Below are 107,785 nucleotides of genomic sequence, written 5' to 3'. Positions count from 1 at the left end.
CTCCCTCCCTCCCTCTCTCTCTCTCTCTCTCTCTTTCTCTTTCTGTTCTTCCTTTCTTTCTGTTCTTCTTTCTTTCTTGCTTGTTTGCTTGCTTGCTTTACAAGCCACTTCTTGCTCCATATTGAGGGATAATGATGACCACATCACTGTGTGGACCAAGAAACTACACCTTCTGTCAGGTACAACCCATCCAACAAAGACAGATAAATAACTTAATTCCTGGGAATAGAAAGGAATATGTATTTGTTGAGGAGAAATGAATCTGGGAAGGCACTTAGGTGTAATTAATTTCAGACCAGAAACACCAGGTCAAAGAACTTACCCAAGCAGCCATATTAAGGAAAGAGTATAACTTCTTCACCTGTACCCACAGAGGTCTGAACACCTAACACTGCAATAGGATGGTCTCACATCAGCCTGTCACCTGACACCACATGTGTGCATTATCCAAGTTCTTTCAATTCCCCATTGTCAACTGCTGCCCAACCACCTGTTTGTCCATCTGGATTGGGACTTCGCCTACTGATTCTTGCTTCAGACTATGGTTGACTTTTCACCTTGTAGCTTAAGTGCAGCTTCTTTTTCAAACCTGTCTCCAGCTCCAACTCCTTCCAAATACTGGTCTAGTTGGTTATCTTTTCAACAATGACTCTTTCTCAGTCCACTTCTGAAACCACTTTAACTTTTATTTATTCTGTAACCCCCATAGATACATGAGAGAGGGGGGCAGGCTGACAGACACACACACACAGAGGGGAGTGGGAGACTTAAGTCTATTTACTGTGTGATGGGTAATAGGAGAGCTATTAGTAATTAAGATTGGAATAAAGTAATTGCTTTTGTCTCAGCCAGGTTACCATGTAAAATGGATTTTTCTGACAAATTTCTGTCACTGAAACTGCTAAGACACTAAATTAAAAAAAAATTCTGAGACTGTGGAAAGATGCAAACACATCTGTCTATACTTCTGGCATGGAGTGCTCACAAGTTCCCAAAGGATCTCTTTGGATCCGTGACTTTTATAACCCACTGACTGTGAGCTGACGGATCCCAAGACTAAAAGTTTGGCCAAAAAATCTCTTCCCTGAAATCACTTACTTATCCAACTCTTTGCTGAATATCTTTTAAAACTAATTGAGACACATTCAACTTAATTACCTGAAATTGAGTGCATTACCTTCACCTCTTGGTCAGTATGGAAAACGGGAAGCCATCCTTGTTAAGTCCTTTTCCTTCCTCTCTGTTGAGTCCTCCATCACCGTACATCTCCCTTGCAGCATCCACATCTCTGCATCTCCAGTGTCAGCAATTGGACTCACTGGTTTGGACTCCAATGTTTGCCTCAGTTTATTTAGCAGCTATCTCCTGCATAATGGCTGAAGAACTTTTATGACAAATAGATTGCTCACAACAACTAACCAGAGCACCACCACGTAATGACCTCAATATGCCTTAACTATAAGATCTATTAAGAGATCTCAGCAACTGTAATAGCATTTCAGTTATTTTAATATGTCCCCCCTCCCTCTCCTACCTTTCCCTCCGCCTCCCCCTCCGCGCCTCTCTCCCCCATCTCCTCTCCCAGCTCTCTCATTTTTCAGTGCTTGGGATTCTATATAGAACCTTGAACATTTTAGGCACGTGCTATACTACTGAGCTATAGAGCTACAAATCCAGACTCACATTTCTGGTTTTCTGTCTCTGAATGTTAATTCTGCTGCTTCCTACATTTTAAGGAAATATTATTTCCCCTACAAAGTCTGACTATTCTTCACATTTGGGTTACATGCTTTCCCACTGGACACTATCTGAACAGTAACTAGTGATGAGTTTGACCTCTCTAGTATATGCATAGACACCATCTCTGCTAGTTTTTCCTATTTCTAGGGCTTTGCGCAATGCTAATATAAAGTGAATGTTGGCAAATATTTTGTTGGATGAATGAATATATGTATGAATTGCTTTTCCACTGACTAGAGTTTCTCTACACCATGGATCATGGCTGTTTTGCCCATGGCTTACAACATCAATTGTTCCATTTTGACTTATTTCATTCCTAGAGAACTTTTTATATGTTTTATTATTCATAATCATATTAATGATTTATTTCAGAATGTATTACAGTATAAAAATGATACATGCTAAATGAAATCTGGCAGGTTTTATTTTTCACCCTAAGGAAGGAAGTGGGGGCTATAAATACATTTAAAATCCACCATGCAGTGATGGAATACAGGGCTTTGGGCCAATCTTAGAATTTTCCTTCTCATTTTATACCCACACACCAATGGAGACGATCACTCTTAACTTGTTCTTGCTTCCGAACTTCAAGGAAGAGGGTTCAGTTGGACATTTTCCGATTACCAATGAAGACATACACAATACTGGCAAAGTTGAGGCAGGCCAGGATGTTTCCTTCATTAAGGAGGCTCCTCAAAAGGCTGGGGCTGCTGGTTGGAAGGAGGCCAGTGGGGCCTCCCCACCCTGTCTAGTCAGGACAGCCTTCCTTCTTTGTCTTTATCAGCAGTGTGGCTGACTTTCTCCAAGCAGCCCGATGTTTACACAGATCTGAGGGACAACTGGGATACATTGGCTCCGTGCTGGCCCAAGGCAGAGCTGACAGCAGCAGGTAACAGGTACCCGGATGTGGCTTCCCAATGAGCCATGCCAGCTTTTCGGATCAGCATCCCTTAGCTGGCAGAGTTTGAACAGTGGGTATGTTCCAAATGTGTCAGAGCACATTTTTCAAACATCACTGCAGATTCATTTGGTATGTCTTGCCGTTTTTAGACCTTGACAATAAAGGGGCAGTTCTCATGAAAGAAGGACAGGGGAATCCAGTGCACACTGATGTTTTATGACATGCTCAGAGGCACAGTGAGATTAACCCAGTTCTTTAGAATCTTTGGGCCCTGTTATCTGGGATTCCTTGTATTGTTTTGTTTTGTTCTGTTTTGTTTCTATTCCATGACCACAACTATGTCTCCAAAGGGAGAAGAGTCAAGCTATACTTTTATGTTGTGTGCTCTGAATTACCACATACATCAAAGTGTGTGCTGTAGGGAGAACCTTACAGAAACACAGTCCCCTGAACTAACTCTGTTTAGAAAGATGTGTGTGTATGTTTGGACACATGCGTGTGTATGTATGCATGTGCACCCCAGCTGAGACTATACATGCCTCAGCACAAGCACCTAATCTTTGCTCTATGGTTGGCCACAGGACAGCAAGTACACAATATTTACCACCATTCGCTTACACAATGGACAAACCTCCAGTGAATTTTGTGAATGCTTCCTGGAGCTTGTGTCTACAGGAGAAAGCTATTTGAGGGATAGAAATGGATTCTCCTGTATTTTCTTTCTATCTCACATAGTAGCAAGTGATAGGGGTCCTAGGCCAAACCAAATAAATAAATAAATAAATAAACAAAAAATAAATAAAAATAGAAATATTCAGTGGCTTAAAATAATAGAATTTTATTTACAATGGTCTGGTGACCAACTGTCTGAAATTATTGTGAGTGAACCAAAGTCAAGGTTACAGCAGGCCACATTCCCTGCAGAGGCACTAAAGCAGAATGTTTCTTGATTCTTTGAGTCTTGGGTGACTCTGAGCATGCCTTGGCATGTGCATCTCAAAACACCTATTGCCTGTTTCCATAGTCACACTGTTTTCTTCTCTCTGCCTCTTCTTATAAGTCAGCAATTACATTTGGTATCTTGGTTTGGATTATTTATACTACTTATCCTATCTGAAAATTCCCAACCTTAATTATCTCTCCCTCTCCCTCTCCCTCTCCCTTCTTCCCCTTCCCTCCCTCCCTCGCCCCTCCCTCCCTCCTCTGTCTCTCTGTCTCTCTCTCTGTCTCTCTCTCTCTCTGACTTTCTCTCTCTGTCTTTGTCTCTCTCAGTCTGTGTCTCTGTCTCTGTCTCTCTTTCTCTCTGTATGTGTAACCATCTAAGTGAAATGTGTAGGTTCCAGTAATTTGCAGATAGTTTTGGAGGTCCTACTGATCCTATTGAACGTGAAGAGAGCACCCCCTCACTCAAGAAGAAGAAACAGAGGGCAGAATGACTTTCACAGTGTGACTATGGAACTGGGGAATAGGTGTTTGAGGCACACATGCCAAGGCATGCTAGGAGTCGCCCAAGATTGGAAGAATCAAGGAATACAACTTCATCTGGGCTTCAAGCACTCAGAGAAACAGTAATATTTAAATACCTTTTTATTCTACTGAGCCAAATGAAGTCAATTAATGTATTCAAGGGACAGAAAACATTTACTTTTAGTCTTTAAAATTGATTGTACAAAATAAGAATTGTAATACTCAATGAGTGTGTGAAAGGTTATTTTTTATCAATCATATATATCAACAAGAATAGGAAACTTGGGGACAGGAGGCTGAAGCAGAAGGTTTAAAAATTTGAGGTCAGCCTAAGGTACATAGTGAGATAATCCCTTAGTCATTCCATGCAACAAAGCATGCACATACACAATAGAGGATAACTTAACAATGCAACAACATATAGAGATTTATACGGCATGAATCACATGCCATCAGGCTACATTGATAGGAAATCATGACAAATATGAGAAAATGTGCATGCAGGATTTAACTGAATGACAATGTTTATTTTGCTCATCAATCTGTCATTCTGGCATGGCTTTGGAGGGACAGTTCTTTCCATTTCATTTGGTTTTAGCTGAAGTAGCTCTAAGGTAGTAATCATCCAAAAGCTTGCTCACCCATGGCTGCAACTGATACGCTGGACAGAACACCATCACACAGGCTTGCATTGTGACCTAGCCTTTCTCACAACATGATGTCTTGGGTCCCAGGGCTATTGTCCAAAGCATGAGAGACAACAGAAGCTATTGCGTCAACTGCTATGACACAGTGTTATGGGCCAGGCAGTTGTGCCGTATTCAATTCATCAATGAGGTCACAAGCTTTGGCCATATGTAGGATGGAGACTAAGACCTTGCTGAAGAATACCACGTATTCCTTTTGGAAAAACAGAGTCTACTACACAAGAACACAACTCCACACACAGTGTAATAGTCACAATATAAAACACTTGCATAAAGATAAAAAGAAAATATTAATACTATTTTACATCAATAGAGACAGTATTTAATTTGTCAGTGGTAGAATTATAACGACTCAAATTTTTTTACTTTTTGATAGTCTGCATGAACGAGTACGGTTGTTATGATTAAAAAAACATAGGCATGCTTAGACAAGCAAGCAGGTGAACATCACTTTGCTGATGTAGATGGCATTGTGTTCAGGATACCAGGTTCACTTTCAGATTATGAGGTTAAAACTCAAGCAGGTGCACTTCAATTTTAAGAACGTTTAAGTTCAAAACTAGAGATTCAAAGGCTTGTGTTCTACTCTATTCTAGATCTCAAGGCTTCTCCTTAAGATGCATTGGAATGGCAGTCACCATGCATCATGCTTGAGAGATAATCTCTCCTCTTTCCTTCTTGCTTCTTATTGCCTCACTCATAAAACAATGAGTCTTCTGCTCCATGCCAGCTTCTCTCGAGAGGCAGGTGTTGGGAAAATGGTGAAATCAAAACCCTGGAGATGTTTATGGAAATGTTCATATGGAAGAAAAATAAAGTTGGAGATAGGATCTAGGGAAAATTCTTGTGTAGGGGAGACCTGAGTAGGAACAGCAGGATAAATTGGCTCCTGTTGAATCATAACTCAAATGGCACTGGCAGGGATGGACAGGGCCATGGATTGTTCTTGAGCACAGCAATGCTGAGATTATCATACACGAGAAACAGGGGAGGAAGCAGAGGGTAGCCTTCCAAGGTCAGCGGGTTAGGGAGGAAGAGAAGTTTCTCTGGACAGGCTAACAAAAGAGCAAACATCCAGTTCTCAGAATGGTTTCCAACAACAATAAAGAACTTTCACAAGCTACATTCTGATCATTCAGAAATTGCCAGCAAGTATTGAAAACAATAATCTATTCAGGCCATGAGTTCAAGAGCCACAAATTGAAATGTCCTAAGAAAAGCTTGTCTTTTGGATTAAAATTTGCTTTAGGATATTGTCTTGGCTAAAGTTTCATTGCTGTGAATAAACACCATGACCAAGGCAACTCTTATAAAAGAAGACATTTAATTATTACCTCCAGTGGCACACATCTTCCAACAAGGCCACACCTCCTAATCCTTCCCAAACATTTCACCAATTGAGGAGTAAGCATGCAAACATGCAAGCCTCTAGGGACCATTCTCATTCAACCTACCACAGATGTGTTTAGATTCAAATAGAATATCCTACTCTGGAATTTGTAGAAACCTTTATAAACTAATATTTAAAAAATGAAGTATGCTAGATAAATAGTTATATGTGAATACCCCTATATTCTTAAAGTGACCTTAGATGAAAAGGATGTATTCTCATTCACTTTGATTTCTATAGTGTTAGAAATGTCAAACATAATCAATATCTTAGTAGATCTGTAGATCTTTTTAGCAACCCCAGAGAGCAGTCTTACAAGCCTCTTCCTTGGAATTAGCAAATATTGCTTTGAGTTCTCAAGACTGGGTCTTTTTTTTTTTTTTTTTTTTTTTGCTTCTAGACACTATTTTCCATAGTTGGAACAAGAAAGGCAAACATCAAATATAATCACATTTAACTTAGTGATTAAAGATCATTATTATATACTAGGAAACAAAGAACTAAAATGAATTAGTGAATGTTTATGATTATTCTTTCATGTAAGTTATATAATTTCACTTCCTATCTGTTGGAACAAAACAAAATGATACTTTGTTTGGACTAATTTGGTATTATTTTCTTTAAAACTCAGAATCCATTTCCCCATTTTCTCTCTCCCCATCCCCCCAGCTATAACTATCCCCTTGATAGTCTGAGGTAGTATATGCACCATCCTGCTAACCTCTGCAGTGAGGGTGAGGTAGAAGAGAATGTCTTCTGATTGAGGATAGATAGGTATCACAGATAGGAATTGGTTCCTTGCTATCACCTGTCTAGGGTTGTGTAACACTGCAACTTAATTTAGCCTATTCTGATTCAGCCAATGAAACTGGAACATTCAGAATGACAGTTAAGCACTGCTTGATTCCAGGGAAGCTGGGAAATTTAAATTACTGAAAGGCTGGGATTTCTATAAGATATTTTCCAAAAAGAGTGAAGAGACCAGTGTTTTCACCAAAATGTACATGCTAATGTTTATAGAATTTTACATATAATTATCCAAACTTAGAAACAGCCAACATGTCTTCAAGTAGGTCAACACACAAGCAAACTTTGTTATGATTCAGAAATGGGTTGTTATTCAGCAATAAAAGTAAGTGAACTATCAAACCACAAGATGTAGAAAAATCTACAGTGCTAATCAGTAAGTGAAAGAGACAACTCTGAAAGGCTACATTAGGTATCGCTAGGTTCTGACTCCAGGATGTTCTAGAAAAGGAATAATTCCTGTACTGTAGTATTGTTGGGATGTGTAGTTGGGGTGAAGGAGGGAGCCATGGTCATGGGGGAGTCTTAAGGTGCTGAATATATTCTACAGGATAATACAATAGTGCTACACTGCATAATTCACCAAATAATAGATGATGAATAGATGCAAAAATTGAAAACTAATGTAAACTATGGGCTTCTGCTATTAATATAGTAATATTAATTCATCAATTATAGCAAATGTACTACATTAATCAAAATGTTACTAACAGAAGGAAAACTTGGATGAGGTGTATGGTAAATCTTAGCTGCTTCTTGCTCATTTGTTAAGTAACTTTAAATAAAAAATATTTTGAGGTGGTAGATACTGAAAAGTCACTGAAACACTGCAAAGTGCATGTGTAATAGACATCTGAAACAATTGTGCTATGTTTGAGAATGGTTGGGTTTGGCTTGTAGTTTTGGCCCTATTGCTTTGTGCCTGTGACAGCACAAGCTACTGGGGAGCACATGACAGAGCAAACCATCTTCCTCGTGCCCAGGATGAGATGAAGGGATGTCGTGAAGTGTTCTTGCTAGGTAGCTTAACATCTTCTCAGACTCCACCCCTTCTCAATAGTGCCACCCTTGGGGCCAGTTACATAACATGTGAGATTTGGGGGTGGGGCATGTTTGAGATCCAAATTATGCCTATAGGGCCGTTTATCACCATAAAGTCCATGGTTTCCGTGAGCCTCAGGACAAAACCACACTAGAAATAAATCTGATTTAAATGTATGGATTCCCAACAGACTTCTTATCATCTTTGATGTAGAAAGAAGGATTATCCTTTAAATAGTTAAGATTAAAAGACATCCTGCTTTTCTCAAGCAAGAAAGCAAAATCTTATTTTTTTTTCCCCTCATCCGTCCAGGAAGTCAAATCTGGAACATAAGGAAATGACCTCACTTTAGTAAAGACAGGGATGCTGGACTGTAACTGCTGTTCTTATTCTTACTCTAGCCATCTGTCCTCATGGTCTTTCAATTAAGGACTAACTCTAAAATATCCCTTTTATGTTAAAAAGCCTTGATGCGAGACATCCCTTCTCTCTTCCTTACACCCTCCAGTCTTATAATGAGTAGAGATCAGGGATGAATTTTATCAGCTGTGCTTCACTAGAGAAAGTGAACTAGTCCATCGTCATTGAAAACTCCCACTCATCCTGAATATACTCTAGATCTACATTTTCAGAACTAGTCACAAATATTCTGAGTGCCACAAAATTTCAGGCAAGATCTTATTTCTTCTCGAGGGATAGGAAATGAAGTTGCATTCCAATCCTAGGCAAACAGAACATACTTGTTAAACATATTTATGCCAGTTCTATGGAATCAGAATAAAGGGAATTCATATCTAGCAGCTTAGCATCACATGAGATAAGCTTTAGATCAAACTATGTACATTCATTTTTCGTATATGACTCCACCAAAATCCCAGTGATTTGGTCATAATAGAGAAGGTGCCACATTGAAAACACTCCAATGGCTGATGGATGAGCTAGTTCACATTTGGCCTTTCTGTATCCACAGGAGTTCACAGTTCCTTGGGGAATCTGAAGTAGGCTAATATTAATTGTGGCTTCTATGAAGTTGAGAATCTTTATCATTAAGAACTTCTGTTTGCCTGCCTTTTACTTTTTCTTTTCTTTTTTTTTTTTTGGTTTTTCGAGACAGGGTTTCTCTGTGTATTCCTGGCTGTCCTGGAACTTACTATGTAGACCAGGCTGGCCTTGAACTCAGAAATCTGCCTGCCTCTGCCTCCCAAGTGCTGGGATTAAATGCGTGCGCCACCACTGCCCAGCTTGCCTTTTACTTTTTACCAGGAGTCTGATGTATATTATTTATTCTAATAAGTGCAATAAGAGAAGTTTACAAAAAGTGTTATGCATTTGTAGAGGGCTGAACAACACATTTATCCCATAGTGGTAAATGAGCCTTTGGCAAAGAATGGTAAAGGATGGAAGATACCTATGCACGCAGGCAGGAGTGCTCAGCGACAGTGAGTCATACTGCAGGCAGGGATAGACGTCTAAGACTTTGGATAAATGGAATAATCTAACTGAATTCACACTAGGCTTCGGTTGTCATCGATGGTTTTGTTTGAACAGCCCAGTGGGTTCTTACACTTTTGAACTAGAATGTCTTTAGAGAGTTGGGAGGAGGAAGGCCAAGCAGATGCTGAAAACTTGAGATGACATGTTAAAGCTCAGAGTGACAGCATAGGAGATAGGTGGGAAGCAGCAGATTAAGGAGATCTCAGATGAATGATAGTGACCATAAACCAAAGTCATGGAGAAACCTGTTTTTGAGTCATAGTTATCCAACATGAAGAGTTATTAGAACAACCTGGGAGACAGCATGCACAGTGGATTTGAGACTGGGATAGGCTGAAGTTTAGAAGTTAATAGTATGACAAGGTAGATGGGTAGATATAAGTTAGAGGAAACAGATAAACTTTAGGATGGCTGGATACTTAGAAGGAACTTGAAGTCTGAGCTGTTTGAAGGGCAGGATGGTTAGTATCCCTGAATGTAGGTGTAGGAAGGAGACTTAATGGAAGAGGATGTTGAACACAGATGATCTTAGCACTCTGAAGAGGACTGAAAGACACTTGGTTAAAGAAAACCAAACAGATCACGTCAACACCTCTCCCTGGCTAGGATGGGAGGTAGGGACAGAACTTGCTGTTTCTGCCTCTGATTGCTGGGTTTCTGAGTGGGTGATCATTAATTTCTGGTGACTGTTGAAGTCACATTATAGACTTCCCAGGACATTATGAAAAGCAGGCCAGGACTTCCTCACTGGAGCAGCTGTTCTGTTCTAAGCACACGTTTCCAAAGTGAACAGATAACGTCCCCTTTAGAGGGCCATGTTCTGTGGCAGAGGAGTTGATAACGATGCTCACGGCATTTCATGGCTGGCAAGCAATCATAAAGGGGCCTCAAAACCCTCACCTCATGCTCTCATGTTGGAAAGACGGTTGTACAGATGTTTATTGTCATTAAACTAGGCCGAGTGAGGTTATCAGCACATCTGATTGTGGAGGTGAGAGCATGCTTGGGCCTGCTACACCCTAGATGATCAGAGCTATGTATATGAGGCCCTATTTTAGACTCTAAGATATCTAAGTGTCTGTGTGTTGCTGAGGGTGGGGAAGAATGGAAGATACTTGCTTTTTACAATTTAACCTCCCGTCTTTAGGAAAGCAAGAATGGGTAGGAGATGGTGGATCATGCCTATGATCCCAGACCCTGGGAGAACGAAGCTAGGCTGCTGCAAATTGAAGACTAGCCTGCACTACAAGGGTACAGGACTACATCATAAAAGCCTTCAGACTGCCAAAGTGAGGGTAAGGGATGCTATCAATCCAGACCAATGATCTTGTGAGGGACAGTTTAGGTTTATTAGCAGGAAGAAAACAGAAAAAAAAAAGGGGGGGAAAGGTCTTGGGGTGGAAGTTCCCAGCTTATTTGTGGGAGATGCAGCATTCACCACAGTTTCTGGAAATGTCCCCAGTGACTAGATTGAGGTATTCACGTATGTGTTTTGGTTTTCAGCAACCAGTTTTTCAGCAAAATGAGGGGTAGCACGCCTATCCTCTGGCCTGGCCAGGATCTAAGGTTCCCCTGAGGGAACTGTAGCTGGTTGCCTCATCTCATCACTCCTGAGAAAACCAAATAAGGTACGGTGGGGATGCTCAGTGGACTCTTTATAACCACACAACCTATACAGAGTCTCCTCTAAGGCCTAACCTGAGACCAAAACCATGAAGCCAGTGCTCAGACACCTGCCTTGATAAGTTTAAATAAGTGAATGACGCTTTGCTCCGAGTAGAGTGAGAGTCAATTTGTTTTTTTGCTAGTACCTTAGAGTTACTATTCCTGGAAGGAAAGGGGTGACTTGGTTTATACTTCCATATCACAGCTCATCATCAGAGGAAGTCAGGACAGGAATTCAAACAGTGCACGAACCTGAAGGCAGTAGTTGATGCAGAGGACATGGAGGGGTGCTGCTTACTGGCTTCCTTACTATGGCTTGCCCAGCCTGCTTTCTTATGGAGCCCAGGACCACCAACCCAGAGGTGTCTCCACCCTCAATGGACTGAACCCTCTCACATTAATCACTAATTCATGCTCTATAGGCTTGCCCACAGACTGATTTTATGGAGGCATTTTCTCAATTGGGATTCCCTCCCCTCAGATGACTTCAGCCTGTGCCCAGTTAACAAAGTTAGACAGCACAGAGGGAGCCTATGAAGTTATGAAGAGGACAGAGTGAAGATGGCTCTTGCTTTCTTCCCCAGGAACAACTACATTCATAGGTCCCCATGTGACTGTGAAGGATGAATACAAATCAATGCACAAAAACAGGCTAGAGGTAAAGGCACACTTGAAGATAGCACAAGGTTGGCTAACCCAGCCAATGGAGCGTTCCATGGGGGCAATAGCTAGCTTTGGGAAAGAGTCACACAATGGCTGACAGAGGAAAGGCTTAGCTTCTGAGTAAAAGTGTAGTTTTCTGATTATATGAAAACCATCCCACCGCTGTCTTTGAATTAAACACCCTCAGGCAATAACCCTGGACCAGCTCCCTTCTCTGGTGCACTGATCACACAGGAACCATACCTGTGAAGCGTTGCCTCCTGTACAGTGGTCTCAAAGGTCAAAATTGACAAGTAAAAATGAGAACAGATTAGTAGAAAAAGACTGCACTGTTTTCTTAAAGTTGGGGTGGGGGGAACATTTCCATTATGTTTGAGAAAACCAGGGGGCAGATGGCAGCTCCTCTTTGTGACTGACATTAAAAAAGGCTGTAAAAGGCTCAAAAATTCCAATAAATTTACTTACACATGCTCACAGGAGTGTGTCAAGTGTGGAAGAAACTATAGGATTTTAAGACTATTTCCAATTATTCTGCTAATTTGGGAGTACATTAACTAACTTCTGGAGGAGAGGTCTTTAGCCTACTCCAGAAGATAGCATCTTGAAAACGTAAATAGTATTGCAGTAACTACTTACAGAATTGGAGTATTAACTCAATGTTACCTGCTGCCAACAGAATGCCAACCCTTAAGAGACACCATAGCATCATCTTGTCTACAAATTTTGTGCACTAAAAAAAAGAAGGCCACAGCACATTTACCAATTTAACATTTAAAATCTATTTGCTCTAGTGGAACAGGTCAGTTTAGTGATCCCAGTGGCAGGGAATGAAATTTCAATTTGTTGTTGTTGATATCCCTAGGCCAATTAAGCATGAAATAGAACCTTGCATAGCATGGGTAATTGTAACTCAATTTAGCTTTGAAGACTCTTCATATTAAAGACACTACATTTTAGTAATACACACACACACACACACACACACACACACACACACACAAACTGGTGGTGCTTTTAAAGATTCATCTCAGGCAATGCACTTAGGATTTCCTGTTTTTCCACCTCTCATTTGGAGTTAGCATCTATATAACCAGTAAGACAAAACCTGACATTATCCACAATAGCCTGTATAATAGCAAGGTGTGTCTATAAATTCTGGGCTGAGGTTTTGTGAGTGTTAGAGAGGGCTCTGCCACTGAGCCATACTTCAGTCTAAACATCTATAAACCTGTTGAGACTACCAGCTGGGATTGTAAGAATATTTTACTGCCAGGAAATAGAATTTGTTGTCAGGAAAATGCTTTCCTCAATTACCAATAGCTCATGAAGAAATATAAACCATTACTATATCAGATTGCAAGAAAAACAAGTGTTTATTACCCAACCCCCCCCTAATAAGCTGGTCTTAGCTGAATCTGATGGCTCAGATCTATACTTTTTAGCTCCTTAGGAGGCCAAAGAAAGAAGAATCTAAACTCAAAGCTTGCGTGGACAACAAAGTGAGCTCAAGAATACCTTAGGCAACTTAGAGAGACCTTGTTTCCAAACAGAGAGTGAAAACAAGAGTTGTGAATACAGCTCAGTAGTAGAACTCTTGTTCAGATGGAGGCCTTGGGATCAGTCTTCGCTAACGCAAATACAAAAGTCTCCATCACTGATAACGCACAGGTCACCATGTTCGATTCCTCTCCTGTACACAAACAGCTTTATTTGGAAAGTGACACAACTTTTTTCTTGGATTTAAAACAGTCCCATTAAGAAGGAAGCCTCTGATAAAAATCTTAGGACAAAGTATATGTATCTAATTAACTTTATTTTGGAACACTGTACAAACTCCAGTTTAAAAAAAAAAAAACATGTAGTGGTCATTCAGTTACATACTGAGAAATGGAAGACAGACCACAGGCCAGCTGTCATTTTGAGCTATGCTTTAATTACAGGTTTCTAAATATACTAACTTGCTGGTCAGTTGCTTAGTTTTATTCCCTTTCATTTTTCTGAGACAGACAAAATACATGATCTATTGCTTTTTTTTTTCTTTTTCTCTTTATGACTTTGGACTTTAACAGTAATGGAAAACCTAAGAACCAGAGAAAGCCCACAAAAATAAGTCATTTCAAGTTAGAGACAATGCATTTTTTCTCATTTATTCAAATTCACTGCAGGAAGTAAACACTAAAAGATTTAAAAAAAAAAAACCAAAAAATTCACACTGCAGTATGTACAATTGATGACATCACATAAAGAAATCGAATTTAATAATAAAAACGGCAAACTAATATCACTAAGCAGATTGCATCAAAACTGGCTGTAAACCCCAAGATTCTTACCACGAATGGTAATGTGCCTGTATTCCAGCATTTAGGAACACTGAACAATTCCTGGTTATGTTTCCAATGGGATTTTAAGATTTGTGAAGTTGCTATGTGAGTTCTTTAATGTTGAAACTGGTTGATTAAGAAGAAAAAAAAAATTAAGACCCTTGGATTCAAAGCACATTTTCTCACAAAGCATAAGCCACAGAGGTCATGTCCAGAAATGAAATACTGTCATGTTGGATGACCGTCTGACCTGACTTAAGACGTTTTCTGTCGAATGCACAGATGCACAGGGTTCCCCATGCACTTGTCGTCATGCAGCAGGTAATCAAACTTAAATAAAAGGTTTATTTTATACATTTGTCCAGACTTGCAACTGTATACATACATGCACATTTTTTTAAACCTGTCTGATTATATTTACACTTAATACATGGAATATACAGGAACCAAAGAAATTAAAAGGTTTTTCTGTTGCATTAGAACAGTACAAAATATGTATTTTTTTCATTAAGGAAATCATTATTTACATCACCTTTAAAAACCAATTTTAACATCTTCATGTAACAAGTCAATATATATATATATACATTTATATATATATATATAGAAAATATATACTCTCACCAGTTTATTCTTCTGTAAGATGTAGCAGAGAATAAACAGGTAATGCTACCTTACTGATGTCAATGAAAGCTGCAGTACCCATTCACAAATGACAAGAAACAGCCCAGATATTGAAAATAGTCCTTGAAAATGTGTATGTGCATATTTGAAACTACATATGCAAACAAAGTGAATTTGTGGAATTTGAATGCCCTTTCTCTTCTTTAAGACTTCTTTAAATGAAACATGGGGAGGGGGATATTCTCTAGTAAGAACAGCATCCTTTATAGTCATATTTATTTTTGAATTACATAGTCTCATTCCAACAAAAACACAACAAAGTTAAGCGATGCTGGCTCTGGACATTTCCCTGACCTAAGTGCTGTCCCATTGTAAGAAGACTACTGCCTTCAACTAAAAACGCACTCCAGCATCCTACAATATATTTCTAAGGCTCCAGCCCTTTCACCATGACCAAGAAAAATGACTTAGTGTAAAGCTTATTTATATAGTGTAGACAATGAGATTGTCACAGTATAGACACGGAGTAAAGTATCTTCACTGGCCAGTGGAATTTCTCATAGCAGAATAAGCATACGCCTTCTCCTTCCTCTGAAGTAGCATAATATACACTCTGATTACCATATAACATATCCATTAACTATTTACAAATCATCTTGAGGAAAAAATAACCATTTAGAATTTTAGATAATTAAGAATTAATGTCCATTTGTAATATAAAAAAATCTTAGAAACAACTTCAAGTACGTACAACAACTTTCAAATAATCTTCTTCCTACTTAACTGCTGAGTACACAGTAAGTTTTTGATAAGTCAGTTGTTAACCTGGCTCAAAATTGAAAAACAAAATATTGTCTGGTGGATGAACTGTGGGCTATAAAAAACTGAACTGAAAAACCAACTTGTTTCAAGATTGAAATTCCACGTGGCTCAATTATATATTAAGTTCTTTCAAGACAGTATCAATATTTATTTTTAATACCTGTTTAAAATGAATCAACCTGTAAAGTGACTGTGTAGGTCCTGTCTTGGATAGATAAGTGCCCTTTGATTTGGTTTCAGGTAATCTGATTTTGATGTCTCTCTCGGGTTGAATATGTTAACTCCATAAGCACTCCTGTGCAGAGGACAGTTTGAATAGCAGGTAAGGATGTATTCATGAGAAGTTTCCCATCCATCCTGGGATCACCTGAGTTTGCTAAGTGGCCCTGTTATTCCACCCCTAAGGCTAATTAAGTTAATCTTACTAATTAGAGCAAATAAATAATCACAGATTTTCCTGAGATGTTGACCCAGATAATAGGAAAGTTGTCCCCTCTACCCAATTTTTTTTTGTCATAAAAAGTATTCTGAACCCGATTTCCAAAGATATAACAGCAATATAGGAACTATGATATTGCAAATTTTGAGTGGATATGTGACAGTATTGGGGAAAAATATAGGCATCAAATAGTTTATTTAGAGTCCCATGTTCTGGAAAAGTCATAAGCCACGGTTTTCAACATCAGTGTGCAGAAGAAACACAGAACACATCAGGGTACAGGCGGAAGGAAGACTCCTGGGTCCACTCAGAGACCCTGTTCTGTAGACCTGAGATGCTGCCTATGAATCTGCATTTTAAAATTGCTCCAGATAGTCAGATAGTATGAATGCAGTGTCTGTGTTCAGAATTAAGAAATCCTGGTTGTAAGGGTTACAGGTCCCACAGGAGTGGTGAAGATTAATTTTCAAAAGAGACGGTGAAAACCATCCAAAGAAAATCCATTTCTGCTTTTGTTAAAAACTATTTCTAAGTAGTCAATTATTCAGGAAACAGCCTGAAGGTGAACATTACCTTCTCTAATTTTGAAAAAGGAGGAGTATTAATTTAGTAAAGTAGTCAAAATATAAAAAATGGAAATCTGACTTTTATTTTCAAGGATCTATTAAACTCCCCTCTGTTGTAATCAATTGTTACTAAATCGTACAAGGTTTAAAGAAATATATATATATATATATTGAAAAGGTCTGTGGTGGGGCAGACACATTGGGAACCGCAAAACCCCTTCCAAGAGTTAAAAAGAATTTTGTTTAGCAAAAGTGAAAAATGTAAGCATTGCTTTTTCTTACTTTTAGACTGATGAGGTGTGAATCAGCACAAGGCTTCTGGGTTTTTCCTAATTTGGTTATCTTCCAAATAGCTAACAATTTGGACGTTACAAACATGTTATGTAGGCTGGCTTCTGAGATGGGAAATAAACAACCCTAATAAAGACAGCAAGTTGCAACAATCCACTACTGGTGAAGTTGTGCATTTTAATGTATGCCTTTTATTTACGATTATAAAAACAGGTTCATTCGTAGGCTAGTCACAGTTGTTATCTGATGCATACAGAAATATTAAACAACCAACCTCTAGTTCAATAGTTTCCTCATGACATCTAATATTAAGCAAAAATTAGTATGCATATTTAAAACATCACCAGTGACCAATACTTTCAAAAGGAAGGAGTTTCAATTATACCATGCTTTTCTCAAATCATGCTCTTATTTATACAGATCTCAAGTTCATACTGACTAATTTTTAAAAGATCCAAAATGGTACAGCAGGTACACGTTTATTCTGACTCTTTTTTTATTGTGAGCACGCTTCCCAGAAGTCCATAAACTTCTCCATTTGTACTGTGTGGGCGAGAAGCATTATTTCCCATATGGCTATTGTAAGGGCTTCTTAGATTAAAGAAAGAAGCTTTAGTTTCTGCAGCAGGAAGTAACTCTTCTTTGACTGTAACCTGGGAGAGACTCTCGGCAGATGAAGGCTCCCTCCAGATGTCTTTGTCCTGTGTTTCTTGCGTGGTAACAGAATTGCCTCCTTTCTGGAGCATATAATACAGGATTGGATTAGTTTTAGTCAGTCTTGGAGAGTCTTTTTCATATTCATTCTTATCCATATCTGTGATGACCCACTTAATGGGTCCCTTCTCACTGGACATGGGCACAGAACATCCATTCAAAAGCCCAGGCTCTGGTCTGGACCCCACACAGCCCAAGTGCTCTGGGAAAGGAGGGCTCAGAGGGGTTTTTACCATTCCTGGGTATGAAAATGTCCTATGATCCACACAACTGCCAGGCTGAGGAGAGCTATACATCAGTCCATTTAAAGCAGAAATGCTGAATTCAGGTTTGCTAGTGGGCACATTGTTTTTGTGTCCTTTCTTTTTATTGTCGGTGACAGAGTTACTCCTGTGTGGAGACAGATCTCGCACACAGTTCTCTGAGAGAAGCAGTTGTTTGAGAACATTGAAGCTTTTGCTCTCTCTGGCCCAACTCCTATGTTCACCATCGCTGGCTGAACTGTGGCCAGCAGGATATTTATATTCCAGATCATTTCTGCTAAATTTCAGTTCTTCCTGATTAAGCAACGACCCATAGAGTACTTCTGGGCCACCATGATTATTGGCAGGGTCTACAGCACTGTTTTTCATCTTTTTAAATGGATTTTCTACTGGTTCCGAATACAGCTTCCTTTTCTTAGGGACCATGCAAAAGTTCTTTGATTCCAGGGGTGTCAGCTCACTGTTTCTGTGACTCTTGTCCTGATCATCCGATGGGTAACTCTCTTGATTCTGTCTCAGCAATCGACTTAGCAGACCGTTCTTTGAGAATGAAAAATCCTGAGGTGAAGCAGGTTCTGATTTAAAGTCCTCCGACACTGGTAAGGCCACTGTGCTCCTCTGGATGGTGGGAGTCACGCCTAAGAACGGGGTGCTTTTCACATCGTGGTTTAAATGCACGTTTGTGTTGTGGGTCTGGAACTCATCACAAGGCTCGGACTTAATTTTCACCATGAGTATCTGTTCATTGCCGGCTCTCTCCGAATGCTCCTGAGGAGCTTCTTCTCGTGCAGGAGTTTTCTCTTTCTTCTCATTCTTCCCTTTGTTGGAATTTCCCAGGAGCAACTGAAGGACTGTACGTCTTTCCAGTAGATTTTCTATCTCACAACCAGGAAGTCCTGGTTCAGGCCCTGCAGGCTGACTGCTGAAGGCTTTGTTCTCTTCAGCTGCATTTGTTTTATTTGAGAGCAGAGGGCTATTTAATCTATCAATCAGACCGAGAGGTTTGTCTGTGTTTCCACTTAACAGCTGTTTGCTGGGTCTCGGCTCCTCCACTGGCCCGGAAGACTGCATGCCGCACTGAGCCAAATTTTGTAACAGTTTACTGGCACTGAATGTTGCCGAATTTTGTGCACCTTCGCTCGGGGCTGGTTTCTCTGCTTGTGATTCTTTGCCTTTTGTGAGGTCCATCAGGTGGCTAGCCGCAGTAGTTGATAGTTTTGAAGTCGGAGTACTGCAGGCATATGGCGGGGAATTCCACTTGATGACCAGAGAGTGCTGAGAAAGATTGATGGGAGACTCTGCTTGGCCGGCTGTATGAAGTGGTGGAGTGCTCACTGGGGTAGTCCTGTTGGTACTGGGGCTTTCAATGACAGAAGTCCTAGTGTAATTCTGAGGACTGAACTTAGTCACATCGCTATGGACTTCTTGAGGGCTGGCATTCCTTTCAACAGTTTCTTCACTTTTATGGCCAAGCAGCAATTGAAGAAGAGTGACTTTCTGGTGTGAGTTCAGCTTGGAGTTTGTTGAGGTATCTTGATCTTCTTTGATGTCAACTCCAGGGCCTTTGGGATCCCACGTGTTTAACAAGGACTGGGTTAGGTTCTCAAGAGAAACAGGCTGCTCAGCTTCCGGTTTTTCAATCCGGTGTTTGCAAGACAGGTCTATGGGAACGCAATTGGAGTATGTGCTTTCGTCTCCACTACTGTCATCTGTGAAGCTAGGATTGTTATCAGAGTACTCATCAATCGTGGTGGGCGTGCTACTCTCAAAACTACTTCCTCTCTCATTCTGGCTGTGCCCGTTCATTGGCGCGGGTATGGTCTGGCTTTTGAGAAGATGTAAAAGCAAACTGTTATTAGCAGCTTGCTTTAGGTTGTTTCTTTCCAGTGAGTTCTTATAGCTCGTGTTTTTGGGGGAGGAAGGAACAACACCCATTGGATTATGAAAGGTGGCAGCGTTACTCTTGCTGGCCACCAGTTTGCTCGACGGCAGTGTTCTGGCCTGCCCATTGAGATGGCCAGACACCCCTTTGGAGAGCTGGAAACTGCCCATGTCCTTCGGACCATTCTCTTGCAATCTGGCCATGGCTGCAAGTCTTTCACTGGCTGCCTGATGTGCATTCTGCGTTTTTAGAGCATGTTCCCGAGAGTACTGCTGCAGGTGGGCTTCACTTGACAGGAGCAGCGCTAACTGGCTGCAGGCAACACTAGGCTTGGGGGAGGCGGCGGGACTAGCCCTTTTTTCCACCATGCTGGCAACAGCCTGTAATCTTGCCGCACATGACAAGGGCTCACTTATGACCTTTGTTCCACTTTGTCCAACATGATGAGGTGACTCAACAAAGCTATCTCTGATAAGGTTTGGAGTCACATCAGGGAGGGTGGTACCTGACTTTTGATCCTTAGTTTTACTTTTCTTCAACAGAGTTTTTAAGTGACTAGAGGCCACGCCATAGCACCTTAAATCCTTCTCCACCTTTAAAGACTCATGACTGAGGGCATAGCCCTGCTCCTTGAGGCTCTGTCTAATCTGCTGCGACAGAGCAACCGTCTGCAGCCTAGAGCTGAATGACTGAAGCAAAGAGGCCAGTAATGTGCTATCCTGTTTGCCTTTAGGCACACTGTCAACCATGCCAGCTAGCAAAGCTTCCTTCTTTACGTTTAAATTCACGATGGAATCAGACAGCCTCTTCCGCTTTGTCGCGTTCCAGTCCTCGGAAGACTGCAGCAGTCTGGCTTTTTTGAGGTGCAGCATGCCAGACCCCTGGTATGTCTGTGTACTGACAGTGGAGCCATTGCTTTGACAGGTGGGAAACGCACTGCCAGAGAGGTTAAAGTTCTGGTCTTCTCCGTGGTGGCCAGCAGACTTTTTGTCAACGGCAGTACCTGATCCCCCTGCTGCCTGATGCATTAGTAATCCTTCTAGGTAAGTTAAAACAATAGAATCCTGATGCACATCAGAGACAAGCTCTTCTCCATGAGTCATGTTCAATACAAGTGCTAACAGGGGCTCGGCTTTTGTTCACTTTAAAGATGCTTCTCCTGTCTGTAAGATCCGACGTCAGGAAGTGAGTGTCAGCTGATCACCTCCCATAGCAGGCAGGCAGAGATGCACTCTTACATTCTGACCAGGGTATCTTCTGGCAGTGACAACCAAGAGGCTGGCAAACTCCGGTGCAGACGACAGCACTAATGACCAGCTAGGCAAAGACCAGCCTCGCAACTTCCTTAACACAGTGGTAGCAGTGGCACCCAGGGCTTAGGGAATATGCTGTTGTTCTTTCTTCATCTTTTGTTGTTCACCAAATGCACATATCAGTATCTAAAAAATATAAAAATAAAAATAGTTAAGGGAGAACAGAACTGGAGTCATGCTCATTACCTATAAGAAATAGAATATAGCATTATGAATTTCATATAGGATATGCATATATATGTGTGTGCGTATACACACAAAGAGAGAGAGAGAGAGAGAGAGAGAGAGAGAGAGAGAGGCTATGTATACATACACATGACAGCCACAACCATTTCGTATGTGATTTGTAGGTAAGAATCCTTAAAAATACTTCATTGCAACTGAAGGACCTTCATTGCAACCTAAGGCCTTGTGAACACAGCATAGTCTACAAAGGTGCTCCAATGCTATACAGTAACATACACTTAGGTGTCTCACTGTTTATTTCCTACCTTCCCTGAAAAGCTAGAAGGTAGATTAATAATAATCATTTCCTAAGTCAGAAGCCACACTGGTTGTTTAACTTATCATCAGGAACACAAAATTATACACTGTGCTCCTTCTCTATGAGGCCTAAGCTACAAAATTTTGTGTATTAACTGGAAAGAAAACTAGTTATTTAAAACATGCCTGCATGCATACAACAATATCCTTGCCCTCGGAAGTTTGGATAAATGTGAACTTAAAAGACTGAAATCACAGCTTTGAAACCATGCACTGTAGCCCCATTGGCATCACACAGAGGGACAGCGGGAAATCCCGAGCATGCATGTCTTCTCATTCCCATGTCATACATGAGCACAACTCTCAGATCCCAATCTACATGGAGTCTGTTTCAGGACTGTGGAATGGTATGAAGTCGGGGAACTATGACAGGGAATACTGCACTGGGCACTGAGCCTTTACCCACATTTCTAGAACAGTCCTGGTATAAGGAAAACTCTCTTCCCCCTGGCCCTTCCATTTCTTCTTACATGCCCAATGAACATGGATACAGTTAAACAGTAAATGTGATTCCAAATACCTTAAGATTGCTTTAAATTTTTAAGTGAAAATTTAATAAAAGAAAGGCCAATTTAAATATTTTTCATTTTCTACGCAAAATACCAAAGAAAGTTGATAAAGGAAGGGTTTCTATTCGATGAATCAGAATCTGAACACAGAGACTCCTAACCCTGTGCCCATGAAGGCCGATGTGTAAGCTACACTTGACCACCATGTGTAACATCGACTTGTGTAAGCTACACTTGACTACCATGTTCAGAAAGCTTAATACACATGTGGACTTTCTCAAATTCAAGAATAAGAGGAGTAAACATGGTCACACTAAAGATAACAAGAAATATGGAGTTTTCATCCCATCAGTCACTGAACTGGAAGGACTTCATCATTCTGAGATTTTTTTGTCTGGAAGCCAGAACCCCTTCTGTCCACCAAGACTCCGAGCAGCCAAAGTTCACATAAGACTCTTCATTATGTAGGAAAATGTCGAAGGCAGGCGCATGACAAAAGAAGTCGGAAAGAAAGAGATGGTGTGAAAATGAGGCCATTTATTCAACTAGTTACCACAGTTGCAGTTAAACTAAAAATAAAAAATATTTACCAATTATTAAGACAAGGAAGGTTCCTGCCCTCTATTCAACATAATTAGCTGCTGAAAGTTTTCAGAGTAACATATTCTGGACAGAAAAGGAAATAAAGTACATTGAATTTATTGTGCTTAATACAAACTTTTAAACGTGAGTCTACAAGTAGGATCTTGCAGACATTTTATGTTCTGAGAGATGACGCAGCATAGCGGGTTACACAACTGGCCTGCAGCTGGCTTTCAAGAGTGAAGACACTTCATGATTGCCTCCTTTGGTTAGGACTTTATTACTTTCCTTTTGTCTTGAGCACAGTGAATCGAGATGATCCTTAATCTTGTCATCTTGCTGGGATTGAGAAACACCAAGCTCAGCAAAGCCCATCCCTGGGTGTACCTGTGAGAACAATTCTTTCCAGAGTGGATTAACTGAGGAGACCCACCCTGGACGCAGGCAGCACCATCCCATAGTCTCGGAGCCCAGGTGGGAGAAAAATGAAAAAGAGAGACTGCATGGCGGTCTCTGCCTCCCGTCCACTAGGATGTGGACCCATCAGATCGAAAACCATTGCAAGTGTGAACACATAAACCTAAAGCTTTCTGCTCTTATTAAAATTAAAAGGTTTCTGCTCTTATTAAAATTGCTTTGCTTTGTCATTTCAACATATTATCATCAAAAACTCTAACGCTACTCCCCCAACAACAAAATGGAAAAATGCTTAAAAGAGCACTTATTTAAAAATGCATAGAATATATTATGATATAATGGATAAATATATAATAATATATTATATATACATATATATGTAGTATATATATATGTATATAATTATACTCTAGAAACATATTCCTGGGTTGGAATACAGTTCAGTGTTAAATACTTGCTTCCAATGTACAATAGACAGCCCCAGGCCTTGGGTTTGATCTCAGCATTACATACACACAAACACGTAAATCACTGTAACTTTAAAAATGATTTCCGCGTAAAGCAATCCTTATTATCAATTAATAAATAGTCTTTTAAATAGGTCTTTAAGACCAAAACAGGGTCTAGAGAACCATGATAGTGCTCCAGGGACTAATTAATCTCACAGAAATTTAATGTGATTCTATTAATTTAATGTAATGTCCGCTATTCAACAACATTAAAATTGTAAAGCAAACCCTGCTTTTATTAACTTAAAAGTACTTATAAACATAAAATATCTTTTAGATCTTTCTTACGAAAGAAATTTTACTGGTTCTTTAATATGTAGTAGAAAAACAGTATTTCTGAGAAAATTCTAAAAAATAAAATATGAAACATTTATGGAATCTTGATCATATGTTTAAGATAGATATTTCAACATAGAATGCTTTAGTGAGACACCTATCAATGTTTGAATTATAAAAGTATATTTTCAAAAGGGGATGCAAGTAGTTCACATGTGAGCAGTTTATGAATGAGCATAATGTTAATTCTTTGAAGTAGCTAGATTATTTCCAAAGCTATTTTTAATATTCTCTATTACTTTTGGTTTAAGATACATAATAGAGACTCATACCCAGTTGCCTTTAGATTCAGTACCTATAATGACACATAGCATGCTATTTAAAATAAGCCTAAGCAATGACTTCCAATTGTTCCCATGAAAATTTACCAGTTTCTTCATAAGCAAGTCATAATTACTTGAGTATTAAATCTCAAGAAATTTCTGCACTGAGGCTTTAATGAACATTTTGATCTTTGGCTCTAGCTCATAAAAATATAGACAGGTTCACGGCATCCTTCCTATGCCCCTCAACAGTAGCTCCTTTGACAACTCTGTCTACTGTGGGCTACACTTTGGGTCCCTTGAGGGGCTTTCCTTGACAAAGAGTTTTTACAAAGCACATTAGAGTATTTCATCAAGTACTAATAGAAAACATAGTAAGAACATTCCAAAGTCCTACTCATTGACCACTTTATCCAGAGGGATGAATGCACTTCTCTGACCAAGTGTTAGAGAGAAATCACAACAGAAAATCTCAACAATTTCACAGAGCAAGACAGAGGCAAGCATCTAGGATACAGGCCCTAACCTTTTACTAAGAAGGAAGGACTACAGTGACTCAAATCAAACACAAAGATGCTGCTGGGAATAAAAACTTAAGAAAGAGTAGAATGCTCCTTCCTTTGCACCTGCTACACTGAGCAGGGATGACAACTGGAAGGTCAAGTAGAAGACTGAGATGAAGTTCTGAGTAAATTCTTCTTATCAAAACGTGCATCCTTTCATAGAAGCTGAATACCAAGATAACTTTCTTTGCAGTGCTAACATCATCTGAAGATGGATGTGTAGATGGAGGGTTACTGGGCACAGGCATGGACACACACACACACACACACACACACACACACACACACACAGAGAGAGAGAGGTGGGCGCACAAAAAAGAACTTATTTAAATCAGTTTGTTCAAATGAGATGATCACCCTCTGCAATTAAAATTTAAAAACTCCCTCCTCCCCCAAGGGAGTTCACAGTTTATATACATGCTCCACAGAGGCAGGGATCACAGAAGGCATCTACTGACACCCAAATTCCTCTCTACTGAAAATGAAGGAGAGGGGTCTTCAAGGCTCCCATTGTTCCTAACTTCCAGATCCACACCTTTGCATTGCCTGTGGGAGGTTTGGACAGGTTTAAATCTGTCACTTAATTCCCCCCATTTAAAAAAGCAAAACTGAGAGACACCTGCTTGAGGAACTCAGGTGTTCATTATGGGCCAGACTTAACTCTATGATTCCAAGCATTTTGTTAAATTGTAGTTGACAAAAATACTACACATTTTGACCAGAAGGATATGCTGGCACAGGAGTGTACCAAACACACAAGTTGTATGGGTTTCTTAGTGAATTCTAGAGGAAGGAAATAGTTTTGAAGTCCACTCAGTCCCCTACAAATTATTTCTTTTAATGAATTTCATTTTCAGAAAGTCTCAATATTCTAAACCCGTGTTTATTTAAAAGGTAAAGATGAACTTATACTGGAACTCGACTTGTTTCATAATGGTTATATACTAAATAAAATGCAAAAAAATACTCAGGATCTTTGCATACCCAGATAAACACAAGAGAGATGACAAGACCATTCTGGGGACAGAAATGAGTCTCTCCATGTTGATGTAATAAGATTCAGAACTATGTTCAGAAGATTCGAATTCAGAAAATAATCACTAACAGATTACTTTGGTAGCACATTTCTTTTCTTTCTTAAAAGTCTAAATCCATAAATAACATAGGGGATAGCTTTTAGGTTTTCTTTAGCATTTCTTCAGAGTAACTGGACACCATTCTTTTAGCTTTCAAAGTCTATTTCCCAACCTCTATCAGAATGGTGAGTACTATGCAAAACAAAGTCCTTTCTCCTGGAATTGCCTATCTGCAACATGTATGCACAGAGGCATCTTTTGAGACTGGTGCATAATTTCTGTTGAACTCAACTACAGTTTCTCCATCCTTAAAATAGATTTGACATACAGACAGAAGCCCAAGGTCAAGGTCACAGATCAGCAAGAAAGATTACCAAGAGAACTGATGTAACAGCTGGCATTTGATCAAAGCTCCCAGGGTTCCTAGCACACTCCACAGACCTTTTGCCTTTACTCACAGGATACACTGTTTTAAAAATATTCCTTTCATCTCGAACACAAGATCTTCATTTACTATTTTCATTACAAATCACGATTCTACTAAATATATAGTCTCAGCTCAAGGACAAATCTCTGCATCTCAGAGTTGTGAAGTTTTACCTGTGCATATACATACACATGCTTGTGTTTTTCTTTGTTGTAACTCATCCTCTTCATAATTTTGAAAGCAAACTGAATTAGCATATCCCCAAACAGACCTTGCTCCCTTACAAATCCATCCAAATGAGACCGAATTTAATACTGTTTGACAGCATCTCAGACCATGTCTGGATTTAACTGGATTTAACTACCGGAACGTTTTGTAATATTTCCATCACAATTTCTACCACATATCTGGGAAGAAAATTTAGTTATCAACAGTTGCTACAAAAGTGCTTTATAATAAAATTATCAAAGGTACAATTATCTAACAAAATCACGAACATGCAAGGAGCAGGGTGCACTTATAGATAGATCTGTAAATTAATTTCAAATTATCATATCAGCTTCTGATGCAAGCTTAATGTAGCTGGGCATGGTGGCATACCCTCTTAATCCTACCACTCTGAACAGAGAGGTACAACTGGATCTCTCTGTGAGTTCAAGTCCAGCCTGTTCTGTATAGCAAGTTCTAGGACAGCCAAAACTACATAAGAAAGACTGTCTCAAGAAAGTTGGTGGTGGTGGTGGGGGACTTAATATACAAATTACTATTGATTAATTGTTTTTAAAAATCGCAATCTATTTCTGCCAAGAAATGCAAGTTACATTGATGAGTTCTTCTAGAAAACAAGTAAAAATCCTTGTAAAACACACCATCCAAGCTGTCTTAGTGAGAGCACTTATCAGGCAATGAAGTGTTGGTCCTTTTCACATTGCCTAGGTAAAAGTACTGAGTTGCTGTGAATAGACCATAATTTTCCAGAAATGGTAAACATAATGTATCATTGAGCTTTCCAGTGCTGGCCCAGAACACAAGTATGTTTAGACTGAAAGTTTCAATAGGATATGTAAGACTGATACCACTACAGACATAATCTGTGGACAGACAGGCATTCATAGTGACAACATCTGTAACAAGAAGAATTTTATAAACCTAAATTCAGATGTTAACCACAGCACAAGGATACAATATGCATAAGGTTCTTGGGAAAGTTCTGCATCTTTAAATATTAGCACGTACCCTTGTCCTTCAACTAAGGATGATAAGTAAGTGGATGATACTGTCATACCATTATTAGGCTACTTTAAGTGGTTTCCTATTTATTTAAGAAACTGCCATGCATACTTTTCTCTGACCCCTTTCTGGCCCATCTGTGCATATGACCTAGTGGTTGAAGTGATCTCTAGTTGCAGTCAAGAACTGCTAATCTGAGACAGCTTTACTGCTATTCAAATTTAAGTCTCTGCCATAGGGGTGGCTTGTGCTAGCCCTGACCATGGCACCTGCCACTAGGAAGTAGATTTAGACAGGGTCAGGGATAGGAAGGGGTATTTAGAAGAGCACCCTGGTGAACTTCCAGAGGAATAGGAAGAACAGTGCTATGAGGGACCAGCTTTTGTGACTTCACATACTGGGCTGAGAATATGCCAAAATGACTTGCTACTTAACACTGATGAAGACAATAAAAAAACACCTAGCTTGTACTGTTTATCATTGAATAAAATTGAGTGTGTGCTGCTAAAGAACTAAGTCCCTTAGCCATATGGAACTCACGCATCGGCTCCCTGGCCAGCTTTGTTGGTTTCCTGTAGGGCAGTGTGTGCGCAGCAGGAAAGTGACTATGGTGGTTACTTCTTTGCTCAGTTTGTCCAACTCTGAAATCACTTAGATTCCTGAAGCAATAGCTCTTCATATTTACATTTGGCTCCAAGATTTTGTTTTCATCGTGCCTTCCACTAGAGCATTTATATGCACAGAAAATTTGTTTTATGTTTAATTTCTTATCAGCACACATAATGACATAAATAAGTGTGCAGGGGAGAAGCGATGTGGTATGGGAGATGAAACCTGTACTTGGTAATCTTCTGCCCATGTGTCCGTCTAATCCCTACTATCATCCCCATTCCACGCAACGTGTCACAGTTATGAACAAACAACTCACGCAGGCAGCCCATCCTAACTTGCAGAGCAGGGGTAGCCTTTTATCTGTGGCTCCAGAGCATGCAGAGGAATTTTCCATCATCTCACTTGTAAAACTGAGTCTATTTTTGTTTGTTTGTGTATGCCTTCCTCCTCAATACAGGGTAAACTCCTTACAGGCAAGAAGCAGATCTTTTCATCCTGTGTTCACAGAACTGGGCAGACAAAATAATCCGAGAATGTACAAAGAAGTGAACCCGTGTGGGTCTCAGTTCTACTAAACGTGGAGTGGGCTATCTCAACTGTAAGAGCTGTCAGTGTTTAAGACGATACAGTGTTATTTCTAACATCTGGCTTCAAATTCGAGACTTGTTTCTTCTGAATGTAAAGGAACAAAAATACAAAATTAAAATGTAACATGGGTGAGGTTAAGAGTTTAGCTCAGGGAGAGACTGCCTATGTCCCACGTGTAAGGCTTTGGGTTAGTCCGTAGTAACACAGAAAAACAACAAAAATCTCCAGAAATAAATAAAGAAAGGTGTTTGTTTGTTTTAATCTTCAATGAGAGACGACTATTCTGGTAGAAAACCAGGAGATATATGCATTTTGAACACACATTTTTTATTTTTGCTATTGTACAAGTCAGTATACAAAGATCATGTCAAAAGCAAATGCATGCTTTAGAATACTGGTGCCCCGCCCCCTTTCCAATTGTTACCTTTTATAGAAAGATGAGTAACACTCATTTGTAATTGAAATATTATTTGTGAATTTCTCTAGATGAAGACATATTAAGAAATAAAGTGTCACACTGAAAGTGTTGTTCTCTAAAACCAAGGAAATTACATATATTATAAAATAATTATAATGAGGCAAAATAAAAAAACCTTTTTAAAGTTTTTGCCTTTACTGTATCAAGTATAACCAAGAAAGTACTCCTCATACCCATTTTAAATATTAATCACTGAAGTAACATTTATTAATTAAAGAACAAAGTTTCCTCTTATAGTCAGATAGTTGGAGAACATCAAATAGAAGCCTTCACTTAGTTTGACTAAATAAAAAAATAGCATTTTAACCTAAAGTGATTTCATTTGAATATGTAAAAGTGCATCTAGGGAGGTGGCTTGTGGCTAAGAGTGCTTGCTGTGCAAATGTGACGACCTGAGTTCAAATCCCAGGAACCCACTTAAAAGCTAACACATCACAGAACTATCTGTAATCCTACCACTCCTACAGGAGAGATGAAAGGTAGAGAGGCATGCAACTCTTTGGAAGTTTGTGAGGCTGTCGCAATCCAGAAGGTGCATGAGGAGCTACACTGAGACTTTCTTCTCGCTCCACATACATGCTATGGCATGTATACACCAGCATTCATAAGCAGAACATGGGCACACATGTTCACACACACTGTACACATGCACAAGTACACACATACACCACATAAACACATAAGCACACATAAATATGTACCAATAACAAGTCATGCTTTAAGATCTAAATCAGAGAAACTGAAAACCAGTTCATCAAAAACAGACATCACCAAGCTGGATCTTCAGCCTCGAGCAACCTGCTATCCCTGGGGGACCTCTGTTCCCTGCTACCTCTCCTCCCACCTTCATCAGACCTGCTGAGCCAGAACCATACAAGGAAGTATCCCTTCCCCACCAAGCTAGATTTTCTTGAATATTGACCCAGATGGATACTGTTTACTGTGTCTTTAAAACACTGGCCTATGGCCATCATTAGAAATAGAGAGGAAAGCATTTCTGGGACCTGTACTAAAAACTGAAGGTTCAAGCTCACTCTTGGCAGACTCAGCAATATTATTAAATAAAATTAACTCTGTGATTTTTAAAACTCCAGGAAAAGAATTATTTTGTGAAAGGAAGTACAGACTATTTATTAGCAGTAGTAGTGTTAAACCTTACTTAAACCATAGGCTCAAGGCAGAGGCGGTTCAGTTCAATTTCTAGGTCTTTGATTTATCAACAATTTAACATTGGAGAAGCTAGCCATTCTTTAAAGTGTTATTATTTATAAATGCGCAAAACTAATATTTATTTTATACAACCATACAGAGGAATAAATATACTCAGAGGGAATACACTTGTTCTGAGAATTTCTTCTGTGTTGGTACAAATCAAACTATGAGCTTCTCCTTTGTACTGCACTATAATCTGCCTCCCATTTCATCTATTAATTTATTCCCTCTTTCACTTATTTTCCTGTGTTCATATGTGTATGAACATGCATACATGTCCACAAGGTCAGAGGTCAGCCTTGCGTATGTTTTCCTCAGGAGACATTCACATTTTCCTTTTCTGAGACGGGTTCTGGAGATCACAGTTGGGCTAGGCTGGTTGGCCAGCGAGTCCCAGAGAGCTTCCTGATCCTCCCTCTGCAGTTCTAGGATTACAAATGTGCACCAGTGCATCTGGGTGTGGGATCCAACTCAAGTCCCCATGGTCAATGCAGCACTCACTTCACTGACTAAGCCACCTCCACACCCCCTGCTCCTGTCTGATCACCGGCCCTTTGCGAGACACAGGAAAGAAGGCTGATAACTGCAAAAAGCAGTGCCATGCCACTGACTAGCTCTCTCAACCTGAAGGTGTAGGTGAGACAGAACCATCTCCTGATAGGAGTCTATCAAAGGGCACAGAAAGAGGACAAACACTCCAGGTGTCTGGGTTCTGTAAAGTCACAATTTTTTATAAATCCTTGACTGGTCAAAACAGAGGATAAAAACTCACAGGAACACTGTCACGAACTGTTGACTCCTATGAAGCCTACAATGTCTTTCAAAGTTGTGCTTTCCCAGGGGTGTGTTTCAGCCATAGCCCCTGCTCCAAGGAATCAGTAGGATATATTTTCTTTGAATTCCCTCAGGAGGTGGCTGATGTAGTATTTACCTTCACTCACATTTTACCAGGCAAGTGTTTGCAAGGACCAAGACACCAGTTGATGGCTTCAGCTGGTGGCTGGCGGGAAAGCAAATGAAGGTCCTTGGAATTCTAGCCCCTCTTGCTACATCAGATTGCTACAGACAAGGATAAAAAGAAAACATTTGGCCAATTTGGAGCACTTGGAAAATATAAGGTAACTTTTCCCATTCAAAAATCTTACCTCTGATATTCTAATCTCTTGGGGCTTTTTGTTAGTTTGTTTTTGTTTAGTTGTTGTTGATGTTTAAATTATTCTAGAAAGGCTACAAAGTGCACTGATGAGGAAGGCACTCAAGTGACCTGATTCTTGACTCTGCAACTCAGCAGGTGAGTAACTCTGATCAACTAATTTTTCAAGTTTGGGACTCAGTTTCTTTAAACTGTGAAGAAAGAATAATAGTATCTGCCTCATCAATACATATGCCTATATATGTATGTATATATATATATATACATATATATATATATATATATATATATATATATATATATATATATATATTATAAATATTTACTACAGTCACCTAGCATTTTCTACACTAGTGTTAATGATTCTGTTACTTATAGATAGATGACTCAGTACCAAACCAGGGAACTTTCTCTTACGTTGTTGTTTTTGAGGCAGTCTTAGTATGTAGCACAGGCTAACTCACAATCCCACCCCTAACCTTCTGATGGCTGAGATTACAGGCACTAACTACCATGCCTGGTTTTTTTGACTTGGTTTTTTTTCTTTTTTGACTTGCTTGTCACCCACTATCAGCTTTCTAGACAACGGGTTGACTGCACGTGTCTTTGTATTCTCATATTTTACAGGATTTGAAATTATCTGTTGAATCTTCTAGTGCATTCAATGTATACGTGGGAGGTGGGAGCACTTTGATCCATGACAGATGGTAACCTAGCAGATTCTGGAATCTTAGAATCTTTCAGCACAGGTTTAAAACAAGAAGAAATTACACATATAAAAGATGGCTAGTAAACCTTCTTTCCACAGACCGTCTTCTTAAAGCACTTGCGAACCTAACTAAAACAGACATCTATCACTTCCTCTCCTAGGATGAAGAACATGGAGGAAGAAATTAAGCATCTAGGAGCGCTCGTGCAGAGAGGAGAGTAGCGTAGTTACACTGTGAGAAGTGTAAGATAGAGAACCAGCTTGGAACTGGAGCCAGGCCTTCCTGTTGTAGAGAGCTGCAGAAAACTGCCATGTTCTGGTGCACATCTGTTATAACCCCCTGCACTTGAGCTTGGTCCAGGGAATGTCTGCCCATGTCTTCACATCTCTGCTGACATACTATAGTCATGACATGGAAGGCAAATGACATCTTTAATCTGTGATTCTGAAGAAGTCTGCCAATACGAGTGCTATTTTTCTCACTTTTCTTTAGTAACTCTCCCTCACGAGCGGTTAAAGAGCAATACACACCTCAGACTTTCAGGAAAGGAAAGCTAATGACACAAAGAAGAAAATAAGGATGTCCAAGGTCACACTTAAGTTTGTAGGGGCCGAGTTGATGATAATGGCCTTTCAGATATCTTATTCCTCGGGGGTCTGCACTAACCAAGAATCCAGCTGCTTCCCCTGATGGAATGAAAGGATGCCAATTACTCAAACTGTGTAGAAAACACTGACCAAAACAGGGGTTAATTGGACATTGGTTGTTTTAATTCCATAATCAACTCTTTGCCTGAGCTACCCTGGGAGGGAATAACATATCTCTTGCAGGAATGGGAAGGAGGCCAGCACAGGCCATCTGGCTCCACATGTCCTTTCCGCAAGTTATCCCTGCAGCTGTGTGAAAATCAGTGATGTTGAAGAACTTTTTACTTTAAATGCTTTTACTATTTCCCTCTTAGCCCATTAAATGCATTTAAAAACTTTAAAACTAACTTCATTGTAAAAACAAAACAAAAACAACAACAACGAAAAAACTCCATCACACTGAGTTAACCAGACCCAAAGTATATACATCTCATTGAATGTGTATTTTTTTTAGAATAGGCATTCTGAAGCTATGGCGCTATGGGGTGGATTTTACACTTCCAATATCGAATATTTTTCATGCACTTATCTATCACCAAAAACAGTTACAAAAATGTATGACTGAGTCAGACTAGAAGAAAAACATTTATCTTTATGTTCTCTTTTATAACTCGTCAGCACCTGCATTTATTAATTTTTACCCAATAAAACTTGAAAGTAGATCCATTTTTATTTTCATATGAGCCACGCAATTTTAGTGACTCTGAAGTTACTGCACATACAAGAAGGGAAGCACCACCTGTGTGTGAGCATGCATGTGTGTGGCATGTACTTGTCTGCGCATATGTGAACGGGGCGGTGATGTGGGACCTGGAACTTGAAACTTTTTTAATATAAAATTCTCATATTCACAAAGAAGACAGTTAAGACTATTAGCAAGTAAACACTCAGACACTGACAATTCTTTTCACACGAACACGAAACATATGGGTCCTCCAATTAACCCAAGAAAAAGGTGTGGGGATTGAACACGTGCATCCTCCTGTCCTGTCCTGTTCATTTCCCTTCTCTCTCTCTCTCTCTCTCTCTCTCTCTCTCTCTCTCTCTCTCGATCTCTCTGTCACACGTTCAAGAGAGATGGCCAATACGTATGACCAGACAGACAACCATCAAGCAGGGCTCAGTGGTGACTTTCAGTTCCACTAGCTTAAGTGTCACTCAGCATTAGGTAAGCATAGGTTCCTCTTCTCCTATATTCCTGCTGCCTGACTCCTGGTCTGACAGGGTTGATGCCTTGTTTTTCCACTTGATTAATTCTCAGGGCTTAAACTCCTGGCATTCAGAACTAGAAAGGCTTCGAACATGAAGTGAAAAGTCGTTGAATTGCAGCATTAGCACCTCCAGCCTCTTTTCCTTGACACAGCAGTAAGTTTAAATAAATAAACAAACAAACACGCAAACAGACAGATAACATTGGGAAATGTTATACTGGAGCAGGTTACTCTGATCTATTTGGTTGTGAGCCTAGTTTTTAATGGCTGAGCCATCTCTGCAGACCATGGGTTACTCTTAAGCAATGCAAGCATTCATGCTTAACTGTGGGAGAGAGTAAGGTTTCCCAAGCCTTAGATGATGAGCCTTGAGCAAGGCTCAAGAGAACCTTGGACAATGAGAGAAAAGCAAGCACAGAGGGAACGCCGGTACCTAGCATGCGATCTTGGGGTTGCATGTACGATGTTAGGAGTCCAGGCCAGGAAGAAAGGTAAGAATCAGAGAGCCGATGACGAGGCATTAAAGGAGCCAATGGGATTCAAGCTGAGTGAGTAGGCAGATGCAGAAAATTCCAAGCACAGCTTGGAAAAGATGGTCAGTGCATGGTTGACATTGGCTAGCAAAGACCACATGTTTCTTCCTCAGATGGTCAGATACATCATAATTTAGTCAACTTGTAATATCATTAGACAAATATGGTCCCATTTTGCATAAAAATATTCATTGGCTCTAACAGCAAGCAGCCCTCACTCTATGTCAAAATTCTTTGATGTGAAATAAGATGGAGGGTTACTCTGGGACAACTAAGGCTGGCTGTAGCTAAGCACTCCGGAAACTTCTCATTTCTTTTGCTACCATAAACTACTACTGGGCTTTTACATGTCTCCAAGGCTTCTTAACCTTTGGTAGTTCCTGGTTTTTTATTACAACCTTGAATGTTTAGACAGTTGCAAAACTGCAGAGTTAGATGCATTAGTTACTCCACAATGGAAGAATCTGGGCAGATTTACTCAGAAGCTCTATTGCTCTGGTTCTCCGGGTGCATCACACTGTGTTACTTCCTTCCTGCACCTTGCCTTTTGCCAACAGGTCAAGGCTGGGAGTTGAGACAGAAGCACAGAGTGGGCCACGTAGGCCAATTTTTTAACTCTGGCACTACACGAGATATTGAAGAAAAACAAAGCACGGCATCTCCCCTGTGTCCTTTGCTTTACTTGTTTAAAAGCAGAAGGCTCCACAAGTGCCTCTATAAGATCTCATTGCGTGTTTCTGGGCTCTGGTTATTTTGCCTCCTTATTACAAAGGGCTGTCACAGCTAAATCTGATCCCTCTGCCTTCGGTTGCTCTGCTCTGCTCTTTAGCATAGATGTTCCTTCCAGGCAAAAGCATGCGCTGCCCACTCCAGATGGGATAAAACACCTACTTGATCTTCCTTCTTATCTAAAAAAAAGAAGAGGAAGAAGAAGAGGAAGAGGAGAAAGAAGAAGGAGAAGAAGTGGAAGGAAGAGGAGGAAGAAGAGGAGGAGGAGGAGGAGGAAGAAAATCATCACTTCTGGATAACACTGTGGACCTTTTGTAGTAAAGTTCTAATGATAATTTTATCTGATATTATAAGGAAAGTATATATGACTCCAGGTTCCCACATTTTCTTCTAATAAAGAAACTAATATAGGGGTACAGAGAGATGATGGCTAAGTAGTCAAGAGCATGTACTGTTCTTGCAGAAGACCTGACTTTGATTCCTAAAGTCATGGTGGGCAGCTGGCAACTATCCATAACTGCAGGGGATCCTAGCTAGAGGGGATTCCATACTTCTAGCTCCTGCAGCACCAGGACTCATGTGGGCATACCTACACTCAGATACACACACATACAAGTAGTTAAAAGCAATGGAATTATTTTTTCAAGAAATTAATATACTCCTTTATGTAAAGGAAAAAAAAATCACGCTTCCACTCAATTTCCCTACAATAATCTTAGAGGCCAAAGGCTTAAAAAGTACATTACAAAGCCAGAGCCATGCCTGCTAAAGAAAGCTGCTAACAGGAATGGAACCAACCCAAGTAAAAGAAGTTTGTTGCAGTCAACAAAGATGAAAGGAGTTGAAGAGATGAAGAACGCTTTTACATCAGACATGCAGATACAGAGTTTGGAGGTTGCCCAACTTTTGGTTTTTGATCTTGCTTTGGGCCAGTATTTCCTCACTATGAAACGTTGGTCATATATCCTGTGATGCTGGAGGTATGCAATCTGCTTGATTTTGATTTTGTAAGGGATTACCAGTTAAGTGATTAGAGGAATCGAAGAAGAGACTTTCAACTTTGGACTTTTAACATTGTTGAGACTTTTATAGATGGGACATTTTGAAGTTAGACCAAATGTATCTTGCATTATGCTATGGCTAGGTATGGCCCCGATTGACTCGTGTTTGAACAAGCCTATGAGGCTGGGAAATGGAATGTGGTGGTTTGAATACACTTGGCCCATGAAAAATAATACTATTAAAAGGTACGGTCTTAAAGTAGGAGTGGCCTTGTAGGAGGAAGGGTGTCACCGTGGGGGTGGGCTTCAATATCCTCCTAGCAAGTACTGTGCTGACTGGCTTTAGGCTGTACTTGTGCATATGTTTTATCTCACTTGTTTCAAAGTGGACCCTTGGAACACATCCCACAACCTGTAGTCAGAGCTCCTATAACCCACTCTATCATATCTCATGACTCAAGCTGAAATTCGTTCCTAACCCTCTATTGAGACCAAGGCCTGACTGCCTTGAAATATCTGAATCTAAAGAATTATCCCAGGTCATCCAGTCCTGTCTTTTCAGTCAACGCTCAGCAAACTTGTAAGGAAGGCCACAAACTCTATTTTAATTTTCCTACATGAAAACTCATTTAAATGTTAAAAGGTAAAATTAGAGAATTTTTTATTTAATCCAAAATATTAATTTGTCATGTAAAAACCAATAAGAATTCTTAAGTTGTACTAGATTCTTTTAGTTGTATGCTGTGTGTACTTTATCTTCCCTGTGCTCTCTGTTTGGCGGTGGGGGAGCCACCTGTGGCTTTTTTCTGCTCTGCAGGGCCAGCAGTTCACAGAATCCCTTGTATCCTTACCAAGGATAGTGTTTTCCTACCTCAGGCCTGCTCTCTTGAAAGTCCTCAGTCTATTCAGCTTAAATGTCACTTCCTAAAATAAGTTTACTTTCCCAGAGACCATCAGTCTGCATACATTCCCTGATCAAATACCCAGCAGACTCCCTGGTGTTGGCCCTTCTTCATATGGTAACTTCTGCTCCTTTTGCTTTCTTTAATATTATTTGTTTACCATCATCTCCTACCACCACTAGACCACAATGAGTTGCTAAGGAAAGTTGTGATAACTGTACTCGATAGGACATATGAGGCACATTTGTGAGCAAATGTCTGTCTGGTCCTTACACAGGCTTGCATGCACACACACACACACACACACACACACACTTTTATAAGTGAAATTTTTATTTTCTGTAAGCACCATGCTTGTATGTCCCGCAGACTTAATAAATACTTCTTTTACAACCAGAATACTATATGATGAAAAAGAGAAACATTATTTAAACTCACAGCAAATCCTAAGGTGTGTCTAAGATTCCCAGTCTCTTGCCTGTCAGAGCCCACCCAGCTGCTATTCTACTGGGCATTTATTCTTGTACAGTCATAGCATGCCTATCTTCTCTAAAAATAAAAAGAAACTACCCAAAATTATATAACTGCTCAGAAATTTCTACAAGTAAAAGGAGAAGGAGGAGGAGGACGGAGGAGGAAGGAAAAGGAGGGAGAAGGAGAAAGAGGATGAGGAGGAGCAGCTGCTGCAGCCACCACAGGTCTGGAAACTGAGCAGTTACCTGAAGAAGGCAAATGTTACAATGTGAGAAAGTCTTTTTCCACTCAGGACACTCATTTTTCTAAAACATCACTGTATACTTTTGACTGAAAGTCATGGTTCACTGACATATGAGCATGTGCTCACTAACAATTATGTACAGATTTGATATCTTAATGAAAAACAATGTAAAGAAAAATTATGTACCAGATAGAGGCAAAATGTGAATACTGGGAGATTCATACAATTACTGAGCCACAGACCTTATTTTAGGTTAAGTCCGAGCAAAAGTTGATAGATAACATCAGTAAAACCACCAAAAGTAATAGGGGAAAATCACATTAGTCACTTTGAAGTTCGAGAGCAGCTATTAGATATATCATAGTATGTGACCTGGTCATCCTGTTAGTCATAGGAAAGTTGGAATAAGAAAACATCTGTGGAGGCATGGCCATCTTACATGGGAAACAGGACCCTGCAAAGTCACCATTTCATACACGATTCTCCATGACAATCCTATGTCTCTTCAGTGGGAGACACTGCACTTGAGGCTAATTTGCTTGTAAACTTTGCTCAATTGTTGACCTTATTAAGGTCCCAGGCCTGGAGATTTCTTTTCCATAATGGAATGGGGTGGAAAGGGTTAGAAACAGTTAATCTGCCAACCCTATGACTTGTAAGATACTAACCTTATCTGTGTTACCAGACAGGCCAAGTCCCCACCCACATGCCCAATGCCCACTGGTGTCTCAATGCCTCCATGAACAGTTGACTTGGCTCTCTAAAAGAATTCCTAATTCCTTACTCATTTCTCCCCTATAAACAAAACCTAGTCATTGATATCAAGCCAGCTGGATGAAGAACTAGCACACCCGTAGCTAAATCATGTTTTATCAACTGCTCCAACAAGGACTTCATCCGTGGACCTCCTTGCATTGCTAGGATGTATTCTGCAGGGACATACCTGCAGACTTGCAGTCCACCCCTGAAGTCTAACCTCTCCATAAGATCAGAGGAAGCATGATTCTTGAGTTGGATAGCTCAGTATGTAACTGGCCTTTTCAGACTCCATGTCTAGCAAGTGTGTCCTCTCTCAGTTCAGGTATGACTAGGCCACTAAAGAACACAGTGTCCTAAAGTGTTAGTTACCAAGAGACTACAGTGTGTTCCTGACTACAGTATTCAGAAATTTATTACATGTCTCTATAAAATCGACTTTAAAACTTTTATTTTTCTTGGTGGTACACAGTATTTTGTCACCCATCCTTGGCATAAAAATAATTCTGGCTTTATATCCTTAGGAGGCAATCCCTAAGAGTAGGTGGTAATATGCACATTCTGCATGCATACACATATGTGTGCATGCACAGTGTCATCTTATTTCTATTTATAGTCTATTTAGTCATAAACTATCTTAATTGTGGCTACAAGTGTAAAACTTGAACAGTGTTAATATTTTAGTAAAATTAATTCAACACAGTTGATATCCTATGACAGAAAGACACGAAGCTAGGTGATGTAGCGACAGACCCACACAAGGTGGTAAGCTGCCTATATGAAACAACAAATACGAAGTCTGGTGTTCTCAATGATTACATGACCTGTGACACCAGTTCCTATGTTTCTGGTTCCTAATGATAAGAAACACAAATTATAAAATTCAAACTTCTTTCATTTGTATTCCTCTGTCCTTCTTTCCCTTCGTTAATGTCCTTGGGCTGGGGCTCAAGGCACACTGGTTCATGCCCACATAAGGTTAAATGACAAATAAGAAAAAAAAAAAAAGTTGACTTATTAAGTAGGTTTAGAAACGTGTCACACCCATTATGCTGTCCTCATAAACAATTTTAACTTTATGGCTTCAGTTAATCGTCAAAACTAAATGTTTACTTCCTTCCTAATTACCCAGGGCTCTCTGACTAAAGTTGGCACACAATTTTTCTGAACTTTTAAACAAGTTGATATCAGTTAACAGACAGGTAAATTCACAAATGACACCGTTAGAGAGTTTTATAGCTTTAAAGTAAAACAGCCTTTAAAAATACGTAAGATTGCAATAGATCAGCAGATCAGCAAGGGGGGACGCAGGCAGCTGCCGTGGAAAAGGTCTCCTAAGCATACAAAGGAAAGGACCCAATGTGAGGCTCAGTCAGACATCTGAACAACTAACACAAAGAAGCACAAGAAACGGTGTTGTAGTTGGTTCTAAGAAACTGAATTCCTGTTTCTTTAATAGCTACAATACTTGTAGAAGCCAACATACACTAAAGAGTTCACAGTGAAGACAGTGCTCACTGAAGATGGAAGCAGACAGAGAGAGGAGTATGTGTGGGGAGGGGTTTCATGTCTAGTCTATCTTCAGTTGTTTAAAATCCATTTACTGAGCAGCTATTATGTAATCAGACAACATGTAAGCATTATGGATATGATTTGGATATCATAGCCTTGGTTCCTAGATAAGAAACAAGTAAATATAAAAATCAAACTTTTCTTTGGTTATCCTTCTGTCTTTATTTTCCTTGGCTAATTATTATTGTATATATGTACATAGATGCATGATTATACAAGTGTATGTGTGAATATATAGATGGCTAGTATTTGTTCTCAAAGTGAGAAACACCAACACTCAGGATTACAATATAGCAGGCTTCCACAAGGATTTTCCATTCAACCTTTGTTTCAGCTAGCTAACCCTCCCTCCCTGCTCCCCCCAGTCTCTATCTGTGACTAACTCACCTCCCTGCTCCCCCAGTCTCTATCCTTGGCTAACCCTCCTCCCTGCCCCACCCCACACCCAGTCTCTATCCTTGGGCAGTCTTTGCCAGGCCAGTTCCCAAGGTGAGCCCATCAATTCCATGGTCACACGGTCCCTTCTCATACAACTTGTTGAGTCACAAAGCAAAACAAAAAGGACAAAGAGAGTTGGACATAGAAACCAAAGGGCAATGTGGACAAGAGCGAAAAGGAGACCCTGGGTGGGGTGGGACCAGAGGAACAAGAGAACGCATTGCACACTTGTATGACACTGTCCAAGAACAAACTTAATACAAAATGCAAGTTTTTTAAAAAGAGGGAAAACATGCCATCATTTTATCAAAAATTTTAAAATAACGAGAAAATGTAAAACTAAAACCAGCAAAGACTTTAACAACTTTTCTTATCCTGGAAAATAAAATATTCTGGCTCTTATTTCTTTGCCTATAAGTCCTTCTTCTTTTCTGATCATAAGTAACCCACAAATGAGTTGCACTAAAATACAGTACTGAGACATTCGATGGCTATATCCAATTTAAAATATACTTACCAATGCTAATTTTGCCACATAATATAAAAGTTTTTAAAATAGTATCATATCCTTGCCAGGTAAAGAATCTGTGTCTTTGTGTATGAGTTTACAAATGTGTGAAATGGTCCCCTAGTCATCCATCTTCCTTTAAACAACACAGGGCAAGCCGAGATCACTGCCTACCGTTTATAAAGCTCCGTCTGTATCAGGAAGTCTTATGAGGTATAAAGGTTGGCATACACACAACAACCCTGCATTCAACCAGGAAAGTAAGCTTGTAGTCGATAGCAAAGCTATGTATTCATTTCAACAATAAAAAAAGTAGACAATAAACCATCTTTAATCCATCACATATTAACAGCCAGAGATCTAGCACTCAGACAATATTCAGCAGACTGAGACATGGGCAGAGAGGGCAAAGGGCACCAGCACCAGGAGTTCACATGAGGTAAGAGTGAAGGACTCTTCCCTCACAGGACAGACGGACACACAGCCAAACATGCAGTGACCATGGTCAGGAGTGCCTCAGATAGAAGAGACGTCCAACTCCAACTGTACTTACATGAATCATATTTAAAAATTCTACAACATCCATTCATTTCATATATCCCAATCCCAAATTGCCTGCTACAAGTCCCTATCAGGAAGTAAGTCAGAGATTTTTTTTTTCCAAAGCGATATGAGAAAAAAAATCACATAATTTCTTTTCCTACCACAGAACACTAAGAGTATGTTTATACAGAAGAACCATCAAAAGATCAAACTAAATAATACATTTCTTAATATAGTTTAAGACAACATACTTGCTGCTTCATTTCTTTCTAACCTGAAAAAAAAAAATCTCTTTTTTATCCACTGCACTCCACTGGACCTTTAAGGAAAGGACGGATTAAAAATAATTTCCTACACTAATTATGTGCATAACAATTCCCACGGCCCCTCCCACTCTAGAGTTAAAATCTCCCAGAGTTAGCATGAATCTGTCTTTGCCTGACACATTTCTAGCGAGGAAACACATTAGTGCCTCAAGACCTTCCAGGGTCTCAATATCAATCAGGTTACGTTCCCAGTGGCTGCCTTTTAGCAAAATTATCTTACTCGGATGAACTCATGGCTGAAGTGAACCAGGCTGTAGCCTACTCCTCCTATACACCTTCATTCATTTCATTTTTTTTCTTTCCTTACACATCCAGCACGTGCCACAGAAAGAGCGCATGTTAAACATTCCTGGTGTGTCACAATATGTCACACAATCAAACAGATCGCAGCCTTACCTTTCTTTCTCAGCAGTGGTGCCAAGCACAGGTACACCGGAGCAATCAATTTGTTCTGCAGACAGTAAGGCTATCATAGCATACTAATGCAAAACCTCTCTTCTTTCTCCTTTGCCTTGACTCCCCAGTGCCCGGGTCCCGACCAATACAAGGAGGAGGGCGGTATGTCTTCTGCTGAGATAACTACAACCACTAATCAAGTGTACATGCACAAGGGCACAGGATTAAACCTCCACCAAGCCTGAGTCGGGCTTTGAGAACAGCTCAACACATGCCCAGTGTAGGCAAATCATCTTACATGTGAGTGCACACACACACACACACACACACACACACACACATTTTAGCATTTTTCAGTTTTTAATCTCAGAGGGATAAAATTTCCCACTGTTCCACTGAGGTCTTCTACCTAAGCATGTAAAACAATTGTTTTTTCCACTACTGAGAATCATGATTTGTCCTGTGTTTAAAAAAAATGTTCACTGTTTTCAAAAAGAGACATCCCTACAAATCGTGCTATTCAGTGCATAACTCACAGAAAGAACTTTCAAGTATAATGATAGGGTTAATAGATTCAGCATGGATTCTTCTGATTTTACACTTAAAATGGAATAGCTCAAACCTACTATCAAAAAGAGGCTGTGCCTTACTAATAACAATGAAAGAATTTCCATTTATCTTAAAGCCATTACACTAAGTATAATTCCATGCCGTTTAAAAATATGTTCAGGTCTCAGAAGTGGTTTAAAGAGTATCTGTAACACTTTAGAGTCTGGAGGCACAGTCCTGTATTTGATCTCTTAAATCTAGAGTTTTCAGGTTTCTCTTTAATTAGCCATTTACATTTGCCTTATTTTTCTTTTATTCAACACACAAAATCTACGCCAGTCTTTGGGAAACGGGATGATGGAAGGGAAATACTTGTAGAACAACACACATTACCCTATTTTAATTTGCCTCTATGTTTGAATACCTTGAGAAGTCCTGCTAGTCAAAGGGCTGCAAACTAAACTATAATTAAGAACAGAATAGAAGAAAGAGTCCATGGAACTGAACAAACTTCATTAGGAAGCTTCCTCAACCACGTCTATTTTCATGTAAACAAATGCCCCAGCACAGTTAAAACAGCTTATCTCATTCTGCGCCCTTCCTTTGCACCCTGCACTCTTCCCCTTTCCTAAAAAACTCAGGAGCAATAATTAAGAAATAGGGAATGCAGTGAAGTATTGCAGGAATGCTTAATCAATACTGATACCTTTGTCCTTGACATGCTGGCCATGTCATCAGGCTACTGTCATGTGATATCATGTCATTTCTCCACCTGGCTCATGACCTTGTCCTCTAAATGACCTAAAGCTTCCCTCAAGTAGCAGGAGGCCCCTCCCCGCTGTCTCAGCAAGGTCGAATGGGTCAGCTTGTCCTCATCTATAATCCACCACCATTTGTCAGCAGGGAGGCTGGAGGAGGCAGGCTTGCTACAAGGGGAGAATGCCCAATTAGGCAGCTGTCACACAAAGCATAGGCTGCAAAATTATCCCCTGTCAAAAGAAAGAGCAGCTGCGGGTGCCAATTACAGCAACCTTTCAACCCTTTAGGTACTGGAAACTACACACAAGTAAATGAAGAACAATTAGCGATAACAAATCGATGAATTAGGACAGTAAATTAGAACGAGTAGCAGGTGAGCTTGGGTCATACATGACATTTAGGGCATACCAGACTCCAGGCAAGGGCAAGGCTCACTGCCTAGTGCCATGTCCTTGCATGTAGATTCCCTCCTACTACGTCTGTCTCTAGGCAAACCTGAAATCCCTTTAGATATCTATACCTAAAACTATGTGTCTCGATGTAAGGCTCCTTTTTCTTTTTATGGACTCAAGCAAATGTTTCTTGACAGGAAGAAAATCCCTCACAGTAACAGGTTTAGTAAACTCAAGATAGTTCTTATACAAGCTACCATGGTATCCACTCAAACTTAAAAATGTTAAGTTTAGCCCTCAGCATCCAAAACATCTGTTAAAATACTCACTCTGAAAATACTATACGTCTTTACACGCTAGTTGGCCCTATTCCCATTCGCTCCTATTTGCAGAAAAGCAATAGGGTCTGAATTCTGAGGAAATTCTTCTGCCAATATCATAAAACTCAAATCAAATTTCTCTGCCCAAATGTGATTTTCTTTCACATAAAGAAATAACAATTTTAATGTTTTTTATATCTAATGCCTATAAAGATAACAACCATAAAATTATTCTCTTTCAGTTTAGGTCCTAATACTACACGAGGGTCATGCATGAAGTCCAAGCAGAAGACACTGACTCTCCTGGAATCTATCCCATTGAGGTACTGGGTACTTAACACTAGCCCACAGCATCGCACCAAACCTCAGTGGAAAGGGAATCCCACATGGCTGCTCAGTATTCATGGGCCCGGTGCCATTAGCCTTAACAAGTCAACTGCCCTCAGAAACAAAGTTCATAAGGTCCACTTTAAATCCCTATCAATTCTTGGAAACTTGAAAAACCTGAAAGGTATCAGCTGATGATTTTTTAAAGAAACAGAGGCTAACGTGTTCAGTGAGGCATCCCCATCAGAAATGGGTGTGTCAGGGAGAGAAAGAAGATATCAGGCCCTCTACTCACCTCCCTTCTGATAAATAAATCACAGCTGCCAGAGGGACAGCCCTAGTTCTTCCAGACATTTGATAAAATTTCCAGGACCCATGTCATGGAGAGAAAACTCCATTAAAAGTTTATCTCAGGATTACATTTACAAATTATGTTTTATCTCAAAACATAAACTAGACATTTGGACAAATTTTCTTTATTTTAGGATGCAACCCCATAATACCAGACAAGAAGAATGCATAGAAACAGCATGGAGACGGGGAGGAAGGAGTTAATGCCTTTAGAATTCAGTTTCCATCATACATGGGTGACTATCTCTTTAAATAATTTAAATCCTCTCCATCAACTACAAAGCTGTTTTGAAGCCATTTAGCTTTGTTCTTTACATGTGTTCTAATTAAGAAATGACCTTGTCATCACGCACACCAGAAATCCCGGATTATTTCCTACAGCAAAAAATTCACAAAGCCTCCCCCAAAAAAGAAAGAGTAGGGGGGAGGGGAGAGAGAGAGGGAGACTTCTTCCCCAGTTCCCTCACTGAGGAAGTTGTTGGTTGGCTGAATGCTGAGGCAGTTCCACCGCATAATTTTTTTCTGTTGTTGTTGAATGTCACAGGGCGGGTTAGTGTGACCTTGAGCTGCATCAGCGGCTCAGCAAGGGTCGAGATGCCTGCAGGCGCCCTTGTACTGGATTTGCAAGACAAAAACCTTCAAACTGGCTGAAGGACATCTTAAATCTCTTCAAAGGTTTCCCGAACTAATCTGGGCTGCTCTTAGCAGGATCAGCGCCAGTATGAGAAGCAAAATTAAAAACAAGGTCTTTGACAGGATGCTGTCTCCTCTTAACCCTTCCAGAGCAGAACAGAACACATTACAGGCATTCTGGAGAGATGGCTTACCTAGAAGCACTCTTTCATAACAAATTATGTAAGCAAGAAATCACAAAAAAGAAGGGGGGGGGAAACTATTAGTCCTCAAAAGTAAATACTTTTTCCATTTTGTTTATAATGAATTTAAGCTGGGTATTTTTTTCCTTGACTATACTTAGTGACATGGAGATAAACCTGAAAACTACAGCTACGTCTTTTAGATTTGCAGCACAGTGACAAGCTAAGACTGTGAAAATCACTCCAACGACAACGAATCTAGGACTTTCAGTGTTTGAAAAATAAGCTTTGGGCTGGTTAAATCACAGACTTCGTGGAATTGTATATAACTTGCTAAGATGACAATCAAATAGTATCCTGTGACTAGAGAAAGATACACTAGGAAGGACTGTCCGCATAGGGAAAGTGGACCCGAGAAGAATCTGGTAAAGCTAACTTAGTGCTGTTTGTTGGGAGAGGTAAACTTGTCCTTTCCCACACTGGTCTCAGCATCTCCATATACAGGCCAAAAGAGAAAGAGAGTGGCACTTGAGGCTTGCTGGCTATGGCTTGAGTGTGATGACACCCCCAGACTTATATGTCAGAAACTGCATCCGCAATTTCATCCACTAATGGTACGAATACGATGGAATGGCATCATAAAGGTGTGGCCCCTATAAAGGAAGAAATTAGCACTTAGAAACTAGGCAGGGCTCTGAGTGCTCTCACCGTGTGATGTCCCCTGCTATCCAATGATCGTTAGGATGTACCAGGAAACCTTCACCACACACCAAGCAAATGTCAGCACAGTGCTCTCAGACTGCTCAGTACCTGGAAACCCAAGAAACACATTTCTCTTCCAATACTCAGCCTCAGGTATGTTGTTAGAGTAACAGAAAACAGACTAAAGAGAGGTGGATGTTTGCTCTTCCCAAAGCCGTACCTTTGGATTTTAATGTAGGAGCTATATAAGTTGTAACATCATTATTCTAAAACAAAACAAAAAAACAAAAACCAGAACAGGGCATAGTAGTGCCCACCTTTGATCCCAGAACTCAGGAGGCAAAGGCAGGGGGATCTCTGTGAGTTAGAAGCAGCCTGGTCTACATAGCTAATTCCAGGACACCCAAGGCTACACAAAGAAACCCAGTCTGGGAAAAAACCCAAAAAACAAGAACCACCACCACCAACAAAAACCCAAACACACACCAGCTCTAACACTCAGACTACAGTTCCGAAGAGTGAATTGGGGACTGTTGTTACTGAACAGTGAGAGGGCTCAACAGGTAAAACAACTTGCTCCACAAGCTAGGCTACTTGAGTTTGATCCCTGGAACCCACATAAAGATAGAGAAAGAACTAAAGCCAGAGATGTCCCCTAACCTGTACATGTGCACAGTCCATCCCACAATTAACAACGACAAAAAAGCCAGTAGTTAGCAGAAGCAAGAGGTTGTAAATTCTTTCTTTTTAGGAAACAGAATAAATAAGTTGAAGATTCTGTTGAACCTCAACCACATTTCCACTCACATGAATTCAGGTATGTGGTTGCAAAGAACACAGGGCCAGGCTGCAATCCCTAGTGAGTTTATAACAGCACAGTTCGTGGCAGCTGTCTTCTTTGTTCTCAGTGTGAAGCATAGGCTGCTAAGTGCTATGCTGGAAGCATTCATGTAACAAGTGCCCTGCACACACCGACCCAGTAGGGATAACCTAGGTGTTGCTTTTCTGCATGTGCAGATGGTGGGAAACGGTGGCTGAAGATAATGGTGACATTCTAGGCCACAGCAATGGATTTGAAGGCAGAGTAGAGCTGGTGTGACACAGGAAGGGGCAGCTATTTATTGTGACTGGAGATTAAGCTAACAATGCTCCTAGCTCCAAGGACTTTTGAGTCAAGGCCATGCCGAGGAGCTTAGGCCTTTATCTGGTGGGAATGGATGGCTTATAGGAAATGATATGATTAAAGGAATGTTTTAAAAAACAAAACAAACAAACAAAAGAAACAGTGGGATTGTTGATGGGTTAGAGAGAAGATGTAGGAGACCAGTTGGTACTAAGAAGTCAAGAGTCAAATGAAGGCGTGGGCAGCCCAGTTCAACACAGCTCAGGAAATAATACAATCAGGACCGAACATTTAGGAAGCAGTTTGTGCAACATAATGAATGCTACAAAATAGATGTTAATTAACAGCAAAGGATGAAAATAACATAATTACCAGATTTCTAACATAGGTATATAAAATACCTATGTTTTAGGGAAAACAAAAATTCCAGTAGAAATCAGAATTCAAAATGTGAACTGCACATAACGCAAATATATTCTCATCCTTTGTTTATTATGAAAGCAGTGTGTAATATTTTTAAACAATGTGAAGGCATATTTTCTGCTTTTTGTTTTGTTTTGTTTGTTTATCTGAGAAAGAGTCTTACATCCTACATAGTCTCAGCTGGCCTTGAACTCATGATTCTACCGCCTTAGCCTCTGTCTGAAGTACCAGGATTACAGGACTGAGTCACTGCGCCCACCTCGAAGGCATATTTCCTTTGGCTAGGAGCCAGATGCTGGAGTACTGTTCTGGCTTAAATTATTATACAGTTGCTGAAGCTAAGAGTTTTATATAACACTAATAAAGGAAAAAAAATACTTGACAAATATTAACTGAGGGCCTACTATTCTTAGAACAACAAAAAATAAAAAAAAAAAAGATTAAAGGACTTCCAGTGTTCTGTGGGTTTCTTGCTATGCTTCCAGATTAACACTGGTAATCACATGAAGTCCCAAATTCCAGCTCACATCATGACATCACCATACAATAAGAGACTATGATATGAGCTGTTAATAAATCAAGAGTCTGATGAGTAGCCATTTTGGGATTACCATCCAGCCGCAAGGTACACGCTGCATTCCCAGAACTCTCAGGAAGACCCAGTACTCAGGGAATTGAAGAGTCGTTAAATACTCTAGAGACTGACTGTCCTGCTAAGACCTCAGAAGGAATTTAACAGAGTGTCAGCCAAGGTAGAGCAGGGGGGTGTGGGGAGCAGGAGTCACTAGGGCCAAAGAAGTATCTGCCAGAGCACAAAGGCAAGCCAGTATCAGGGGTCAGGCTGAGGCAAGAGGAAGGGAAGGGCGCACAGAGGAGAGGAGAATGAAACACTCGGAAAGAAAGTCTACCACTGTCCCAAAAGAAGATATGGACTTCATCCTAAGACTGCATTAATGAGCGAACTCCCACAATCTCAAGAGTGAGATTTCCACAGGAGAAGGGCGTGGAGTGTCACAAGTCATAAAAAGGGACAGCTCTTGAAAGCCAGGGTTACTGACAGTGCCTGACTAGGAATGACCTTATGAGTATCCACAAATAAAATGACTTCTTGAGTAAGCATCTCTGTCTTATGACTGCCAAGCTGACACTGGTAATAGGTTCCAGGACATTCTATGTCTAGACATTAATAGAAGAGTAGGTAACATGATGAACTCTGTAGAAGTTAAGAAGAAAACGTACAAATCTACAAACACAAGTTAGGTGACTTTAGGAGGAATGTATAGACCATTCTGCTGGCAATGTGAATTTTAATAACAGCATGAGTCAGTGATGCTCAAGGGTCCTTATTCAAGACGCACAAAGATCAAGACTACTTTCATGATTATATATATATGTTTTTGTGTATCTTTCTAATGTATGTACAAGGTGCCATTCGGAAGCCTCATGACATTGTTTTAATGACTATTGAAATGCATCTTTGAATATTTGTTTTTACTTCAAAATGTTCTAAGTTCACATTTCTCATATGGTAAATAACAGGTGCCATGGCTGACCTAGATGAAAACTCACCTGGATCCTCAACAGATTAGGGATAGGAAGTGGTCCTGAGAAGCTTGGGAACCACAGATGACACACTAGGGCAAAAGCCAAGAAGCAACATCTTGACTCTCATCAAACAAACATGTTTCGAGCTTCCAGGCTGTCCACTACAACTATGCCAGATAAAGAATGCTCTCAGCTAGGGGTGTGGCTCAGCGGTAGAGTGCACAAATCCTTGGATAGGCTCAATCTCTCATACCATAGAAGACAAAGCAAAGTAAGAAAGAAAGAGGAAAAAGGAAGATATCTCCTGTGTCAAAATTTCCCCCCCAATCCAGCTGAAGAAAGAAAAGGCCATTAGTTGTAAATGAGTAGAAGGCGAAGGACTTAAAACATTTCCCATCTTTGCAGTCAGCATCACTCCACACTTACCATACCATTAGCAACATCCACAGTCCTGACTAAGAAGCTGCTGTGTGGTATGAACTGAGGCTACGAGGCTAATCAATGACAAACCCTCCTGAACAAACTGAGATCAGAGTTAAAGCCAGGAATAAAATAAGAAAGCACTGAGAAGAGAGAGCAGGGAACTAAAGGCGACCACAGTTACAGACATGGCAGGGGAACTGGCTTAAGGGACAATCAAGTGCTTTGCCAACTGGAACACTTTAGGGTGTAGAAGGACCATGAGAACGAGGAAGAGATGCATGCACGTAATACAACACATTCTAGAAATATTGTTACCTCCTCAAAATACAGAATTTGCCAGGAATTAGGAATTTCCTCAGGGTGCGGCACTCATACGGTATCCTTGAGTCTGATGAAAGATTGGGACATAGGATCTGGATGTCTTTTGCTTAATGTCCACCCTGACAAGGCAGAAGCCATTGAAAATTCACAGAATGAGCCCTACTACAGGACTGAAACAGACAGCAAACAGAAGAGAAAGGAGAGCTTCATCGTGTACACACCAAAAGCACCAGTATGGAGAATACATAGGTACAGCAAGGAGGGGTAGGGTCAATGGCAAAGACATAACTGAGACTTCTCACCATGTGTTACTCAGGCCAACCCATGAACCAGATTTCTGTGCGAAATTACAAAGGGACCAACAGGGTTAGAAAATAAGACTGCTGTCTGATTCCAGACAGGAAGTTTTGCTACCAAAATGAAAGGCTCTACTGTTAGAAACATGCTAAGTTGGGGTGGCCAGCAGCGCAGGTAATCTAGAAGATCACGTTAGCCACCCAAAAGAAAAAGACCACGATCTGAGCAAGAATGTGGGCTTGAGGCTGGTTCGCCATGCAAGTCTTTTATTGTTTTATTTACGTCATTTGAACCTATTACAGAAGAGCAAAAATTCCAAGTGCATCCGGAAGTTTAGTACAGTAGGGGTTTCCCTCCCAAATGACGTTAGTCATATTAATTATTCAGAAGAGTCAAGGGAAGGCCATTCTTTACAGATAGCAAATTTGGAAGAAATGTTAATTATGCTTTTCCCACTGTAATGATAACTCAGGATTAATTAAGAAAGGCTTGTTACTTTCCTATGATCGTTAAGCTGTGAGAATCACTCAAGCATAAAACGACTAGAAAAACAACACAAGACAATTGGAGTTTGGGGGAAACGTGGTAGCTGAGACACTGGGACAAGGACCTCGGTCTGGGTGGCAGGCTCAGCTTCTGAAATAAGATGGTTGGCCGCGAGGAAGGGAATTATAAGTAGATGGAAGCAATGTTGGAAATTAACAACACTTCGTTTGAGCCAAGAATCTAGATCTCCTTACCAGAGTTGTCCATAGCCAGAGACGCTCCTAGGGGGCAGCCAAACTGGCTGGTGGCAGCCAACCTGACTTATGGCAATTAATTCCAATTGAATTGACTGACCTGAGGTTTGCCTGTACCACGTTCCTACACCCACTCTGTAGAAGTCTAAATGCTTTCATAAACTGTTATATACTAAGCAAAAGACACTGCCTTAGCTCTACGTGGCCAAGGCTTCTGGTTTAAGTCACCTTGGACCAGAACAGTTAACACAGCGAAAGATGCTTCTAGACAAAGACAATTCCACAGAAGGTTTATTATACCTCATTTCTGTATTGTCTTGTCATTAGTTACTACTGCTAAGCTCTTATTACAGTGGAACTTGAAATTAAACTTCGTCACAGGCACTTGTATAAACTATGGTGGACTGTACCTAGGAGATTCTGTATTTTACATGATACCAGGCACACACTGGATCTGAAGAAGTCCTATTCTTTCAGTAATATATATATATATTTGATGTATTTTAAGAATACACACACGCCAGATTGTGTGTGTTGGAGAACAATTGATCAGAATGTGTATCTCCTCTACATGTGAGTTTAGAGCTTGAAGTCAGTAGTGGGAGACCACATCTTCACATGCTGAGGAATGACCAGGCCCAGAAGAGCTCAGTTCTAAATTAGAACATTTTAGGAAGACAACTCCATGTACCTTTTCCACTGACTTTACCAACCTGGCATCCTCATCTCTCAGAACCAACTAAATCTCTGGCCATGTTCATGTCTCAACAGAAATTTCTTTCTCTGACATAAAGGTGAACACTTGCCGAAAGTTATCTACAATTTAATCAGACAAAAGGAAAAATGAATTAACATGCAAAATTTACTAGTGAAAAGGTGTATCACAGAAAGCATTTCCTTCTGTAGAAAAATTACTATGGTCACATTTATAGTGACTCAGAGTCAATTATCAATTTTATTAAATCTTTTTTTATAAAAAATAAGCTAACGAATATTGCACAAAGAAAGTGAGCAGCGCTCAGGGTCCTGTACAACTCACCTTAAGGGTAAATTTCTTTTGTTAGTTACTATATAGAATGACTCCATTTCTTGAAAGAACGGAGCTAACACATATGGAAAAACTAGTATAGGACATTAAAAGCTTCCTATGTGTTCCATGTTTTATATGGCTTTCAATATTCAATAATGTAACTGTTTCCTCAATCAAAAAGTATTACCATTCTTAAAAGTTTAATGCTGGTTTCTATAGTGTGGTTGTGTGATAAACTATGGTAAGAAAAAAACATGTTATAAATAACTTCAATTTGTCAAACGCTGTCTACCACATCTTGCTTAGGATAAAACACAGTTCACTGAGTGATGGGAAGGAAGCCTGCTACAGATGTTAGAAATCATGACCCTGCCACATCCAAGCTTTCTTGACCAAGGCTCTGATGAATGAGTGTTCGAATATATACATACATGTACACCTACATACACATACATATATACAGATATACACATACATATTATACATTATATATACATTATATATTATATATACATATAATATACATATATACATAAGTAAGAAAGGATGATCCTGTGTGCTGCTGTTACATGCCTATGCTACTAGGCCTGGTTCTATACAATGTTAGGATTGAATGCAGAAGCTATAGCCCCAATAACACATTTTACAAAACCCAGATGGATATATCCTAAAAAGCTTGACTCATGTTAAATATATGTAAAAGATATTGATTCATGTTAATTATACATAAGATAAATAAATAAATAAATCATCCTCTATGACTATTAATTTTTTGTATTTTGAAGGTTGTTCAATGTTCTAAACATAGTTCACAGTTTCCTTAGAAGGAAAATCTACACTGACCGTTTCCCCTCCCCCACCTCTTTTCTTGAGCTAGGCTATCTCTCACTAGTACCAGGTGGCCCAGTCTGTCCTGTCTTAGCATCTGGTGAGGGAACTGCAGAGCCACCACAGCAGCTAAATGTGCTGCCTTGCTAGGAACTCCTCTCGGCTGTGTTTTTATCTGCTCACCATCGGAGTCACCTGTTCAACTCTTCCGTGATTGCAACTTCTTGTGACTCAGTAAAGCAAGGGTGTCAGCAATCATCACACTCATTATACCGTCTACACTCACTTTAACAAACTCACAAGCTGAGAAAGGAGTTCCATGTAAACAGAGTTCAGTGTGGGACCACGTGACACACGTGGATGACAGAAGCAGAGCTGATACAAGTTCTAATGTACAGGAAGAGGATCAACACAAACATGAAATGAAAAACAGCCAATGCCCATCTATGGCTGCTTTTAGGTACTTTTTAAACAGAATGCTTTAAGGATTTTCTTCGTGAAGTGAGAAAAAATATAAACATTAAGGAAAACAATTAAGCTAAGCTCACTGCTAGGTTTTTGAACTAGAAGTTGGCTCAAAGTTACTAGCCCTTTTTCCCAACCTCATATGGTGGGCTTAGGGTATGGTCACTGCTTTTTCTGAGCAGAGTTTCCAGGTCTCTGGCTACAAGTGAACTCATCCTGACAACTTACAAGCACAACACTGAAGCGTTCTGCTTTTCCCCAGCTCATACAGGCTGCTGTAGCCCAGGAATAAATTGTAAGGTCCGAGACTGCACTTATCCTGGAAAAAGTCGAGTTGATTCAATCAGAACTTACTATTCACCTATCTCTTTTGATTTTTTTTTTAAACTCAAACCAAGTATTTAATCATTTCTCAAAAATGTTTTGTAGGAGGTAATCAATTGATACAACTCCAAAAGTACTGACCCACCTATGTGAACCCATACCCGCAATAACTAAACATTTCTGTTTTCCTCTCCAAACAATAACTAACTTTGTATATGAATAGGATTTCTATTGCAGATCTCAGCTTTACAACCTCTATGAGTTTGGGTAAAAACAAATGATCAACACTGGCACCGTTTCCATTTCTCAGCCCATCTCTACAGAAGGAATTCTCCCGATTCTTCTATTCACAAGAATTTTGATTTTTGGCTTTTCTTCTGGCACTTAGTCTCATTCACCGTTTGCTTACACTGATTTGATTCTTTACTGTAAATTCCTTAGATTGGACCTTACAGGTTTTCTTAACCACACTGCCTAAAGAGATAATTTGTATAAATAAAACACATAATAGATATCTGGTAACTCTAAGCTAATTTACAACCAAGAAAGAACTGTCTAAATAAAACAGATTAAAGCCACAAGGATGAAGCCAAAGAGAGGAGGGAAAGGATTCTCACCGTCTGCCTGGGCCTGAGCCTCTGCTATGCGGGAAAGGAAGCTGAGAAGGTTGTTGAAAAGTGGCTCTGATGTCATCGGAGTCTTCAGATTCTCCCGCCCTCCTCAGTCAACTGCGCACCTTCAGAACGGGAAAAGGACATTTTGGCAACCATTCTGAACCAGATTTAGGAACATTATTTTGTGACAGTCAATACATTTTTCTCAGAATCTCTCCTTGCTCAAATTCAATACAGAAGGAGTCATTTGACAGATATAAGTTGTTTATGTCTATTACTTTATTAAAGAAATGCAAAACGTCCTCGCTATGGAAATAATACATTTGCTTAATTATTAGAAGAAGCTATGCCAAAATAAACCATGACAAGGGATAGTGTTGCTGCTACGAAGTGCCTGTTCACCTACGTTAATGGCAAACTTTCTCGTGTTCTGACAGACTCACCCATTATGATTCACTCCAAAATTCTATGTACCCCTAAAGACATCACCAAAAAAGAAAACCAAGAAAAAACAACTGTAGGTTCTCTCATATTAAATTTCGTCAGTTTCAAAATAGAAACAATTTACACTTTCCAACACAATAGGCATTAGCTGTCTTACATTCATACGAGGACAGTAGAGAAAAGCTAGAACCACTTTTGATGTTAACAGCCCTCAAAACAGGATGGAGAAATGGCAAAAAACAAACCACGTGGACCAGCTGAGATAAATAAACTACAGCAAGGCCACACACACCTGCAGAGCCCAGAGCCACTATATTATTGATACAATAATAGCAAACACAGAAATTATCTGGTACAAGAAACTAGACTAAAACAAAAACACTGAGTATAATCCTACTTGCATACACTCCTAGACAATGCAAATTAATCTACTATGGGAAAAAAATCGATCAATGGGGTTTCCTGGGAAAGCAGCTTACACAAGGCAGGAATTCAAACGGGCTACAGTCAATTGTGGTGCTGGTTTCATTATGACTTGAAATGCCACAAAATGTTGTATGCCCCTTAATGGTGCAATTCCAATCCAAAGATTTATCCTATTTTCTAAGAAAACAAAGAACATGGAAGGTGGTAAAAGTAATCAGCAAAAATAAAAATTCATAATACGTATTATTTCTAACAGAAAAAAAAGAGAAACAGCTAATATATATTGAAATAAAAAAGCCTAAAACTAGCTAAAACAATGATCCATTACACCATGAGATAATATATATGATACGGTATCATATACAAAGTCTTATATAAGGAATTTGAGTTATGCTGAGTGATATATATTAAAAATTAAAGAAACCCTATGTTTAGCGCAAATACTTTCGCATTAAAACCATACAAAATAGTGGCATCCTTTCTACATTCAGACATAATTATTTTTTTCTTTCTGCTCATAAATATTTTGTAATTTTCTTCAATGAACGGATATTTCTAACAAATGAAAGCTGAATATAACAACCAGGAAAAAGTGGACCTGCTTGGTACAAGCACAAAGAAAGACCTCTAAGAGGTATCCCACACGTCAAACAGAGGTGGCTCTGCTGTCACCCTGCTCCACCAGTGATCTACTAAATAGGGAGGACCAGGTACACTGGGAGAAAGCAGAAGCTATCATGAAGGTTTGTGCTTTCCCAGTTACAGAGCACTTTATTAGGCTTGGGCGTACTCAACCTTTATAGTGAGGTTTCACGGGAACAGCAGACTCGGAAGAGGGTCCCAAATTCTATATTTTGGAGTCAAATCAGACCTTGCCAATAAATTCTGACAGGAGTTCTCAGTAAAGTAAAGTGGGTGGGGTGGAGGGTTAACTACTTTTCCTGACTATATATAGATGGAAGTTATTCAAATGTGATCTTTAAAGCAACCACATGTGCGATTATACTTATTAGACTACAACAGAGACCTTGAGGGATTCTCTACACCTAATTCCTAGCCTTGGAGACTATTCCCAATAATTTGGCCTTGACTTCGTTGACAAATATCAAACCACCGAGATCTTAATACTTTTTCAGTTATTACATTTCTTCTCTTCTTGAGAAATACTGTTACTTGGTCGTTAAATACGGAGGAAGAGCATGATCTGACTTTACAGTTCAAGCTGTATCTTCATTAGTATAGTCTCCAAGCAGGCATGCTCTATGAAGAACGCTACCTGGTCCTGACTAGAGGAAAAGGGAGGATTTACAGAGTAACATAATAAACGGTGACGGTGGTAAAGTATAGGAGCCTTCAAAACAAAAGTCTTGCTCACATTCCCAAGGACAGTTATCAGAGTCTGGCACAACGTGAAACCTTCTGCATGTGCCCAATTGAAAGGAACCCTGTCAGCCAACTGTTATCATTTCCATTTGATGGATGGAAAAACTGAACTTCAGTTACCCCTACTCACAAAGTTAAAAGAAGCTAATGAAGAAATCACGACTCAGGGTTAGGTGTGGACAGGCAGATCTCTGTAAGTTCAAGGTCAGTCTGCTCTGTGAAGTGAGACCTGTCTCACAAAAAGAAACAAAAACAAAAGAAAAACAAAGAAATCAAATTCTGGTAACATTTAATCAAAAAAAAAAAAAATCCAAGCCTTGGAAATGACCTGAAATATTCATGGTCTCCTTTCTGTAATAATATCCATTTCCCGGCTTCTTGAATCACAGACATATTAAAAAACAAACCACTGAAGCAGATGACGGCTGCCTATTCCATGGAGAAGTAAAACCAAGTCTACATCTCTGTGGACATCTACTACATTCTAGAGCTACTCACTTCTATGGCTACCCTCCACCAGTGTTGTTATATATCGTTTGAACTACGTATGAACACAGGAGAAAATAGAGATACGGAAACGTAACAACAAAGGTTAGCATAGAGTAACAACTTTCACAGATGATCATTTACAAAGTTCTTATGTAAAGAAATGTTTAAGTTATTCATGACTCAGTGTGTCAACTAACGAGAACAACAGGACAGACTTCTGAAGAAACCCTTCATTCACTAGCAGGTGTGGTACTGGTGGACCATCTGTGCCTGCCTGTCCACCCTCGGATTTGTCACTGCGCTGGACATCGGACATCATCAATTGCTCTTGCTACAGCTCCTGACATCATGCAGGATTGCCCTCCATCCCATTACTAATGTGTGTGGCAGTTTGTTTCGCAGTTAAAAACAACCCATCCTTGCTGGTCTAAACACAATTAACATCACACCAGTTAAAGACTGCAGACTTTGCTGTCTAAGATGCTAAAATACCAACCGCTCAATATGAAACTGAAGCAATAAATATGAAAACACATAGCTTGGGGCAAGTTACAGTCAACCTTACTGGGGTGCTAAAGAGGAGACTCAGAGGGCAAGAACACTTCCTCTTGCAAAGGATCTGGGTTAGATTCCCAGAACCCATTCTGTAGCTTCCAATCCTCTCTAACTCTGACTTCATATCGGATGCTCAACTTTCTCTCAACAGGCACTTACATGAAACCTTGTAGGTGCCTAGAAGCACATGCAGGCATGCACCCATACATCTGAATATTTTTAAAACAGTATACTAAGTTAGTAAAAAAAATTATTAGAGAAAAAAATCTTCTTTGTCCGATGGTAGTGTAATCTTGTAGGACATGTACAACACATCACTTGAGATTAATAAAAAAAAGTTTACAAAAGTGTATGACAGATGACAAGACCCAGAACTAAAGAACCCTTTCATAGGGGTCACCCAAGACCATTGGAAACCACAGACATTTACATAATGATTCATAACGGCAGCGAAACTATAGTTATAAAATAGCAACTAAAATAATGTTATGGTTGGGGGTCAGCACAACATGAGGAACTGTATTAAAGGGTCACAGGATTAGGAAGGTTGAGAACCTGGGTCTAGGGGATCCAACACCCCTTTGTGGCTTCTGCAGACACCTGTGCTCCTGTGCACATACCCACCCAAACATGCACAAGTACATATTAAATAAACCTTTTAAAAAATAGTTAACTTTAAGACTTAAAAACCACCTCATACCCAAACCAACTCTAAAGCTATTGAGAGAACCAACACATTCCTATGTTCCTCATAAGGACATAAGAGGCCTGGCCTCTCTGGGAAAGAGCTGGGCAGTCTCCGACAGTTACATGCACACATACATTCAGAACATCACAACAATTCCACACATGGCTCTTTAAGGAGGAGAAACCAAAGTATATCCAAAAATTGTATGCAAAGTGGGATCGGTATCAATCCTCTTAGCCAAGATTGTAACCAAAGCAACCATCCACCAATGACAGGATAAAAGTGAGACAGTAACTAAAACTAAAACCAAATGCCATGTGTAGTGCTTTGTAAAGCAAGATCTACACGACAGACAGAAGGGGAAGGTGTGTGTGGGGCGGGGGGGAGCACCAAAAGGAACTTTCAGACCCAGTGTTTATGTATTTTTTAACGAAGTTTCCATAGAAACTCAAGGGGGAAAGTACAATCTTGTCAGTAAATGGTCATAAAATCCTAAGAACACGTGAGTAAATAAATATGTATCCTCCTTTAGTTTACTATCTGTTAAACTAATTATCTGGATCACAGTTTGAAGCAACACACAGAACCAAACTTATAGAAGAAGAACAGGAGAATTTAGGTTAGAGAAAGTTTCCTGTGTTGAGCACTAGAAGCACAATCAATAAAAACTGAACAACTGACCCTCATTAAAGTCGCCAAGAGGTAATCAGTTATCTGAAAAGCCAACACCAGAGTGAGAGAAAATGTCTGCAACTCATAAATGGGAAAAAAATTCATCCAGCACGATTAAATTCCTTAGAACTCAAGAATGAGATGATCTAATCAAATAAAAATCAGTAATATGGCGACCATCCTAATTCCCCATTAGAACTGTCGATGAAGTGACAGTGACCACACCACCAACACTATAATACCTATCATTTTTCATTTGAAGAATTTCGTCAGTTGGAAATGTTGATGAGTGGATCTGGTTGTACTAATTCACTTTCTATTGCTGTGATTAAATACCAACAAAAAACCACATCAGAGAGGAAGAGGTTTACTGCATCTTACCACTTAAGCGTCCAAAAATGAGAAGTCAGGTCAGCAACTCAAGCAGCAACTGGAGCAGAGGCAGTGGAAGAGTGCTGCTGACTGGCTTGCTCTTCCTGACTTTCTCAGCTTGCTTCCCAAGCTAGGGCCACCTACTCAGGAATGGCACCACCTACAGTGGGCTAGGCCTTCCCATACCAATCATTACAGAAGAAACTCCACCCCCTCACTCCTCCCATTCCTCTACTCCCTCACCCAACCACCCAAAACCCCACCCCATCCCACAACCCAGCTTGCCTACAGGCCTAACTGGTAGAGACATTTCCTCAACTGAATTTCCCTCTTCCCAGAACGTCCTACATAGCTAGAGTTAAGTTCACACACACACACACACACACAAACACACAAAGTGACCAATAGATAGGGGGTCTGGTCAATTTGGGAAAGAGCTGGAAAGTTTCGTACAGTTACATGCAGGTATACATTCACAATATCCCGACAGTTTCACACATGGTTATTTAAGGAAGAGAAACCAAAACAAGTCCAAAACGTGCATGCAGATGAGATCGGCATCAATCCTCATAGCCAAGATGGTAAGCAGAGCAAACAATCAGGCAGTGATGGACAGATAAGTGTGAGGTGGTAACCAGAAACAAAACACAAACAAAGGGAAGTCACTGTGACTGCGGAAGCCCCATGTTCTACAGCCATATTCCAAAAAGAGGGGGCAGCTAGAAGAGAGGAATTGAAGCAGTGAAAGCAGATCAACTCCTGGTCCCAGAAGGGACACCATTGTAAGTGAGCAGGGGACGCTGGCGAGACCATCATCTTCTAAAAAAGACAGTTGCAATGACTGACATCTTGAATGTTTATTTGAAATCCTCAAACTCAATAGTGTCAGTGTGTGAACTATGTGATGTTACAATGGCAGGTCTAGTTGGAGCAGACTAAAGAAAACACACACGACAGCATTTAAAAAATGAAACTTTCTTAAAAGGAATCTCATGCAAAAAGAAGCCATGCATTGTTCGTTTCTATTACTTAAAGAAAAATCACAATCCAAGATAAACACAACATATTACAATTAGTCCTTGGAGAATTCAGAAATAGTCTGTAGTTTCATTTCCCTCACACGCCACAGAAGGAATGTAGTCTACTGAATAGAAGCCATGAAAAGAGTTAACAGTTCTTTAAAAACTACCAGCTGCTATACTGCGGAGAGATTCTATTCCTAGGTATATGAAGACAGGACGTGATAACTTGGTCTACACAAGAATTCCCATGACACTATCACTGTCCAGTATCCAAATGGTAAATAGCGTGTTATATTGGACCTGTGGAATATTATTCATCCACAAAAAAAGAATAAAGTAGTGCTGCATTCTACAAACATTTCAATTTGTTTACACCTACTAAAAATAGCCAGTCAACAAAAAGCACATGTGTATGTGTATGGAGTTGAAAAAAAAACCAGAAACTGACACGGAAACACTCAACAATGAAATATACTTAAAGAATACAAATAAGTTGTAAACACTGTCAACTCCTGTCTGGGGAAAGAACATTGAAGACATTATCGGTAGAAACTAAACAACCTAACTTGCCATGTACAGGAAGCCACAGTGGAAGAAAACAATTCTTCTCAAATCAAATCAATACATTTCACACAATGTCAATCTAATTTCAAAAGGCTTTATAAACTCACTAAACAGACTTGAAACAGCCAATCTCATTACTCTATCAGTCCACAGAAACTCCAAGAGGAGCCTTGCTTTGCCAAACACCAGGGTTTACCCACTATAAAGCTCAGGAAGTTAAACAGCTATGCTCTGAAGAAAAACAGTAACTGACATCTGGGTGGGAGCCATCACAGGTGACACATGCTACATTGTATGTCCCAGTGCCATTCAATGTCCTGAAACAATTAACTAACAGAAAACAAGGAATTAAAGTTTCACATATGAAGGCAAGTGTCTAACATTTTACAAACAATACAGAAGAGATTATGAACCCCAAGCTGGGCAGTGGTACAGGCTGAGGGAGGAGGATGGAGAATTAAGGCCACCCTCAGCTACATAGCAGGTTCAAAGCTTACTTGGGCTCCGAGAGACAGAGAGACAGAGAGACAGAAAAAAAACAGAGAGACAGAGACAGAGAGAGAGAGAGAGAGAGAGAGAGAGAGGGAGGGAGAGAGAGAGAGAGAGAGAGAGAGAGAGAGAGAGAGAGAGGGGGAGGGAGGATATGAAAAGACAGGAAGACAGGGAAGACTTCTTGAGACATAGAAAGAACTAACTAGAAAGCATAATAAAGTCAATTTCATTAACATTAAAACTTTCCATCCAAGCCGGGCAGTGGTGGTGTATACTTTTAATCCCAGCACTTGGGAGGCAGAGACAGGCGGTTTTCTGAGTTTGAGGCCAGCCTGGTCTACAGAGTGAGTTCCAGGACAACCAGGGCTACACAGAGAAACCCTGTCTCAAAAAAACAAAAACCAAACCAAAACAAACCAAAACAAAAAACCTTCCATCCATTAGTAAGCAAATTTTATTTTAAAAAGGTTAAGATGCAGAGAAGGTAGCCTAACACATGACTGTTATTTGTACTGTAAGGCTTGTAATCAGGACCCTGTCCATGCTAAGCAAACACTACACCAATGGAGCTGCATGCCCCGCCCATATATAAACACTTCATTGAAGAATACAACAATCGTGAACAGTGATGTAAAACAATGTTTAGCATCTCATTAGAAAGCATAGAAAAGCAAATACTAAACTAATACCAAAAAAAAAAAAGCTATCTCCAAGAACACACTCTGTCTCTGTGTGTCTCTCTCAGCCCTCAGGATGTCTCCTCGACACCCCCTACACCTACATACGCGCACACACCAGCCCCTGGGCCCCTGGGCCCCTGGGCCCCTGATAGTGACAAGATTTGGCACAGCTATTGCTGAATGAGAGCTTCTGATACTGTTTACACTTCTCTTTCAGGTATGTATTCTAGAGTCTTACCTGGTGAATACCCATAAAACCAATGCTTTGTAACAGCTGTTACATGTATATAACCGTAAATGTATTATATGTATATGTGTGTCTGAATGTGTCACCACAGATACAGCTGCTGTGATCTTGATGAATGATGTCTTACATAGACTCACATAACTTCGCACTTGGTTCCCATTTGGTGGCACTGTTTAAGGAGGTTATGGAACCTTTAAGTGGTGCAGCCTTGCTGGAGGAAGTACGTCACTGGAGCCTGGGGTGGGCTTAGAGGATTTACAGCCTCATCCCACTTCCTGTGTGCACTCCCTCTCCCTGTGTTTCCTGTGTATAGATGAAAGATGTAATCTGCCAGCTTCCTGCTCCTGTCACCAGCTGCTATGTCTTCCCTTCCCACAATGGACTCTAACCTTGGAAACCACTGCAAGCCAAAATAAACTCTTGCATCAGTTGATCATGGTCTTGTTATTTTATCACAGCAACAGGAAAGTAACGAATACCAAACCAAACTGAGACAAGCAAGCAAAAGCACCCACATATCAACCAACAAAGGAATGAATAAATTCACACAACGTAATATTATCCAGCAGAGAAAATAAATGGACCATAAATACAGCAGCATAAGTGATTTCTAAAAACCCACAAGGAATCCAAAAGAACAAGTCTCGGGAGACTACGTTCAAAATACTATGATTTCACAAGATGTAAAAAAGCATAAAATTAACCAACGTAGAATTTCTAAGTATCCAGGTGGGAAAAGCAGCACACTATTAAGAACAACATAAGTGACTAACATAAAATTCAGAATGGTCCAGGGTTGCAAGCAGCGGTAAGAACAAAGCTGTGTGGGCAAGGATGGGCACTGGTTGATAGAAGGATCTCACTAGCGATGTTCTCTTTGCAGTAGGGGGCCAGTTCTTGTGATATCATCCCAATACTGTGACTCACAATGTAACCATAGGTGAGCAGCCTTCACTTGAAAATCTCAAATGTAAAATGCTCCACAACCTAGAGTTGCTAAAGTCTCTATGATATGAAAAAGTTTCAGGTTTCAGAGCATTTCAGATAGTTGGGTTATGAGTTCAGTAAATTTCATGCAGATATTCAAGGACGGCAGGAACTCTCAAGTGTAGCCTCCTTTACAGTAAGTGAGACACAAGGAAAAGAAATGAGCCACTGTGCTGTGCTGTGGCCAATGGAACTCTACTGTGATACGAAACTGCTGGGGTGTGCATCTCGAAAATGTTCACATATGCATGGCTGTCTCTAGGAGGTAGATCTTCCCCCCTTAATTAACAACAAGTAAAAGTAAAGGGATATATAGAAAGATGCACACATTCACAAGACCGTGAAAGCAGACTTGCAGGTAAATGCTCACAGCTTGCCTAATCTAAGAATGAGGCTAACCCATTAGCAGTCACTGAGGTCTCAAACAGGCGATCCAACGGTTTGCTTGCTTGTGGCCCCAGGAGATGGTTGTAGGAGTCACCCAGTGTGCTCCAAGAGCTTTGGGGGGGTGGGGTCTTCGTAGGCTTTTCTCCCTAGTGGAGGGTAACAGTCACAGATCTGTCACGATTACCAAAAGGGTCAGGGGAAAAGCCTATCTCACCTTTCAAAGCAAAGTACTTGCCCAACACGGAACTCCTTATATTTGTTATACACTGCTTTTAGCTCAAACGCAATGAAAACCATCCAATGATGCAGCTTCAGAGGTGGGGCATATTGCTTAAGAAAACTGCTGTATGAAACCGAGTATTTTTTAAACATTTAAATCATGAATTGTAATAATGTTCTAGATAAAGTTTTCTATTGAAATATTTTCACAGTATCTACCACAGGAAATGAGGACACGGACTGCACACGCTCAAGTTCTTCACTACTGGCCTGGTGGTGTTCAGATGAGTGCAGTATTCTGACTTCTTAGACTAACTCCTCTTCAGAAGAAAGGGAAGCAAAGCCACTTATTGCAACATCGAATGACCAGAGGGCACTGATTCATTCTGGTAGCTCTGAGTTGCATTTAACTGTAAGTTGGCCATGACCTACACTAGTGTTGTGTGACAGAACTTTTCCTGGGGAGACACTACATGCAGCTCGGTGGATCTGAACCTCCTCCAGGCAGCTTGGCTAATGTCCTCTTCCCCAGAGTCTGAGTCTTCTTTTTAGATTGCTTTTGTGAAAGAGACTCTTAGTTTTTACTGGAGGGGGCGACTATAGACGTCCACCTCTGGCTAAGGAATAAGCTCTCGTATCCTAGCAATGGTCACTTGCTCTTGGGAGTTTCACAAGTTGAGGCTGATAACAGCAGTGATCTCTGGGTGAGAACACACATTTATCATCTAGAAGTTCTTCTCTCCTGGGTTCTATAATCTCCCCAGGCACACGGTTTCATCCTGGCTTACCGCTGTAGACATGGTGACCTCCTTCTTGTAGATCGGGCCTCAAATTCCATGAGAAGGCTATTGATCTTACCCCACGATAGCTGAGTCATTATTGCACAAGCAGGCACTTCTTGCCTGGCATGTGGTATCTTAGCACGAAGGAATTTTAGCCAAGCAGGAATGTTGGTGACAGCGTTCTACCAGCAGCCTGTGTGGCTGCTTCTAGCTCTATAAAAGCCAGCCACCAAGGTGGGAGTTTCCAGTTCGGTTCCTGCTTAATTTCTTCATGTCCCAGTCAGAGAATGCACGTGTTGCGTCTTTAGCAATAGGGCTCACAGTCTCATTTTGGCATACAACCAACAACAGTAACAATATCCTTCACAGTTTAGGGGTACCTCAGGGGCTGCCCTCACCAACAACTGACAGGAGGTTGCGGACCAGTGGCCAGAGGTTTTCATCAGTAACCATATGGCTTCTGGGAGTGTCCCCTTCCACCCAGGTCAAGTTATCCTTTGCATTTTGTTTTTCAGCTAGCCCAGCCCCAGTAGGACTATATGGTAGGTAGACACATCATCACACCTAGCTGTCTCTCCAATGGCGTTCCATGTGTGAAAAGCACTCCGTTCAGCTTTATGTCATCTATATGAGAAAACCCTTTTCTAGACAAAGGTCTAGACAAAGTAACAGACTGAACCACCCTCCCATAACAAATAGTGGATTACAAGGGAAACCCAGGAAAGCTCTCAGAGTCTGCTGTCACCTGTTCTGAGCAGTGTCAGGTGACCCCAGAGCCTCACAACTAAGCCAATACTACAGTGGAACATAGCAAAGATGCACAGAGCACAGAAAGGTCTCATCCATCTGTACCAGTTGCTTCCTCCACAGATCAAAGTGTGTACAAAGCATGGATGGGAGGTGTTGTCTTAGCTTTCTGTAACTCTCCCAAATTCTCTCTGAGCCATTATGCTTCTGTATCCGACAGCTTTTCCATGGAACGCCCCCCCCCCCCATGTTTCTCCACATGATGAACTTCAAGAGTCTGACTTTAACTCCGCTTAGACTTACTCACGGCCAAGGAGGAGCATGCCCTGCTCTCCCCTGCTGTACCTGTTGGCTCCCTGGGTCAACATGACCCTGAGTTGGCGTATTGGCTGTACCTGATGCTGTTGGTTTCCATTTACCATCCTTGGCTGGAGGGGGAGTTTCTGACTGGGCGAACCATCTCCACCCTGGCACAGCCTCTTGGCGGAGGGAAATGTAGCCTCCTAACTCTGGGGGGATATGTGCCCGCTCCTGGGACAGGCTTCATCACTGTCACCCGTACTGTTCTATACTAGGTGTCTTCTATGAACTGTTCCTTGGCCTCTCGAGCCTTCCGGCAGCTCTTTAGAACACACGTTGGCTTTCTGTCAATTCTTTCCTTAGGAAGTCCAGCTCAACAAAAATCTTGTCACATCTGTCTTCCAGTAACCCACATAGATGTCTTTCTCTGTTTTACCCTTTTCTTATCTCCTCTAAGATCACCTCTCACTTTCCCAACTCTTTCTACATTCTGGTCTAAGTTACTGAGAGCAGCCAAAGCCTTTCCTACATTATACACCCGTGCTCCACCAACAGACTCAGCAAAGCCGTTAACGCTCCCTATCAGACTGGAGGTCGCTGCAGGATAGGCCTTTTCTTTAACTCTATCTGGCCCAGTCGATCAGGGTTCAAACACAGCTTCTCTTATTCCTGGTTCCCTTCCTAGCATCCCTCCACTATAGACCCCCCCCCCAGCCCCTGCCATTTGTGGAGGCCTCAGATAGAAATAAGCAAGTGTCCCTAATGGATCTAATAAGGCTGTCCATCAGGGACTGATTTCTCTCATACTGTCTCAGGTTAGGAACCTTTGTCTTAAGGAAGGATGGTTGGTATGCATCACCCAGTTTTTCTGCATCCTCAGATGTCTGTATGATCCCATCAGCTCCCATGTCCCACAGCTGTGATAGGCTTTTGTGACTTAAGTCTTTTCCAGTTTCAGCAGTTCAAGTGTTGAATATTTCCTGATCACCCAAGTTTCTTATATGAGGCTGTTGTAAAGGCCAGTTTCTGCACACTAGAGCACAGATTTCCCCTCTTTTTCGACTTAAGGATAGACTTGAGGGGTCTAGTCTCCTGCTATTACCGCCTCTCATCCTCTTGTTTGTCTAACACACTTACCAAATCAGAGGCGAACACAAAGAGTCTCCCTTACTTACTGGAACTGCTCCTTTACACCATCAAGTTCCTGCATGATTGCCATCTTGTTCACGGATGACTTTCAACTGCACACAACCGTGGCCAGGCAACCTCTGCTGCTGTTTGTTGACAACCCCACCTTTGTGTGCTAAGCTTAAAGACATCAAAATTTCCTCCAAACCTTTAACTGTTTCCAAGGTAGCTGAATGTTCATGTGGCAGACCCCACTCATTTAGTAGACATGCCACCTCATGCCACATACATGATGCCCTGGGATTCCGCCCACAGACACTCCTAATCCTGATGGCTCAGCCTCACTTGAGGATCTCACTACACATAGCAAGAAACATACAACCCCTGTCATGAATAGCACAATGGGACATTAGCATACAACATTCACCACAAGGAAAAAGAACTATGTTGGAATTTCCTCCGTGGATGCTCTTGCCCCAAGCTCCTTGGCCTTGTTTGCCTTGGTTGCATGCCTTGCTACCCCATAGCCAGGACTCACTCCTCACCAATGCATCTGTGGCTCTGCTATGATCCCACCCCCTACTGCTGACACACAGTCTACTCATCCCAGATCGGATGCCATCATGGTTCAACCTGGTGGACAATTAAGTCCTTTTAGGGTTTTAAGAAGCCAGCCAGCTGTCTGGGAGAGGTTTAGATCAACTGAGTGTAAGGTCAAAGGACCAGGGAAAGACCACCCCAACCCTCACTTGACCCTCAGACAAGGGCTCAGGAAAGAACACCTCAACCTTGAGTTTATACCAAGCAGCCGGGGTAAAGGAAAACTACTCTGCCTTGCTACCCCATAGCAAGAATGAGGGTGAGGGTTTCCTTATAGAAGCACAAACCACTCAAAGGCAGCTGCTTTCTCTCTCTGGCCCACCCCAGCATGAATAACAGCTCACAAACTCTAGAGCACACCGAATATTGCAGGCAGCTAAATGGGGTGGAGTGTGTCCTTTCCAGGAGCTTCAATATAAGGGTTTTTCCGGTACAAGGGCATCTTGGCAGTTGAAAGCCAAGAAATACCACAAAGTCACACTACACAAAAAACCTCACACAAGAGGTATTATCAGGGAGAACAGAATGGCGGCTGCCTCTGAGTGGGAAGAGAGACAGTAGATGGCTGAACACAGGGGAAGGTTTTTATACTTTTTGGAACATGTGCATTGAGCTTAGTAGGAAAGTATCTTACTCTAGAACACACTGTTTGGCCATTAACCCTGAGTATACATGCGGGCTGAGGAATTGGGGGAGGAAGTCCCAAGTTCTAAGTCTCAGAACTTGAGATCAAGCCAGGGACATAGTAAAGTCAAGGTTGAGGTGTTCTTTCCTGAGCCCTGGTTTCAGGCTCAAGTGAGGGTTGGGGTGGTCTTTTCCTGAACCTTTGACCTTACACTCAGTTGGGCTAAACCTCTTCCAGACAGCTTAGCTGGCTTCTGCTTCTCCCAGGGTCTCAGAGCCTTCTTTGTAGCTTGGCTTGTCTGAGGAACTCACAGTTTTTATTCCTTACTCTGGCAGGGAGGGGCCCAGTGAATCTGGTCAGTTTTAGGGACTTCCTGAAGCTATTTGAATTGTTTATCTGCCTGTCTAAGGACCTCCTCTGTAAGATGGAATGTCTCAGCCTCAGAGAAAACTATTAAACAACAACTAGGCAGCTGGGGTGGGAAAGATTACTGTTATAGAGGTTGGAAGGCCTAGTGCATCACATTACTGAGGAAAAGGATGTTTACAAACAAATAAATAAAAACAAAAAACAAAAACCATGCTGTTGGTTCTGAGATGTGCTTCTTATTAAAAACTACCAGGGCTATTTCAAGGTTTGTGCCTTCAAAACCGAGGAACTGACTCAAATAAAATGATTTAATATGTAATTTTAAAGACTGGAATAATAATTTAAAAAAAGGGCCTTAAATCTATGTTCAGCATCTGAAGAATCTTTTGCTCTAAAGTTACTCCCATGTTTCCTTTTAACACAGACTACTCGCTCCCTTTTATTTTTGATTATTTACATTGGATTATTTTGTAAATGTGTACTGTAGATTTGTTTGTGGTTTTACCTGCTGTGAAAATGACACAATAAGATGCTGTCTCAGGTCAATCTGCCATGGCAATCTGACTAAGGGTTTCCTTTCCCTTTCACCCTCATGCCATGTGACTTCTCACTCCCCCAAAGCAGCCACACATCTCCTGACAGCAATACTTCCGTCCAAGACTCTCTACAACTTCCATCTCTCAGCCTTCGGGCAGACGAGACCTTCGGAATCACAACCTAAACTTGCCCTTGTTTTCTCCCTCTCTTGTCTCCCTGCTGCATTCTCAGCTTCCATTTCTATCTAGCCCTTAAGAAGATGCCACAACATTCACCTGCTTTGCCTGTCTCACCAACAGACACGCTCTGGGACAACAGCAACGCCTTTTACTTTTGAGTAAAAAGCACAAACAAACAGTAGAAAAGACTGTCACTGTCTAAACATGATGATATTTTGTGATCACACAAGACAGATTCTGGAAACCAACAAAACTGCAGTCTTCACAGGTAGCAACACTGGTGTCCTTCTCTGACTAGCTGGCCAAAATCAGGCAACTGCTCTCCCATTAACTCCAACTACGTGGAGCTATCAATGATTGACAACTGTTATTTTCTTTGACCATAAGGGTCATAGCAGGAGTAAATAATGAGACTTTGCCCCTTGAGTTTACTGGCAATTGTTTTCTCTCTCGAATAACAAGCAATCAGCACAGGCAAGTGGACATGTTGAACCAGGATGAGTTACTCGGCTGAAATATCAACATGGCAGGACATCATAAGTGACAGCCCCGGGATCCATCCTTGGAACGAACTGCCCACTGCTCACAATCTCCGTGTGTGGGGTGAGGACCACTTAGCACAAAAATATTTTCAACTACACAAGTCCAACAATGTGCTAGATCAAACTGAAAAGAAAAAAAAAAAAGGTAGATACACTCACCGGAGGGACTGGAGCTTTTGTTAACGATACATGTTTATAGAACATGATCCACGAGAAAAGAAAACAAGGCATTTTAACATTAACCCATTTTCTCCTAGCAACATTATAAATGTCCCCATGATGTAACAGAAAATAGGCTGGCTCTGGTGACACATGCCTTTAATCTCAGCACTCAGGAAGCAGAGGCAGGTGGATGTCTGTGAATTCAATCCAACCTGGACTACACAGCAAGTACTTGGCCAGTCAAGGATACATAGTGAGACATTGCACCAAAAAATAAAATGCCAACAAACAAACAAGAACAGAAAACAAACATATGACCAGAGCAGAGGTCATCCACATGTACTATTTATTTAACATTATTTCGATTATAAGATTATGCTCAAATCCCTATGTGTCTAAAGCACTCTTCAAGATGGTATAAACGCTCATTCAAAGTGGCGAGGGGACATGGAAAGCTATGTATACGAACATAGGAAGAAAGGTTTCGAGGCCAAATATACTAAGGTGATAATGAATTATGCAAAGCTACAAGCAGTAATTATGCTCTCTGTGAGTGTGCACACTCTTCGGAATGCTGCCCCAGGGCACTGCCATTCACTATACACGCCACCCTTCACCCCAAAGGAATCCTAGGCTGGAAATACAGTGGGAACGAGAGGGCAAATGTCAGCTGGAGTCAAAAAGCCCTCTGACTGTTAGTTTAAAACCAAACCTTCAGTTAGTCACAAAGCTCCAACTATCTGTTTAAACTGAGAACGTAGGGTCTCAGAACCATAGCACCACAATATAAGAAAAAAAAAATCTTACAAATTTATATAATTCTTGTAATAGCAAAAGAACGAACGTACCCTGAGCATAACTGGATCAAACTAGGCAACATTACAAAGTTTTCCTATAGGCTCAACTTAACTCTACATTTATGGTATCTGTAATTTAGACCATGACTAGTTATCAGTATTAGGTCTAATTTTTAGAAGATATTTGAGAACATTTTATAGTGAGTTGATTATATTTTATTTGTGCATTTTTGTGAGTATATGTGCAGGAGGGTGCATAAGTGGAGGTCAGAAGGGTTTGTTCTTTCCGTTCACAATGTGGTTCTAGAAATGGAACTCAGGTCATTAGCCTTGGTAGCCATTGCATTTACCTGCTGAGTCATCTTGCTGGCCCTTGGCTAGCATTAAAAAAAAAATAATTTGGCTAACAATCGTGCAGAGAAAAACATATAAGGCCAATACTTAATGGAGATGTTTCCAGCAATATTTTCTCATCAGAGTCTCTGGGAGCAAACAAATGGGTGGAGATAATTCTGTAGTGTAGCGTTAACACAATCACTGAATCTGTTTTAAAAATCAGCCTGAGGAAGCCATGGGTGGTAGCCAGCCAGTAAAGAGCACCCCTCCATGGCCTCTCTGTCAGCTCCTGGCCTTAGGTTCCTGCCCTGAGTTCCTGTCTTGATGATGTGGCAGCATAAGCTAAATAATCCCTTTCCTCTCCAAGGTGCTTTGGTCATTGCGCTTCATCAAAGCAATATGAACCCTAGTAGGACAGGACCAGTCACCATTATTGCCAGTAGTCCTAAGTCACACACTGATCCATTTAACTGTAAAATGGATGGTAACCAAGGGTAAGGCCAAGGCTCAGTAAAGTCTGGTAATTTGTGGTGGAGCTGATACTAACATGTGAACCTATTTGGTTTTGTAATTCAAGTCACGGGTAGCACAAACAGGCCCTCCATAGCATCTCACTAAAATTGCCTGGGTCAGCCAGTCCCCCAGTCATTCATCAGAGACAGACAACCTATTCAAAAGCCACTACATTCAGTCCCTACAGCTGTGCTACAGACACAAGCAGACATATATCCAAGTCCTTTACTACCCAGTTAGACACCATGAATAAGAATACATTATTTGGCCTCTGCCAATTCTCAGCTGCAAACTTACCACATGCATTGCTTCTGTTACTACCAGAGAATAAACACCCTGGATTTTCCTTACTGGAAGAAAGCTGGTCAAAACATTTTTCAGGAAAATCTCCAAAACTTTTTTTTTTTTAAAGTTTAAAAGAAAGAAAGGAAGGAAGAAAGAAAAGAAGAAAGTCCTAAAAAACAAGTTGATATTTTAAAATAAATCATGACCCAGTAAGAACGAAAGGGCTTTTGGTTTTGCAGCAGTGAGAGTATACTATACACCTATAAGAACACAGACAGTAGTGAAGGACATGTGTGTTGAAGCAGCTGCGTGTGTGGTGAGCCAACTTCCAACCTCACCCTTTACTGGGGAAGGCCTCTATTAACCTGGATATGTCAAAGGAAATCACTTTAAAAACCTACAGCCTGCCATGAGAAGAAAAAAAAATCCAGGTGAGACTCTACTAATTATTTACCTGGAAACTATTTCCTGGGAGGAAAAATGAAAATCATTGTTTCCAATACACTGCTTTGTGTTACAGCCCCAAAGTCACGAAACTGTCGTCCCAAGCCCTGTGCCATCTGGATGCTTGCAAGAATGAAACTCGGACTGGTTTACAAACTGCACACACAAAAGCAAGGGGCTCGAGGGCAGCAGGGGAATGGGAAGCCCTCAGCAGCTGGCAGACCCTTACATTTTCAAACGTAAGAGGAATTAACAATCACAGAGTCCACAGAGTTGGAACAACTCTTAAACGTCCAAGAAAAGAAAAAAAAGCTGGTGATGGGTGGACAGACAAGTTCTGATTTAGAAGGACACACAACTGAGTCTCCATGATCATCCACAATGTCAAATACCCACCATGGTCGGCTGCATTTTCTAACAGGACACCAAGGACCACCAAGGAAATAGCCAGTAGACAGATTCCTCAGCCTCTGTACCCCAAGGGCTTTTGGTGAAGACATCCTATGAAGCCTCAAACATATCTGTACACAGTCCCTGCCCACTAAGGTGTTCATTCCACGGATAGTAGGTCTGGTAAGTCAATGATGGAGCGGACGGATAAGCCTCGGCCACCTAAGACAGGGCAGCCCCGGGTGGGGAGGCTGACCCAGTGACGGGTAAGGGTTTGAGCACTGCCCTCCAAAGAGACTCAGACCCGCCATGAGACCCCCAAATATGGGAGTTACGAAACCTTCCCAGGGATCTCAACTACCACCCTCTGTAATAAAACAAAAAAGGGGGAGATGTAGGAAGCCGCGGCTTGTGCTGACAGCATTCGCCATTACAAGATGGCGCTGGCGTGCTCCTCCAAGTAAACAAGTAAACCGTGCATGTGCTATGGTAAAAAAGCGCCAAGTCACAGCCCATCCCGGGGCGTTTTGGCGGGTAACGAGTAAGCAGCCAATCAGAAGTGAACACACCGCTCCAAGGGTATATAAACAGTGCCTTTTCCGGGCCTGGGGTCTTCCTCCATTTTCATTTGGAATAAACGTTTGCTGCGGAAGGATCCTGGTGTGTTGCCGTGTCTTCCTTGCTGGCGAGACAATTTCACGCGGGCCACACCACACACTATGTTTCCTTGTTCATTTCTCTCAATATTCCAGTGTAGCCTCAGGTTGTAATCAGGAAACTAAAGAGCGGGCTAATGAAGAGTCTTCATGAAGCACTTTGGACTTAAATGTAACTCTTAGGCCCATAAGGGTTCAATACACAACTAAATTAAATGTCATGATGTGGTGGCCCCATATGTCTACACAGTTAGTGACCCCACATGTCTACACAGGTAAGATAGAAATACTGGTGATGTGTGTCCACCCATGTATAAAGGTTTAGACAAATTGGATGCAAAATACTCAATGGGAGTAGGCTATTTCCTGAGAATACACAGACTGTTCTATGCCCAATATAGCTTAGAGAGTAATGACATTATTATTATATAATAATGTATAACAACATTAATGATGACATATAATAATAATTCGACATTATACTCCAAACTTTACCATATACAGATACTGACATGCCATTTATATATATTTGGGTATATTCTAGAATTGATTTAAGAGGTAGTCAAAATGAAGTGGGCTCTGTGCAAATGCTACAGCATGTCATAAGAAATGTGAATATCTGTGGATTTTCACAGAAGGTTCTAGAACAATTCAGAGTTTCACTTCCTGTGGATTCAGTTTTCTAAGATCAACTATGGTCTAAAAACATTAGTTGGAAAAGTCTAGGTAGGTAGAACGACACAGCACTGTGAAGAACCTGAAGAACTCTTAGTCCATTTCCACAAGATGAAGAATGCTTTTGTCGAGCGTGTCCACTTTGTATATGTTACCTGTCCACTACTCACGATCCCACCTTTTATCAGGGTCACTGTCAGAGTATCACATTATTTAAATAATGTGTCAAATAAGCATAAAGTGCTTCCTTTAGTGACAAACAGAATCTTTACTTCATAAGAGAAACTCATATTGAGGTTGCTGAAATGGTGGTAGGGAAGAATAAATCTAACCCATGAAATTGTGAAAAAGAGAAAAGAAATTTCTGTTAGTTTTGTTGCAACACCTCATACTGTAAAAGTCGTACTTACAAGCAATGGTGCTTAAGTAAGACAGAAGGGGCACTGGACTAGTGTATGTACAGGGCAAGCCAGTACACAGAAATCAAAACAAGTCGTCAGTGATCCACGGAGGGTTGGGACAAGTCCACTGCAGAAAGGGGGAACTGTATTTGTTCTACATGATTCTGGTATAAAAGTTGAGTTAGCATGATAATCCCCATTTGACATCAATGTAAGCAAGATGAAGAGAGGCTGTGCACTGAATGGCCAAAGGGGTAAGGAAGGGCTACGCTCACCAGATGGAGTTTCAGTCATACGTGACTTTCAACAAGTGCCAGAAGGCTGCTTTGCACTCTGCACAGAGAAACTTAGGCACATCCGTGAAGCATGACAACTGAGGCGCACACTTACTCAGAGCTCGAAAGGAAGGGTCTCCTTTCCAGAAGGAAGTTATACTTCGGTTAAAAGAATGTCTTCTAGCTAAGCAATGATTAAAGGAGCTCTGTATATTGTATCTTCAAAGACATGACTTGAAAACAATTCCTATTCTGATTTTATAAGAGGGGCTGTCCACTTTATACTTTATTTCAAGGTTGAATTTCTCTTTAATAGTGTCATCCAGTTCAAAGCTCATCAAACACACTTGTCTTCTGAGATAATGATACATTTTCATAAATGGAGACTCATGCAGGCCTTGAAAAAAATGAACAATTCTCTTTACTACTACATTTGAATGCTTCTATCTTTAAATGCGTAATTGTAATAGTTAACTATTATCTTCAGTTAACAAAAATGATTTCAACTTCCTTAAAAATCCTGATCTTATTTTTTCTGAAAATACAGTAAAAATTCCAAAAAGTTTTCAGAGTGAAAGCTTTGTTCTCAGAACAAAGCTTTCTCATATTCTGGGAAACAAAGCAATGTTCACTCCATCCTCTGTATTCATGCTGCTTGAAAACTGATTGAGATAACAGAAAAATCCGGTATTTGCTGTGTGCCATGGATGTGAACCACTACTGAACTCATTAGTCATTGTAACCTTAACAGATACACACTACATTATCAACCATATTTATGTATGCGCCTGTCATCTATTTCTATTCCAGGCAAAAGAACTAGCAGTGTTTTTTTAAAGGAGACACATTCAAGACAGAAGACATATGAAACAGAACATTAAGAAGGAAACCTTTCATTGGGGTTTAGCATTGAAGTGGTCCCCCAACAAGATTCACTTATTAAAGGCTTGGTGTAGCTCTCCAGGCTTACTGAAAAGGAACGGGATCAGGAGGGCATTGGCTACATCAATGGACTGAACCTCTGATGAATACACAAGTGGATAGGTAACTAGGAGGTTGGGCCTAGTTACATGTAGGGTGCTACCCCTAAGGCTCCCAAGGGTGTATCCTGTTTCTGTTCCCATTCCCCCAACCCCACCTCCACCTTCGGCTTGCACCCTGTTCATAAAGATTTCATAGGTTTTGTTCCACCATATCCCTGGCCACCATAACATACCACCATGCCTCACAACAAGCCACGAGATAATGTGTCTCGATAGGATAGACTGAGACAAATGTCAAGCTAGTTTGTCAACAGATGAAAGTTAAAGGAGAATAACAGAATAAAGCAGTCTCATGTTCCTTTCACCAAAAGGATGGACCATAAGTAATTTAGAAATGGAGCAACGAGACAAAATACAATCAATACCTTTTGGATGTGTTTCTCCCAGATGTTAAAATAAAGGGTCCTGAGAACAGGTCTGCAACCACTCACAATCCACACCTTCTGAAAGAGAGAGATGCGTGTTACTGTGAGTTCGTGAAATAATTTCAATAATGTGTTCAAAACGGGAGTATTAACTGTGGCCTAAAATAAGCTACCTCCAAGAAGCGACAAATGAATGTATTTTGATAGAGTCTCATGTAGGCACGCTTCCCTTGACTGTGGCTCCTGACCGTGTCTAATGAAACCACTTATGCTATAGAATTACTTAGACGCCTGTCTTCATGCTAACAGTAAACTGTCCCTCGCTAGGATAGAGATGAATTTCTGGGGAAAAAAACATCGAAAGTATTTGACATTCATGGAAGGGTTTGAAACACCTAGCTGCTTCTCACCCAGTAGGAAGAGAAAGTTAAACTCAGAATTAGAACCATCCTCAGCTCAGAGTGGCAGAGACAAGGAGAAGGTTGGCAGTGTGCCCAAACTTTTGAAACCACAATTCAATACTGTCCCCTTCTCTCGATTCAAGACCCACACAACTGAGCTCCCCCCAACCCCCGATCTTACAAGTAGTTAGGATACTGTAGCCCTATCCATACGTATATAACTATCTTGGGACACAGGAAGCCCAAAGGCTACAATGAATATGCTTGGTGGATGCATACATCTGGCCAGCAGAGACATGGTCTCCACTGTACAGGCATGGGCTTTTAAGGGTCATGCTGATCAATGGGCCAATGGTACTGCCAGCACACACCCTGATCTAAGTACAACACTGTTCCATTGGACTCTCAGAGTTTACACTGTTGGCCTCTTCAATGTCTAATCCATAACATCCATAACTTAGGATAAGTTTTCCAGGATCACAACATTATCAAAAAAAGAAAAAAAATCTATAAACCAAAATACAAACCTACAAAATGAAGAAGCTAGTTCATCTTCATTTCACGAGGACCTTTCAGTCTCCTTACACAGATACCAGATTTCTTGGTGTGGTACTTCCCCCACCATGCTAACCAAGTAGGCTTATAACATTACATCTCTGGGTAATGTTCTCCGTGTCTATTGTTCTCACTGTGACTGGGAGCCATTCATTTTTCTTTTATGTTCCCCAAGTCTCTGTCATGTCTGTTGCAAAAGCATCTAGCTCACTCCCAGTAAATAGCTGTTAAGTAAACATAAGCTTTAAATCCCGAATCAACGAATACAACATACTTTGAAATATCACAGAAGGAAAGAGAATGGTACTTATTTTTCTTTTAATTGCATTATGTCCACACAGTTTCACTTTCAGTTCTTTCTCTGTACAACCTCCAGTGTCTACTTTCGTGGTCTGTCTATTCTACAGACAATAGGCCTACCTGTGTGGTGGGATTGTTTTTCCTACAGTTTAAAAGTCCTGTACCACCTGCCTGGTAATTGGCACATCACAAGTCTTCTAAGGACATACACTAGCAAGCCCAAAGCCACCTACCACCAACAGCCAAGGTGTCAGCTCGGGTGTTAGTCACTACACCTAGAATTACAACTGAGTGTGATGTCCCAAGGTTTTACAAGTAGACAAAAGGCATCTCCTTTAAAGTGTTATTTACTACAGAGAAATAATCAAGCAAACAAAACTAAACTAACAAAAGGAAAAAAAATAATGAAGACATTCAGATAATTAGAGGGGAAAACATTATGATTTTTCTATTATGACATTTGTTTCATCAGCTTAATAAAAGCATTCCTGTATTTTATGTAATAAAATCTAACCTTATTCTGACCTTCCTCATGAGGCAAACAAACGTCTCTATCCAGTAAGGTTCCATCTGAACTATGTATGATGATAAGCAATACCTTAATTGCATTCATTTACATGACTTTGAAACTATTCTGGGCTGAAGTCATGACTGCAAGGTCACAGAATTAGAAAAGTAGGATGTGCTCAATTCACCTAGGAGAAATGATCCACTGAAGACCTCGTGGAAGCCCCTCCTCCATCCCGAGTTAGGAGACATCAAATGCTTAATGCAATCAACAGGTGCACACATCTGTGCATGCACACACGCATATACTGATTTTATAATCATATGCAAAACAATAAGAATATGTTTGACTAAGTCCATCACATACTCTGGCTCTTGTACTAAAACTTATCTGCCTAAAATTGAGGTTAAGAATAATTCCATATACTTTAGCAGCATTAAAAAAAAACAAAATATATAATACAGCTAGCATGATTTCTGGAAACTAAAAATAATCCATAAAAGAAAGAATATATATATATATTCATATTCATATACATATATATATGATGTTATGTATATTAAAATCCTAACTCTTTAATGTATATAACACCCTTTGTTTATAATTGTTTTCCTAATTGACATATATACAACTCAACTCCCTTACCTAAGGGTCAAGGAACATTACGGAGGAGGGGAACACAAAGATTATAAAAGCTAGAGAACAGGAAGTCCTCTGTGAGATTTTATCTGACAGAAATGACTGGGAGGCTTCACCCACGAATCCTCAACAATATGGCTGCATAAACAAGGTCTGGACAATGACACCACCTATAAACATGCAAGCATGGGGGAGGGGGACTAGGGAAATCTTACAAGGCCCTACCCATAGACTCAGAACTACAGATAACTAACAACAGAGAAGCTAAGAACGAGAGAACAGGAGAAAAAAAATCTTCTCACGAGAATAGTAAAGGGACTCGGCAGGTTGTTTTTATTTATGTTTTGCATTCATCTACCTATTTAATGATAACTATTAGAGGAAAATAGGCCATGTATTTGAATGGGGGCAAACAGGGGTTACATGGGAGAGGTTGGGAAAGGTAGAGGGAACTGATGTAGTTATATTTTAATTATGATTTTCTTTCCTCCTCAACAAAAAGATCTATGAGGCTGAGAGTGTAGGTCGGTGGTGGTGTTCTTACATAATATGCACAAGATTTTTCCATCTCCAGTTTAAAAAGAAAAAGCCAAGAGTTTCTGTTTCATTTTTAATAAGTGGAACAAGCATGCGTTCCACTAACTGGCTAGGGGACCGTGCTTCCAATGTCATGGGTCCAATCATACCACATTAATAAAAGAAAGGAAATACCATAGGTTGAAAGAAATACACTACCATAAATGACAGGGCACAAGGAATACTCTTCAAAATGCCAAACATATCAAGATACACTGAAACAACAACCCTATCAAACAGGTCCTCTACTGTAACAAAATGCAAGTCTAAAATAAATGAGCTATCACAACACTTTTATTTACCTAAAGAAAAGAAAGGAAACTACATGGATGAACTGTAAAATACTAATATATATGTATATAATACTATATTTTAGATTGTTTTATATCTATATCTATGGATATAATATATTATATATATTATATATCATACATACATGTCACATATATATATTAGATATATTAGCGCCAACATAAAACATCAAACGCTTGCTTGTTTTGTTTGGGGTTTAATGTACTATCCCAGAAAACTGTCCCAAAATGCTTCTCGCTGTTAAACTAGGGAAATCTTCTATATTTCATTTACTAATCAAATCATTTGACACTAGATCACCTAAGCCAACATTTTGCAATCTAAAGATGAGTTAGAGAAGGAGAAATGGCACTACAAAAGCTGGGCTCCTTCATCTTCTCTCTCTGTAGAGAAGTGCAAAAATGTTTAGGTTTATAAGAGGAAATTCTCGCTCATATATATTTTTTTTAATCAGAAGGAGAATGAGGCTGAACCCAAACTCCCAATGATGTCCTCTACAGTTCTCCATGTAAACTAACACCTCCAATGGCACGGGCCCAGCCCACTTCAACCTACGCTTCTCTACGAAGAACACGGATGAGTGCACACTTACTGTGACATGCCTAAATACACTCCAGTACCACGAGATCCCATATTTAACCTTTTTCTTTGTTTGCACGCTCATGTGTGTGGAGGTCAGAGGCTGATGCCGGGTGTCCATCATGTGCTCGGAGACAGAGTCTCTCCCTGAATGTGAAGCTTACCAATCCATCCTGCAGGTCTAGCTGGGACCTGTCTCCACAAGTGTTGTGACTGCAGGTTCTGAGGATCATTCCTGTCCTCTTGCTTACAAGGCTAGGCTAGCACCTCACTGACTGAGTCTCTTCCCTACCCCCACTGTGGCCTTTTAAAGTAATAAATTAAAAGGCTTTATTTGTATCCATAAATTAATTCACTTTGGATGAGCTTCGTTTTGAACTACAATCCAAGGTCAATTTTTAGCTTTATAAGAGGAAATTCTGGCCCATATTTTTATTATCAGAAGGAGTATGAAGCTGAGTTCAAACTCCTAGCACCGCTTCCAATGGACTTTGCTACATTTTTTTTTTTATTTGAACTAACACCTCCGATGTCATATTTGTTTTTTGATAGAAAGGGCCACATTGATTCTCGCCACACTTCTTCAAAGTCCACCTCACTGACAGCGACTTAAGCTCCTCAAGACATCGACTACGATATTAACCTAAGTTCTAAAATGTCCATTAAAAAGTTAGGATTTTTCCATTCCTTGGACATTAGAACACATAGATGCCAAGTTTTCTACTTGTAATTTAACCATCTATTGTTAAAGACTGGTATAATCTTGAACTGGAAATTAACAGTATACCATAGCTTTCTGGGAAAAAAAATCACACAAAATGAAGATGAACAAGAGGAAAAGTGATCTCCTGGTATTGGATATTTAGAAATTTAATATTAAATATATATTCGTCTCTGTGTTCCTTGTGGGGAAGCATCGGTTGAAGAGGGCTGGGCCGATAACTCAGTTAACCGGAAGTTCTGGCCAGCCTCTGCGGAGAGAAGGTACACCAGGAGATCTGCATCTCACTCTTGATGACCCGAGCAAACTCTACCCACAACGCATGCGTGCATGGGGCTCACACGTTTTACTCTTACTTTCCTGTAGATCACAGTGTTTCAACATCTTAATGACCTTTTTTATCTGAAAGTCTACCCCCTTGGAACAGCAAAGGACACAATGCCACCGTGCCTCTGATATGCACAATGATCAATCAAGATCCCACCCCCTCCATGTGGCCTACAAGCAATATTTTTCTTGTGGCTTTACACCACTGAAGCAAACTAAGATTAGACCTGTATATCAGTTATATATCTACAGCTAATTCAAAGCTACTATGCAATATCAGCTATCATATTGTCATATATAAGGAGATGTAGATCATTAGTACCTAGCCATTGTACTATCTAGTCTTAAATGGAATCATTTAAGACTACCTGGTCTTAAAACTTGCTCACCCTGCCCAGCTCTTCAATGCTTGTCCCATGGAAATGCCAGCCCAGTCTCTTGCCTAGCTCCTCCTGGGGTCTCTTGGCAACACTGGTGCTTTCCCACATTACTATGCCCTGACCTGACATGTTCTGAAAAGAATTGAGCACAATAACTTCTTTTCCTGAGCCACTTTCTCATTTCTGTGTTCATACTTTCCTAACGAAGAATAGTGTACGTGTGTGTGTGTGTGTGTGTGTGTGTGTGTGTGTGCAGGACTGTGAAGACTCCTTTTATTTCTCTCTCCACTTTGTAAAACACATGTAATGATACGGAGATAAACCATCCATCCGCTTGCAAAAGGGGTGCCTAAGTAAAGACGCCTATCAATCCTGTAAGCAAAAGGAAATCCTAGACGGACACTGTTGCTCAGGTTAACACAAGAGAAAGCTGCAATGCCGACTGTAAAGGAGAGGTTGAGAAAACTCCATACAGTTAGATGCACCTGCTACGGAATATGTTACATTGTAATTTCGTCTAGGAAACACTCCCCTTCCTACCCCACCTGTTCACCCACCCCTTTTGCATTCACCTCCATAAACAGCAGTTACCCCCCCCCATTATAAAACAGTCGACGGTTAAAGGAATGAGCCAACCAAGAGAGTACAATCTTCCATAACTGACATTTACAGCATCGGCCTTGGACTTCTAATCTTTCCCAGACGGGCACACAAATCAATCCATCAGCTCATAAAGGTGTGCTTTTTTAACCTCTAAATCAGATGGGATTGGCCAGAAGTGTCTGGCATGTCAAACTGCTAATCACTGCCTCCCTTTGCTTAGGTTGAGGCATGGTTGCACTGTAACCGACATTAGTCTGTGGGAAACCCATTTAACTGTCACACTGCCCTGCCACTCCTGCTAGCCCTTAATTAAGCCTAATGCCTTATGCTTTGACCTTTTGTTCCAGCCTATTAACCCTATCCAGTACAAGTTCAATTACGTTACACTAAAAACTTTGCTGTAAAATATTAAATGCCAAGCTCCCAAAACCATAAGGGGCATCATCCTAACTTTAGGTTCTGGGCACTTTGATACTCAATGCATTTAAAAAAGAAAAAAAAAAAAACCGAGTCCATTCTGAAGCCATGCTGATTTTTACAGAGTTGAGAAGAACCCCATCGCTGTTCTCAACCAACCTCCTTATTTTATAAAAGGAACAGTTTGAAAAACATTAAATGACTCACCCTTTCCATAGCTCTGCCATAGCTATCAAACACCAGGGTGTCTTCGACTAACAGCTAAACTAAGCATTACAACATTAGGAATAGAATTTTACTTTAAGTATCTTTTAGGATATGCCATAGATAGATAATGGATGGATGGATGGATAGATGGATGGATGGATATTCCTGAAACACAATAAACCACAACTTCAGTATAGTTTAGAAGTGATGTTTCCTTTCTCCTTCAGGACTTCCTCCTCTTCCGAGCTCACTTCTTTTGCCTTTTAGAAAGAGTATCACCATGGCCACCAGGACTGTCAAGTACTGCAACATCTCAATGGTATTATGCACAAAGGTAATGTTTCTCTAATGTTTCACTGACAAGTTCAATTGAGCCAATAATTGGAGCTACAGAATGCAGTGTCACCAGACAAACATACCACTCATATATTTTTCTGAATAGATCTTTTCTACACATGTAAATATGGATTTCTGTTCAGTTACAAGCCTCTCAAAAATCAGAACCAAGAAATGTTAAAAACTTCACAGCAAGATATATCAAAGGCAATCCAAATGGACACGTTTGTTTTATTTTATACATCGTAATCTGTTATTCAGTCTCCTTCTGTATACCTCACACCACTACCCCCCCAAAAAATCTTTATTGCTTTTACTGTAACATACCAATTAAAACATGATCAATGCCATAAAATTTTAAATGTCTATAGCAACTAGGATAAAAGGCACGTTGAGTTTAGTTTTGTGTGGCTGAAGAGATGACTCAGTGGTTAAATCTGCTTATGAAGAGGACCCAAGTTCTGGTCCCAGCACCGCATCTAATAGCTCACGCTCAGAACCTGAAGTAAATGCAACTCTGGGGATCTGAAGCCTGCTGGCTCACAGATATCTTCAAGTATGGTGCAGATAAACTCACATAGACACACACGCATAGCCATGAATAAAAATGAATATAACTTAGCTTTACCCATTCAAAGGGTCAAAACCAAGATTTTACCATTTTGTTTGCTGCCAAAAGGACCTATTTTAAAACTGATTTCTATATTAATATTGTTAACTACTTCCAATTCTCAACCTCACAGGTTTAAGGTAACCTACTATTAAATGGAACAGGTATGTCTGCAAAAGCAGAACCACTTAGACGGGTGCAAGCCAACTAAGAATTCTACTATGAAGGGAGGGAGTTGTAAAGGGAAAAATAATCAGGGAATATATTCATGTTATTAGAACAATGTCCTCAGAGAAAGGAATTTTGGGGCATTGCTGGGAGGAATATACCGGAAGGAATAAAATGTGAAGCTTGTGGACAAATAACTGGCCAAACTCAAGAAACACCTGACAATCACGGCCAGGTGCAGATGAAGTTATGCCCACTAAAAACTTTGTCTTGGGCCGGGCGGTGGTGGCGCACGCCTTTAATCCCAGCTCTTGGGAGGCAGAGGCAGGCAGATTTCTGAGTTCGAGAGGTCGAGGCTAGCCTGGTCTACAGAGTGAGTTCCAGGACAGCCAGGGCTACACAGAGAAACCCTGTCTCAAAAACCAAACCAAAAAAAAAAAAAAAAAAACAACTTTGTCTTGGGCTGATGAGATGGCTCAGCAGGTAACAGCATGTGTTGCCAAGCAAGATGACCTGAGTGCAACCCTGGAACTCAAGTAGTGGAAGAATACCAAGCATCATAAGTGTGCCCTGACATGTTGGCAGGCGGGCGGGTGTGTGGGACACATACACACACAAGACACACACACAAATACACACACACAAATACACACATACAAACACACACACACATACCACACACACACACACACACAGATACACACATACAAACACACACAAACCACACACACACACACACAATGCACACATATCATACATACACACCACACACAGACACACACACACAAACACAAACAAATGGTTTTCAAAAAAACCTTATCTTCACAAAACATAAACCTATGTTAAAGTCATTTTCAGAACATTTGTTAAAGATGAAAGCTAGTAACAATACAGGTTTTAAAAATATGTACATACCTAGATAATATATACGTTTTATTTAGCATTTCAGATTTATATCAGATAGATATATCTGAACTTCATTTCCATGTAATTTCATTTTCTGCCTCCCATCAGCAATTATTAGTTATCAGTCATACAACGATACTACAGCATGACAGGATTCATGGCCAGAGAAGACCAGACTTGTCTTTAAACCCTATAAAGGAATTGGATGCTACTGACATCCTACAATGTACCAGGTTTTAGGTCATCAACCATTCTTGATATGTTAACTTTATAAGACTATTACAAACCAGAATTTTCCAGGGTGGTGGCTATGCCTTTAATCTCTGTATTCAGGAGACAGAGATAGTCATATTTTTTAATTTGAAACCAGCCTGGGATACATAGGTAGTTCCAGGTCAGCCAGAGCTACACAAGGAAACCCTGCCTCAAAACCAAAAAGAAAGAAAAAGCAAGTACTATCCCACTGACTGATAACCACATTCCCACCCTTAAAATTAAGTCTATACATAAAGTTCGTTAGGTGTTTGTTTGGTTAATTGGTTGGTTGGTTGGTTTTGCTTGAGACAGGATCTTCCCCACTTCTTCCCTGCCTCCCTCTTTCTCTTTGAACTGACTCTGTAGACCGGGCTGGCCTAGAACTCACAGAAATTCTACCTGCTCTGGGTCCTTTGCATCACCACATCTGGCTAGAAATAAAATTTTAAGATGTGTTTTACAGATGCATCCATCTTCTGAAACAGTCAAATCCACAGGATTAAACATGTTCAGCTGGTCAGTCCCTTTAGGCTACTAGAAGTGAACGAAGGAAACTTCTTAAAAGACTCAGAAATACTGTTGCACTTCCTTAAAAATAAACATGAAAGAAATTTAATGTTGTCCACAGATTTTGCTAAACATATTTTGTAATCTAATTTGTATAATTTGAAGACTTAATATTTATTATAAAGCACATTCTCATTTCAACTGTCAATTAATTACGTCACCAACAGTTATGTTCATTTTTCTCTCCCATAACTAATACAACTGAAAAGAAGATATATCTTAAGCATACAATATTATTCCTCTCAGAAGTGCTAATTTAAATAGACAAATGCAGAACAAGTATGATTCATAAGTTCTTCATAATCAAATGTCATGAACCAAAGATTGAGATTGGAGCAATATTCTAGTCAACAAATATTCCTGGACTGGACAGTCTCCTCTGTGGCAGGTCTTAAGGCACTAACAATCTATCAGTGAGCATGCATGGAGTTTACTGTCTACTGAGAAGAGACACCAGACAAACGGGGCTCTTGGGATCAGTGAATACATAACAGTTCGTAAGAGAGAAAGAACACATTTGAGGAGCTCCAGGGTGCTTCTGAACTCTCTCGCCCACTGTCACTATAAGCAGGACTCTTCCAATGTGCCTTCCACAGCGAGACACTGTCAGTTTGTGGGCTGTGCAAAAGGCTACACAAAGTTTTGCTTGCTGTCTCTGTCTCTTCTAGGAGTGCAGATTAGGGGATACTTGGTTCAAAGCACATAAAAACTCCATGTTCTATGCTCAAGGGACTAAAAGGATCCCCATCAACTCCTCTGATAGTTTAGAGCATCAGTTATCAGTAAGACAAGCTGGCCCAGAGTAGTCTGGTCATGCCAGTCAGCTACTGGTGCCAGGTTCTGCTAAGTCTTCAAACAGGAAACTCTCCTGTTGCTTTTTAGAACTATTTGGAGGTTTGTTTGTTTTTTTTTAGATTATAATTACATCATTTCTTTCTTTCCTTTTCTTACTACAAGTCTCTTTGAAATTTCATAGCCTCCTTTTTCTTCATTGTTGTTAAGTGTGTGTTTGTAAACACATAATTTCAACCTGCTCAGTCCATCTAATGTCACATGTAGGTACTTTTCAGGATTGACTATTTGGTCTTAGTTAACCAATGGGGGTGCTCTTCCCTGGGGAAGACTATTTCTTCAACTCTCAGTATTCCTTACTGGCCTGGAGCTCCTTGTCTAGGGAAACCCAGAACTATCACATAATTAAACCAACAAAATCCCTAACTGCATCCTAAATATTTGTCCTTATAACCACGTCACAGTCTCCCCTTCTCATCAAGAAAACTTCTCCTTGCAGCAGACTTGAGAGCATCAGAGAAAACAACAGCGGATCCAAATGTGGAGTCCTGCATCTTGGTTTGCTACAAGACTACAAGACGGTGTCTCCTAGACAAGCCACAGAAGCCACTCCCTGAAGTCTCACCAACAGGACTTCCTAAAAAAAAAAAAAAAAAAAAAAAAAAGACTTGATGACATCGATACACACGCTAATGTGGAAGGAAGAAAGCCCAAGAAACCTCAACCCGGTCCTAATTAAACAGAACAGAAAATGTCTGAAGACAGAAAACAAAGTTCTGAGTGAATGCGCACATACCTGTACTACAAAAAAGCCTACAATTATATCCAAGTCAAAGGACAATGAAAAGAGTCCAAGGCTACGATGAAGACCCCAAGAAAACAAAGTCCCAAGGCCACAGAGATGTACCTGGCCACCAGTTGCCCTCAGGACCCAGCACTGAGGGGCGATTACAGATCTCTCCTATCCAGTCATGATTCTCTTCTCTTCCTGACCCGTATCAAGAAGCCCCATACAGAAACAGACTTAAGTCAAGACATTGAGTTTTCATCCTGGGTCTACCCAACCGGTAACTACATAATCTTTATAGTGAAATCTGTCCAGGCTCAGTTCCTCCTTTTGGAAATTTTGAAGTTAATGATGACAAAAAGTATTAACAGATTCAGTAATGAGTCACTCCACTGTATCCCCTGGATCGCTTGGGGCGGATAGATAAGAAATTTGAAAAGTAAAGGAAGGCAATAGGAAACAGAAAGGATTAGGATGGAGGGGAAAGAAATCATTCGGAAGTACCAAGTATACTTGAATGCTTATACTAAAGAGGAAGCAGGGCCAGACCCCCTACTCAGTGTGCTTAACTTCACCCCATCCACAGCTTGTTAAAGTTTGTCCCACATTTTCCTCCCAGCCCCATGATCTCAGAAATAAGTCTCAGACTCAGAATATATTTACAAATCCCTTGACCAAATAGCTAGGCTTGACTCTGACTGAATCATAAGTAAAATAGCCTAATTATTTTAACCTACGTTTTTCCACATGGCTGGTTACCTGTACTCAGGTACCGTGCTTCCTTCTCCTCACATCTTCCCTGAGGCTCCCCCTAACCCCTGCTCCTGGCTCTATCCCAGAATTCTTTCTCCTCTGAGATATCCCACCCTCAATTCCCTGCCTAAGGCATAGGCCATCAGATTATTGACAGGTGATGCATCCATACAATACACAAGATGGTCTCTCTTCCAACAGCTTTCTATCAGGTCCTCTTCTGACCTGAAATATACCATGCCATTATTTCAATTCATGAAGATTCAAAATTCAGTACTGGTGCAAATGGGAAGTTCCGGACCTCCCCGGCCCGAGAGCTATGCAAGGCCTTGGGTTTTGTCTCAGGGGTACAAAGCATGTGGAGACTAAGTACCAGAGGGTCAAATAAAAACTCTCAGCCCAACCATGTTTGCTATCACATAGATTCGTCTATTTCAATGACTTCAGTAAAGGCATGGGAGGGTTAGAGAATACGTAATCTGAGACAGAAGATTTCCGTCCCCAGGGTGCTCACTTTGAAACTCTCTTTTCTTATTTAGCTACAATAAAAATATCTATTCTCTTAATAAAAGACAGAACCAAAACATTCTCTTGCAGCTTTTATGGGAATCCTTTATGTCCCAACGTTTACTGAGCACTTCGACATCCAAAGCACACTACAAAATATTATGTATATCTGTTTCTGTCTCATTCTATGTCTAAAATATAGTTTCAACTTGTACCTCTCAGTGTCTGAGGAGCCACTCAGTTAGAGTGGTTTGGGGTTCATCATTCCATAAATTTTAAATGAGTCAAGTAAAAAAAAAAAAAGAGGGGGGTGTGGAGAGGTTTATAACTCCATTCCTCATGGCCTCAACAATAAAAGCAAACACGGCTGGTGTGTACTTAAAAATGCACTCTGTGCTACAAGCCTCCTAATTCAGACAGCTCCCTGCTCACCAAGGTCTACTGCCCAATTGAAGCCAACTCTTACTTATCTCTCCCCTTTCAATAAACTAAAAAATGCCTTATCCACTTCCTGTTTGGAGCTTGGAGACTACTTCAGTAACACATCATAGTCTTTAAGAAAACTACTGTGGATGAGGAAAAGGTAGTAAAAACAAACCAAAAAAAAAAAAAAATCACATTAAGGATAGTCAAGAGTAGCGATTTTTCAACCGGAAGGCTATGGCACTCTTGCTACAGCAGCCCTCTGAAGTGGACAAACACAGTAAGCCTTGGGAACACCAAGATTAAGACCATGACAGGCGATTTTAATGAATTATATCAGACAACACAGCGGCGTTCATCGCCTTGAAGAACACTGCAGTAATTCTGTGGTACACTTCACAAGAGCTAGCACTGGCAGGAGAGTGCCCTTGGGGACTAAAAGTTTGGGGGAAAGTAGCCAGTTGCCCTTGGGAACTAAATTTCCCTCTAGTTAAGGGTAGGCAGCTGAGGAAACTATGGAAGAGAGGCCTTCCCAGAGAAACCAGGCCGTGAGCATCAGCCTGGGAGGCTTGTCCTTGCATCCTGGGTTCTGTGGCTATCAGGTAGGAGAGCATGGTTTCCTTATGGCTTCCTGAAAGTCAGCTGGCAGTTAGTTTCTTTTTCCAAAGATGGCGTATTCTCATGGACAATGAAATTAGCTGTGTGACCTCAGGCAAGTGACACTGGCAAACTCACTGCCTGGGTTTCTGTATCTGTAAACTAGAGGAAATAATATTTATACGTCTGGGGGGGATTAAAAGAGAAAAATGCATGTGAGCTGGCCAGAACAACGCCAGGCACAAACAGGTGCCTCCTCAGGATGAGTTCGCTTCCTTTCTCCTTCCTCTGCTCCTGCTCCTCCTGCTGGGCGGACAGAGGGGGTAAAACAGTAAAAGAGGCATACCAGTGTGACTTCTGCGCACGCCAAGTCTTCCCCCAGTCATCTCCACTCCTCGAAAAGCACCAGTTTGAAATCACGAACAATGACGCATACTAACATACAACAACAGAACCTCGGAATTTAAAATCATATCCAACCTCTCATGCTATGACTGTTGTTGCCGAGGGAGACAAACGGACTTCCCTTTTACCAGAACCGTGGACTGATTTAGGAGAAGACTCTACACAAGAGAAAGAAACGTAGAGTGAAAAAGAGGAAGTACTATTTTTAATGTCCTTTCGAAAAAATCAAACCCTACCCTGTCCTGTGCGACCCTTTGCGTGAATGATCCTTCTGGGTAAACATCGCAAAGGTCATGAATTCACTTGGAGTTTTCCAATGTCTCCCAATGTTTTTTCTTCTGCCCTTCCATCCTTATATCGCTTCCTTTCCAGTGTATAGATCCTCTCTAATGATTAGATTACTAAAAACTCAAATTTCAGAAATCCCAGCTCTCTCAACTCCTAGAGAAATTCCTCAAGAAGTCCCACTTCGTACAGAACTCTCAAATCTCAAATTTTGATTGTAACAGTATGTGTCCAGTTCTGGCCCACAGCAAAACCATATTATAGTATTTATTCTCACTTAAAGCTTGTATCAAAGCTTAATCCCCCACCTCATTCTTATAATGCTAAATTAGCATCTGACATTTTTAATGAAGTGATATTTAACATGGTCAAGTGATATTTAACATGGTCACGTGTTATGTCTATGCAAATTCAACAATTAAAAGCTCATAACCACAAGCAGCCAGCTTAACCACCAGTATATTATAGTTACTATCAGCGTTCCTACTGACTTTATTCTAAAGATAATTGGCCCTATGTCCATACCTTTGAGAAGCTGGTAAAGAACATAAAGGAAAATACTCAAAGCAAACTACTAATACAAGCTGCCAACTCCTTAGCTCTGGGAGTTGCCCACAATCCTTTACAGTAGATAGAAAGTGCAGGCTTCAAAAGGAATAGCCCTGCCTATCATTAAACAGGCTTTCTTAGTTAGAAGACTAGAGGTGAGAGAGTCCTTTGCACTAAGCTCTCAGTAAACAGTGCCTGAGGCTGCCAGTCTTCCTCATCTTCGTGGATGGGAAACTGAGGCTGAAGGCTAGCAGGCTTCGAAATCTATGTTTGTGGAAAGTCTGGGTGAGTCACCCAAAACTGAAGGCAAACAAGCCACTGTAGTTTCCTTCCACCCTTAAGTGTATTTGAACAACAAGAGGTGGGTTTAAAATTGGAGATTTTAATTCCTAGCTGTGGGAATTCCACTTGTGGGAAGTGAAAAGTCTGAGGGAGAGAGAATCGTGACAGGTGAAGATTGTGACAGGTGAAGATTTCAACGACAACTATTCACTTATCACGTGCTAATTCTATTGTCAAGTGTCTTGACAAAAATCCTAGGAGTGCCCCAGTCCTGTTAATTGAAAGACAAAGGAAGATTGAAGGAAGGGAGAGAGGTGATCGATACACAGATGTCACAATTACCTTTCGAGCCTGTGTAAGCTGCTGCCTTGCTTAGCATTACTTCAAGCCAAAACAAACAAACGGGTGACTCATAACTTCTAATTATCCATGTGATTATCTTCAAGAATAATCTATCTCAAAAACAAGCAAAACATTACAAATTTTTTTTAGCCTACAGAAAGTATGCTTTTCTTCAGAACCCAAGTGACTTCTTTCTTGTTACTCGGGGTTGCCAGCCATCTGAATTCTGAATGCTTGCTTCTCTCTATAGCACTCCTAGGGTTCTGGGCTAAATACTTACCCCTAGCATGATTCAAAGTCCCCATATAAACTGTAAAATGGACCACAGTTTTTAAAAAGTCCACATCTTTTCTCCACTGTGTGAACCTAACAAAAATTGTCCTGTTTAAGGCAAGTTAATGATCAATAACAACACCACAAGTTTTACAATGTTTTGTTTGACATGTCTGTAAGAAAGTGTGTGTTTGGGGGGGTGGGGTGGGGGGGTTGTGCAACTACATTATCAAGGCCCATGATACAGAATATATACTAAGAGCTACAAAAGGAAAAAAAAGACATAGAATGACATAACTTCCTGGTAGTTCACATACCAGTTTTCATCACCACAAAAAGCTTATCGTTCATTCCCCATAGCAAAGCAAAAGTTTTGTCTACAATAAACTGTGACTTAACTTTTAGAATTTCTACACACTCAGTATACATACAGATTAAACATTAAATGTCAATAATGAAAAAGAAAAAAAATGACGTATTTGTAAGGAAACCCTGATGAGATCTCTGGTCTCTCTGCTATCCATTCCCCGTTGGATAACCCAGCCTTCTCCATCATGAGATTCTGTTAAAAGTGCTCCATATCACCATCCAAACCTCAGAACTCAGTTTCCATCTCTATAGCAAGACTTATAGAACTCTAGCCATTATAAAAGAACGGATGAAAGAAAAAGGGAAACGATACTCATTTTCTCCCAAGTCAGAGCTCCTGGTTCTATTCTGGTACCCAATTTTGACCTTCCACTTCAGATACACTTGAAGAACATTCGACAACCAAATGTGAATCTGCACAAATGGAGGACTTGTCATTTCATTCTCTCGAACAATCACTATTTATATAATATTGCTGGCCTCATAAAGGGGAATCTGTTACCATCAGCAGTTCCAGTCCTCACTTCAGCATCAGATGCAAACAGGAGAGGGAAACAGGATCTCTCTCCTCCATTCACTGTCTGTCCATCCCAATAGCTGGGATCCTAGCTCCATCCAGCTGGCTGCCTCATCCCCTGACAAGCCCAGCTTTTACCTTCCTCCTGTCTCAGTCTGTTCTGGTGTTAGGTTTCTGACTGTTGTTATCTAAATATTACTGCAAGACCATGCTCATCCCTGGGTTCTTGAAAAACTACAACTAAACAGTTCAATTCACAGATCCAGGAAGGACCCTACAAATTCTGTTCAAAACAATTCATTAACTCTTCAACAGAAGTCAAGATATTTTAAATAAATATGTTGTCTCTGGTTGGATAATAAGGGCACACAGGGTTTTGCTAAGAACAGCAAATGCTTTTTCCTCAGCCATCATCCCTGAGTGAGTAAAGCATCATTGGAAAATGCAAAGCTCATTGATCGGGGTGTATCAGTCACCTGAAAGGAAAGGAAGTACAGAATAAACTTCATCCTGCCACAAGCACAAAGCAAAGTCAACAAGTTAAAGCAGTCTTCATGGACCAGAGCAAAATGGCTAAGGATATGGAACTTGTTAATTTTACAGAGGGAGGATGAGAGGGGAGGAGAAGGGGAAGGGAGTGGGGGTGGCGAGAGAACCCAAGTGACTAGCCCACACTTTAAAAACTGTGTCAGGAAGCCTACATTTTAAAACATAAAAGAGAAAAGAGACTTGTCGCAGTTTAAAATGAGCAATTTTTTTCCTGATTAAAATTTAAATGCCTTAAACATTATTTTTAGCTGAATGATCTTTTAACTTCATACATCAAAGTGTTATTGCTGTTCTGGAAAGACAGGAGTTGCTTGCCATCTTCAGACTTACAAAAAAAAAAAAATCTAACACCTTTAACCTCCTAGGTCCTAAGCCACTCTGATTTAAAACGATCTCCATGTCGTGATCTTCTGCTGGTGTGCGGTAACATGTATGTGATTAATAACAAGCTCCTTTCCTCTCAGTTGTCTGGAGAGCCAAGGATGGCGTATCTATCCTGATCTCCTTATGTGTTCCACTAGATTGACATATTTTGCCTCATCTGTCACCTTCCTCAAAACTCTGCTTTCAGATATGAGTTAACTCATTTTTAGTTGTCCTCAATGTTCTAAAATAGTGATGTCTGACAGAATTAATACAGTGCTCTAGTTCTCTCTGTTCGGCTGATATTTAATTAAAGATCTTGGAGGCCATCTTTCAGGCTACCCGGTTAAAGGAGGAGCGTTACTTCCTTCTTGGACAATGTGATAAGCCACATGGCAGAGGCTGCCTCCCTCAGGCCTCCTGTTTAACAGACTGCTTTACTACACACAAACCTCCAGCAGGACAGGATGTCATTTTGTTTCACACTGACTGTATTCTCAAACACCTGATCCCACATGCAACCTTCTCAACATCTAAAATGTTGGTAGTGGCAACACTCCTCCCTCTATATTTTTTTTTATCATTGCTTTTGTCCCCCCAGAACCTCAAAAGGTACTGAGAACATTTATTCTGTAATATTTCTTGAGCCTCTAGTAACACAGAAAATCTTTGCACAGCCAAAGACACTTTGGAGCACAAGCTAAAAGAAGGTGTCTTTAAAAAAAATTTTTTTTTAAATTAATATCTTTTGGAGACTAGCCCACTTGAGTTGATATGTCATAATTTTCCGATTCTGAAAGTGGCATGGATAATTTAAATTGGCACTTGCTGTGCATTACTTAAATAATTATTCTCCGTGATGGCCTTTGGAAAGCCTGAACTTCTTAATCATGTTTTGACTATACAGTAACCATAAGGGACATGTCAACATAAGCAAACTCTAACAGCAATAAACTAACAAGCAGACTCTAGGTGGTGGTATAGGTTTTTTTTTTTTTTAATCACAGTGTTTTGCTCTTAAAACTGGAGGAATCAAGAGGAGCCCTGGCCTCATCCACACGCATTTCTCCATTGCTAACACACAATACTTTCAGATATCTCAATTAGAAAAATTCAAGTTCTACAAAGTTTGGAAACACAGATAGGTGGTTCTAAGTCTTCTTGTAGCCATTAAGCCTGGTTTTCAACTATCTTAAAGGCACTTCATGGAACCCAAAGGTATACAAGCAGCAACCGAACTGCCCTCCTTAGAGTTTTTAAGTATACTTTTTAAGCATATTTTGTTCACGCTCCTTGTACTTGAAAGGCTTAGTGTGGAGCGAAGTCTACCCAGTAGAGTATAAAACAGGCTGGAGTATAAGTATCCAGTTTGCAGGTACTGCCTGCTACACTACCGACTCTCCTTTGTCTATAGTAACTAAGTCCTATATAGAAAGTTCCTGTGGGTGTTACAGTCAGGCTTCCAAAATCAATTAAACCGTATTGGACATTAACAAACTACTGGGCAAAAAAACCAGGGCAACTCACTTGGAAGTGGAAGATTTCAACATACTGCAGACAGCAGCCACTCTTAGGGGCCATGCATATTGAAGCACCGTTTGTTTAAAACCTCGACTTACTTCACCCTCTCTTAGACAAAGGTGGAAACCTGATTATTAAACCTGATGATGATAATTGCATCTGCAAGATGCCGCCCACTTGCTAAACCTATGATTCACTAATAAGCGGGTTCAATGTAATTCATAACTTTAAAGAATGAATTACTGAAGCCCCTGCTTTACAAAACCCAAGAAATACAGACTACACATCATTTAGGCATATATTCATATATACAGACACAGACAGACAGACAGACAGACAGACAGACATGCTAATCTTGTTTTCCCTTTAGATTCTTAGTCTCTCTTTTTGTAAAAACACGGTTTTCCCTCAGTGTCACAATCAGTTTACAGGAGCAGACAAACTCCAGTCTGTTGCCACCAAAAAATGAGTAAAAAGTTCTTGCACCTAATAATGTCCGGACTTTCCCACAACTAAAAATGACCCATTATTTTTTTTAAAGTATTGTAACGTAAAATTACCTAACGTTCCGTTCTTCGTTTACGACCGCCAGAATCCAATTAAATTACTGACATGATGGAAGGTAGTAACTCCTGGAATGTCTCAGAGATCAACATGTGTCAGACTCATTGCCTGTCCGCCTTTTAAACACAGTGGATTCCTTTGTTCCTTCAGTCTGAATATCAACTCCTGATTAAAATTTGGAAAAGTACTTTGAAAAGGATGGGAAGGTCTGGGGAATGTTTGCACGTTAGAAGGTTTCTTCTAACAACAATAGTAGTAAGAAGGACAGTGGCACCAGAGACAAGAGAGGTCTCTCAGGACTTCACCAGGCTCACGCGAGTGAACCCCCTCTCGGATGCTGGGGGAACTGGGCTGAGGCCTCGGGTGCAAGGCGCCTCGCCCTCCCTCGGCAGGCGGGCAGCTCGTGCCCAGCAGGCCGGGCCTGGGGCTCAGCGCTGTCCCTTCTCCGAGTCACTTTTCCCGGCTGGGAATCGGCGAGCACCGCGCAAGGGAGACACCGGCGATAGGCGGGGAGCTGCGCGGGCGCCACCGCGAGCACCGCTGGGCGGCAGGACCGAGCGGCGCGGCAGCCAGCGCCCGGGGCTCGGGGCCAACGGGGGCAGCCGGGCGGGCGGGCGGACGGGCGAGCTCGAACGGGGCCCCCGCCACCCGGCCACCCGCGGGGGTCCCGGCGCAGAACACCCAGGGCGGCTGCGCCTCTCGCGCCAAGGCTGGCACGGATGAGTCCGCGACTGGGAACTCCACAACTTGGCGGCTGCGCCGGCCGGGGCCGCGAGTTGCCGGGGAAAGCCGGAACGAGGTGCGGCGGCGGGCTGTCCCCGAGATCCGTGTCCCCGGCGCTCCCCGCGGGCCTCCCCCGGCCTCCGCCGCCCTCCACCGGCTGCGCACCCAGGCCGTGCCCGGGCGGCGCGGCGTCCGCTCCGCGAGCTCCGCACGGAGCCCGGGCCGCGATCGTTACTCACCGAGGCCGCCGCGGCTCCGGGCCGCCGATTCTCGTCGCTCCCTCCTTCCCGGGTGAGCGGTGCCCTGCGGCCGCGCGAGGCCACGGGCGCTGCGCACGGGCGGGCTGGGGCCGGCTCGTCCTCCGCCTGCGCCGCGGTCGCCGTCGCCTCCCGAGTTCGGGGCTCTGCTGCAATGTCTGCGAGGCTGACTTTGAGCGCCTCGCTCGCCGCCCGCCCGCCGCAGCCGCGCTCCTCCCTCCGCCGCCGACTTCGCGGCGGCCGGGTCCCTCCCCTCGCTGCTCCACGCCATTCAGCTCTTCAGCCAAGTTTCTTAACCCTTTTCTGCCCCTCCCTCCCATTGTCACCCGGGCCCAGCGCGCACCCGGCGGCTCGCCGGAGCCGGGGAGCCCACCGGGCGTCTGCAGGCCTCCTCGCTTGAGCTCCGGGTGGGGGGCTGAGCGGCCTTGAAGGCAGAGAGAGGACGCGGTTGGACCCGGAGAAGGAGGGGGCGCTTTGCTCCCCGAGCCGGCGCCCTGGCTTCCCAGCCCCGTCCAGCCAGCCGCCTGGACAGAATCCCCGCTAGGGGCCAGGCGATCGCCCATGTCACCCATGCCGGGGCAAACGCTGGGGGCACCACAGGGGAATCGGGGAGCTTAACTCTACCTCAGGTTCCCCACCTAGGAGCTGGCACCTTAAGTGTCTCCCTTTTTTCCCGGTTTCACCCACAAGCACGCGTTCTCTTGCCGCCCTTTACCCACCCTAATTTCCACCTCCTTGAAATCTGTGTCCCGCTTAAATCCCGGAAGCTACGGCGCTATAACTCTAGGTCATTTTGACCCCCGATGCTCAGCACTTAGTAGGACCCAGGGATAAATATGGCATGATTCCAAGCGGAAAACTGGGAAGGAGACCTGAGGAGTGCACAGCTCAGCTCCCTAGACGGACGCAGGACCCAGGAACCTGGTTTATCTTCAGCTGCTTTGTCACTGTGAAGTCTCCAGCAGGGTCTGCCCGCCAATCTGCACAAGCCCCAGGAAGGATCTGACCCAACAGGACTAGGAGATGGGCCGTCACCTCTTTAAGCAGCTCTGCTGGGTTCTGGAGTCTCAATAAATAACAATTACATCAGGAAGCCAGGGTGGCAGTGCAGCGAAACCTGGGTTTCCTGCAGCCTGGTCTTGCTGAACCCGCCTCTAAATTTGAGGGGGGCTAACAGATTGGTAAACCGAGAAAGTGGAGGGAGGAGAGAAAAATATGAAACCATGATCTCTTCCTCTCCTTGTGGTTTCTGCTTTAAAATCCTATTCTCTCTACTCCCTTCCTATCGTCCTTTTAACGCTCCCCCTGCCCCAGATGTCACGTTTGTTTTTGACTCTAGTATCTTTCCATGAAAAGAATTACCTGCGGGAAGAATGTTGTGGTTGCAGAAGTTGTTTTTGTTTGACATTAAAAAAAAAAAGGTTAAGGTATATCTTCGGTTCACCCTAAACTCTGAAGTGTTAAACCTGAGTTAAAATACTAAGACAATTTTGTGACTAAAGCTATTTATTCTCATGCTTTTCATATCCTATGAATTTGGAAAAAGTCACGGATGCACACCGAACCCAAAAATTATCCAAGTGACCCAACTGTATTCTTTACTGTTATATAATAACTCTATAGCTGTTTTTCAGATTTTTCAAATGAGCAAGGTCTGGACTATCTTCCCAGTCTTTAAAGTAAAGGCAGTTTTTCAAATTAATTCTTAATAAAGCTATATCCTAGCACAGTCCTGAGCACGTTGGAAATATTTTCCTTAATGGTGATGGTGGTAAATTTTAAAATACTTATTGTCTGCAATCTGTTTGTCGTCTAATGTAGTGTAAATCTCAGGTAGCAGCATAGCACTTGCATACACCACAGGTCAAAATCAGCTTAAAGCAAATTAGTAAAGGCAGCATTTATCTTGGGCATCATATCTCTAGGGCATCATTTCTCCCTGATTGACAAAAAGCAAATGATTGCAAATTAAATGACCAGCATAACTGTAACTTAGCTCTTTAAATTTTTTGTAAATATTATACAAAGACGTTTTAAATGTATCCCAGTTTATTATTTAGGTTAATTTTTTTTCTGAAAATCCAATGTCAGTTTTATTACAAGTCATCTTTGTGGTAGATTAGAGCAGATTCAACAAATGCTTTCAGTTAGCCATGGAGGTACTAGCCTATAATCCCAGCAATTGGGAAGCTGAGACAGGAAGTGGGAAGTTGGCGGTCATCTAGGACTTGTTAGCAAGTTCAAGGATAAAGTTCCAAAATGAGACCCAGTTTTGTAAAACTAAGACAGGGATGAAGCAAAGAGATACAGCACTTGACTAGTATGTGTAAGGAAATGGGTTCAAGCCCCTTCAACACACACACACACACACACACACACACACACCCCTACACACACACCACATTTCAAGCTTCTCTTACCAATAGGCAAACATTGTCTTCTCTTTAGATTGGCAGTTTCTTCTGTGGAACAGACTAAGAGTCCAGATAGCCTGTCACAATTAATATAAAGTTAAGCTAAGTAATAAATTGCATGTAAGAGAGTGAATCTCCTACTGGGGACCACAGTGACAGACTTGGGGACAGATATTTGAGCCCACTCAGATGTCTCTCTGTAAAACATTATTCTCACTTTTTAAAGAGGTTTTAGATCTCCGAGATTGCCCAGCAAGCTAAATCTTATTCTGCTTGCCCAATATCAGCGCTAATATCTTAGATGATGTACCAAACCTGACCGCCCCCACCCAATGTAATAAGTACAATCCTGGACTCTTCTTGATAATACACTTGTATTAAGTTAGTTGCATACCTCATGTAGAATTGCTAATTATGTAAAGATTATTTTGTGTTTATTTTTCTAAACAAAACAAAACAAAAAACAAACAAACAAAAAACAAATCAGTAATGAGCCAGTAAGATGCCTCAGGGATAAAGGCACTTAGTGCACAAACCTGGCCACCTGAATCTGATCCTTAGAACAGACTCCCTTAGGTTGTCTTCTGAACTCTACACATGTGCATAGCACACACATGTCTTTGCCCGCAGGAATGGCGCCTCATACCTGCTGGCTGGTGTCTCTCAGAGAGGTCCATCTCCTACGATCCATCTCCTATTATTTATGTAATAATTTTATACTTAAAAAATAAAAATGTCCAGGCTAAGAGGATTATTATATGGCTATTGGGGTATATGGGATGTATAAATGTCTCTGCAATGATTTGTATTTGGAAGCCAGATCACACAGGAAGTGTGTGCAGTGTGAAAAGATTCATTCAGTTTACATACCTAAACATACGTATTATAAAAAGTCTATCAGTTGGCTCTAGAGAGATGATGTAGGGGTTAAGAACATTGATGATTCTGTCAGAGGACTCGGGATCAATTCCCAATTCCTCACATAGCAGACTCACAACTGTCTCTAACTCCTGGATCTGACACCCTTACACAGACAAAAACAAAATAAAATATAAAAAAAAAATCTATTTTTAAAAAAGTCTATCAGTCCACTGGAATTCAATATTTTAGTTATGCATATCTACAAGTAGCCTGAGAAAGACAGATGTTCATGTGTTCTCTGCATGTCGAATGGCCAGCATCCTTCAAGACAGTTTTTGTAATGTTCGGCTTGTCAACATTCCCTTCTAGAATTAAAGTACGCAGAAATAAAGTCTAAGCTCCGCCCCTGCTCACAATGAGCTACCTCCAACACTTAGCCTGGTGATCCACAAACAGTAGCCATTCAGTAGGTGCTGGCCAAGTCACTGTCATGCCCTAGAGGACAGAGTATTTATTTTTATCTGAGGTATGGATATTAGGCCAAGGGGGTCAGAAAACATTTTATCAGGAAAATTGTGCTTCAAGGTCTGATGAAAGGTTAAAATTTGCTAAGACAAAAGAAAGGAGTTCTCAAGAAAAACCAGAGTATTAATAGAGTGTTACCAGTAGGAAGTTATAGGAAAACAGAAATGTACATCATGAAGACTTGAACACATGTGTGCTATGTGTACGTGTGTATCTGATCACACACACAGAATCACTAGCCATTTGCCTCTTGAACATGTAAACTTCACCCCGAAAAATATGACATGAATCACAAAAGGTGAGTTTCATGTGTGATTTAAAATTTGCAGTCGCTACAACTCATAGGTACAAAGAAATGCTGTTAGCTTGAACTTTATTCTACAATTAATTCAATATATACAAAATATTTCAACATTTTTTTTTTAACATGGTATTGTTATGTAGCCCTGGCTGCCCTGGAACTCATGATGACTGCTGGTGTGCACCACTGTGCCCAGATCTTTTACTCTTTTGAACACTCGATTTCCAAGATCCAGTGGCTTTTCCTCTCACCACACTCGGCAGTTTAAACGACTGCCATATTGAATCCTACAGTTCTAGACAAGGAAGACTGCAGGAAACTGTTAATGGTATCAACAAAACAATCTGTTAAGGGGAAACCTAAAGTTTGTTAAGCATAAGATTGTATTTGTCAGTTACTGGTGTTTACACTGTGTTATAAAGACCACTTTGGGGTGTAGAGGCTTTGATAGCAATCAGAGAGTCAGCAGAGTTGACATTTTACGGACTGTGTCTTCATTAACCATACTGCAGTCACAACTGTTCCTATTTCTGTTAACTTTGTGTAGGAGACTGTAAATGTAAAACCGTATTTAAGGCAGAAATAAAATGCTATAAATTTTGAGTTGAATAAGTGAAAACAAACAAACAACAACCGTAACAATAGACAAAACAAAACAACTTCTCTAGAACACAGGACTACCTTTGGACTAGTTCCATTTGAGAGTCTTTGTAGCTGATGAAGCTGGGGGATTGTCTCAACCAGCACTTACATGTGGACTTCAGAATCCATCCCACCATCCCAACCATGTTGGAGGCGAGCACTTATCCCAGGCTGCCTGGGTGAATACATGGCAGCTCACTGAGATGAAGAAAAGTCTGAAGGAGCAAAAGTGAAGACATTTAGACACCCTGGCTGCAGGTGTCCCGTGCAGTTTCCCCTACTGGGACTCCAGCCCTCTCACTTTCAGTAGGACTTGGGTCTCAAGGACTGCCAAAATCAAGGCATTTCTGTTTCTGCACTAATATGGATCCTCAAAACTTAATCACAAAGACATGCAAGTTTGGAAATGATTATCTACAAGCAGCCTAAAGTGTGCATGAAAAAGGCAGACATTGCTATGAACTATGCGTGATGTGCCTCATTCTTTCCCAAACAAGGAAGTACATACAATGCTCACTGAAGGGAAATCTACCAATTTTGATGGCAAATTAGTTTACTAAGTACAAGCAATCAAAGTAGATATTACACAAGCATTCATTTTCAAGATCTCACAAACACAGATGAGAACATTATGTGAAACAGGACTCAGTTCAATCAAAACATAATCCCTTTGATTTTTGGATATGTCTTCAGATAGCCTTCAACTAGATAAAGTACACCTCTTATTTTCCAAATTATTCAGAGTTCCATAGTGACAAAAGCTCTAAAGGAACTGCAATATACATGCTTATTATATGTGCAATTGTTTGAATTGCCAAAGGAACAGAACTAGGTATGCACATTTATAGCCTTAAAAACTGTCTGATATAGATTATCTTTTCACAAAGCCAAACTGTCTTCATTCTTGATATACTACTCCAAAGCAAGCACATATGAGAGCATACCTTCCTTTATATATTTCAATAAAAAACCTTAACTTTTCAATAAAGGATGCTGGGATGTTTCACATACACATATGCACATGTGTATGTGAAAAGGATGACATCAGAGCCATTCTTGTTTTACCTCATACCCAAAATGAACCAAAAATGAGTCAGAGAGCTAGTAGAAGAATTAAGCAAGAAAACCCTGGAGAAAATGCAGATCAGTAAATCCTGGTGACCTAAGTCCCTGGTGAGGCAAAATTGTGTGAGACATAAACAAAAAGCACTAGTGACTAAAGAAAATGGAATGAGCATAATAGCCTAAATGGACAGCTAAATAGTTTGTAAATAGAACAATTAGAAACAGAATACAAATTTTCAGAGACTGACTTGGAAGTTAACTGCAGTTCTCTATGATGTTATGTTCGCAAGAGATGAAGTTGGGACAGGATCTGGATTTCAAACAAGTTTAACGAATGTGTTGAGTCTCTTAATTGTCATGCTAAAATTACTTTTGTTTCTTCTACAGTATTTAATGTAAGTTGTATTGATTGCACACTTTTTAATTGTGTTAGTGTGTTGAAACCTGGCATGTTTGTTATGGGGATCTATCAACCAGCTTTAGTTTTATTGCCCTGAGTACCACAGGACCTTGGTATTCTGAAAAATGTTTGCAAGTACTAGAAGAAGTGAGTCAGGCTTTAAACAGAAGCAAGAGGGTAGTGAGCTTGATTATTGCTGGTATAACAACTTTATTTACATTAACTGCTGGCACCACAGCTTCTGCAATTACTTTGAAACAAGAAGTTAAGACAGCTACTTTTATTAATCATTTAGCAAAAAAATGTTACTAATGTGTTGAGTATACAAGAGGATTTAGATAGGTGTTTGGAACAACTGATTAATGCTCATTATCCTATTTAAATTATTGGAAAGAGGTTCAGAGTTTAAAAGTAAGGAGCATCTCAAGTGTTAATACCAATGGACTTGTGTTACTTCTAAAATTTACAATGATAGTCATAATTAGGAAAAAGTTTAAAGATACTTGTAGGTTATTTGGCATAACTCTAACAACACTCTGGGTGTTTTAACTTTGCATAGTGAGATTATGAATTTTAAGAATGCTGTTCTGCTGAGCTTTGATGCTGCAGTTAGTGCTGATAAAATTATCCATGGCCTGAGGTCAGTATTTCCATTTTTGCCAAGCTTCAAGAATGGCATACATAGCTTGATCATGCTAGCCCTTTTTGTCCTCGAATACTTTTATTTCTGCCAATTCTGTTAAAGCTTGTCAAGCCAAAGTACATGGCTTAAAGCAGAAAATGGACCCCCAGACAAAGTTATTAATTTAACAGGCTGGCAAGTCAAGGATGGGTAAGATTCTGCACAGAGCCTTACCAACCTAAGACAGAAGTATATTGCTTTTGATAATGTACATTCCATGATGGGTAAGGAAGGAATTCTTGACAGAATGACCTAAGACAGGCTCAGTCTTGTTTATGAAATAAAAAAAAGGGGAGATGTGTAGAGCTTTTGGGGCTGCATGGCAGGAATATGACATTGGTCAAGGATAAGGAAATGGGCTTCAGGCAGGAATATGACATTAGGCTAGTACACAGAAGTAATTTCAGACAGGAATCTAAATTTTAGGCTAGAACAAGGAAGTAGGCTTCAGGCATGAAAATGACTTTGGGCTAGGACAGGGAAGTAGGCTCAGATATTTTGGTCATCCCGATAAGCCCTTAGAAACAGTGATCATGGGAGTGTTTATGTAATTGGGTTTTATGCTTTGCTTGTTCTTTGACTATTTATGTTTATTGTCTTGCTTGTTCCTTGATTATTTGCATCTATTGTATTGCTAGTTCCTCAACCTAGAACGGACCTTAATACTTGCATGTAATTAAATGGTATTTTAATTGGGAAAAAAAGTAAATTATAATGATAACATTACGAATCTCAAAAAAAACACAACACATAGGACAGTGGAAAGTATTTTAATATATATGTGTATGTGTGTATGTATGGAAATTTGTTATGCAATAGTAAGGCATATGTATTATATATATTCATATATATACATATGTGTGTGTGTGTGTGTGTATGTATGTATGTTTTAGAACACGTAAAGAACTCTTACCACTCAAAAATACAAAAAAAAAAAAGAGCAACAACAAATTTCGGTTTTTTTAATGAGCAAAGTTTCTGGATAGGCTTTTCTCTGAAGAAGATACACATGAAATACCTGGGAACGTGATCCATATGATTAACCATTAGGAAAATACAAATCAAAACAACCATGTGACAGAACTTCCCATGCAGCAGGAATAACTATAATGATGGACAAAGATACTGTTGCCAAAGACACATAAAGGAATTGGAACACTCACTTTTTATTTCTTGTTGCTGTATAGCAAATTGCCTCAAAATGTAGTGGTTTAAAACTTCAAACAGACAAACAGCATCCACAGGCAAGCAACAGATTCAGGGACAGCCCCTGCTCCAGTTTTTGGGGGACTCCGTGGAGACCAAGCTGCACATCTGGTGTATATGTGTAGGGCAGGGCTAGGTACAGCTCATGCTTACTCTTTGGTTGTGATTCAGTCTCTGAGAGTTCCCAACAGTCCAGGTTAGTTGACTCTGTTGGTCTTCCTGTAGAGTCCCTGTCCTCTTGGGATCCCTCATTTCTTCCTCCAACTCTTCCATAAGACTCTGTTTAATGTTTGGGTGTGGGTCTCTGCATCTTTTTCCATTGGCTGCTAGGTAGATCCTCTCATAGGACAGTTATGCTAGTCCTGTCTGCAAGCATTACAGAGTATCATTAATAGTGTCAGAGAAGGGATCTTGTTCATGGGATGGGTCTTAAGTTGGGCTAGTCTGTGGACCTATTCTAACTGAGTCATGTTGTCTGACCTCAGTGGGGAGAGGATGTGCCCACTCCTGCAGTGACTTGATGTTCCAGGGTGGGATGATACCCAGGAGCCTTTCCCCTTCTCTGAGGAGAAGCAAATAGGGGGACAAGTGGAGGAGCTGGGGACCTGACATCAGGACGTAAAGTGAATAAACAAACAAACAGAGTAAAGATTGAGGGGGTTGGGACTACAAATGGTTGTCTCAAAGATTCTGGGGATAACAAATGCAGGAGCTCCTTAGTTCCATGCTCCTGCTATAGTCTGTCTCTTGTGGTTGCAAAGATGGTGCTGATGACACTGCAGATATCTGCAGGTTTACTTGGGTTTGGGGTACCCAATGGTAAGATGCTGCCCTTACTTGATTGTTGGCAGGAGGCCTCAGGTCAGGGTAATGAGTATGTCTCCACAGGTTGCCTGAGTAACATCACCAAGTGGAAGTGAACGTCTTCTAAAGAGGGTTATCCAAGAAGAGCAGTGATGATGTCACACTGTCCTCCATGACCTGGTCGAATTCACACACAATTACTTCCATTTTATTTTAATTAGAAGTGAGTCACTGGGTTCATTCTATACTCAAGGGGAAAGTCATCTTGAAGGGAGGAGTATCATAAAATTTGTAGACCTGTTTTTAAACCACTACAGTTAGACATTGGGCACTTGTGCTCTGGTCAGTCCCTTTGGTTTCCCAAACAAATATGCTTGGATCAGGCTCACTGTCAACTTTAGGAAAAAGACTTAAATCTTTTCCTGATATGGCACCACATCTATGACTGTCCAAGATTATAAGATGATATTCAATCCTCTGCCATAGGTCTGGACTGGGGTTCTTTGAGTATAGACACTTAAAAATCTGAAAATATTTTCAGCAACCAGCATACTTAAATTTTCCATGGTGGATAAAGAAGAGAATCTTCACATTAAACCTCTCCATTTGGACAAGGAAGAATGCACCGCCATTCCATATTAATTAGCAAAACCTACCGAGCAGGAATAGCCAAGACTCTTCCCAGTCTTGTTTGACCAGTTCCACATTCACCAGTTCTTCCTCACAGATGTTCTTTTTCTCTTGCTCTCTGCTGTCCCTGGATCTTCCTTTGGCACATTCATACTTCACAAATTTCCTCAACATATACACCTGAATGGGCACTTGGGGAGGATATTTGCTCTTGGAGAGCTCACAAATTTTAAATGATCTTGACATGACACAGGCTTATTTAAATTTCCACAATCATGAACTGCACCAGACAAAGTTGGGAATTTCTTTGGCAAGATATACTCAACCATATATCCAGATTGATTTGTTTCCATTCAGTAGACAAGCTACCACAGTCAAAAGCCTTGCTGGGCATGGCTTTCTTGTCTGTAGACTCTCTACTTTTTATTTAGTAGGCCTGGACTCTGCCTATCCTTCTGGTCCTTAAATTAATGGTGGCTACCTTGAGATCATCTGAAATAACAGTCTTAGGTAGGAAGGCAATACAATTTATCACCTCTTGCTAGCAAAATCACTGGTGCTTTATGACAAGGCAAGAGTCTTGCCTCCTGCTATGCCTGCAGTTTCATGGTCACTGCGGAAAAGTTCTTCAATTTTAGGTACAAAGCAGACCGCTCTTAGCACTGTGAGACTCAAGTCATTGGGCTCGCCATCAGAGCAGTTAGCCGACAGCGACAGAGTGCCTTTCCTAGCAAATGCTTGCTTTCTTCCATTGTGGATTCCAGGATACTTCTTCAAGTCAGCATTCATCTAATTTACAGGAATCTGCAGGAAATGGCACGCTACTGGCATAAGCTACCTCCTACCAATATTTTGAATTTTTATGCCAAATCTCTTAACATTATAGCCTATGCTAGCAAAAAGCCTATTTTTCAAGCTGAGGAGACAGCAGCCTAACCAAATATTTTTACCACATTAAAAGTGGATTTATGTCACTGACTGAGTCCATTAAATAATTGGTACTAGTATCATGCAGAAACTCAATACACTGATTGTGGGTTTTTTGTTTGTTTGTTTGTTTGTTTTTGGTTTTGTTTTTTGTTTGTTTGGGGGGGCATACAATCTCTCGTTTATATAGCTGACTCTCCTGGAACTCTTTATATCAGGTAGATCAGCCTGGTCTCATAACTCCCAGAGATCTGGTTGCATCTACTGGGATTAAAGGTATGTACCACAACATCCAGCTAATGACCATGATTCTTGATCACAAAGAATAAAATTTGCATTTCGTAATTATATTAAGAAATATGTCATATAATACATATA

At 40.8% G+C, this 107,785-nt stretch overlaps 1 protein-coding gene across 3 annotated transcripts; it reads right to left on the bottom strand.

Moving 5' to 3' along the window:
* Nucleotides 1-14,522: 14,522 nt before the first annotated feature.
* Nrip1 (nuclear receptor interacting protein 1) lies at nucleotides 14,523-96,980 on the bottom strand. Of its 3 annotated transcripts, none has more exons than XM_028757226.1 (4): nucleotides 96,933-96,980; nucleotides 76,726-76,803; nucleotides 54,951-55,069; nucleotides 14,523-21,237 (listed from the first exon to the last, which is right to left on the bottom strand). In XM_028757226.1, exon 4 carries the CDS (start codon nucleotides 20,899-20,901, stop codon nucleotides 17,419-17,421), a length of 3,483 nt encoding a protein of 1,160 aa, XP_028613059.1. In that variant the 5' UTR covers nucleotides 20,902-21,237; nucleotides 54,951-55,069; nucleotides 76,726-76,803; nucleotides 96,933-96,980; the 3' UTR covers nucleotides 14,523-17,418. The 3 variants fall into 3 exon arrangements, with proteins under 3 accessions (XP_028613059.1, XP_028613060.1, XP_028613061.1); XM_028757227.1 differs by having other exon boundaries at nucleotides 76,726-76,800; nucleotides 96,933-96,978; XM_028757228.1 differs by lacking the exon at nucleotides 54,951-55,069 and having other exon boundaries at nucleotides 96,933-96,973.
* Between the last annotated feature and the right edge of the window lie 10,805 nt (nucleotides 96,981-107,785).

The sequence above is a fragment of the Grammomys surdaster genome, unplaced genomic scaffold (genome assembly GCF_004785775.1).
Source record: "Grammomys surdaster isolate TR1022 unplaced genomic scaffold, NIH_TR_1.0 126153, whole genome shotgun sequence".
In the NCBI taxonomy this organism is placed as follows: domain Eukaryota; kingdom Metazoa; phylum Chordata; class Mammalia; order Rodentia; family Muridae; genus Grammomys; species Grammomys surdaster.
This window is presented reverse-complemented; position numbering and strand designations above follow the sequence as displayed.

What these genes read in the sequence shown, in the direction of transcription:
- Nrip1 (XM_028757226.1), bottom strand. Translation starts at nt 20,901, where the DNA reads ATGACTCATGGAGAAGAGCTTGTCTCTGATGTGCATCAGGATTCTATT.